Source organism: Xenopus laevis, chromosome 8L (genome assembly GCF_017654675.1).
Source record: "Xenopus laevis strain J_2021 chromosome 8L, Xenopus_laevis_v10.1, whole genome shotgun sequence".
Taxonomy (NCBI): domain Eukaryota; kingdom Metazoa; phylum Chordata; class Amphibia; order Anura; family Pipidae; genus Xenopus; species Xenopus laevis.
This window is the reverse complement of record NC_054385.1, coordinates 59,008,358-59,149,996: the sequence shown is the minus strand read 5'-3', so window position 1 is coordinate 59,149,996 and position 141,639 is coordinate 59,008,358. Positions and strand designations below refer to the sequence as shown.

Below are 141,639 nucleotides of genomic sequence, written 5' to 3'. Positions count from 1 at the left end.
CATTGCAGACATCTGCACTGTATGATGCAACACTAGATTATACATAATAATGGTGTCCACAAGATGGCACTGCAAACTTAATATTCAATACCTACACCAGTACATCTGTCTCAAGGTTAGAGCAAAAATTATGAATTTTTAGGTTTATGTGATGTACTCCACAAACTGTAGGGCTACAATACATTGATTAACAGGGCCTGTAGCAGCTTATCAAGAAAGGGTGCTGTATCTATTGTGACAAGCTGGTTGCCTGTACACGTAATTTTTGGGGGAAATTAGCTATGATAAGCAGGTAAGCATAGGATCAGGAGCATAAAGAAAGGGACTCCACGTCTTCAGGCAAAAATACTGTTTTTTTCAGGCAAACTCTTCCCAATATAAAGTTTCAGATGCACACATTTTGCCCCACTCTGGGGGTCTCACTATACAGGGTGGCTTCCACAGCCATTGAGCTCCAAAATGCAAACTGGGCCACTGGAATGGATTGTCTGACTTACTTGTTCTTTCCAGAATCCTATAGCTTCCAGGGCCAGACAGCAATATCTTTTAATAGAGAAATAATTCTCTGCTTAGTAACACCTCCATTGCAGCTTTCATCTCCTATTGGGGAGAAATTAAAGGCAAAAATCACCCTTTTACATATTTCTTTGGTCACTCTCCCAAACTATTTATATGTAGTTCATCATACGCATTTATGCAGCTGCACTCATTTTTGCAGTGGGCTAGAATTTCCAAATAAATAAATTCCATAACTGCACACACTGCCTTTCATGTTTATGGGGCTGGGAAAAAATAGTTTAATAAATGTAATATAGTGTCACTGTAAAATTTAAATTTTATTAAAAACCCACAGTACATCAGTTTCGGTTTCATCCAAACTGTCCCCAAAACGAAAGAATTGTTTCAGTGGGCAGAAAGAGCTATGTTCCTGGTTGAAGGGGTCTCATTTCTGATTCAACCCCCTGCTTTAAATGTGGAGCTGAAACAATTTCTGGCTTGAAAGTAACAAATTTCCCAAACACCCAAGTTTGCAAAATTCCAAAACTTACTGAATCATTGCACTTACCTCTAGACGAGCATAGCTTCTACTTTGCCAATCAAACGGCAGATGCACTGGCAGCGAATGCAGCGGGAGGTGTCGCTGAATCAGGTGGAAAAGCAGCTGGAAGGCACAGGGGGTGCTTAACTACTGCGTGGGATGTGGGGCTGGCTGGAAAAACAAATCAGTGGAAAACAGAATAGATATTTGTGCAGAAGAGTGTGCCAGGTCTCAGCAATTCTGCTCACATTGTTAAAAAGCTTTGTGTACTGTGTCTTAAGGAGATTTTCAAAGAAACGTTCTTATATATCAATTAAGGGATTACGGTATACATTTTTTTGTAAAAAAAATGGAATATACCTAAGTGTATTTCACCGGGTATTAAGCAATTTTGCCATTGCACATTGTAAAAGATTAAATAAATGAAAGCTACTAGGTGCTTCAACAAAACCATTAGAGGACCCCCATCTCCTAAACCTTGGGGGATGATGATCTGCTCTGCATATATATTAAAATTACACATCAGACTGGATGCCCACTCGACCATCTATTTTTCTGGGCTTCGGGCAGCTGCTGGGCCTGCTGTCTCTGCTGTTAAAATCTGCCACAGGCATTGGCTTATGAAGTAAAGGAAAATGTCAATAAGAAAAATAATTTTCCAGGAGCCATTACAATCTATTCTGGAAGAAAGGCAAATACACTTTAAGTGAGGAGACTATACTGCAACTTTCAAGGAACCTGAACCATAAAGTAAACTTCAATAAAGCCGTCAATCACCAACCTTAGAGGAGAACTAAACCCTAAGGTTAAAAAAACCCTACCCCCCTACCCTACATAGACCCCCCTCCCACCTCCCCCCAGCCTAAGTGTTACCACAGGCAAATGCCCCTAACGTTTTACTTACCCCTTCAGTGCAGATTCAGGCATCGGAGTTCATGGACGCCATCTTCAGGCGCTTGCGCAGTTGTCGTGAAACAGAAAATTGCTCCAACTGTGCATGCGCCGCCACGCCGGTCTCATTCCCAAGATTTCTGAAGAGAAGAAGATGGCGCCCGTCTGATGTCTGAATCTGCACCGAGGGGTAAGTAAAACGTTAGGGTCAATCTTGTCACTGCTCTTTCCCTAAAATTCAGGCCTTCTATCCCCTTTCAAAGCCCTTTAGTAAGGGCTCTTACAGACTAGCATTTTTACCTGTGCTTCCCTGTGTTGCGCTTTCTTCTGTTCAGCCGCAGGAGTAGACACAATCAATTATTGTGAAGGGGGCTGTACTCACACAGACGCATGTAAGCGCCAAACGCAGGTTGGGACGCAGCATGTTACATTTTACCTGCGTTCGGCACTTACATTCGTCTGTGTGAGTACAGCCCCATTGACAATAATTCAGTGCATTAACTCCTGCGCTCCCCTGCGGCTGAACTGAAGAAAGCCCACCACAGGGGAACGCAGGAAAAAACGCTTGTCTGTAAGAGCCCTAACACTTTTCTCTAAAGTTCATGCCCTTCACACATCCTGCTGTCATTTATAATTAAATTATGTGAAAGTGCTTATTCCTGCACCTCCCATTCTCAGATTTTTCATTCAAACGTGCTACCCAGTAGTATTGAGCCCCCAAGAGACTGGATATTAGATTTAAAATTCTATAAAAGGTAATCTCAGATTCACAACCTGACACTGTAAGTAAATGTAAAAGTGAACAGTGCAGAGAAGAAGATCAGAGGGATCAAGCAATTTAAATAGTCTGATGGAGTAACTATTTGGGGGGGGGGGTTACAAAGTGTTGTACACTTCATAACACTGGGAAAATAAAGGACAAGTCCTCAGGATCACTGGTCCCAGTGCTTTCTTTAGCAAGCTTAATATGAAATTCAACATGCGATTTCTGCATTACAAACAGATAAGAATCTTTTTGAAGCCGTGTACAAAGTAAAATGGCAGGAGTGTGTCCTGAAATAATTGATTCTGACCAGAGGTAAAATAAAGGCCTTTGCTTATTAACAGAACAAAGTACCTCTTCAGGCTTTTTCAGCATAGACAACATTTAACCTGTAAAATCGTTAGCAGAACATTTTGCAGAATATTTAATTTATATGTCACCATTTCTAGCAGTAATACTTCAAATTGTTTTGCGCAAAAATTGTATTGTATGTTTCTTTAAAGGAAGAATTAAATCAAAATAGTTATTTCCAGTCTATTAAGGCATGGGAATGTCCTTTTGTTTATCTATACAAGGGTAACTGTATTAATCACAGGTTGAAACATGCAATTTGTGGTATTTATCAAGGGTTTTGTAGTGGACTGTACTGTATTTAAAGGAAAGTTAAACTAAAGAAGTAGGCTAGAAATGTTGTACATTATGTTTTGGGCTTCTGTACCAGCCCCAGGCAACCAAATCCCTTTAGCAGGGAAGATCTGTGTCTCCAAAGATGCCCCAGTAGCTCCCCATCTTCTTTTCTGCTGATTCACTGCACATGCTCCATGATGCTGTCAGTTACTGATCTTAGGGACCCACTCACAATATACAGTACACATAGAATAGAAATGTCACAGTATAAGGCTGATTAGTAATTAATACGGATAATTACTACATGGCAGCACAGAAACCAGTGCAACTAGCATCATCATTTAATAATCAGTCCTGTAGCATCATCTTATATTACAGGCCAACCTCATTTTCTGCTTGGTAATTTGCAATGACCTCTAAGCTTAGCTTCTCAGCCCACCGAGGATGTGTCGAAGACACTTTTCAAGATGGCGACCTCCTTTGACAAGGTTGAAGTCTTGGATCATTGCTGCTATTGAGAAGCTGAAACTTTAGGCTGGTGCAATAAGTTCAGTATATAAAACATTACATTTTAGCCCTATTCATTTTTAGGGTCTACTTCTCCTTTAAAGTGGTTATAACTGTTTTTTAAAATCAGCCTGCTTGACAGGTTTGTGAAGAAATTTTCCATGAAACAAAGCAAAATGTAACATATAAGACAGATTGCTTCTATTTAACAGTTTTAGAATGCAACGGCACATACTTGTTCTTGACTATATGGGGCAAAGTACTGTATCAAAATTCCAGTTTATACCAAGACTTGAGAAAGTTGTGTCAAAAAAATGTGACTTTTAATTTAATATTTTGCTTTTTTGAAAATTGAGTTTCTGTAGGAAGTGGAAGGTACATTTTCAACATTCTAGCTATTTTACTTTATTTTACTCAGTTTTTTAAAAAAGCTTTAACATTTTTACAGACTCGTTTTTGCTGCTATCATTTTTTTAAACATGATTGTGTTTTAGTTTGACCGTAGCACGCTAGCAATTGAGAAAAAAAAATATCAAAATTTTTGAAAATAATTGATAAACTTTGATCATAAGGCGTTTCACGTTTTGAAGAAACACACTTCCTAAAATGAATAAAGCAGTCATGGTTGACACTGGAATTATTAAATAATGATGCCCTTTTTCTTCAGTGTCCCAATGGATGCCAGAAACTATAGGGCATTAGTACAAACCAAATTTTTTTAAAAAATTATGGGGGGAATGTAATATGTTTTGCTAGCGCAAAAAACCTGTGCAAAGACGCTTGCAAACATTAGCGACCATGTTTGCGTCCTTTTTGACTGATTAAAGACCTCAACGACTTCACAGTGGATGTAATAAAATTTTGCAATCGCAAAACCTTTCTTGCAACAAAATATTTAACAAAACTCCAGCAAGTGTTAATGCTAAACCTTTGCTTAGTGAAAATGTGCAATGTAATATTTGCTGATTTAAATTCCCAGCAGTGCTTAACATTCGCAAATGCGCCTTTTTAAAAAACAATTGTGACTTTTAATTAAATTCCCCCTTAAATAGATATGGGATGACTTTGACATAGTTGGCCAGCTGAAATTTATTGCAATATATGGACAAACAATCTCTGTTTTGTTTAAAGGGTAAGGCATTTTTCAGTAGCAGTATGCACAAAATGTCTCTGTTTTAAATATATTGATAATGGGTTGAGTGCAGAGGACTCTTGTATTTATCTATATGTATTTTGTGGTCACAGCTTCATTGCAAGCCCACTTAATGGTTTTAAAAATTAGTGGTGAGCACAACCTTGTTTGTTATAGTTCTACAGGAGCAGTGACCAGCTCCATGTTGTAGCTCCCACCCTCTCCAACAATAGTCAGGTGATCCCACTGGTGTCTAATAAAAGGGCAGCCAAGTTTGGGAGTTTTACTTTGAAAGCAGCAAGTAAGTTGCAGGTAAAACTTAATGAATCAGATGAATGTTGAGCGTAGGACTGGCCAGATATGGGATGACTTTGACGTAGTTGGCCAGCTTAAATATATTGCAATATATGGACAAACAATCCCTATTTTGTTTAAAGGGTAAGGCATTTTTCAGTAGCAGTATGCACAAAATGTCTCTGTCTTAAATATATTGATAATGGGTTGAGTGCAGAGGACCTCTTGTATTTGTCTACATTCCCCTTAAATCTTTAAAAGGTAAAAAAAAAAATTAAAGATTCTCAAAAATCACAAGATGTAGAAACAACCAGACTGAATAATTATGTAATTACAGGGTGTGGCTCAGTCAACAAAATTCCAACATTCTCCAAAAAGGAACTAATATTTCTGACAGTAGAGAGTCCCAGGATAGCTACCTTATATTTCCTTCCTAAGGTCCATAAAAATCTATGCAATCCCCCCGGAAGACCTATTGTTTCAGGGAATGGAAACCTTACGGAAAAGGCCAGTCAATATCTTGACTTTAGAATAAGACCCATGGTTGAGAAATTAGAGTCTTATGCAAGAGACACACTGGATGTCCTATCCCAGATAGAAGAATTGGGCAACAAAAAATCTGTGTTACTCATGACTCTGGATGTAGAATCCCTTTATACATCTATTAAACATGACCTGGGAATAGAAGCCTTACGATACTTTTTGGTCAAAGACCTTGGGGAGGATGAATACATGATTGATTTTTTGTGCAGACTCATGAGGTTTGTGTTAAATTATAATTATTTTATATTCAACAATAAATTCTACCTCCAAGTACAAGGGACAGCCATGGGTACATCATGTGCTCCCTCTTATGCCAATTTATTTTTGGGGCATTGGGAACAAACTATTGTTAAGAACATCCAGCCCTCATATCAACCCAAAATATTAAAATGGATTAGGTATATCGACGATATACTGGTGATATGGGACGGTACTAGGGAAGAGGCTCTTGAATTTGTTACTCTACTTAATGGCAATGACCGTAACATCAGGCTTACCATGGAACTCTCTGAAAAATCTATTTCCTTTCTTGACCTCCATATAGAGGTCACTAAGGAAGGGAACTTAGTAACAAAAAACTTCCGAAAAACTACAGCTACCAACTCACTTTTAAGCTTCTCCAGTTTTCATCCATATTCAGTAAAAAAATCGGTCCCTACTGGTGAATTCTTAAGACTTAAACGTAACTGTTCTTCTATTGAATATTTCAAAGAACAGGCTTCAGAACTTAAAACCAGACTCAAACAGAGAGGCTACTCAGGCAAGATAGTAAAAAAAGCGTATCATAGAGCGCTAGTCACTGATAGAAGCCAGCTCTTAACAACTAAAGAAAAAATACAGGAACCGAATAATGTGGTTAGATTTATAACAACCTATAATACTGATAGTTCACAGATACAAACCATTCTGGATAAACATTGGCCCATACTATTGGAGGATGATACCCTTGGAACCATACTACAGAACAGAGCATCAATATGCTATAAGAGGAGTCCGAACCTGAGGGACTTAATCACTAGGAGTCATTTCCAAATTTCACGCAATAGCAAGCATAAAAATTGTGGGTGCTTTCCCTGTGGTGACTGCAATATGTGCTCTAAAATGAGAAAAACTACCAACTTTGAGGATCGTTTTGGCAACAATCATAAAGTGAACAATTATATAAATTGCCGAACTCAAGGTGTAATATATTGTATTGAGTGTCCCTGTAATAAGAGGTATATAGGGATGACCACACAAATGTTAAAAATAAGAATGCAGCAGCATTGCAGCACGATTAGAACAGCAGGGAATGAGAGTAAGAATGACAAAACAATTTCGACAGTAGCTCAGCATTTTAAAAAATCACATAATAAAGATCCCTCTACAATGAAATTTTGGGCATTGGAAAAAGTGGAATTAGGAATACGCAGAGGAAATCTGGAACAAGCCCTGTTGAAACGTGAGAGTTATTGGATCTTTAGAATGAATACAGTGTCCCCTAAGGGAATAAATGAGAATAATTTATTTACATCTTTTATTTAAAATCGTATCAGTTTATTTGCCTCAGAATTGAAATTTAGAAAAGAAACATGATTTATTCATTTAATCAACTTTTAAATAAAACATGATCAATGTATAATTGAATAAAAAATTAAAAAATATTTTTACTATTACTAATAAATACGTTTTTTAATAATAATTTGATATATATACATAGTAAAGATTGCTTATGGTTGAATTAATTGATTTAGAAAGCCCCCAACTGGTTAAAGAATTGTAACCGCATTGCTTAGATGTATGGAGAAGTGTCAGAGGGTAATTACATTTCTATAGACTCCCCGTGTCTGAGAACAGTGTAAAGCTATCTGGTTGCTAGGACGACACGCACAAGCTAGGATGCACGTTGAACGTGTGGGCGGGAGGTCTCGCGATGACTCCGCAAAGTGACGCACCATACGGAAGTGTTTTAAACTCTGCGGCAGGGGAGCGTTCTCATTACGCCTTGACAAAGCCATTATTGCGAAACGCGCGTCGGCGTTCCGAGTCCTTTTAACTTTAAACTTTAAAAACCAAAACTTTTATACCTCAGTCGATTGGATTTCAAAGTAGTGGAGGGGGTGGGGAGGTTACAAACCTCAACCAGTGCTCAGCTCTCTGCTTATCTATCTGTTACTAAAGCTCACAAGAGCCCGTGGATTTGTGGTTTTTAGGCATATTTAGTTTTCTTGAGTTTAGGACTAGAGTAAAATTTGAGACCACAGTCGCGGGTACTCTGCCTTCTTTGACTTTGTGGTGTCCCAGGGATAGAAATAAATTAGGTAGTAGATTTGGGACAACTCCACCTCCTTCTTTTTCCATTTCTAACTCATTTCTGAACCTGAGCAAATGTGTGTTTTTTAATAATTATCCTATTTATTGCGGTCTCTAATTAATTAATTTTTTAACCTTAATCTATTCAAGCACTTTTGAGCACCTTCAATATTATGAATTTTGGTTAAATCTGGATCAAATTATTATTATCCATTAACTGTTAAGCACTTGCACCTTAATTCAAAGTGATTGGGAAGGGGGAGATTACTAACCCCCAAAAATAGATACACTGTTGTGAAATAGAACTGGTTACAATTAAGAATATATATATCAACGTTTTTTGTAACTTTTATATAGAACTGAATGAATAGTATTACCAATATTTAATTAATTTATAATCAATTTTAATTGATTCAATAATAGCACAAGCACTTTAGTATCTATATTTAAGTTATTAGCTAACTTGCACATACTAGTGACTAAATTAAATTAGGAAGGTTTAAATCACTTGAGACTGCTGAGCGAGTTTTGAAGCTAGTGGGGTACTTTTTCTTCAATTTTTAAATTTTTTCAAAATTCCAACATTGTCATGCATTGCTTATCTATGACTGATATGGAAATCAATTAGTATCCCACAGTCCAAGATTATCGCCTGAAATGGGCCTATTGCAGAACATTGGTACTATACTATGTAATCTATCGTGTGATCTACCATGATTTTATGTATAGATGTAAATTATCCCAAAAACATTTAAGGTGATCATAATGCCTCTAAGGCCATAATCTTGTTGTCAGAACTTCACTGGGACCATCATACATTTCCAATTATTATTACCAATGTCTATTTATCTTTATTGACTACAGAGAACATACAATCGCTCTCTCATATACCCAGGGCTAAATGGTCGAGGTAAGAAACCTTTGAGTTACAGGTTAGAAATTCATCTCAAATATAATGACCTGGTTTATTCTGTTTTGTAGTTCCAGGTGAGACCTCCTATCATTATCTATCACTATTATAAAAAAAAATCATAAAACTGTAGCGGATTCCTACTAATTATTTTTCACACAGAAGAAGAAATAAAGCCTTTTAGTTTTTGAAATGTATTCTTGACCGATGCCCTGAGCAGAGTGTCTTACAGATGAAAAGCCAAAAATAACATTGACAAGAAAATTTACTTCTAGAGAACTTTAATATAAATTTAGTAAAGGGCACTTATCATCTAAAAAATGTTTCTTTCACGAGAGGTGCAGGCTAATAGAGCCCACACTCAAAATGGGGAAAACAATAACATTTTTCTATCAAACACTATGCATATGGTGTAGGATTGGGGAAATGCCAGTTGATCATAAGATACTGTATGTCATCATTACGTATGTACATATTAAGTGAGCTGGGGCACTTCATTATTATGTGCATGCATGTACCCCAGCATAGGGTGGGGGAACAGCTGTGTTGGGTTATTTTCACAAAATACTGTTGTTTCTCCCAACCAGGCTCTATCAGTCTGCACCTCTAATGGGATAAACGTGTTTTGCGTAATTAGGTGCCCTTCACTGCACTTAACCTGGAATAAAACACCACTCCCACTTTTTTCACTTTGCAGGTGTGCTGGGGCCCTGTCTAATGAGTTATAGGTCTGCCTTTTCAAACCTGCCAGAGGGGCCTGCTATTTGAGCATATTTGGAGCAAAATAAACCTGTCACCACTGGTGACACTTGATTTCCATTAAAAACGAATGACAGGCTCCTTGCGTGCATTTTGCAATATTTCCCATGAGTCTAATCACTTCTGCAAGGAAGTGGTTAAATTAGATAACTGGTGATTTGCAGCTTCAACTTTAACCTTTCCAGTAAGATCAAGGCTTAGCTATATCTTTAGCTGTCAGTATCCTGGAGGTTTTAAGCCTGCTGCAATGCCTGTGGAAGAGCAAATGTCAGGCAATGCCCTTTGAAAAATAAAACAAACAGCATAGAAAAGGACACAGTTGTTGATGTCTGATTTGTCTTCAGTTTACTGCATGTGAAAGGTGCATTGTGTAGGTAGCTCAGAATGCTACTGAACTCTAAAATGTTGGGAACCTTTCCTTTATAGTCATTAGAGACTACGTATCTTTGTAGATTAATGTTTTATTGCTTTAACAATAAGGGTGGTGGCACCCATAGCGTTCCGGGGAGATTAGTTGCCCAGCGACAAATCTCCTCTTCCTTGGGCGACTAAGCTCCCTGAAATGCCCTCCCGCTGGCTAGAATGTGAGTTGCTGGCGGGGTGGCACTAGGATCTGTTTTCTAAAGTCGCCCAAAGTTTCCGTGTGAGGCAAAAAAAAGACATACCCTAAAATTCTAATTGTGGTCATTTGAACAGTGTCACTTGAGTCACTTATTCAGTAGCCACCTCAACATCATAGAAGACTTACAAACAATCACGGGGCCAGAAACTACATGTAAAGTACAGGGAAACTATATGTTCTTATATGGGTTAAGAGCAGCTATGTACATCTAATCTTCCAAACCAAAATCTGATAAAGAGGCCCACGTAACACAGAAACCCCTAATAAACCCATCACAGTTTCTTCAAAAAGTATGAATAAATGGCATTTTCTATGCTGAAATCCAGCTGTTTAACAGTTCTTCTCTTTCTGCATCATTTGAAATCCTGGCAGGGAAGGCAGGACAAATTGTAACACCTTCTCCACAGCTTAAAGACAACATGCAGGAACTACATAACCCACAATGCATTACACTATGATGTTCCGTTCCTTATTGAAATCACGTGTGCAGGGAATTGTGGGGTTTGAAGGATGCAGGCTGAAGACAGTTGGCTGTTGATACAAAGTAACAATAGTCAGCCAGCTCAGCAAAGTAGTCAGACAGATTAGCAGGAGAGCAGGGGGCTAGGCTTAGGGAAAATTGTGTTTACTTTTCAAAAAGTTATGTTAAGTTATGCCAGCACTCTTCTTCCTCTGAGAGACTGCTCATCTGGTAGATCTTCCTAATCTGTCCCATTGCCTTGTCAGATCTTAATTCTGTACCCTGGGTTGATGCATAAATTAAAAACCCTGCTTGGCTTTTTCTTACAACAAATAAAACAGAAGGGGGCACAAAGTATGCCACGATGTTAACAAATTTGATATTAAAATCACAAATTCCTGATATATCTATGTATAGAAATGTCCATATACATACGCAGATACCAAAGTCTACCCACAAATAGAGATAATATAAAAGATAAAAAATGTCAATAAGTCCAAATGACCAGCTCTGTCAATCAGGTCCCACCGCAGCCACCTCAGTGAAGTTGATCAGTCGATCAGTCCTCAGTAGTGATGAGCGATAATATTCGCCAAGTTTTACAGCCAAAAATGATGGCCATAGACTGTAATGGTTCAAAAATTTGTTGCGCGTCAAAAAAAATGTGTTGACCCTAGACTTCAATGCATTTTGGCGAATTTTCGCAGTTTCGTGAATTTGCTAGCGAACCGAGACAGGTCAGATTCGCCCATCACTAGACTACTCCTCAGTCATCTAAAATATGTAAAAAAAAAATAGAGGGCTGCGGGCCCATAGTGCATACTGTACCATTCAACATTTATTTTGAAAAACTTTTAACTATGCACTTACAAGTATTGCAAATACAAGGAATAACAATTATTGTCCTGGTACACCAGTCCCAGAATCCCCCATTGAACCGGCAGTAGACCACGCATTCTATCAACAGCATCAATGGTTTTGTAAATGTATCCAGGTCTTCTGCAGCCCTTCTTGAGCCCCAGCTAACCAATACGTTTCGTTGGAATCAATCCAACTTCCTCAGGGTCAGCCCGTAATACAGGGGACACAATGTATGATTAGCGTTAGATCACCATGTACTGCCTTGAGATATGATTGCATTCTGCAGAATACTGGTACTCTGGACACATCTAACACTTGTTTATTTACTGATTGTAATGTTCCGTAAAATATTTTTGGAACTGGCTACTATTTCTCATTATGAATCAATTTGCACATTTCTCACCCACTTCTACTAGTGACAGAATGCTAAATGTGAGGTGATGTCAGTGATGGGAAGTGGTACTGAGGGTGAGAGGATTGGGACACGAGAGAGAGGGGCAAGGGGCAAGAAGACAGAAAGAGGGGTTTGTGGGTTAGAGGATAGAAAGTAAGAGACAGGGGGCTTGGGGAACTGAAAAGGAGGAAGGGGTTGAGGGTAGAAGAGTAGGAAGTGTAAAGGAACTAAGGAAATGTTACTATGCACCTACCAACCCTCTCCAGTATAGGGCAGTATTGGAGGAAACTATGTATAAATGAATTCAGAGGGCAGACAATTATTTTAATTGCTACATTTATAAATTTAGTTTCTTCGATTAAGAAGGATTATCCAGACGATGGGAATAAAAGAACCATTCAAATGATTCAAGTCAGGGTCTTTATACCCTGAAACATAAAGATGTGGTAAAGGTAAAAGTAGCTTTTTGTTCACGGGTCTGCACACACACAAATTTCTGCAGTGGTGAAAGTGCCCCTTCTTTATTGATTTATATCACCAACATCAACGTTTCGGGGGGTACAACCTCCCTTCATCAGGATACAATTACATGTGCAGCAAAAACCTTTAAAGGGGTTGTTCACCTTCCAAACACTTTTTTCAATTTAGTTGTTTTTAGATTGTTCCCTAGAAATAATGACTTTTTCCAATTACTTTCCATTATTTATTTTTTACGTTTTTTCCAAAATCTAAGTTTAAAGTTGAATGTTCCTGTCTCTGGTGTTTGAGTCTGGCAGCTCAGTGATCCAGGTGCAGATTCTGAACTGTTACAATTTTGCAACATTTAGTTGATACATTTCTCAGCAGCATCTCTGGAGTATTAGCAACAATTGTATCAATTCTAACAGCTGCCTGTAATGAAACCCAGAGATTCTGCTCAGCAGGGACAAAGATAAGAAATGTATCAACTAAATGTATCAATTTAGAACAGTTTACAGGATCGGCGACCCCCCCTCCCAGAGCTGCTTCAGAAGGAGAGAAATGACACTTTATACTTCAATATTAGAAAAACCGTGACACATAGAAAATAGAAAGTCATTGGAAAAAGTCGTTATTTCTGGTGATCTATCTGATAACAACTAGTTGTTTGAAGGTGAACAACCCCTTTAAAGGCATAACCAAAAGTGCCAGGAAGGGGAACAAAAAATTGCCGCGGTGAAAAGAAGAAATAGCACAGAACACGCTATTAGTTGCTGTTTGTTAACTGGCTAATGGATGCATGCTGTACAGACTTCACTTGTCAGAGTGTATATATGTATGTATAACCTTATTCATAAAGTGCTGTGTAGCCTTATAATTAGGAAATAAAGGAACATAATTAGATTTTATTGCTACATTGTTTTAAACCAGTCTCGATGCTGTGCTTAATGCATTATTGTGTTAGTAAGTTCACACTGTGCATGTTTCAAAGAAAGCAATTGCTCTCTTTATAAAAGATAAAGATGTTTCACTAAATGATTTCAACTGAGGCTCTACCTCATTGCATGTAAAGTAATTCCAGTCATTCCTTTAGAGACAAAGCCTGTACTGCAAGGATGTCAATCAACATCGCTGAGGGGTTCAAATGCCATGACATTGATTGGTCTTGCAAAGACAAGGGCATCCACACTAGAGACCTTATACCTGACTGCTTTTACATGAATAAAAGGCTGCTTTATAAACAAAAACATGTCCTAAAGGAGCAGACATCATGTTCTATTCAGTCTCTTGTTATGTGCATTCCTCTTAAATCCTAATCATTTTACATATCCTACAGCATGTTTATTTTATCTTACACCGTAAATATCATAGGCTGTTGACTAGTGACTTCTGCACACTGAAGATAATATTATGAAAACACACACACATTCGCTTAGGGGCAGATTTACTAAGGTTCGAGTGAATTTTCAAAGTTAAAAAAGTTCGAATTTCAAAGTAATTTTTTGAATACTTCGACCATCGAATAGGATACTACGACTTCGAATTTACTTCGACTTCGAATCGAAGTAAAAATCGTTCGAATATTCGACCATTCGATAATCGAAGTACTGTCTCTTTAAAAAAACGTTGACTTCAATACTTTGCCAAATGAAACCTGCCAAAGTGCTATGTTAGCCGATGAGGACCTTCTACAACCATTTTCAAAGTCTTTGTACATCAAAGGAAAATCTTTCGATGGTACGCTAAAATCGTTCGAACGCTAAATTCGGTGAAAAATCCTTCAACTTCGATATTCGAAGTCGAAGGATTTCAATTCGAGGGTCGAATTTCGAAGTTTTTTTAAATTCGAAATTCGACCCTTAGTAAATCTGCCCCTTAATGTCAAGTGTATATAGCATGATAGGAACATTAGGAAAAGACTAAACTGCTCTAACAACTTGAATGTGAGTATGTACTTATTAATATATATATATATATATATATATATATATATATATATATATATATATATATATATATATATATATATATATATATATATATATATATATATATATATATATATATATATATATATATAGACAAAATGCAGGGATTGACAGCACTCCAAGGAAATACATCAAGTCAATAATTCAGATGAAAGTGGAGATTTATTGGTGATCCAACGTTTCGGCTCCGCACAGAAGCCTTCATCAGGGAAAGACGAAGGCTTCTGTGCGGAGCCGAAACGTTGGATCTCCAATAAATCTCCACTTTCATTTGAATTATTGACTTGATGTATTTCCTTGGAGTGCTGTCAATACCTGCATTTTGTCTATATACTTCTCAGACTAGCACCCAGGTTTCTGCATACTAATGGTTGTGCATTCCATTCTGTTTGATTATTTATATATATATATATAATAGTAAAAATATATAAATTAAAGATTTCTGTACTAATGTTGTACTTTGTAGACCAGTGCAATGTGCCTTGTGAGTGCTGGCCACTTGATCTGTTCAAGGTCTGATAGGTGGATAGTAGCTGTACAGATGATCCTTTGGTAGGGTTAGCTTGGGGATGGCATGGATCAAGATTGTTACCTGTGCCAGATTGAGCCATGGTTGTTCCTCTGCCAAGCCAAGAAAACGTTACACAGAGTACCTACCATACTTGCACAAAAACAAATGGCATGAATAAAATGCAGAATACTGAAGGTTTCCCTAAAAATGAGTGTACCAATGCACTATGGTAGATCTGTGGTCGAGCATTTTGATTATGGTGACATTTACTTCCTGGTGTGAAAAGAAATCAGAGCGCTCTCTATAGCAGGGGTCCCCAACCTTTTTTACACATGAGCCAAAAAGAGAGTTGGGGAGCAACACAAGCATAACACAAGTTTCTAGGGGGCAAATAAGGGCTGTTTATCTTTATCCTATTATCTTTATTATTTTATTAGCTATTTCGTATCCCCTATGTGGACTGGCATTCTCAATGAGGCACTATTTGCTAGTACACCTGTTTTTTACACAACTAAAACTTCAGGAATTCAAAAATAAGCACCTGCTTCGAGGCCACTGGCAGCAACATGTTACTCACAAGCCACTAACTAGGGATTACTGCTCTATGGTGTTGGGGAAAAGAGACTTGAATTTGGTACCCAACTAATTTTAGGGGTTCTCAGTACTCCACATTTTCTTAAATATTGCTACTTACTTTTTTTCTCCTTTTATGCCACCCCTGTAATTCCAAACGCAAACCTTACATCTACACTTGACCTCATACGGCACATAACAAACAACAAGCAAGAGTTCAATTAATACTAAGATAATGTGGTCACATATTTCAGAATGCAGAATGTTAGACAAAGACTTCCTGCTGTGTCCTTGGATAATAACCCACTACAGAATTCTGTTAAAAGAATAATTCTGCTATAAAGGTTTATTCATTTAAAATGTAACAGATCCACTTTAAAATAAAGTACATGCGAGCACTAACTTTTACAAAAAGTTTGACTTTGACCTTTACAAGTGATTGTACCAGTGAAAGAGAACAACTGTTTAATGGAAACCTAATTTTCCAGTATGCAAACAATGTCAGGCAGGAGTTTTCTCTTGTGAATTATGCATGTGATTATAATGCACACAAGAAGCTTCAGAACAAGATCATAAACAGTTCCCCAAAAGCTGTTTTATCTGGTGTTCCCATAAATTATGGATTGGACTGCAGATAAAAAGAGCATAACTCTCATTACAATAGGGAATTAAATACAGGGTGTTTGTATTCCCGTGTGTGCGATAAACTGTTTTTCTGCTAGGGCACAATTTATCGTACACTATGCTACTACAACAGAAGAAAAAAAAAATGTATTCTGCAGCTTAAAACACAGAATTCTGGGAGTTTTATTTCAAATGAAAGATTCAATCTCGGAATTAGAAGATTAAGTGCTGGTAGAACAATTTGTACTAGACACGGTCGTTAGTCAAGCAATGTACAGTGCTCTGAATCTTATTCTTGAGGTTTTATACACATTAAGATATTTCTCATAAAAATCGGCATTAACTAGAAGGTTTTAAAAAAAAAAAGTTTTAACTGACATAAATGCAGTAGTTAGGTTTTTATTTAATTCTTCATATTATAATCAATTTCAGTGTGTAGAATTTAATTCTTTATATCATAATTACTTTGTCTAAATACTAAAATAAATCAGGAAATCTTAGCTCCTGTGTGCTCCACACATATACCTACAACTATATCCAACAATGGCACAGATTTACACATACTGGCACATGCTGGCATATTTACCATCACCAGGTTCGGATTCCAGAGTTTTCTGAGCTGCAGGTGACTAAAAACTGAAGATATATATATATTATATAGCTTTGTGTTGGAGTTGGTTATTTTGAAAGGCAGTTGGCTCTAATACATTGTCTAGGAAAATAGGGCACACACCGATATATCTGAACTGTCAATCAAAATCAAACTGGCTTCTGCATAAAGAGAGAGAGATTTCTGAGACAAGACTGAACTTGAATTTTTCAAAAACTATAAAGAATTTGTAATCGATTATATTTAGAAATGCCCTTATTTTCTTGAGTTAAAGCCCGTATTCAATGTCCTTTTGGCTGCTATACTAGCTGGTTGATACTGTTTATATGCACTTTATCTCATATGCGATTACTTTATGTACTGGACTGACAACAGCTCTGAAATGTTCATGGGTTGCATATGTGGTACACACTTTGGCGCACAATTTATCGCAGGAAACAACCAGTTCTTGAATTGCTAAAAAAATCCCAATGTTATACTACTCAGCTCAATGAAGACCTATACTACCGCTATTGAATGAATGACTGCACTCTACACCTAGGGGCCGATTCATCAAGAGTCGAATATCGAGGGTTAATTAACCCTCGATATTCGACTAGGAACTAAAATCCTTCGACTTTGAATATCGAAGTCGAAGGATTTAGCGCAGATAGTACGATCGTACGATCGAAGGATTATTCCTTCGATCGAACGATTAAATCCTTCTAATCGAACGATTCGAAGGATTTAAATCCAACGATCGAAGGAATATCCTTCGATCAAAAAAACTTAGGAAAGCCTATGGGGACCTTCCCCATAGGCTAACATTGACTTCGGTAGCTTTTAGCTGCCGAACTAGGGGGCCGAAGTTTTTTTTAAAGAGACAGTACTTCGACTATCGAATGGTCGAATAGTCGAACGATTTTTACTTCGAATCCTTCGATAGTCGTAGTCGAAGGTCAAAGTAGCCCATTCGATGGTCGAAGTAGCCCAAAAAAAATTCGAAATTCGAAGCTTTTTACCTTCGAATCCTTCACTCGAAGTTAATGAATCGGCCCCCTAATGTTCTATCTAATAACTGCACCATTTGAACTGCTGATAGAGTGTTTGTTGGAACTTGAATGAAAGAGGAAATTGCCATTGTTAAAATGCAATTAGAAGAACATAGTTTGAACATGGCTTGACAAAATAATGCATAAAGGAAAACTATACCCCTCAAACAATGCAGCTCATATGTAAAACCCTGCTTCATGTAAATAAACCATTTTCATAATAATATACTTTCTTAGTAGTGTGTGCCATTGGGTAATCATAAATAGAAAATTGCCATTTTAAAAAATAATGGCCGCCCCCTGGGATCGTATGATTCTTGGTGCACATAAACATACCAAACAAACTACATGTTAGGTCACTAAGGTTGCCACCTGGCCGTTATTTTACTGGCCTGGCCTGTAAAAATGATGGTTGATCCCAATGTTATTAATAGGGAAAAAAGATGAATATATATATATATATTCCTAGAAAAGGTGGCAACCCTATTTCACATGGGCCAATTAACAGACAGAGTTCTATATTTTGCTTCCACACTTCTTCCTGTTACAGTTAGAGCTATAGTATTTCTGGTCAGGTGATCTCTGAGGCAGCACACAGAGCATAACAAAATGGTGGTTTAAGGCAAGAGATATAAAAGGGCAAGATTTACTTAAATATATACAGTATATATATATTCCAGTTTGATAAGATTCTTTAATATGCCACTTAATTTGATATAAACTGTCTGTTGCTCAAGTATTAATTTTGGGGCTACAGTTTTCCTTTAAAGGGAATATTATTTTTAGAAAGGATTCTCCACCTGCACAGAGACAGAAGAAGGACTTGAATTGGTTTGGGTTGGTTGGTACCATACACTCTCTTAATTTAGTCGGTTAATTTAGATGGACTACATTCATGTCTATCAATACTACCATGATACTATCTTATAGTTCCAGTACAATATGTTTTAAAACAGTAAATATAATTCTGAAAACAAATCAGGTAAAGTCCTTGCTATCCACTTTCCTTATTATGATTTCACTGCTAGTTTTCACATGGGTACTGGTTCCTTACAAAACTCACATCCATCAAGGACAAAAGTAGTTTCTCGGGCATTCTCTGGCTACATTACACTTGGCAGCCTAAGGAGATGATGATAAAACAACATGGTTTAAGATGAAGCTTTTGTGCTGCTAAATTAAACAAAGGGAAAAGTGTCCATTTGATGTGATGCAAAATGACAATCTGCCTGCAGTCCAATTCATCAGGAATCTAGCAGCATATCACAGAACTTCTGGGAAAAGACGGATCATAAAGAAGTAAAGCCATCTAAGAAGTCATTTAAAAAATGCTACACTTCACATACTCAAACAGTACCCATGGCAGAATCTATTCGGTCTCTCTGAAACTATTACTTACAACAGATTGCTTTCATAGCTATAAACAGGCTTGCCCAGGATTTCTCAATTTTATCATTATAACGCCTATCTTTTTCTCTCACCCTGTTTTAGCCTAATCCTCTAGTCACAAGAATTGCTATAATACAATGAAAGGATAAAGGAGAAAGGTAGAATATTTTTGTGCAGAGAAACCACAATGACTAGTGAATTTCTAGTATATTATTCAAGATGTATGATTATATTACACCCCAGTATAACACCAACTCATGCTTCTTTTGCAAATAGTCATTACACTGGAAAAAGTAGTTCTTGCAAGTTTTATTTTATCCACCACTGTATTTGATGTTTGTATGAATTCTTCAGCAAACCATTCTAAATCATACATCGGGGGTCTCAACAAATGAGAAATCCTATATACATTATTCACTCATTTAACATATCTGGGGTATGATTGCATTTCTATAGCATTGTATGGCAGACGTAGACATACGGGATGGCATTCGAATCGCTTCATTTTCTGAAGTCGCCCAAACTTGCCTGACAAAGAAACTTCGGGCGACAGGAGGGCAGGGGAAGGCAGTTCAGGGAGATAAGTCGCCCCGAAGAAGAGGCGATTTGTCTCCAGGCGACTGATCTCCCCGAATCTGAGCGTGTGTCTCTGCCCTTATAGAGTAGAGTAGATACATTATCCTGTAGGCCATGAGGTAGCATGTGCATGTAGTTTATATTGTGGTCGATAAAAAAAAGGGGTAGTGATAACCCTTAAGGGTAAGGCCACACTAGGCGATAGCGCCGCGATTTGACTCGCGGCGACTTTTCGCCGCGACTTTTAATCCGCAATCGCTGGGGAAACTTTTGCGCTGGCGTCTATGGGGAATCGCGACAAATCGCCAGCGTAAAAACACACGCGGCGATCTTTTTTCTATTGTCGCTCGAAATCGCCTAGCGAGGCGATTTCGAGCGACAATACAAAAAAGATCGCCGCGTGTGTTTTTACGCCGCGATTCCCCATAGACGCCAGCGCAAAAGTTTCCCCAGCGATTGCGGATTAAAAGTCGCGGCGAAAAGTCGCCGCGAGTCAAATCGCGGCGCTATCGCCTAGTGTGGCCTTAGCCTAAACATTTTTTTCAGTTCAATTGTTTTCTGATTGTTCACCAGAAATAAAGACTTTTTTCAAGTGCCTTCCATTATTTATTTTGTAGCCTCTCTGGAGTATTAGCTAGATTTTATCAATTCTAATGAAAGTTTCTAATGAAATTCAGGAATTCTGCTCAGCAGGGGCAAAGATAAGAAATGTATCAATTAAGTGTATCAATTTAGGACAGTTTACAGGGTCGACGACCCCCCCTCCTTTAGAAAGTAAAAAAATTACACATTACACATCAAGATTAGAAAAACAGTCACACATAGAAAATAACTGGAAAATGTAGTTATTTCTGGTGAACTATCTGAAAATAACTAGGTGTTTGAAGGCGAACAACCCCTTTAAATAATATGAAAAATTCTGGAGATTAAACTGTTAATCTATATGTCCTTGTACTCATTAGGAATTGAACCTTTACACAGTGTATTAAACTGACCTTTTGCATTTCTTAACAGTAAATAACTACCATAGTGTCAAAGTATCTTTATGAGACAATTATATAGCAAATTCAGTCAACTTTTTTTGTTTTTGCTCAATGAGATTTTATATTGGTTTAAAAAGTTATCTAATAGAATTCAGGTTAGCATTCAGGTAGGAACACAGAGTTAGTAATGCCAAACTTTTCTAACCATCAAAGCCATGTATAGACGTATAACTTGTGTAACTCTCAAATGTCCAATTGGTTAGTGATGAGGGGGTTGTTGAATTCAAGCTCCAATGGAGTAGGGGTATAATCTATGTCAAAAGTAAAGCTTTGTTAGTCCAACAGCCAGAAACAGGTCTCCATTTTTTCTGACAACTTACAACATATTTCCAAACTGACCATCTTGCAATAGTTCAGAAAGTCTAGATCAACCCAAAATCCTGGGATCAGCAATACGTAAAATTCTGTGGAATTTGTGGTTTCCTCATATTTTGTCTGTGACACGAGTGGTTCAAATTCATTTACCTTTTGTGCCAAAGTCCACATTTTAGCTTGCAGGTACCAATGGACTAATAACCTGTTGGAGTCAATGAGGATGGACAGCCCTGCGATCTGAAGCAAGCAGTCACAGCAAATATAGTGGGGTGGGGAAAAGAAATCATTTGGGAGATATGGGTAGGACGAGCAGCAAGAAAGTATAGGCAAAATAAGCTCTTAAATGTTTTCTGAATTTAGCTACACTTACATATACTGTATGGTATCTCTCTGTAAAGGAAAACAAAAACATAGTGTCCCCCCTAATTCATGCATGTGCTATTGAAAACAGATTTAATTTTTAATATAACCCAGTATAATACTGGCCCCGACTATATAATCGTCCTAGACTTGGTGCATGCCCTTAAATGACTCCACTAGTCTGAATTTGTTGCTCTTGTAATTAATATAAGTAGATGAACTGAGAGGCGGGAATCTGGTTGCAGAATATGTCACTAAGATAAATGAATCTCTCTGTCTTAAATGCACACTGCAAGGTAAAGCTGAGAAACAGAAAGCATTAAAGAAGAAACTGTAAGAGCAAGATCAAGAAGTAGGAGTAAAACTCATGTATCCATTTGGGTACTGAAATCTCCCTGTGCTCAGTTCCCTAAAGTGAATACCAGTAGTGCTAGTAGTTTAAAGCAGAACTGAGCCATAGGCTAAAAGCACCCAAGGCATCCAACTGCCGTCATGTGTCCTCACTGTCATTCCTTTACAACCACTTCAGTCATGGAACACCGAGCCACCGCCACCTCCTCCTCCGGTCTGTTTGCTCATAACTTACAAGGCTGGAGTTACAAAAGGCAGAAATGGTACATGTCTAGTGTCCTATTGCCATATACAAAAAGTAGGGTTGTGGGAGCACCCAAAAGGCTAAGTACAAATAAAATATATTTATTTTATATTTAAAATATATCAGTGCTACTGATTTGGCCAATTAATCAATGCACATTCCCTGGTTCCCTGTTTTATAAGTAATTCAGTACATATGCAAGTGAATGTGTTTACAAAAAATTACAAAGTTATGATCATAAAGTTAATAAGCCACCATACCACGTCAAGGTGGTCCCTAACTTGTTTACCTCTGGTCATAGTATAGAAGGTCTTGTACCTCTCTGCATAGTAGCATTACATGTAGTAAGTGTCTCCTGAACCAGTCTGTGGGCTAAGAAGACACTTATTACAAGTAATGCTACTATGCAGAGGTACAAGCCTTTTAATACTATGACCAGAGGTAAACAAGTTAGGGACCACCGTATGGGGTTTACCTTGATGTGGTATGGTGACTTATCAACTTTATTATCATAACTTGCACACATATGTACCTTGGTGCATTACAGTATTTTATAATTATTATAACTGTAAAACAGATGAGGGCAAGTAAGCTCATGGGCTGGTTGGTGGTCAATAAACTCCAGTTTGCAATAAATACAGATCTACTGTATATTCACTATGAACGACTGACCTTTTATCAAACCCCACTGTATATCTTGTAATCATACCTGAATAAGAAATATCAGCCCTGCTCCAGCCAATCATCATTGAAAGCATAATCCTACCTGCATGGTGGTCTTTGTTATCAGCAATCAGTTTTAGTTATTCATTATACCACCAAAAGTACTGTATATGAACCACAGGAAAATGATGACCATAGCATTTATTGATTGCTGCTGAAGGAATATTTGTCAAATGTTCTTTAAAAGCATGGTGTAATATTCTTTCTACCATTGTCAAGCCAAACAGAAATGATTCATGACTTGCTTTATGGTGGCAGCTCTTTCCTTTGTCCATTTATAATCATGTTCCTAGTGCAGCACTAAGGGATCATTGCACAATGCAGTACACCTTGTAATGTACTGATGAAAAAGAGGTGCACTAATCTACATACAAGCCAGTTGCCCTCAAGCAGGTCTTTGCTGATTAGAACAATAGTCTCCCATTCAGAATGATATATTATACCTACAAAGCTTGTGTCTCATGGGCTAGTAAAAACGAAATTACTGACTCATCAGTTGCTTGCGAATTAAATTAGCAAAAATGTACTGCTGATTCAGATTTGCTGGAGGACAGTGTTTAAGGAATAGAACACCTACTACAGCATGAGCATATGTCCAGGTAGACTTACATCACAATAAAGGTACAAACCAGAGACTTCTGAGAGAATTATATGCAGCTACAATGTGTAACGTATGGTATCCCAAAACCCAGAGCAAACCCCATGGTCCTGGTCTCTGCTCACTCTTCTGCCTATAGCAGCCAACTTAAACTTCGGGAGGAGCCCTCTGCTACTTTGATGCTGCCAGGATTTAACAATAAGGACGGGGAACAAGGAGCGTGGTCAAGGGACAATATGGTACCAAATCAGGAAGCAGAAGCATAGTCAAGGTTACAGGCCAGGGTCAAACCAAACAGATAGAATAGTCAAGGAACAGGCAGAGGTCAGTACAGACAGCAGAACAGCATGGGTCAGGCAGTGGTCAATTAACAGGTTCAGACAAGATAACACACCTAGGAACTATGGAACATAGACCTACATTGGGCAATGAGTCAGTGCAGGGTAGGGGGTTTTATAGGCAGCTTTATGGCTTATACAGATCACCTGTGGCCAGATTGGCCACAGGTGAAACAAGCCATGCTTACTTGCAATTATAAACAAAGCCATAGGAGTGAATCAAGGCTTTAGCTGTCTGCTCACATAGGGGTATATTTATCAAAGAGTGAAGTTAATATTGAAGTTCCGCCACTAGAGTGAAATTCCGCCACTTTCCATTGATTTCTATGGGATTTTTAAAGGCGTATTTATCAAAGGGTGAACTTTCACTTTCACCCATTGATAAATATGCCTTTCAAAATCCCATAGAAATGAATTGTGAGCTGTGGAATTTCACTCTAGTGGCGGAACTTCACTCTTTGATAAATTTACCCCATAGAGTAGCGGCAATGCAAACCGCACATAAACACCAAGTTTCTGGTTCAACTCCAGGCAGGCTATTACACAATGCAAGTTATGTAGACTTCCCCTTAGGAAAGCAATATTAAGGGACTTATTTACTAAAATCTGAATTTATCTCATAATTTAAATAATAAAAGCTTGACCAAACTCCCAGATTTTGCCTTATTTATCTACAAAATAACTTGAATAAATCGGATCCCACAACCCAGCGGAGCCCACAATATCTTACAATTGGGATAGGGACATCTCTCATTGACTTATACAAGACCTCAACAGGTCTGAGATGGAGTATTTTTAGAATTGGGCTCTTTGCAGCATCGGGGTATAATAAACCTTGAAAAATTAGAGTTTTTGCCCCAAAAAGCCTGACCAGATAAATTTGGGGTTTAGTAAATAACCTCCTTAATGTGTATTGGCACAGTGTACAAAGGTACTTTAGTACATGCTTCTTAATGACTTTGTATAAACACTGGGCAAATTTGCACCTGAGGAATAACCCACAGCAACCAATAACTGAGTTGCTATGGGTTACTGCAAACATTAACACAAGCAAAAAGACAAGCAGACCATAGCAGCTACCAACTCGGTTTCCATAGCGTCCAGGTTCACTGCAAATTTTGTCCAATAATTACTGCGCTCAAATATATCAGAGAAACACTGATAGTGAAGCACCGTTAGTCAACGGTCTCCTGTTTAGCGCAATGAAATTTTACAGAAACTCCTCTGATCATCTGTTTGTATAGGCTGCTTCCATTTCCCATGTGTCTGCACTCAGCGTGGCTGTGGTTCCAATGTAGCAATCACCTAAAAATCTAGCAAAAAAAGACAGGGGCCAGGGTAGAAGAGGGTTCGCAAACACAAAAATATTTATCATAAAAACCTTTTATAGATTTTAAACCAACATAACAGTAGCCCAACACATTTCATGCTTAGTACTTAGTACTTTCTCAAAGGCACACGGGAAAAGTAACCATATCCCCACAACACCTTCTCTTTTTTGCACTTGAAGAAGGTTTATCTACCAAAATGTTGTGCATTGCCTTCTAAATAAATATGGCTTGATGCCCTGTATCTGTATCTGTCGAGTGTGTGCAGCTAGGTTCCTTAAATGTGTATTAATGGTTATTGCCTAGGAGCAAATGCTCCCAGTGTTGTTAAATGAGCCCCACTAATTTGCATGTCGAGTCTTCTTTAATAAAGGCATGTATGCAAGGGACCTGGTGTTAATCTCAGGGGTTTCCTCAGCAGGTTTTATCCATTGCATCAACTGAATATGCAAGTCATTTGAAAAAAATATTCACTGTACCTTGTCAATAGCACCCATATTAGTGTATCATGGGCAAGCTGTAGCAACTGCTATAAAGCTGAAATTCTGGAAAAATGCTCTTTGTGGGTAAAAAAAAAATGGCAGTTTATATCCAAATTATTGCATCCAAATTTTGCGCATTTAACTGACATTTAAAAAACTGTAGTGTACTGAAAAAGAGAAGTTGAAGACTAAAAGGTGAGCAGTAAGAACCATTTATAAAGCAAGAGCAAAGTACAATTTAGAAAATTTGCGCTCAGTTCACAGTGTTTCTTACTCACAAACCAGCATTACTGCTAGTTATGCAAGTATTAATAAACTTCATTAGTTTGGTAGGCAGTACACCTATAATTACCTGTGGGGTCTCTCTTCTACTGGCAAAAGTTACAGTGACCCACACTCCAGTACAAATTGTGAGGGAATGATGACGAGCAAAAATGGCAGCTGCAAAGCCAGAGAGTGGGTGAAGCAGTCAAAAACTTGATATGACTGTAGCTTGAAGTGAGAAGCTATACTGGCAGAACAAGCAACTATTGTGTAACTGGACTGCTTGGTTTTGAACCAAAGATCTGAGTCGAATGAAAGGGGCAGGTAGATTATAAACATTGTACTCTGATGTCACAACGCACAGTTTATTCGATTCTTAGTCACAGCAAAGTGAAAAAGACTCTTGTCGGCTTGTTGTAGTAATAATTTTTGGTTCTATTTTTTTTACTATGTTTCTATTATTTAATCACAAAAAAATCTAAATGATCTATCTGAATTATTCACATACAGGTATGGGATCTGTTATCCGGAAACCCGTTATCCAGAAAGTTCCGAATTACGGAAAGGCTGTCTCCCATAGACTCCATGATAGACTCCTTTTTCTCTGTAGTAAGAAAACAGTTGGTTGTACTTGATCCCAACTAAGATATAGTTAATCCTTATTGGAAGTAAAACCAGCCTATTGGGTTTATTTAATGTTTACATGATTTTCTAGTAGTCTTAAGGTGTGAAGATCCAAATTACGGAAAGACCCGTTATCCAGAAAGCCCCAGGTCCCGATGATTCCGGATAATAGGTCCAATACCTGTACTGTTAATCTGATCCTGTACATGGGACGAAAAGCATGTTTAAAGGAGATGGAAAGTCGCCTTGCACTTGGGGGTGCCAAATGTTAAGCACCCCCAAGTGATTGTATTGACTTACCTGAAACCCCGGGCCGGTGCTTCTTCTAGCAGAAACGGCACCGGCCCGGGGTTATTTCAGTAAGCACCAAGGAGCAATCCTCTTCCGGCTGCTTCTTTCTTCAAATTTGCTGGGGCAGACACATGCGCAGTAGAACAAAATAGCCGACTTTTTAGTTAAAGTTCGGCTCTTCGCCCTTTTGTGCATGCACAGCCATGTGAAGAAAGAGGAAGACTGAAGCGGATCACTCTGTGGTGCTCACTGGTATAACCCCGGGCCGGTGCAGTTTTCTGCTGATAGGAGCACCAGCCCGGGGTTTTAGGTAAGTAAATACAATCACTTGGGGTAACATTTGGCACCCCGAAGTGTAAGACGACTTTCCTTCTTCTTTAAGATTACAGCTCTTTTCTATAGATACAGTTTTTATTGTCTACTTCTCATATTGTTATATACTATATACCCTTTTTTAGTAAATCAATGCATAGAAAAGTGAAATTTGTACCTGTGGCAATTCTGTTTTCTAAAGGAACTTTAACGGAGATTGAGTTGTAAACGTTTTAAGCTAGCACTACGCAGCACTGCTGGTTACTTTTCAAGGAGAGCTTTTTCTCCTTGGATTTAGGCACATAATTCTCTTTTATTGAATGTATTAAGATGAACAATTAGAGGGACTCAAGGTCTCATATATTCTTTGTTATACTAACAGTATTTAATCTATTCTATAAACAGATTGTTATGCAGGCCTTTTGAGAGAATCTGCGTCATTTTCATTCCACAGTCACATGCAGGTACAGTAGTTGGCAATGGAAACATAGAGGTATCACTAGAAACCTTCTGGGAACCTTTAATGCAAGCGAGCCTTGGTGGTGAGATTTCTTTACAAGCAATGTTATATTATAGGTAATGAACATAATGTTGCCTCAGGTTACTTTTGTTGTAAACACAAGAAGGCTTAAAGGAATTGTACTTGGTCACATACAAAAGTAGATACAATGTATTCTCATGTGTACTTGTCTAACATTGCATTACTGGATAGAAGAAAACTTTTCCCCAGAAATGTAGAGAATAAATAAGTTAAAGGCTTAATCTAAGAAATATCTCCAAATTGCAGTGCTCCCCTAAGGGTATAGTTTCATAGAGTAAAGAAAAGAGTCTGTGTTTAAAATTACACCTATGGGCCCAATAGCTCAGGGGTACACACCTCATAGGAGTGCCAATTTATTGTATAACATATATATATGTATATAATACACAAAAGCCATAAATATCTTGTAAATTATATCCTTATAAACGGTGAGTTCTGATGTCATCAGTTATAAACGGTGAGTTCTGATGTCATTTCTGTCACATGACTCACTGAAATTTGTGTATTATAATAAATAAAGTACCCCCAGTTGCAAAATATGAGGATATTACAAGTTACCTCGGAGTTCCATGACCTGTATAAAAACACTCGGCCTTCGGCCTCGTGTTTTTATATGGTCATGAAACTCCTCGGTAACTTATAATATCCTTATATTTTACAAGAGGGGGTACTTTATTCACTATATATATATATATATATATATATATATATATATATATATATATGTGATTCTCTAATTCTTCTGAACAACAGTAAATCTGCCTGGAATAATGGGCCTAAATCAACCCTGAACAGTGTGAAAAGCTATTAAATACTGTGGCAGTAAGACCTTTGCTTTCACCTTCTTACTGGTAATTCATGATTGATTATTGGTTGAAAACTGATTACTGTTGGTAACTACACACATGCAGTTTAGCCCCTACTTTAGTAAGTTTTCAACCAATAATCAATCATGAATTACCAGTAAGAAGGTGTAAGCAAAGGTCTTACTTGTAATTCAGACTGTAACCAGTAATTGTATTGGTCTAAGTAAGCACCTTTTTTTCATTTTTGTTAATTACCCCTACCAACCCTTTAGGGTGGTGGCACATGGAGATTAGTAGCCCAGTGACAAATCGCCTCTTCTTCGGGCGACTAATCTCCCCGGCGGGATGGCACTTGGATCGATTCAGCTTTCCGAAGTGAGGCAAGTTGGAAAACAAAGCTTTCCGAGTGCCATCCCGCCCGCTATTTATATTCTAGCCAGCAGGGAAGGCATTTTGGGGAGATTAATCTCCCCGAGTAGCCACGTCTGCCACCACCCTTAAGCTGTTATTGTAGTTCTGTTTAATATTGATCAGTGGGAATTGAATATTTGTGCAAACAGCACATTTATTTATTTTATTAAAAAAAAAAATCCTTAAAGGGGTTGTTCACCTTCAAACAACTAGTTGTTATCAGATAGATCACCAGAAATAACGACTTTTTCCAATGACTTTCTATTTTCTATGTGTCACGGTTTTTCTAATATTGAAGTATAAAGTGTCATTTCTCTCCTTCTGAAGCAGCTCTGGGAGGGGGGGTCGCCGATCCTGTAAACTGTTCTAAATTGATACATTTAGTTGATACATTTCTTATCTTTGTCCCTGCTGAGCAGAATCTCTGGGTTTCATTACAGGCAGCTGTTAGAATTGATACAATTGTTGCTAATACTCCAGAGATGCTGCTGAGAAATGTATCAACTAAATGTTGCAAAATTGTAACAGTTCAGAATCTGCACCTGGATCACTGAGCTGCCAGACTCAAACACCAGAGACAGGAACATTCAACTTTAAACTTAGATTTTGGAAAAAACGTAAAAAATAAATAATGGAAAGTAATTGGAAAAAGTCATTATTTCTAGGGAACAATCTAAAAACAACTAAATTGAAAAAAGTGTTTGGAAGGTGAACAACCCCTTTAATCTTTTTCCATATCCTAAAACACTGTCACATTATAACTAACTTTAAATTTCAGTTAATTTGTCAGTTACAATGAAAAATTGTGGGTTGCTTTTAGGGCGATATATATATTTATATTAATAAATGTTGTGACAGTATCCCTTATCTTTTCTATAATAACAGCCTATTACAGTCTATTACCCAGAGTTGATCTTATCATGACTTTCACCACTCTGGCTCTGTTTAGCAATATCTGGAATCTCAGTTATAAGGCATGAATCAACTGCTGGATTCTGCCAGAAAGTATTGTAGATAAAGTGACATGACTGTTATACAAATAACAATGTTTTTTAATCATAAAATCCAATGATTAATGCAAATCTGTTCGCTTAACTTTAGCTAAGAGGGGGCTGCTGTGTGTTGTATCGAAACAGACATAGTGTCTTTCCTTAGATTAGATTATGGCATTTTAACCTAATATTTAACACCATTATGTCCTTAATTCCCTGAAAATGTAGTAAAACAGAGGCTTACCAGTATCTAGTATAAGGTAGCATAACTTACATGATTAAAAATGCTGCACAAGTGAGTAACATAACTTACAGTTGATGTATCAGAGGAACTGGTAAGTCTAAGAAACACCACCAGAAGGTGCAAAGCACAAATCACATGAGCACTGAGTTTAATGTCTGACATAAGAACTAAGATCAAGAAGTATTATGCTCCAAAGAGCAATATATTAGACAAGGTGCAAAGAACTAAACAGATGGCTGTTTGCCCTTTGTTTGTATAAGATGCTCTGAGGCTATCTGGGTTATGACATGGTAGTGTAATCTTGATCTTTTCCCAGTTACTGGCCTAACAATGTTTAGAAGTACAGTTTGAGAGAGTGAGTAGTCATTGGCAGTATTGAGAGGATAAAATCTCGCCTGAGGCAATACAGATGTACTTGGAAACAATCAGTGATATTGTATTTGTTAGTGGACAATGCAAAGAAGCAGTAAAGCTATTCAAAGCTTCAGTGTGTCTGTGAAGCTTCTCATTCATCCAGGTCATGGTATACTGTATCTATAGTAATTAGTCAAATCAACTGGACTTGCTGTGATTTTTTTTTTCTTGAAGACGTTTTCTTTTCTGACTGGCTTTCCTAATTCTGAATGAACTGTAAAAAAATATTTGTGGTTCAAGTTATTATGGAGGAAAATAATTTTTTTTTCAAAAATATGAATTATTTGATTAAAATGCAATCTATAGGAGATGGCCTTCCTGTAACTCAGAGCTAACTGGATAATGAATTTCTGGACAACGGATCCTATACCGTATTTGTATTTTACCCAATTTTGTTTCAGAACTACAGTACCTTGTGTCCGTGTTCAAGGAATTCTGAAGTTTACGTGTACAGTATATATTTTAAGGAATTATAGGCGCAATGCGCAAAAAGCATCTGTTTAAGGCATGTGTCAAGTACAGGGCTGCTATGTGCCAAGGAGTGCTGGCCCACTACTTCTCATTACTATATATGTGTTGTGCTTGCCATTACCAGCTGCTCTCACTGTAGAATGTGATGCAAATGTTATAACCCCTTGTTCTCTTCTCATAATGTCCTAGCTTTACAATATCCCTGTATTTAGTGCAAAACTGCAAAACCGATTGTACCCAGGGCAGAAAATATATCTATTTAGAACATTAAAGTAAAAAAATTGCATGACGCTTATTCTAAGAATAGTGGGCTTCACGTCTATTTTAACCAAAGGCAGGGGTGTAACTACAGAGGAAGCAGCCCCTGCGGCTGCAGGAAGTATAGAGGCCCATGACTCCCTAATTTGTATAGAATTGCAATAAATATTGGTAAAACAGGTTAATCTGTAGACATTTTGGGGGCTTGAAAAACAATTTGCTGTGGGGCACAGTAATATCTAGTTACACCACAGACCCAAGGTCCTGTATTGAATAAAACCAATTTAAGCCATCCCTTTAAAAATGTGTCTTGGAGACTCTAGGACCAGTGAATTGGTTAAGAAACACTTTTACCTAGATATCGCAACTAGGCCAGTAGGTGCCAGCTTGTGAAAAATACAGTATGACAAGAGTTAAGCCTACCATTTACTGTTTATGTTAACATAGATATGGAAAATTAGCATTTTTATGATCATAAATATGCAGCTAGAGACATCTGTTTTGAAAATGTATGCATTTACTAAAGTGGGGGAGACTGCATGTGTTGTTTTGTGCTCTGATTATGTATTTTTTTTAAAAATTGGGCTGAGGCAGGCACTTTACTGACTTCCTGCGATGTTTGTTGAGTATTAATAGTTTGGTGTTAAAGAAGTGGAGGAGGATATTAGTTATGTGTAGCTTGCTGAGGAACAGCAGCGTGGGCCCATGTATTATACCTCAACTTCCACTTAGATATATACAGTATATGTATATATATATATATATATATATATATATATATATATATATATATATATATATATATATATATATACATATACTGTATATATCTAAGTGGAAGTTGAGGTATAATACATGGGCCCACGCTGCTGTTCCTCAGCAAGCTACACATAACTAATATCCTCCTCCACTTCTTTAACACCAAACTATTAATACTCAACAAACATCGCAGGAAGTCATATATATATATATATATATATATATATATATATATATATATATATATATATATATATATATATATTTGTAAAAGGTGGAACATGCGTTTTCATAATGAGATAATCATTAACTCGTTTTCCAAATAGTGTGCATACAAATTGTTATGAATGGCTAACTATGATGGGATTTATAGTTTTCGTTGCCTAGGGCTGTATTAATCCAGCAAAACCCCATTTGATCCACACCGAGTACAAGTGCGATTAGGAATTGGGTGCGTGCATTTCTCACCTAGTGTGTTGCCATACATTTCAGTGTGTGTTTCACCCATAAAACACAAGCTAGAAAAACTCAAGGCTTCATAAAAAAAAGCCTTTTTAATGAGACCCAGATTGAGCCGAGTAATCAGAGGGTCTTAGAATAAGCAGAGATTCAATAACATCTTCACTCTGTTGCCTTTGGCTCCTATTGGAAGGACAATAAAATCCATAACATTGTAACTGATTGAAAAAGCAGTCGTCTACTTTGGACTGATGTCAACTTTTTCTGAGATGAACTCAAGGCCATGCAAATCTTAACCCTCCCATTTTTTCCTTTAACAAGACTTTGTGAGAATAGACAATATAATGTGAAAAGCACTCCAAAGGCTGCAGGTACGAGAAAGCAATTACGTGAATAGGAAATTAAAAGACATAAATGAGTGAAAGTGAAACAAATAAAAGACAAATACACACTTAACAATTGGTCTCAAGTTCCCATTTAAACACTACAATATAATTTACTGTCCACAAATATATATTAGTGCTTGTAGCCTTTCCAAACCAATCCTGCTGGAATACAACACTGATGAATAACAGCAAGTGCATGTGTAATGGCAAAACAATAGTAACAGAAATGGTGAAACAGGTGGAACTCACATTTGCACATTTACACTTTTGCATAGTCATCCATAGGAATGTGTACATGAAAGACATGCAGTGCCATGCCTTTTCCATTAAATCCATAGCAACCAATCAGATGTATTTTTTCATTATTTCATTATTCTATTTGCTCTAGACCAGTGATCCCCAACCAGTAGCTCTTGAGCAACATGTTGCTCCCCAACCCCTTGGATGTTGCTCCCAGTGGCCTCAAAGCAGCTGCTTATTTTTGAATTCCAGGCTTGGAGACAAGTTTTGGTGCATACAAAACAGTGTCACTGCCAACCAGAGCCTCAATGTAGGTTGACAATCCACATAAGGGCTACCAAATTGCCAATCACAGCACTTATTTGGCACCCCAAGAACATTTTTCATGATAGTGTTGCTCCCCAACTCCTTTTAGTTCTGAATGTTGCTCATGGGTTCAAAAGGTTGGTGATCCCTGCTCTAGACTTTAAAAACAAACTAGTTGCCTGGGGTTACATGGTTTGCACAAGCTCTATAAAGCGATGATTGTAATCAGTTCACAATCCATCATGGTAAATCAGTCATTTTCAGTCAATAAAATTGTGATAAACACAAGAGCACATAGCAGGAGAACATCTAAATATTAGATATAGAAGGGACTGAGTGGTGGGTAGTGTCAGGTGGTTTTTGTAAATGGACTGTTCACTGTATTTTTAGAAGGCCTTGGTGAAACAACAGACTTTGACATTCTTGGTTGACATAATGGATAACTGAATTCATGTAGCAGCCAGGATAAAGAAGTAATATAACATGCTAGGCAGGCCACCATGGAACCCATTATTAGCAAGCTTTCCAGCTCCATTCATCTTTCAGCACAGTCCAGGTGCTAAAAGTACTAAGATCATCTTACAGTACCTGAAATATACTGTACATCCTAAAGTTTAAAACAATTGGTTGAGGCATGTGAGATTTCCTAAGAAATAATTACAGATTCATTTTCCACTATATCATATTTATATGGTTATTGTTATATTTCAAGCACAGTGAATACAGCATATAAATATTTATGTATGAGGGCACAGTTAATGTTTTTCAAACCAGCTTATTTCAGTTCTGTTGGCTGACTGAGTTGAATAGTTGCTGTGCACAATGCCTGACTTATCTTGTTGTCCTTATATATTTTCAACAGTATTTCTTTGTAAAAAAAAAAGGATATGTAAAGGATATGTAACCCCCCCCACAAACATTTAATCAGTGAACAGCCTCTTTAAAATCTTTAGATAATAGCCACTCTAAAAGGTTAACAGTAAGGCTGCAACATCACTTAGAAATCCTTTTCCTCCTCTAAACCCTTCAGCCCCTCCCTCAGTAATTTGCTTTGGCTGTAGGCTCATGAGCATGCTCAGTTCTTCTCAGCTCAGATAACTTAACACGCCTTCCAGTTTAACAGCCAATGAAGAGATAGCATTGCTGGTTCCCAGAGAAACTTTAGCTGTCTGATCCTATTTTGTTCTCCTAACCACCTCTCCTGAGCTCAGTTTACAGTGTTCAACCCCAGCAGAACTCTGTTGTGCCTGTGTAACCCTGCATTCTGCATTGCCTGAACTTTACAGCATACATGTTCTGTTTGCAGATGTCAGTGTTACTGATGATGTGTCAGAGGGAAAATGGCCGCTGGGTGAAAGCTGCTATTTGTTTTAGGAAAATGTGATGGCTCTGGCAAATGGAGGGGATATATGCAGTACAAATGATGTGGCTTGGGTGGGGAAGATATGTGCAACTTATATACATGGTAGGAAAATGTAGGCTTTACATGTCCTTTAAGGGACAGCTTCTTTAAAGACAAAAGAGGTGATAGGAGAGAACATTATTTTGCAGAGCATTTCTTCTCTATATGGCTCTATAAAAGTTAAGCCCTGATTTATGGGAAGGCCACACATGCCCGGGCCAAGGGCTGTGCAATTTTAGGGGTGGCATGTTGCCCAGCCACATTTACTCTCTTATTGCAGCTCATACTGAGGACTGCTCATCTGAGATTTTAACAGTTTATATCTCCTGTGCACAAAGTTCCAGGCATAACAGAGTGGAAAGTGTGAGTGCATGCTCACTCAATAGGGAACAGGGGAGCTGGCAGACACAGGCTGGCTATAAACCTGAAGAAGGTTACTGGGCACTGAAGTTCCTTTATGCTGCATCTTCATCAGACCTGTCAAGTCTAATCCAGCGTCATTTCTTTTTTTCTTATATGAAGTAATATTTTTTGCAATATAAGTATATCCTTTGGGTAATGGTATAAAGTTAACAATTTTAATGTATGCACAGTAGGGCTCATTTACTAACACCACACACAAGCAATATGTGTGCTGATGAGTACAAAATGACACCTATGAAACATCAATTATGCCGAATGATAGTCTTGCTTTAAAGGAGCATCTGGCTTAGAGTGCAGAAAGCACCTCAAGTGAGTGGTACTGAACCCTACCCTAATCATGCATTAAGCACAGGGCTCCAAAGCACCTTGTGTCACCTAGCGATCGCTCTTTATTCATCATAAAGCATAAGGAGTGGTCATACCAGGGTAAACCCATTTCCCAGGAGGCACTGGCAACACTGCATACACAGCTGGGCACAACTCTGTTTGCTGCAGTCACTGCCTTCTTGCTCACTTTTCTTGGTGTTATTGTCTTGGCAGAGACAGGGGCTTGGGTGTTCATAAATGAGATATTACTATAACTTTTTTTTGGCTTTGCCTCTTTTTGTTGCACTTTAAGCCCCTTTGATAAAGCTCTATTATTTCACTGTGAGAGGAAAGGAGTAGACACTAGGCAGTGAATATTAAAGAATTTATCAAAGAATCCCCAGCTCTCTATTCACCTGTGTAGGATTATTGGGTGAAATATTTCTGAAAGTGTGTAGGGATAGAGTTCACCTTTTCATAGATAAGTACGTAGAAATCCTGTACAAGTGAATAAATAGCTGGGGAAATCATTTTTTGTGAACTGTGATTAACGCTATATTCATTCTTTGATAAATATGTCCCCGAGCGTACTGTTCTTTCATATAACTGTCTTTGATGTTACGGAAATAAAAATTTTATTTGCTCTTGCACAATAACAAAGGTTCAATATAACTGACTTTCTCACTTGGGTCTTTCTCTCAGCTCTGCCCAAGCATGTTTTCCCCTTATAATAAGTCTATGGCTTCCCTGTACTTGATAACTTTCTTCTGCTTTGACAATTCTATTTTGAGATATGCTTACACTCTCTCTTTGTTCCAAAAACGTTCCTCTCTTAGTTCTCTCTTTTAACTGCCACAGACCTGCAGTTAGTGCTTCATTTTAAAGAGGCAGGTGCCTGTTACAATCAAACACTACATAACACAGAAGAAATCCCACATATCCCCTCAGACTGATACTGAACAAGGATTAAACCACAGCCCTGCCAAGTGATTTGGCTATCCTGACTCTGTGTGAGAGCAAACGTAATGCCTGGACTATTACACTGCACTGTTGGCATTGGTGCCCTTCCATTTTGTGCAGCTCAGTGGAAAATGACATTGGCACTGTTACAACAACACTAATGCTGCTGTAAGGTAACTGTTTAAAGGAAAACTATACCCCCCAAACAATGTAGGTCTCTATTAAAAGATACTGAGTAAAACAGCTCATAAGTAAAACCTTGCTTCATGTAAATGAACCATTATCATAATAATATACTTTTTTAGTAGTATGTGCCATTGGGTAATCATAAATAGAAAATTGCCATTTTAAAAAATAAGGGCCGCCCCCTGAGATCGTAAGATTCACTGTGCACACATACAAACCACATGTAAGGTCACATGAGCCAATTAACAGACAGAGTTCTGCCTTTTGCTTCAACACTTCTTCCTGTTACAGTTAGTGTTGTAGTATTTCTGGTCAGGTGATCTCTGAGGCAGCACAGATAGAGTCACGAAATGGTGGTTCAAGGCAAGAGATGTAAAAGGGCAATATTTATGTAAATATATATTCCAGTTTGGTAAGGTTCTTTAATATGTCATTCAATTTGATATAAACTATCTGTTGCTTAAGTATTAATTTTGGGGGTATAGTTTTCCTTTAATAAGAGATGAGCATTAGCATTCTCATGGTTCTATGGATGTATTTACTAATATAACAAATGCCCTAAGCAGTGCTTTACAGATAAACCCATTGACAGGGTTCAGCAAATACGATTAAATAGAATTAAACAGATATGTGCCGAGAACTCACGACACAGCTAAGATGTCCCTGCTTCAAAGAGCTCACACTCTGTAGTTACATCTAATGCAAGGATATTAGCACACTTTGACTTTTTTACTGAGCTCAGATCCCCGGCCTGCATATAAAATATAAAACAACACTGCATATTATCTCTTAGGCTTCCAATATCTAATTTCAACCCCGGAGTACTGAAAAAGCCTTGTAATTGCTGATTTGCTCTGTAGACCATGGAGTTTAAATCGACGTTGCTATTTCTGCTGTAGACAAATGATGCCGAGGATATGTTTTTGCTAAAGCTATTCGTTAGGTAAAGCAAAAGCTGTGAATCGGAATTCTTTACAAATTTATTGATCGATAATGTTCTGTAAAGCTGTGTACACCGTTGTACATTTGCTTCTAATGAATATAATAAGGCTGCTTCTTCTTTTGTGAGACAAATGACTGTGTTTGCATTCTGTTAACTGTGTGAGTTATAGCATGGTATAATAGATGTTGCAACCCCTATTGTAAAACATTAGAAATCACATGTTAGATAATCACAATGCATTCTGAGACCCCCAGTCACATGATACCAGCAGGAACAACTAGAATACCCTATTACTGCATATATGCATATGGTCACTTGTACGATACCTATCCATCTCGCCCATGGGTCTGCTTGTGTATGGCTGCCATTAAGCCAAGGAATGCAGGGGTGCCATTTGTACCCTGCAACAGTACCTAGCCACAAGCATTATCTGTCTTTGAAGGTTCTCATTCATCCAGGTCATGATATATATATACTGTATATAGTAATAAGTCAAATCAACTGGACTTGCTTTATTTTCTTTTTTCTTTCTCAATTTAGAATAACATGTACAAAAATATTTCTGGTTATATACCCTGGAATCTTACTGCAATCTGTTTAGTAAAACCAGCATGGGGTGAGCTGATGGAGGCAAGGTGTTGATGGTATAAGCATGATTGTAGCTATTAGGTGTTAATTAAACATCCAGGTAGAAGTGCTAAAACAGCATTGTATGTGGTAGACAATAGGTGTCACCCCCCACCTCTATTCAAACTTGTTTTTTTCATTTTCACATATATCACTTCTTTGACCCCTCTTTTGAAGCAATCCTCCTCCCTGTCCAGGATGTGAACTTCAGTCTTCAAACGTGTGTTTTTTTTCCTGTAGATGTCGGTACACAGCTGAGTCAAGCCCCGATCCACGCTTTTATGCCACCTCCACCCCTCCTCACGGCGCTCACATTTTCTGCCCAGGAGGGGGTTGGGGCGCTGCACAACGCTAGTGCAGAGAGCGCAATTGCACTGAGGCCAGTGGATCAACTCGCCTCATTGGTGGAGCGCCCCTGGCTGAGTCCTAACCAGAGGAGCTGGCTCTCCAGTGCTGCTCCATACGTTTGTGTTACAGTTGTTTGGTTTCTCCCAACGTATAAGTCTGAGAATTCCTCACTACACTGCACTGCATACACAATGTTACTTCTCTTATGTTTGGTATTGGGTCTTTTGGATGAACCAGTTGTTGCCTCAGTGTGTTGCTGGGTTTAAAGCAGACTACAATGCAGTGTTTTTTAAAGCTCTTTCTAAGTTTTTCAGACACCCCAGAAATATATGGGAAGACTTCATCTGTCCTGCTTTCCATCTTCTCTGGTAGTTTTGGTGTTGTTCTTTTTCCTTCTCCCAGTTTTAACAAAGGCCCAGTCTGAATACCTACATGTTTTAAGAGCCCCTCTGAGGTGTTTCACCTCTTTTACCCGAGTCTCTCTGCTGGTGGGAATTGGATCTGCTCTGTGTTGTATTATACTGATAACCCCTAGTTTGTGATCTAATGGATGATGGGATTCAAATAGTCAGTACTTGTCCATACAGCTTGGTTTCCTGTAGACCTCTATTTTCAGCCCCTCGGACTCTTTAAGGAAACAGAAAAAATACAGCAAGTGCAGTTGATTTGACTTATTACTATAGATAAGCATTATCTGCCTTCCCCACAATATTACTATACTTAGATAAATCTGAGCTGTCTCTCAGCTGTCCAAGGTTCACAGCAGTATTGTTCTGAGTTAATGGTTGAAATTAAGGGGGAAGTTGTTCCACATCTATTAAGCAATAGCCACCAAATATCAGACAATATTTACTGCTGCTTAAAAATCTCTTTGTCTACTAAACTCAGTCTCAAAGACCCCAGGAATGATAGAACATCCATGCTCTCATTTATATTTGGCATTATACAAGGCACAGAAACAGCAGGATTGTTGGCAGTGTACCTTTTGTTTAACAACACAGTATGAAGGAATAATAACCCCTCCAACCAACTGGAGTACCAGTAGAAGTGTACCTCAGAGCAAAACTATCTAATCTTAGAATTGATGGACTTCAAAGCTCCATATATTTAATTTTCCAATACCTTAGCTGAACAGAAGCAAGAAATATATGAGTGTTGATAGGTACTTGTGGAAAGATATAGGGAATGGCAAATTTGCATTAGGAATGTAAATGTCAGTTCGATGTTAACAAAGGACAAAAAAGATTTTCAAATCATATAAATATAAAGTTTATTTCTGGTTGAAAAACATCAGCTACAATTTAAACTGCCCTGTACTTGTAGCTTCTGCTACGCATTGACAAATCAACAGTGTTTTCTTATGAAGGTGAGACCTGTCCAAAAATCACGTTAACACAACAGTCAAAGTTTTCCAGGCTCTTTGGTTTTACACATAATTTGGGTGTTGCATTCTATCACTTTTATTTTTTTTATTTTAATTCCAATACATAGATACTCTTTGCAATAAGTAATACTGAGCTTTCTATTCTGTTGGGGCCCCCTCGCCCTAAACATTAAGGACACGGATCCTTCCTAGAATAACTATTTTCCAGGTACACACATTTGGATACTTGCCACAGCAAGCCATAAGGTCCATTTACTATGATGTGTCCTCTGGTGCATTTTGGAGATTCCGAAACTATAGTATTGGCTAACCTATGTGGACCCAAGTCAGTAGATGGATTGAACTAAATTTATCTCAAATCTGGTTAGGTTTGGAGTGACTGATCATTTTGTGTTCTGGATAAATTTGAAATGCTATAACAATGTGATTGTAATGCCACCAGGTAATATATTGGTGACCTTGTTATAAGCTGATACAGGTATAAACAGTATATGGATGCATAGCATCTGCAAAAAAAGTGGGAGCACAAACTCTTTTATTGGGGTCTGTGACATGCAGCAGAAACTGGTACCAACTGCAAGAACTGCTTTCTGGTATTGCAAATGAGCTAAAAAGCACAGTATAAACAAAAACATGTACGACATCAAGACACTTAATACACCTATAGATGGCAGCATTGTGTCCATTGCTGTTAGGTTGGTACAGCATACTGTAAAAAGAAAAAAAGATAAAGGCTCTTTAAAGCATTGCCACCACATGTATCTATCTATCTATCTATCTATCATCTATTATCTTCTATCTATCTATCTATTATCTATCTATCTATCTATCTATCTATTATCTATCTATCTATCTATCTATCTATCTATCTATCTATCATCTATCTATCTATCATATATCTATCTATCTATCTATCTATCTATCTATCTATCTATCTATCTATCTATCTATCTATCTATCTATCTATCTATCATCTATCTATCTATCTATCTATCTATCTATCTATCTATCTATCATCTATCTATCTATCATCTATCTATCTATCTATCTATCTATCTATCTATCTATCTATCTATCTATCTATCTATCTATCTATCTATCTATCTATCTATCTATCTATCTATCTATCTATCTATCTATCTATCTATCTATCTATCTATTATCTATCTAGCTATCTATCATCTATCTATCTATCTATCTATCTATCTATCTATCTGTCTGTCTATCTATCTATCTATCTATCTATCTATCTATCTATCTATCTATCTATCATCTATCTATCTATCATCTATCTATCTGTCTGTCTGTCTGTCTGTCTGTCTATCTGTCTATCTATCTATCTATCCTCTCTTTTCTTGCAGATAGCTTTTTTTAAGCTCATTCTCTAAATGTTATCATGTACATTCATTATGCATACAACAGATTATAATTGCTCATAGCTCAGGCACAGTGTATCCATTTACACTGGAAATCATACAACTTCTGTAAAATGATATAACCACCCAGAAATGCACCCTGTTCGCTGGAAAAGTGATGACATGATAGCTATGACTGAGCACATGTCCACAAATTTCAGCAAGCTTACTTACTCTATGGTTTTGTAACTTGTTGAATAAGTCACATTTTTCTCCCATGTCTGAAGCACGTGTGTTTCTTTAGGTTTCTCATTCACAGCAGCAATGTCTTGTCCAGTATTTGTCTTTCTCCCACGTATCCTCCATGTAGCCAGCGTTACATGGCTGAGGAGCAAGCTATCATTCTGAGATGTACAAGCAGCTGTGAGCATTCAGGGGGGACATGTGTGCAAGATCTTGGAAATCACTGTTCATATCACAGGGCTCATCCCAGATGTGTAGTCTAATGAACTGTACATGAAGAAGCAGGATACTAAGGCTAATTCAGCTCTATGTCAGTTAATAGCCTATAGATTCAACTCCCATCTATTCTGTTAAGGTCCCTAAAAAGCATTTCTAGTTACCTCATTTTAGTAGAGGATAAATGCAGTTACTCATCTTATTGCCTCACTGTTTACTCTATGGGGGTATGTATTTTTAACCTGTCAATGTTTCTATCTGTCTGCCAATGTATACATGTATGTATTTTCGATGTGTCTGCCTTGGTTTATGTCTATATGTGAGCACATATGTATCTCTGTGACCTCTCTATGTGATGTCCACATTAATGACCAGTTCTGTACTATTGGTAAATTTCTGTGTTTCTTATATTTCTATCACAATTTCACCTCCACAAAGGTCAAATTAACTGATAGCAATCACAGCTGAAGCTTTCTCTGAAGGTTTTTATAGCTACCTGCTTGTCACTATACAATGCAGAACATCCAGTGTATAGATCCTTGAATACTTATCTTCCTTTAAATGCTTTCTGTTCCTATAACAATTATCTAAATTGTCTAAACTAAAAATATTATCCCCTTGTTATTGGTTGCATGTGCTTCAATTTGGTAATTGAAGAGGAACCACAGCTCTCTTCCTACTGCAGATTGGTCAACTGGGCTGAACAAATAAAATAAATAGGATATGCCCATTTATGTATATGGTTATACAGTATACATCCATTTGGTCTGCAGGCTAATTGGTCAGATCACCTAAAGGGTAAGCCAGAGTATGGTTACTTTTTTGTGATTTTCATGATATCAAAAGTGTGAAATGTATTTTATCATCTTAAGGGCAAGCCCTTATTGGCATTATTTTTTGGATAGGTTGGGAGCCCTGCCATGCTGTGTACCATGATTTTCCATAGCCCCCTGCCCTTAGTATATTACCATACATAAAAAGATAGCAAATGAATCAAGGGAGTAAATATACATATAAAGTTGCAAAAAAATATATCACCATGCCGTCTCATCACAAAGACTCCCAGTCCAAGGGTTTGCCAAAAAATGGGAAACTCATAATAGGTGAAAATACCCACTAATACTTAATGCAGTAGCAAAAGTAGTTACACAATTTAGAAATGTTTATTAGGACATGTGTTGCCTAATGCATTTTATGCCAAATGGGCATTTACTCATAGGCTACTTTTGCTACTGCATTGACTATTAGTGGGTCTTTTCACCTATTGTGAGTTTCCCAATGAAAAGATAACAGTCCAGTTATCTGACAAACTGCTTTCTGTTTTCCATTTCTGATTTAATATGATTTAACGCTTTAAAGATATAAGAATTGGATCTATTTTAAGGTACGCTACATAAAAAGTCAATTCAAATTCAGTGAAAAGACTGCCCAGTATAGTAATACTGTTATAATTACACGTGTGATAACAAGTTGATCAGTCATATACTGACACATACTGAAAAAGAGGCCCGAACACAGGAAGGAGCATAAAACCACACGGGGTGAATAAAGCTATGGTTGTACTCGGTAGCTGACAGGAACTCATCAGCTTTTGCAGTAGCACTCTAACTAATAATAGACTTTATTCTGCATTTAAAAAAACAAGGTTACCATGTCCTGAGTGGTAGTGAAACCGATACATTTGAATGCAGGGGTCTTACCATTTCTTTCCTAAGCAGAGTTTCTAGGTTTCCATTTGTGACTCTAGCGGCAAATGTATTGCAAATACAGGTAAGGGACCTGTTATCCAGAATTCTTGGGACCTGGATACTGTTTTATTATTACAGAGAAAAGGGAAATCTTTTTTAAAAATGTGAATTTTTTTTTATAAAATAGAGTCTATTGGGCAGATTTACTAAAGGGCGAAAGTGGCTAACGCTAGCGTAAATTCGATAGCGTTACCACCTGCAGGGACATCGACAATTTACTAATGGGTGCAGGCGCCAATTCCATAGAAAAGAGGCTGTCGATAGTGGTCATTCGCACTCTATCGCCAGACGACTTTTTGCTCTGGTGAACGGTTGTTACTCCGCAAATTCACTAAAGTGCGGTGACTAACGTTACCTCTTTCACCTGAGTTGCCTTCGCCACCTCAGATCAGGCGATGTGCATTAAAGCAACTAGATATTCCTCAATCTTCTGTCACTTACATTATATTCATTATATTATATTCTATGAGACGAAAATGCATCAAAGTCCAAAAAATGCTGGCGTCTTTTCCTTTTTTCAGCCTGATTGCCTGCAAAAGACCTAACTTGAACTTTTTTTGGGTAACCGGTTTCCCCATACATTTGCAAACATATGGAACATTAATTTTACAGTGGGCACATGTGTAGGGCATTAGAATAACTCTATTGTCTTTATTAAGCTTCCCTGGACATGTGTTTTAATAAGTATAATTTATAAGTATATGCACCAACATTTAACATAAAGACGTCCATACAACTTTAAATTCTGCCCTATGCCCTATGCAAATTGACCTGAGTGCAAGATCCCTAGCGAAGTTTCCCTAGGCAGAAATGAATGCTATCGCATCTTCACTATCAAATGCTCGCATTACCGAAGTAACGCTAGAGAAAAGTCGCCAGCTTTCAACGCCCACAAAGAAACTCCGCATTTTAGTGAATTAGCATAGTCTGAGCGCATTTGCGCCTGGCGAAGTGTAGCGATGGGCAATTCGCCCTTTAGTAAATCTGCCCCTATGGGAAAAAGATAATGGGTTTTCGGATAATGGATCCCATATCTGTAACTGGAAAAGACAACTGTAACTATTCAACTATTCAACTATTTGTTTTTACAGTGTTGCCTTTACCCCCAGAATGCTATGACTTACCTGTAAATCAAAGAATTAGCAGCAAGACAGTTATTATGGCAGAGAAGTAGTTTTTATTTGCCTTTTACTTTTTGCCATGTCATACAATAGTTAGAATGTTATAACATTTTCCTGCGCAATACTGTTAATATCGTGATACAGATAAAAAGTCAGAAGCTTTCTAAGAATGTGCCACTGTTGGGTGAAGGTTTAGTAATGTTAGCACATGGGGAAAAGGGGGTACAATGGTGCTTGGCATGGTGTGCCCACTCTCATTTCTTTCTTACTGTTCTATGTATGTATTTCCTCTTATTTTATTCAGTATTCATCAATGTAAATGTCAGTATTTTGCTTATTAGAAGATGATCACTAAAAGTAAAGTGTGCAGTGGGCATATTTAAAAAACATTTCTGGGTCTGGTAATGCTGACTGAAGCCTCAGGCCCTTTTATTTTCTGAATTTCCAGGTATGTATATACAATGTTTCAACAAACCATTTAACTGATGCATCTGTTATTGCTGTTTTATTGTGCATCATACAGGGAATGATCACGTACCTCCTGTACTCCAGCAATTCCCTTCCTCCAGAGCAGGCCTTTCATTTCACCAGCAGAACCAGGGTTTCACAAGAAGAAATAGAATCATATTTTAATAGCACTCTTGCCAGCAGTCAATCTGTTTTATGGTAAAAAGCATGCAAGGGGCTTTAGTTTTCTTTCCAGTATATTGGCCATAACTCCAAAATAAATTTATATGCCTGGGACTACTAAAGCTGCTAAACAGAGCTTATTTATAGGCCTTTTCAAAAAAGCTTTTCCTTTTGCTCTGAAGGAAAATGATGACTGATAGAGACCTGAAGAACCCAGAGACTGCAAGGAACATGAGATTTGTTTGGTGTTTTGGTAAAAACAGTTTACCTTAAAAAATGCATTATACATCATTTTTGCCCCATTGCTGGTGTGAGTATGGCCTCTTCTATCTGGGGTGAACAGGGAATAAAGGCAAAAATATATTACAGATTACATGCCTCAGATACAAGAGAAAATGCTTCGTAAGGGTAGCAGCTTTTTGTGCATTATCCTATCTGCCAGCAAAATACTGTAAAAAAGAGAAAGGATAAAATGAGACTTATATTACAGATACCTAAGGTGTAACAATAAATGGTCGGCAAAGATTACAGCCCAGAGCATTTCAAAAAAGTTTTCCATCTTGTGTTATTGTCATACAGTGTTGTTCGGCTATGCTGTAAACACAAGCCAATATAATGCTGAAATCAGGCTTGTCACCTGCCCAATGTTTATACTGCTGCAAGAGCTTTTGCCATGTATGCATTTATTACATGTACATAATGTGCCAGATTCAATTTCAACTGGAAAAACTTGTCATATGGTTTATCTCATAAGGAATCCATTGGGGAAATCTGTCATTGAATTGGGTGGTATGTTTTTCTCGTTGAATCTAACCCAGTTATAGATTATATTTTGAGAAAGAATACTGACACAATATGTTTTATTGCCTGTCTTCCTTATCATTTTTTCCATAGAATATGTCAAAGAAAGTGAAACAAGCCTGGAAACACATACACTAACAAAAAAAGGAGGCCCTATTCAGAATCTTGCAGTAGTTACTGAAGCTGTAAGTGTTTTTGTAATTTTTCTAAATCTAAATTTAGAAAACTCTAAATCTAAATCCTACTTCTATAAGCAGAACATTCGCTAAACTCTGAGCCCTAGAGAATCTAATAGCTGCATTTCAGGGTTGCACTGATGCTGAATTGCAGTTTTAAACAATCAAATAAAATACATCAGGTATCAGTAAAAGGCTAAGCACATACAATAATTTGATGTTCTGATTCTCAGTATATTATAAGCTGCCAGCATACCAAAGAAAATGCCCCTACTTTGTGCACCATTCAGGATGCTAAAGGTGGTGTGTGGAGGTAAGGCACAGGGAGCCTCTAATTAAGAGGCCAATGATGCCAACTCTATATAAAGCTGCTCAGTGTAATTGTTTCAATTTCAAGCAGGGTGAAGTTGTGAGGGATATTGAAGGAGTAGCCCCCACAGTCCAACATGACCTTTGCATGAAGCTGTGCCACGGCTCTTAAATCTGATCAATATCACCTTGTGAGAGCAGTAGTTAAGTAAAGGCTTCCTTCATCTATAAATTATTTGCCCTGCTCTTTGCACTGGATTTTCATTCTGGTTCCAGGCTCAAGTGATATGTGTGTGATAGGGCCACAACTGTGCTTATTGTGAGTAAACACAACAAAGTACTGAATTGTGAATTATTGTAAATTGTGCTACACTGGGCTTTCTAGTAAGTTCTCAGTCTTAGTACTTCTTGGCCTGCCTGCCTTTTCTGCTAGTGACAGTGAGGCACATATAGCAGGCGTCTGCAAACAAGACTGCCTACTCATTTCTCATTGGTAGGTGGGCGGGACAAGCTGAAGAGGCAGACGGGCCAAGAAGAAGAAGAGATGGCGTGAAGGTTTTGTGCGCTGCTGCAGCATGAGCATGTGTGTGTGGGATATGATTGCGCTCCGAGCAGCTAAAAAATGGCAAAGAAAACACAACTATTTGCAATTTGAAAAATCCTTCTATTCACTCCCCAAAGCCAAATGGGGATTAAAAAAATTGTCCATACATCCCCTTTAAAATAAGAGTTAAAAGGAGACCATTCTGGGACCTTGGCGCTAAGTTTGCCCAGGAGCAGTAACCCAGACCAACCAATAAGATGTTTGCTTTCAAGCAGATGACCAGTAAATGCGACCCTCTAATTGGTGGCTATGGGTTACTGCTCCTGGCCAAACATAATGCCTTTTATTACATAACACCCCTTGTCACTTATTTCTACCCAGCATATAATGGCAGTGTTCCAGTGAAAGTGACAACAAGGTTTAACAATATGGTCCCATGAAATCTCTGAAACCCTTTTATTACTGTAGGAGTTATGATTTAGCTGATTGGACATTGCGGGAAATTGGCAATATGTTGTGTTGGTGGAAGAAGGCTATTCATCTCTGTTTTAAAGGAACAGTTCAGTGTGAAAATAAAAACTGTAATGTATAAAGGCTGGAGTGACTGGATGTCTAACATAATAGCGAGAACACTACTTCCTGCTTTTCAGCTCTCTAACTCTGAGTTAGTCAGCTACTTAAAGGGGGGGCACATGGTACATATCTGTTCAGTGAGTTTGCAATTGATCCTCAGCATTCAGCTCAGATTCAAAATCAACAGATATGACCCATGTGGCCCCCCCTCAAGTCTCTGATTGGTTACTGCCTGGTAACCAGGGTAACCAGTCAGTGTAAACCAAGAGAACGGAAAAGCAGGAAGTAGTGTTCTGGCTATTACATTATACATCCAGACACTCCAGCCTTTATACATTACATTTTTGCCTAACTAACTATATTAGAAACATTTTTTATTTTGCACAGCCTCTCTATTTACCCAGTTTTTAATTTTACACTGAACAATTCCTTTAAGTCACAGCTGGCTCTAAAATACCAATTACAAAGCAATTGTAGGACACACAAAGGCATATATTGTTACCACTCATGTCTCATCTAATCCTTGTACAGTGAAAGTCACGTATCCATGAACTTTTCCCCTTGGTTTCTGTGTGTAGACGTCAGTGCATAAACTGCTTGTGTGTTATACAAAACATAGTTCTGCATCAGGATTTGAAATTATAAGGCCTAACAGGAATATATCACCATACAATCTAAAGGTTGTGTCCAGCTGGTAGTTTAATACAAATAGCTGCTTCTGGCAAGTTCTCTGAATCCTTTTAACAGCATTCATGTGGACTGAGCTAAAATAAAACAAAAAATAGCAGTGTACTGTAGTTTTAACATGCAACACAAACTGTCAGTAAATAGAGATTCGCCCCCACTTCCTGTTTTACTGAGAACATGTACAATTCTGTTTCTGAGGATGCAAAGGCTGGTAAATTCAATGTGTGGGTTTCCTCAAGGTATTCTGCTTCCTCCCACGCTCTCACAACTTAGAGGCAGGTGAAATGGCTCCTGATAAAATTGACCATAGTGTACAGTATATACAATCAGGATATACAATAAAAGATACTTTTGCCCAGGTGTAGTAACCCATATTAACCAATCATCAGGTAGCATTTATTGGTCACCTGTTTAAATGCAAACATCTTATTGGTTGCTATGGGTTACTGCACCTGGGCACTTCCTTTTATTACATATAGGAGTTAAAGTGTAAACTTCACTGGGACAGGGACTGATACAAATGTATAAACTTAGCAAAGCACCATGGAACATGTTGGTGCAATATAAATAACAGTATAATATATGTACAAGTCACTTCAAGTGAATCTACATGTGAATCTTCAAATACCCTTCAATCTGTTTGTGGCTTAATAGCAACCCTTTTGTTTTAACGGACTGACACTAATTCAACACTGCTAAATTCTGCACACAATTATGAAACTTTATATAGTATAATTATTTCACAAAGTACAGTATGATTTTTTTTTCTCTTGATGAGCAAGCACTTAATTCATTGTTAAACTATTCTAATTGTTTGCTAACTGTTCTATTAAAGGGGACCTGTCACCAAAAAAAAAAAATCAAAATCCTATTTTATCACATTAGTCAAACTAACTGAACTTTAATTACACTATATAAATTATTTGAATCTTGTTTCCTTCAGTCTGGGAATTCATAATTATAGCAAGCAGGCAGGAGCCATTTTGTGGACACTTATTAAGGCAAGCCTTGCATCATCTCAGAATCTTGTTTGTGCACCAGAATGGGGGACCTGATGTCCATCCCCATGCCCTGGCTACACAATTAAATGGTGAAGAGGATGAGGGAATGTGTGGAGAGCAGTGACATCTAGGAAATGCTGAATGGAAAGTGAAAGTAATTGTCTGCCACGCCTCTATTCCTAAGGCATAGAGGAGGGGCAGACAATATTTGATTGACAGTTGCATTTTTAAATGCGCTTACAACCGCTAAGAATGCTTCAATAAAATATAGAAATTGGGTTTCTTGTTTAATTTTAAAATAACTTTTATTATACAGCTTTTTGTGTCTGGGTGACAGGTCCACTTTAATCTGAATTCCCTATAGAAAAAGTACAATTAAATAGCTGCACTCCCACTTTTAAAATGTATATTCTGCAGCATTATAAAGAGTGGCGCTTAGTGAGCCTTAAATGTACAACTTCAGCCTCCCTTTCTCTCATTATTCAATACATATACAAACAAAGTATAGGAGGCTAAATGTTTTGCCAACCTTTATTTTAGGTAATCCCCTAGGAGGGCTCTTGGCTAAAAGCTGTGCCTGATGTTGGGAAGGGAAGTGTTTCCCATTTCTGGGTTAAAATACTTCCTTTGGGGTTGACCAGGGGTGTCAGGATTATCTAGTCTTTAAAGCCACCACATGTTCTGTCTCTTTGATCCCCACTAGCTGGAGGAGATGCACTGAAGATTCACTGAGGAGCCTGGAGCGGGAGTAGAACACAGTAGTTGAAGTAAGTACTAGAACATTTTGTTACATTTTGATTACTTTAGGAGTGAGAAGCAGGATAAGGGTAGTTAGAGAAACCTGAGGCTCCAATGAGAAGGCCACAAAAGGTTAGGACCCTGCAGTGTCACCTGCCAATATTAGGGCTCAACTGTTAGTATTGCTTAGCATTGGAGACTAGTTCACTGATCTATGTGTATTACCAAAGAGGTGCTGTAAACACTACGGCTGAAATTGGAAAAGTACCATCTGAGGAATTAAAATGTCTGCAGCATTTATGAAATGATTGATTTTTGTACCATCCAATCAGCACCCACAAAAAATTGTGTCACCCAGTTAATAAAGTCAGTATCTTGTTTAAAGTATCACTTGTACCCATGTTATTTGAGAGACCAAGTTCTGTGTGTGAATCCAGTGTGGTTTAACCTTGTTCCATCAGTACGAGGGCCCATCTGAGAGGAAAGTGTCACATGTAATAATACTCCACCAGAAATGCATGGAGTCTAAGTTGGCGCCAGGTACCACAAAGCAGATATTGATCAAAAAGGTGTTACACGACTAAAAACAAAAATTAAAACAGATTCTAAGTTTAAAGAACTGGTACCGAACCAAGCAAATCAACACATATAGCTTCACAAAATTCTGAAAAATGTTGGGTGAATAAATATTGCATGGACTACTGAATCATCACTTTTTTTTACTTGAATAACAAGCACTTGAGGCATTGCTAAAATATTCTCATTGTTCACTTCAAATCTAAAGCAGTTTTCCAACTTTTCAGCCTTGCTGAATTCCCTGCTGAGAAACAGTAACATCACAACAGTTGCACTTAGATAAATTATAAATTGTCACTTGCCTGATGCAAAGCATTGTCTTCCACACTATATAACTGAGGCGCTGCTAAGCCATTACTAAAAGATTTTTATTGTAGTTCTGCAAGTGTGTGAGTATTGTCTGTGCTCAGCAAAATATCCCATTAGAGAAACCTGCTTAGGTGGTTGAGCAATGTTTCCTAGCACCAAAAACAAAGTAAATCTCTATTCACTATAAAGATTTAAACAAGGGTCCAGAAGAAAAGACCTATAGAGGTACAACTTGCCGGAATGGGGAAGCTTTTTAGAGATGACAAACGTAATATCCTGTGATCGTATCACAAACTCTGGGTTTGATTTTTAGATAATCAGCATGATAAAGATATTTATTTTGCAAGATGCACTTTTGTGTAAAAACTTTTCTTCATGAAACATGTTTATAGTAGTGATGTGTGGGTTATCCTGAAACCTTCTGTGACCTACGAGTTGACCACTGGTTGGGTGGATTTGGGTTGAAAATTGGCAAATCATTGCTGGTTAGTATTGTGTGCTGGTCAGACTGGGTAAGTACCAGTAGTGTAACTATAAAAGAGCCTGACCTCTTGAGCACTTATACTGGCAGGTGACACTGTAGGGCACTATCCATTTGTGGCCTATTCATTGGATCCTCTAGTTGCTCTACTAACTACCCTGATTCTGCCTCTCACTCATTAGGTGAGTAATTGCAAAACATTCTAGTACTTACTTCACCTACTGAGGCCTACCCCCACCTCAGGCTCATCAGTGCACCACCTCCTCCAGCTAGTGGGGACCAAAGTGACAGAACATGTGGGGGTTTAAAGACTTGAGAATCTGGAAACTCCTGGGCAGTTACTGAACTGCCAGGAAAATACTGCTCCCAAGGATTCTGTGTCTTGGAACACCAGCCTCACGCAAACGTAGCTTACAGAACGGTGCAGGTCCTACAGTGGCAACATTTTGTGTTGGTTAATGTTTTGCAGGTTAGAGTCGGGTGCATTTTGGGGTTTTCCTGACCCATATATAACTAATGTATAGGTTATTATCTGAAAGAGCACTTATGTATTATTATTATTTTCCATAGGGCAGAATATGATTTAGTTTGAGATGGAATAACATTTTTTTTTCCATTTTCCAATTAATATTGATAGGGGCATGTATGAATGTTTTGTTCTTATGTTCACTGCTTAAATAGAAGCAGAAGCATAGCACTGTATCTTCAAATACTGATTATTGAAGACTGGCTTTAAAACTTTGGCTGACTCTGAATCTTAGAACTATGTACCTACCTAAACTGTGTGTTAATATATTATCGGTTCGTATATTATTTTTTCTGGTTGATCTGTGACTAAGGCCTGAGGCACACCAGGTGATTTGACTTCATCACTGCTCTCTGTTAAAGCCACACCAGTCTTAATGTCCTTCCATGCCTAACATCAAACGTCTACATTTATTTATGACAGACCACAATCCTCATCTAATATCAACCCTTCACCATGGCTTCTCCTGAAGGCAGTCAAATTGCCTTAGACTTATAAATTGTGGTAACAGCTGAGACTCAGCAACCTATTGGCCAATATATGAGGCCCCCAACAGGACCTGCTGACCAATATGTGACTGAAAATTGGCCAGATATCAATTTTGCAGGTTTAAAAATTCCATTGGAGAACAAGCATATTGGTGTGTTAACGGTGACTTCATCCGATGGGTCTCCATGGGCCCAAATCAGGCCCAGAACTAATTATTTGGCTATTTCGCAAAATAAGTGGATCTAACTGTGTATGCCCATTTTAATGCTCCAACATATCTACCTAACATTTGGATTACTGTTCCTTTGAGGACCAGTAATTTCTTAGGTCCCCCTTGGCTCAGAACAAGACTAGAGAAATATTAAATGCTATCATTATAATAATCCAGAATAGAAAAGGTCACTGTCCCCAAATGTTATCCTTATTGCTATACAGTTTAGGCTCAATATGCTTTGGACCCTCAGTATTCAGAACCAGCTTTTTAAATGGTTCCTGCATACAAGTTGCACAGAAATACCACTATGGCTGAGACTGACTAAATGCTCCCATGCTGTGTGCTCATATATCTAAGGCTGCTTCATTGCAATCATTCAAGCAAAACTGACATCTCTTATAACCTTTGCACATCCTTTACACCTTTAAAAAAAGCCTTATTGGGAACGTGTATAGAGTATAGAGTTGTTTAGTGAGGAGATAGTTAAATCTATTTTATCTTGTGTTGCTAAGGCAATGTCAAAGCTAGAAATGTTATACAAGGCTATTTTTGTTTTTCATTGAAAGACTGCATTGCAAGTGGGAAAACTCAGGGACATCTTTCAGCTGCCGAGCTAGAGAGAATCGCTGTATAAATGCTTGCATGCTCATTCAGTCCAACATGAAGTGAATAAGTTCTACATTGTATATACCGATAATGATGGCTATAGAACAATAATCCTTTGTTAGGTTGAAATCCTATACTGTAGAAATATGAGAAGGAGAAAAAAAAGAGAATGAAATATTAATTACCTAAAGGGACAGCAGCAGGGTCTCAATAAATTGCAATGTGACCTTTTTAGTGTTATGTTGGTTCCTATATTCAGAGACTAGAACTATGTCATGCAACCTGCTGACTACAGATCCAGTCTCCAGATGCAATTTGAATTTATGACACTACAATTTGCATTTACTTACCTTCAGCAATGTGTAGACTGACAGTCTACTGGTCTGTGTGAACTATGGTAGTGCCTAAAGCTGGCATCTTTAACTTCAAGCTGTTGCAGCACTGAAACTCCCTGCAAAAGGCAAATCATAAGGAGTTCACATACCTCTGACTACCTGCACAGATGATTTCAAGTTCTTGTTCAAAAAAGGTTTAACTGTTATAGTTATCCAGCAGTGCACAACTTTTTTTCCATTCACGGGGCCAATCTAGGCCCGGGTCTGGGCTGGCGGGGGCCCAAGAGGGCCGGGGCCTGCCGGGTTTTTTCCCGGTTTCCCGCCGGCCCAGTCTGACACTGAATGGAGAGGTTAAAAAGCCAAGTTAAAACAGCATATAGAAGAGAAAATGAGAGAAAAGATTGCTAGGAGAGAAATAGAGAAAGGAAGATGGAGAAGTGTTATATACAGCAACCCTCCACTTTTTTCACTTTAATTCATGCACTGCCTGTGGACATATTTAAAAAGTTTCTAACAGTGATCACATCTGTATGTATTTCTATGGTGACATTAAAATCATTAAAATCATACTTACACCACTGTGAGCAGTAATGTGCTGACATTTTGCTGGTGTAAATTATGTGGGATACTAGCATAGAGCATATGACGTAGATCGTGAGCAGTAAAAGTGGCTGCACTATGTTTATAACAGTAGGTCACCAGTCAGAACCTACTGCAATTCCTTTCTTAAGCTCTACATAGATTGGCAAATTTTCAAGGTTTCATACTGGAGAACTTTCCACTGGCGAAAAGAAGCACATGGGTGCCAATGTCAAGTTAATTTGGTTGAACTTGTAACTGTATTTTGGTAAATTGCTGATGTTGTGGAGCATTTTTCATATAGCTAAAATATACCAGATATTAACCCCAAAATTGTTATAAGAGGGGTGGATAATACTTTTCAGAAACTATATGGGGAGACAGAGGTGGAGACTGCTGCTTTAAAAAGGGTGGTGTTTAATTTTAGTGGGTATGTGCATGAGAACACGTTTTTGCACCAGGGCTCATGGGTTTCTGTTTACATGTCGAATACTGATATTGTGGCAGATGAGATAGCAGAATATGCAGAACTGCAATATCAGATATTCAATAACATTCAAGTCATCCGGTATCTATGCTCAGAAATAATGATATAAACCTGGATCAATTGCACTTTATCTATATATCTGATTTACATTTACTGCACTGGTGTAAAATATTGTGCTATGACGGTTCACCTTCTTGCTGACAATCCAAATTGAGACCCCCACACTGTGATCTTTGGCTACAACCCCCCCCCCAATTCTACTTGGATGAAAATAGTCCATGGAAAAATGTCAGTATATGAGCCATGCAGGAAAATAGACATCATAAAAACCTAAAATGACAAATGAGTTTGAGAATGTTTGGTCTATTGGCTTGATATCACACTGTACTGTATTAAACTCATTTCACAGTGTGATACCCAAAACAACAATATCTCAATGAGAGAGAGAACGGGATAATTGGTGTTTTGGCAGGAACATAGAAAAACAAATTACCAAAATGACCAAGTTATGAACACACAGCGTGAAGTTTGTGGGCCAAGGAAATTTAACATGAAAAATCTGCCAAAAGCCAAATTAAAGTTGAGTTCAATGAGTTAATGACAGGAGAGAAATATGCAAGTGTCAGCGGCTGTGCCAAAATTAGGAAGGGAATTGTTCAAAGACAGAAGGTCACCATCAGCTGACTGGAGCTGTGAGTCCAGAATAGTAACATGAACAAAGCAGCATAGACTGACATCAAACTAGGAAAACAGACTTGGATAAACACTCTCTCTCTCAGGGTTGCCCTGGAAAATATTTGAAAGGTTTACGTTTTCCACAAGAATCTTTTAAAAATGAATTAGGATTAATTCATAGCAACCCTTTCCAAATCATTGATTGTTTTTTTAAATTCTCTTGCCTTCTATTTCTAGTGTTGCCCCCCCCATGACTTGTATATACTTGGTTCAAGTAGCTGTGTGTGCCAACCAGAACCATAGAATCCTGAAGCACAGCATTACACAGGTGATTCTTTGGGGGTGGGGGTAAATCAGGCTCTTATCTGAAAGTCTGGCAAGCAGCACATTCTGTATATTATCTTGAACATGCAGAGTTTTTAGTTTGGTCTACAGAATGATGTCACGAGATCAAGAGAATTTGTATACATATGTAAACTAGCAAGTAGCATATATATACGCTGGAAGAACCTGCCAATCAGGTGCTATATATATATATACAGTATATTGCTATGCACTAGCATTCTTTATACTGTCTGTTAAATGGTTTGAATTTACGATTATGTGATAAAATACATTTCTTTATCATATTTAGTATATGTATGAACTTCAACCCATCGTATTATATTCTGTTCAACAGTAATTTTTTTGCCAATGTCCTATATTCATTAGCACATGGTTGGAGTGTTGTGTTTAGTTAATTTTTAAAGAGTTAATAAAAGGAGCATTTAATTTGCATTGGAGACTATAATGTGTACTTTCCTGGGATGCTCTGTATTCCTTTGTTTTATAGTGTGTTGCTCCATATACAAGGGCAGTCCTAGATTTTCCTTGGGGGATTTATTCATTCAGCCGTTGTGCAGGTAATGTAACACTATATCCTGGTTCTGGCATAAAATTGCAAGAGCAATAGATAGGGTTCCTTACAATAAAGCAGATATAAGGCAACTTCAATATTTACAGTACTACAAATCTAACAGTATCCTAGAATACATTTTGGAGGACATTAGTTCTGTTTGGTTGGTTTGCCCTACCTTGCTAGAGATAGTGAGGCATATGCCATTCCACTCTGTACATAAAAACCTATTTATGTTCAATGTCATAAACATGTCAAATCCTGTCACGATAACCATAACTGGAAAATATGCATACCAAAATAGACATTATATTGATCATAATATTTAAAAAATAGTTATTGTAAAATAAACTTGCACCGTCTGTATTTTGAGTTCCGGGTAAGCCTGCTTAACATTCCTTACCCAGTGGACCCAAAATAAGTGGAGCAGTTGTGTAGACAGAAGGCGAGTGTGATATTTCGAATACATAACAAACAGAAATGCCAGCTGGAGACATATGACCTGAAATCAAATGATATTCAGACGGTTTTGAGACAGGAAACTTCTGCATATGACTTTCAGTTTGCAAAAACAATTAACCTTGTGTTACTTCTGCTAAAATCTTTTGCAATATTTGTACTAATTAGATTTTTTTTTTTAGAGCACAGAGATCACTTTTATTCCCAGGATTGTCTGTAAGCTTGGAAACAAACCTAATAATTACATTAATCAGGATGTTTACAAAAAGATCTTTTATTGAGATTACTCAGGTAAATATTGGCAGGTTGGAGAAAGCAGGAACTAGGGTACAGGCTGGACAGGTATTGACAAACAGGAAACTATTTTATGCGGCACAGGTACAAGTATTGGAGCCCTTAGCCGGAAATCCATTATCCAGAAAGCTCTGAAATATGGGAAAATTATCTTCCATAGAATCATTTTTAACATTTTTTTTAAATGATTTCCTTTTTCTCAGCAATAATAAAACTGTACCTCGTACTTGATCCCAACTATATATATATATATTTCATAAAAAAAAGACCAGCAACACCGGGATATTTTGTGCTTCAAAATTGAAGGTGTATTCACATTTACATGAATAGCCGACATCGGGTTTCCCCACAGCTATAAAAACAGTTTGCTATTGTAAATTTAGAAAAGTTTTTACTAGCTTAGCGTGACAAGATTGTTTTAAATAGACATGTTTTTAATGATATCACGTATGCACTATTATTCATATTTTTACACATATAAAATGTAACTAATATCTCATTGGACTTTTTTAACATTATGCACAGGATCTTAAGAAGTAATGTCTTTACAGTATATATATATATATATATATATATATATATATATATATATATATATATATATATATATATATATAGTTGTTTTATAATTTAGTGGCAAATAACACAAATAGAGCAGAGCTCACCACAGCAGAGGGATATTTTTATAGCTATGTGTTCATTTGTATAGAATTTGTGCTACTGACAAAGTTAGCCATTTTATATATTTTTTTTTTTGTGTGGACTCACTGGTGGACTCAATGTACAGTTATTGGTTCTATTATCCAGAATGCTTTGCACCTTGTGTTCTCCAGATAAGGTTTTCTTTTTCTTTTTTTTTGGGAAGTTTGGTAAAAAAAAAAATCATTTAAACATTAAGGGGGTTATTTACTAAACCTCGATTCTTTCTGGTCAAGGTATTTTGGATAAAAACTTGAATTTTTAGAGGAAGAAAAATAAACCTTGAATTTTTCAAAATTTAATGGATGGGAGTTTGGTCGAGCTTGGTTTAATAAAAACATGAGATACATTCTGGTTTTAGTAAATAAACTCCTAAATAAACCTAGTGGGATTATTTTGCCACCATTATAAATTCTTGCAGCTTAGTTACCATAAAGTCCAAGGTACTGTTTTATTATTACAGAGTATTTCAGTTTTGACGGAGGAATTGTTTTAGTGGCGGTCTTTAGTTAAAAACTCTGCTGTACAGTCAGTTGTAAGTTCCTAATTATCAATTGAAGAGCAATTTTTGTGTTGGAATGATACAAATAGTGGAATAGTTATTTTTCTATATTTTGTGTTGAGTTTTACAGAGAGTTGTTTTCTCTATCAATTTTACAAGAAGTCAACTAACCTGGCTACATGTTTATGCAAACTAGAAAGAAAATGGAGCACCTTCAAAATACAACACAAATACAGGGATGACACTGAAAAAGCCATGCACACAAAATGCAGTGGTCAGAAATGAACTGATTACCCCTCCACTGGGCCATAGGGGCAAATTTACTAAATGGCGAAACGACAAACGCGGGCAAAAATTTGCAGATTTACTAATGGTCGCTGGCGTAACTTCGCTAGCGAAGGAGATACACTCTAGCGGTACTTCGCTCCCTAACGCCTGGCGAACTTGCCTCCTGGCGAATGGACGTAACTTCGCAAATTCACTAAGATGTGAATTTTACTGAACATTACCTCTTGCGCCAGACTTGCCTTCGCCTCCTCAGACCAGGCAAAGTGCAATAGTTTCCCCGGGCTTGTGTAGTGTAATGTATTTTCTGCAACATATACGTCCATTGAACTTTAACTTCCCACTATATGCAAATTAGGCAACTTCACCAGTGTTCAGCGCCCTGGACCCAACTTCGGATTTTAGTGAATTAGCGCTCTCGCAGTGAATCTACGAAGCCGTCGCTGGCGCATTTTCGGAGGTTAGTGAATTTGTCCCATAGTGTCTATCCATTGCACAATATTCATCTAAAAGGATAAGCTGCTCCTACGTGTGTCTGTAAGTTTCCCACTCAGTAAGCTTGTAAGCTCCATGGGGCAGGGACCTCCCTCCTTTTGTCCCTTTAACACTTAGAACTTAACATGAATGTAACTGTAGTTTGTATTTATAGTATTTGTATTGTAATAAATGGACCAGTTTGTTGTACTGTAAAACACTATGTACAAGTAGCACTATATAAATAAAAATATACACAATTAAAGAAAGAGGTCAAGTATTTTAAGCTCACCTTTAAGATAATACCTCCTGCTAATTTTAATATTAAGACGAAATACCTTTAAAAATTTTAAAAATGTGGATTTGCACAAACCAAGAGAAAATCACTTTCTAACATGACTTCTCATAACTAAGTGGATTTTCAGGTATGTCCAGTTATATTAGAATTGTGATGATACAGTTTGTTATACATTTACCACTTTTAAACCATTAGTATGAAATGGGAAAGTGCAACATGTGCAACATCAAGCTTATTATAACTTTGCCATAATGAGGAAGGAAAAATACCCCTTTCTAAATGTGAAACTCTAGAGCATATTTATTATGATTAAAAAAAACGTCCAAAAAAATATTCCTCTCTCATAATTCAGACTCCGTTTAATTTAAAATATTTAATGAAATGAAAAATAGACATCTACTTTGTGCAAAATCTGCAGAACTATGTTTAGTGTTTAGTCCCCACATTCTCATTAAGGACAGCAGCAAGGCATTACTGAGATTCATAACGTGCTTCTAATTATACCAAAGTAACATCTCATAATCATCATGGAATCATAAGGGATACACTTTATCTATTTGTGCAGCTGTATCTATGAGAAAACTGCATGATATCTTCTGTTATGTGGTTTCTGTAGGACATTTGCTCTTTAAAGTTGTGTAAAGCAAACAGACTCTTCAAATATACTCATCAACATCTGACAGCCATCCAGTAAAACAAACAAAGCAGCAAAATTTGCTGTATTTAATATACAAATAGAGCTATAGCGCTTAAATGGAAGCTCCAGGACGGTACATTTATGGAAGAAACGAACTAGTAATGCACTCCCCATGTAGAAGGGGAGTCCAGATGGTACCTGCACTCAAACTCCAATGTGTATTTGCGGGTGCTGGGTCAAATCCAATTGTATAATTATTATAGAAGGACCCGCACTCCAAATTCTTGTGCTGAAAAAGATTTTATTAATTCATCACTCGTGCATCCAACATTTCGGCCCACTTTGGGGGCTTTATCAAGGATAAAGTTCTAGTGATACCATATCCTTCTATAAGAATTATATATATATGGGAGCTGCTGCCATGAGGCAAATTGAGAATCTCACCCGCAGGTTCCAGGGGAGTCAAAAAGTTGCATATAGTAACTTTTAAAGCTTAAATTACAGATTTTAAATCAGAATTTCATCTCTTCTAGTGCAGGAGCCACAGGTACAGCTGTGCAAATTTGCCCTCAGTTTTGCTCTGGGCCGCTCCATCCTTCCTGCATGTTCTACATTGTGTGCAGAGCAGCTACTGAATTGTCATTTTAAAAGTGACAGGTAATTTTGGAAGTAATGCCAGATAGGCTTCTGCAAGTGCACTTATTTTAATGCAACTGCATCAGACACATTGGGGTAAATTTATCAAAGAGTGAAGTTCCGCAGCTCTCAATTCATTTCTATGGGATTTTGAAAGGCGTATTTATCAATGGGTGAAGTGTAAGTTCACCCTTTGATAAATACGCCTATAAAAATCCCATAGAAATGAATGGAGAGTGGCAGAATTTCACTCTAGTGGCAGAACTTCACTATTAACTTCACTCTTTGATAAATATACCCCATGGCCTTACAATTGCTATTATACTGGAATTATGCTTTGTGCATAAAAAAATCCTGGCAACATCTGAAATTACATTTTGCACAATGCAATAGCAGTAAATGGCCCCACAGAGTCAGAAGAGCAATCGACTATATGAATCAGTTCAGGCAAAGCACAAATTTCACTGTGCCTACCAGGACATCAGCTATAACGTGCTGCCTCTTTGCTAGACTACAGTTTACATAAGGTGGTTTTACATTACCATTTTTACCTCATTGGGTATAAAAGATCCTATTACCCAAAAGCATTTAAGTGCAGGGCTTTGTTTAAAGGGGACCCGTCACCCAAACAAAATTATCCAAATCCTATTTTATCATGTTAGTCATTCAAAATGAACTTAATTACACTGTATAAATTATTTGAATATTGTTTCCATCAGTCTGGGAACTCATAATTATAGCAACCAGGAAGGAGCCATTTTGTGGACACTGTTATTAAGGCAAGCCTTGTATCATCTCAGAATCTTATTTGTGCACCAGGGGACAGGGACCCAATGTCCATCCCCATGCACTGATTACACAATTAAATCGTTAAGAGAGCTGGGGGAATGTAGGGGAAGCGGTGACATCTAGGAAGTGCTGAATGGAAAGTGAAAGTAATTGCTTGCCCCGCCTCTATGCCTAGGCATAGAGGCGGGGTAGGCAATACTTGATTGACAGCTGATATTTTTAAAAGAGTTTACAGCAGCTATGAATGCTTTAATAAAAAAAAGAAATTGGATTTCATATTTAATTTAAGAAGGACTTTTATTATACAGATTTTTATGGCTGGGTGACAGGTCCACTTTAAAGAAACAAAAAAAAACAAACAAATAATTGTCTCCATTCACAAGTCCATTCACCTGTGTTTTATTGTACAAATAAACTAAACTGATACTAAGCAAGAATAATATATGGCTGTGCTCACAGCAGAACACTTTTTACAGTTTTCTTTATAAAAGAAAGCAGAATAGAGAAAATACAAAAAATATTAAAATTAATATTGAAATTAAAAATAACAACTTGCTGAGGAATAAAGTGATGTTAAATGCAGGTGAGCAGAGTGAAGTTATTGATTGATAGGTGAAACTACTGAAATGCTTTGTACAAGAGAAGGGCCTGCTTTTATGGTAACGCTGGTTTGTTGATTGTAAATAATACTTTGCTTACTGCTTACAAATGGCGTTAGATTCTCAAGATCCATGATCAAGAAACCCTGAACCCACAGTCACTAAATCGAATTTCCCTTCTAATATATGCATATACTGTATATAGAAGCCATTGGGGGGGGGGGGTTATTGAGATCATGCTTGTGCATTTCTCAGTAATCATATTGCACATACATTCATATAAATTTGATTTCTGCTGTGCATTTAATTCAGCCTTAGCTAATTTACACGGATCCATCCATTTATCTGATGGCAAATCAAGTGGATCTAAACTAAAGTGAGAGGCAGTTGTAGGCTCCAGGTCTCATTTATGACCATACAGTAGGATTTGTGGATAATAGATCCCATACCTGTACCAGCAGTGATTATTTCCTCAGCCACAGTGATTTTTATACATTCTTGTGTTATTAAACAGGATTTATGGCTGAGTTTATTCTTAATATTCCTCCACTTTTAACTTTCAGTATATGATTTCAAGCGTATCAGGCTAAATTACAGATACTGTCTCAGGATATATCCCAGAAACCCCAAGAGAAAGGCAATATCTACCCGAAAAGAGAGCATTTTACGTCAACATTTCTGAACGCGAATGAAATATCTTCCCTTTGCGATTAAACAAAATGCAAAGCCATTATGCTCTCTGCTTCAGTACTCACCAAAATGGCTAATAAATTCTCTCCATTACCAAAGCTGAACTCTCTTAAACTATAGCAGAAAATGCTATGATTGCTCAGGAGACAATATTTGACTTTTCTGCAAGCAGCCCTGCATACTACTTGAACATAAACATTAGGTATTCCAACCATAAACATGATAGAGACCTAAGATAATACCAAATGGCTGTTTTACTGCTGGCAAAGGATAAAAATAAATACCTGAGCTATTACTCGTTGCTCTTAATAAGGCTACACTGGCACTGACATTTTCAGTTCAGCCAGCCAGTAATGGGGCACTTATCTACAACATTTTTATACATTTATATTCTCTTCCTTGCTCCTATTGTTCATTTGACAGTAGATAGCACTGTGGCATCTCTCATCTGTCTGCACACAAAACACAATTATTTTCATTCTACGGAAAGTTCTATAGAATGTAGTGCGGATTGCAGGGGAAGTTGTTAAAGTTGACCTTTGGGCTAAACTACTGTACACAAGAGACGTTCTCAGTTGTCCTCAGGTCTAAAATGTAATCTGTAAACTGCATTAAGGGTCTGCCATTGAACACGACCCTCCTTTCATAAGGAAACAAAAAACGGTTGAACAGACCATTATTTCTCATTCAAATACATTGACTCAACATTGGTTCGGCTTAATCTGATCAGATAATATCACCAACACACAGCATCAGATTTTGTAGAAGACAATGGCAGATGTCCCTGAAGTTGTTTCTTGACATTGTGATATGCACTGGGTAATCTGAAAAATTTGGAGTTTTCGTCCAATAATCAGAAAAAGTTGAGTTTTCACATTGAAAACTCGATAAAAGCGTCAATCGTACAATTCAAATTGACGCTTGATGTCGTTATATAATGACGTTTTGTCGCGCCGATTTATTTGAGAAAAATTATTGATAAAGGCGTTTAATTTGTGGAAGCGGGTTTGGTCGATTTGTTTTCATTAAAAAAAATGAGATTAATTCAAGTTTTAGTAAATGTGGCCCTTAATGTGTGAATTCACCATAATGTGATCTGTATAACTTTCTATAGTCAACGCCTGATTTCAACTACATTGCGATTGTCACTGTTTTGTCTGTTACAAAATGTATAAGTAAAATCCTTTTAAATAAAAAGTTGTGCCATTTCTGTCATGCTTTGCCATTGTGGTTTCTCTTTGCAGTTCTCCCCTTGCTTCAATGTAAAGAAAGGACAATAATTATTATTGTAAAGAAAGGAAGCAATTATTAGCAAGAGCTAATAATGCTTCCCTCGTGTCCATTTACAAGTCATTGGTTTCTTTATTTAACCTCCTCCAACTATCTAAAGTAATGCAAAGCTACCCATAGGCATGGCCACTTCCTTCATTTACCATACACTTATACTTCCACTACACTTTCCATATATACAGCAGTGAATCATATTCAGCCAAAAGTTCTTTTTCAGTAAAGACAGATTTAGACTGAAGACCAACCTGTTTAGCTAACATTCTCACTTTCTCTCCCTGCATGTTTCTCCATATGCTTCTGGTTGTTTTCTCCATTTTCACCACCATTTCACATCACTCACACCCATTGCCATCTCCAGTGTTTCTTGTTGCACCTTACCTATGCAATTCTATGCCTGAGTTCCCCTATGAGGAACATTCCCTCTTACTCTAGCCCCTTCAAAACTAAACTCAAAACCTACTCCTTGGAGCACTAACACAGTATCTGATTCAATGTTGGCACTTATGGGTCAATGCCCCCACAATCCTGAATAGTAGCACTTATTAGTCTCCTCTGGAGAAAACAAATCGAATCATCTTAAATCCTGATAAATAGAGAATCTATTGTCTAATAGGCCCAGTGAAACCATTGTAGGCAAGAGCCATTGAATGTCCTTTTGTTTCTTCTCCAAGGGAATACACTGACATTTTATCCTGTTATTCTGCACAACAGAAAAAAAAAACGTTTTGGCACAGAATGCTTAAAACACAGGCAATCAATATGCTTTTCAGCAAACTGGTAATTTGGACTCTGCACTTATAAAAGAGAAAACTGACATAGACAAACAAAAGGAAAAAGGTCAGTATTATGCTATGGCTAATATGAGAGAATGCATGTGCTAGCCATAGTTTTATGCTATATCTCAGGGTCAGCCAGTGCTTAATATTACAGTAAATATATTCATTTTGAAGTGTTACTTTGTCATTTTGAGGTTTATATATGATGTCAGTCTCCTAAAAAAATTGTAGATCATATGAAGAGCTCTTGGAAGACAGATCAGTAAATTGTGGACGCTTAACATCAGTACATGCCGTTGCTTTTTTAGGTGATGAGGCATTGACTACATTGTTGATCAGCTGCCAGAACAAGCAAGAAATGGACCAGCTGCCTTACAGGAAACCAAATGCCATAATCCTATATCTGGGCGACAAATTACTCTGTAACTTGTGTCACAAAAACATTTCATAGATTATTTATTAGTGAATTATAGACTGAATTAAACAGTTTATTTTTTTTGCTTGATTTTATTAGGTTTTTTTCTGATCCAATTAATTCAAGTTTTTTAAATAATAAATAAGGTCAAGTCTGGCATGGAAGTTTAGTCGTGTTTCATAAATAACCCCCTTAATGTCCCACATTGCCCGACTTGTCTTTGGTTTATCTCAGCTCCCTACTCGAGAAAAAAAATCCAAGACGTTTGTGCATTTCACTGTGGAACCCACAGCCATCTTGGAATGTTAACAGGAGCCAGGCAGAGGGAGGCAGAGAGAGAGAGAGAGAGAGAGAGAGAAAGAGGCAAGGAGCTTGGGACAAAAAGGAAAGGAGAAAACTTTGATGTTGGTATTCTGATGTGCAAGTGTAGGTGAGGTAATGCTTTCAAGCTATCCATTTCTGCATTGATCTTACTGGCATGTTTGGTGTTAATGGGTTACTCATGTGCCATTTTTTCAGTGATCTTACTGGTATGTCTGGGTTAATGGAGTACTGAGCCATTTTTTACAGTAATTATACTTGCATGTCAGGGGTTAATTTGCTGATTTTCCATTTTCTGTAATAATTCTACTGGCATGTCTATGGCTAATATGCCCAATATCTATTTCATTAAGTGGTTACACCGGCCAGTCTGTGGTTAGTATATTTGCTATCCATTTTCTGTATTAATTATATTGGCACGTCTCAGCTATGTTATGGTAAAATGGGTGTGGTATTTAAGGGCACCGATCCTTTTGTCCCTCTTTCTATTTTGCAAATGTTAGGAGGTATGCCAATTTTAATTTGGGTCTCTTCCTTTCTTAAGGTGGCCATTCATGGAGAGATCCGCTCGTTCCGATATGCCCACCTTGAGGTCGGATCGCAGGACTGCATCAATGAACAGATGCGGCCGCGAGCCGGTGGGATTTTTAGTCCCATCCGATCGAGATCTGCTCGACTTTCGGCCAGATCTCGATCAGGGAAGCCCGTCAGGGGGCCCCCTACACGGGCCAATAAGCTGCCGAATAAGTCTGTTGGCAGCTTTTATCGGCCCGTGTATGGCCACCTTTAGAGTGCTTTTCAACTTTTGCTTTCCACCCGTGTCCTTTGTTCAGATTGGATAATCTGAAGTGCCCTACACCTATGGGGGAGGGTGGGGACCGTTGTATATGGAAATATAGAGCTGTTCCTAGTATCAAGCAAATTCCTGGACTGGGGATCATAATTTTAATTCATACAAAGTCAATGCAGGGGATACAGGTATATATGGCACTGGCCTAGCCACTCGCCAGTAGTAAATCCAAGTAAAGAAAAATGCCAATACCTGTGCTTGCAGAAAACGGGGTGATCCCAAATTTATTCAATGGTGCTTCATAACACTTAACAAACGATCAAACGTTTCGGGACCGCATGGCCCTTTCTCAGTGATGGAAGGGCCATGCGGTCCCGAAATAAATATAAATTTGGGATCACCCCGTTTTATGCAAGCACAGGTATTGGCATTCTTCTTTACTTGGATCATAATTTTAATGCCTGCCTCTGCTAGGATGCGTATTGCAGTAATAGAGTATTGGTTCTTAGCTAAATTAGTCTGACTTCTGACAACTTTACATGTGCAGTTTAGTCCCTATCTTTGTAAATCAGCCACAGCAGTCCTTATGGCAAGTTATATTTAAGGCTTATTATGTTTTAGACCTCAGACCTTAGAATCCAAAGCAGGTTGCAATACAGAAAATTTAAAAGCCCAGTGTAAAAATCTTTTGCAAGTTTTTTTACTTCATGTAAAGGGAAAGTTAAAAATGATATGAATTATACATGCACTTGCATGCTTGTGTCCCTGGGCTTGATATGTGTCACTTAGTTAGGAATGTTGTCCGATGTGTTGGAACAGGCTTTGGAACCATGAGTGAAATAGGATTCTCCCTTGAGAACATTACAGTGTATCCTGAAAAACAGGCTTGCAATCATTTCATGCTGTAACTATTTATATCTTTGTTTTGGATATACAGTTTGATACCAAATAGCCACTGGACAAGGTTTAAGGAAGACCTTGTATGGAAGAAAGTTATTGATTTTAACTAAATGAACAGTGCAGGGATTCCTGAAAATGCAAATCACTTTCCATAGTTTTTCTATAGTTTTTCTACAATATTCCTTTTTCTTCTGCACAGGTCAGCCACAATTTTCCCATTGTTAAAATGTATGTTGTCCCAATAATGGCATTACAATCTAGAAGGGTGATGTAGTTCCTTTGATGTATACCAATCTAAGACAAACTGACAGAGAATGACAGACGAATATTGTATGTGTCAGGGAATACAGTCTAGTTGTGCAGAAGGCTCTGTTTATATCCTTGTGACTATCAATCTTCTATTCTAGGAATATCTCTAACTGTATGACTGTATGCAGAAACATTTATGAGTGTGCCTAAATATGTCCCAGTGTGTTTATGTTTCTTCAAAGTGAAGCCATGCCCTATTTATAAATAGAATATAACTATTATTCATTTCCCTCAGACAGTATAGGTTAAGGACATACAGTAGCTTATAGTGAACACACAACCATTAATAATCATAAATCTGTTTGTGAACCCTCAGTGTGATGTTGTAATATAGTCTAAAGCAGCTGAGGGGAGTAACATTAAAGCTGCAAACAGTGTCGGACTGGGACACCAGGGGCCCACCCAAAAGCCTTAGATTAGGCGCCCACCAAAAAACCTTAAACCAGGGGCCCACTCTGAGTACTATTATTCTTCCTCTCCTCACTCAACCTCTATTCTCCTAGTCTCTTTTGTACATACTTTACATACTATTGGCCTCTTTGTTCCCATATAAATAAGGAATGGCCATGAAATAGGCCAAATGTTTAGCAGCACAAGGGCCCACTGACACCTGGGCCCACCGGGAGTTTTCCTGGTATCCCGGTGGGCCAGTCCGACACTGGCTGCAAATAATGTAAAATGCAAACATCCAACAAAAGAAATATATTTCGTCAGCAAGATACCATAGTTTGCTTTTGAGCATGCAATCCCTATCATTTTGTTCAGACTGAGGGCACACATAAACCTATACATATATAATTTGTTATCCAGAAAGCAGTTGTCTAGAAAAGTAAAATGGTAATGATGATTCCTATAAAATTCAAATGAAACTATTCTTAATTTTCTTGACGGTATGCTGTAGTTCTAGAGTTAATTTCAGCCAGGGCACTATCTGCAAGGAGTCTGCATGGCTTCCCTCAAAACCTTTTGAGTTTCTACAATTCAGAATGCTTCATGTAAGAATCATCTCTGGGATCTCCCTCTCCTGGACCCATTTTGAGTTGCTCCATTGGCATTTATCACAATCAGGTTACAGTTTGGGATGCTAATGTTTTTTTTAATATGAGGTCTGTGAACAGACATCCAGCTATTAAATGCTTCTTCCATGTGCATATCAAAGTACATGTGCACTTCAGAAAAAAATACTAACATAATTCATTCAGCCCTGTAGCATCAATTATGTAACTTTACTCTTTGTTACTTAGTTTATTTTTATTTTGTTGCCATTCAAATATAAGAATATTATCAGAAGCCACTCAAATATCACATAAAGGGGAACTACTGTGAAAATGAAAGCTTCAAAAACAACTGGTAGAGCACCTTAAATTGCCTGCAGGTAGGAACTGTACGGTGTATAGGCAAATCCCACTGACTACTATAGAAGTATTTATCCATAGTGTCCTTGTCTTTACCAAGACCGCAATTCTTCGCAGGCTAGATGTGCAGGAAACAGGAGCATGCACATAATGTAGCCTCTTTCAAATGCCTACATCATCACTAAAATTACGCCACCAGTCAGCGGGCAGGCTTATAGTGGCGCATGCGCAGTTGGAGCACATTTGCCATATTGATGACACACTTAAAAATGGCAGCAGCTACTACAGTGCAAGGGAAAAAATTCTGAGGATTACAGCTACTGAAGAAGGTATATTATAAATGAGAAAGTTTAGAGATTAATGGGGGGATTTAATGTTGGTCACAAATGGAAAAATCGTTTGCAATTCATGAATAATTTTGCCTTTGCCCCTCAATCGGCAGTTGGATAGCGATTGCAAATTTGATAGTTTGCAATAGTGTGCAGTGTATGTAATAAAACTTCTTAATGGAAAAGTTTTTACATTTGCTCCAAAATGATGCCACCTTCAAGCGCAAGGTTCGCAATGCGCAATTAAGATTCACAATGCAATAAAAGCCTAATGAACAATATTACATTGAGACATGCAAATTTTTATTCACAAATTTGTTCTCCTTGCAAATTTTATTACTTTTCCCCCAAAGTCATTCTAAAGGGTAGGATTGTTAATTTGTGAAAAAAATGGCTTCCCATTCCTTTAAATCATTTTGTTCAGTTGTGCAGAGCTTTGAAGTTACACAACTTTTTACAGGATTTGGTCTGGCTGAAAAAGTGCTGGGGATGATCCGAATCCTGAACTGAATCCTGGATTTGTTTGGTGCATCCTTATAACAAATGCATACTATACTGTGCTATGTGGAAAATTAAGCTTTGCTTTGGCAGGTGTGTGTAACATATACTTACTGGTGCGTGGTAAACTGTAAACTATTTGATTTACGTCACACATCTGTAGAATATGCTTTGTGGCATATAGAAAGTAGTCCCACATGCTGAGAGGTACTGTCACTGTCATCTGATTTATCTGCCGAATAACTCACTTCCCTGGCCCTCAGCATATGCTGCAGTATACCCAGCAGCCACAGTTTATTGTACCGGCACAACTATAAATTGTTAATGGCCTTTTACCATCTGTGAATTAAAGGGCAAGCTAAAATAATGTATAAGGTGCAAATCACTATGCCTTTTACAGTGCACATCTGTCTAGTGTAATGGTCATACTTGATTAAGAAAACAATGTATATTAAATCACTGTTTAACTACCCTCTAACAACCTAGAGCTAAAATGAGAACTGACTTTAGCCTTTTAGAAAAGCCATTGCAAAATCTTTGCTGCAAAAATATCGCTGGGATAGATGTACCAATTGCAATCTACTACAGATACTAACCTTATTTTCTATTGGGAAGAAATAGAACTTGAGAACATGATCACCAGTTATTCACAAGCACTGCAAGAAAAAAATGATGTTTGAAAGGTAACAATTTTCAAAGGATACTAACATTTTTTGTATACTTGGTTTATCATTTCCACGACCCTGGTTTTGGAGATAACACTTCTCTTTTTAAAATGCCATATTTGTGGTGCTAGAATAGCCTGAACTTGTAGGACTAAGTCACTAAAGAGTGCTATGGAGCAGTGAATTTTGGGCTGCTGACTGGTTGCTTCTGGGTTCAAATAGAAGAAAGGGATGGTGGTCAGTACTTAATTCAAAAAAGGTTATGTCTAGTTCCTTTATAGTTGCTCTGTGCTACAACTGCTTTGTGGAATCAAAGATTAGAAAAAGAAAAAGGAGCTCCAGCAGTAATACTGCAATAAAACAAGTGAAATGGAAAAAGGGTATCGAACCCGAAACATGTTGTGTTGCCACTACTCGGAATAAAAGTTTATTTGCAGTATTACTGCTGGAGCTCCTTTTTCTTTTTCTAATCTTTCATTGCTCCTGGGGACATCATTTTTTATACATAAACATTAGCATTGTTATCTGGAATGAAATATGTCAAGGATATCATCCTGGTGATTACTACAACTCACATATATGCAGACTTTCTAAATATAAACAATAAAATAGTCAGATTGACAGCTCTAATGCATCATTGATGTGTATGTATGTATAATTAGAGTAACTTTCTAAATAACCAACTCCAACACAAAGCTGCATGAAATGAGAGAGTTTGCTTAAATGGAATGTAAAGGCAAAAAAAAACAAAATTCCATTTTTACTTTCTGAAAAAGAAATCTATCTCCAATATACTCCAATATTTGTACTGTTATTATAATAAACCTGATTGTATGCAGGAAATTCTCTCTTCGTTTTACTTGCTCTGACTGCTTGGATAGAAAACTTTAGACGGTCCCTAAATGCTCTGCAGGGAAACGCTCATACTTTCAAACGGCAGGGGGGAGGCCTCACATTACTTCCCAGAACTCAGGCAGCTTTGTTTGTTTCCCTGTAGATTAGCCTGGCGACTGTGTAGAAATTCATATCCACAGACCCAGTGTAGTCTGCATATTCTGATTATTAATTAGTCTTGCTGTATTGGCTTCTATGGCAGATATTATTTGACTTGTGCTGCTTTGATAATTTATGAAGATCCCTAAGCCCAGGCCACACTGAGCATGTGCATGGTCTTGGTCTTGCAAAGATGACTTAACAAAGTTACAAGATGACAGCCCCCTGCGGCCAACTTTGAAAGCATAAATCATTTGTTTAAATAGGCTTCTGGTGCAGTAAGTTCATGTTTATATTTAGTAAACAAAATACAGTATTTCTAGCATTATTCTAGTTTTAGACTTTAGTTCCCCTTCTTTGTGCTGTAAACTTCTAAGGGGCAGATTTATCAAGGGTCAAGGTGAATTTTCGAATTTTGAGCTATTTTTTGTGTACTGTGACTAGGGAATAGTCCAAATTCGATTTGAAAAAAACGTCGAAATTCGAAAATGGAAATGTATCATGTACTGTCCCTTTAAAACTTCGGCTTCGACCATTCGCCATCTAAAACCTGCCGAAGTACTGTTTTAGCCTATGGGTGACCTCCTAGAACCCATCTGGAGTCAATTGGTGGACTTTTTAAAATCAAAGTTTTTTGGGGGGAAACTTCGAATCGAATTTGATCGAATGCACTATTCCTTCGATTGTACGATTCGAATACAGCCCAATACGGACCTCTTTGACCCAAAAAACTTAGACTGCACTTCGGTTGGTCTTTTTGAAATCTAATTTATACGTTTTTTCAATTCAAAATTCAACCCTTGATAAATATGCCCCTAAGTCACATATATCACAAATAACTGAACATAAAATAAATCACTCTTCTTTATTTCCTTGAATAGTGTCTACAAAAAAGTGGGATGGCATTTCAGGAAGATTAGCTGTCCACAGTAGCAAAGATTTTTTGCAGGCGTCTAAGTCTCCCTGTGTGATACCACCCTAACAAAGTAAACGTAATGGAGAACAACCCCTTTAAGAAAAATCCTGTGTGTCCAAATGAGAAGCAAAATGGAACGTGATCTCTGCTTATTTAGGAATTTCTTTAACCTTAAATTTACAAAGGGCAATGCAAGTACATTAATTCACAAAGCTACATGAAGTATAGAGTGTGCATATTTCTTTAACATTAGCCATAAATCATATACATATATTGTATAAATATCTCAGTGCTGAAGTTTCGTCATGGTCCCGCAGGAAGTTGAAGCTCATGCTCATTCAGATTTTTCTTTGAAGAAACAAGAGAACACCCTGGTATATCAATTTACTAGAAGATTTTGAGAGTAGATAAGTCTTTCAGACTTGTCATATTCATTACCAGAAGGGTCATTGTCCCCATCGCAGGATATTACAAAACTACTATTGGGGATGGCAGTCACATTTTTAGTAAAACAAAGTTGACCTAATTCCCATCCTCAAATCTACAACTTTTTCAAATTGTTGCCTGAAAAGCTTAAGCTTAAAAAGCTTCAGCCCAACTTATAGCACAAAAATCAGCGTAGATCACTATGTCAAGAAACATCTTCAAATTGTAAAGGGGATGCCTGCCATTGATTCTACATGACCTCAAAAGGTTTTAGCTGTATTTCCGGATTTGTTTTTTTTTTTTCCTCTAAAAATTTGAGTTTTCCCTTTTAAAAACTCGACCAGAAAAAATTGAGGTTTAAAGGAGAATTCAACCCCCCCACAATTAAAAACCCCTACCCTAGATAGTTCCCCTCCAAGCTCCCTCCTGCACAGGTATACCCCATATGCTTTAAATAACTTTCGTTGCAGAGTCAGCGGAGCGCACTTAGGGTCTTCTTCCTTCCCTTCGGCAATTTCCATCACTTTCGGCGCATGCACAGTTGTCACGAACTGGAAGACTGTTCTAACTATATATATATCCTTGATAAAGGTCCAAAAGTGGACCGAAACTTAGGTGATATGCACAGTGGAATAAATCTTCAGTAATAAGAAATACTGGAGTGCTTATCTTCTTTACTATTATATATATATTTATACCAATATGACGCTCACTTTCTGAAGAAGACCGAAGAGCCGAAGTTGTCTGCTGCACTGACTCTACAACAAGAGGTATTTAAAGGGCTAGGCTAGGTGTTAGGGGGGGGGAGCAGGGAGGGGGGAATATGTAGGGTAGGGGTTTTTAATAGTGGGGTTGAATTCTCCTTTAATACATAGGGCCCTTAAATGGTGAGAATTGCTGATGTTTTGCATTACAAAAGAGTGAGCTTATACAGCTTTTTAGTTTAGTAAAGCCCTATCCTATGTCAGTAAATTGGGCTACTCTGTGTAGAACTCTGCCCCTGAAAGATCACTATTTACAGTATGTATTAATGTAGAATGTGCCTGAAGCAAACACACATCACACAGTAAGGAAAAACATGTTTTTGTTTTATGAGAAGGAAACATTTTATCAGTTATGAGGGTAGCTGTCATTTTTGAATTTTTACAGTTATGCTGTAAATACCTGAAATATTTCTGATTTGAAGTATTTGTGTATGCATAAACTTAGAAAAAAAAATTGAATCCTGCATCAATCAAAGGCAAAGATTAGGTGTAGGAGTCCATAAATAGTCGGTAAAGGCCATATAGCTGGTGTTGTAATTAAACAATGCTGGTGTTTCCATAGAAATATACTGTAAGTTGTGCTTGGATGGTATAATGTGTCCATTACAAACACTGCAGTCCTCAAATGATTGGCTACCCACATTCAATTGTGCTTCTGGGAAATGAGCATTAGGACACAACCACTATTCATGTCTTTGACCATAGAGAATCTTTGGGTAGCTCCTAAAAAACTGTTAAGGTGGCCACACGGGCCAATAAAAGCCAATGCTGATTCTGTCCTTCACATGTATTGGGACCTCTGACGGGCCTATCTGACTGGTATCTGCCAAAATTCGACTAGATATTGATCATGCAGGTTAAAAAAATCCCGTTGGGCTGCATCGGTTTATTGATGTGGTCTACACCCCGATGGTCTGCATTTCCCTTGTTGTAATCTGATCTTCTGGCCCAAGGAGATATTTGGTGAGATTGTATGATAACTGGATAGTGAGATTGTGTGATAACTGGATGGTGAGATTGTATGATAACTTGATGGTGCAATTAATCCTGTATTAATAGCGGTTGATATGTTTCTAGGGTCTGGGACGCCCTGATAGTGGAATAATAATTTAAGAACTGTTTTTCACTATATAGCCCAGTGAGTACAACCCTTATTTGGGCAAAATTTAGGGATATTAGGTACCACGGTACAAATTACAGATTGATTACAGATTATATGCTTAAATCAACTCAATGAAACTGTGTGGGGCATTCAACTAATAATATAAAAAATACACCTGGTGGAGGAGTTTTGAGCTATCTCAAAGCTGTTGAATTGTGTTCTTTTTCTGTCCTTATAAGATTGAACTAATGACCACTGCACGTGGAGCCTGGTTTTAATAGTGTTTTATGGCTTTTTAAAGTTTATTCATTTATGTGTATAAGAAACTACATCCAGTCACCCCACGAAAGGCATTAGAGGTCCTAAGTGACAATTTTTGTAGGAAATAAAACAGTTGGTGTGCATTTATGTGGGTATTTACATGGGTCTTTGTTGTTTTTCCTTAAAAGTGTTATCCATAGGAACCACCACCAGGTAACAACCGGGAACAGCGTTCAATTTTGCAACATTGAGTTGATACATTTCTCAGCAGCATCTCTGGAGCATTAGCAACTATTGTATCAATTCTAACAGCTGCCTGCTCAGCAGGGACAAGGATAAGAAATGTATCAGCTAAATGTATCAATTTCAAACAGTTTACAGGGTTGATCACCCCTCCCCTTCCCATAGCTGCTTTAAAAAGTGAAAAATGAGACTTTACACTTCAATATTAGAAAAATGGTGACACATAGAAAATAGAAAGTAATTGGAAAACGTCCAATAAATATTTTATTTCCCACAGTTGCTAATTGAGTTCTTTTGGTTTAAAATCCTATCAGACGAGATTTATATCTGATACAGCTGACAGCATGGTCCTCTGTCCACCCCCTTCCCAAAACCACAGGTCAGTCTTTGCACATGTATTGATCATTGTAGAAAGGGGAACCCAATCTCAGCTCCACTTCTGGATTTAGCCACAACGTAGGCTGAGGGGGGCATTTTTGTTTTAAAAAGTCTTTTATCCTGTATAGGCACGCAATGGTCTGTCCCCATGCAAGTGTTCTATGGTGCCCATATACTGTAGAAAATACTCTATGGGACTAGTCCAAATTGTATCCGTGTTTTTAAACTAAACCTATATATATATTGCAGTTTCTTTAAGTTTGATAAACTTTATTTCAATTTCTGCTTACCAAATTATGAAAGGAATGGAAATACTGCTACAGCAACTGCTTTCTATAGCAAAAGCATTGACAACTTCCAGCTCTGGAAATAAATGTATATTCTTTAGAATATTAAAGTTGCTTAGCATGACATTTATGTGCAAAATCGGTTTTTGAATGTGGGACCCACTATATCATTTTTTTTGTTGACAAACACATTTTATATCAATTAGGTTGGCAGATGTACACAGATACACAATATCATACCTCCCAACTGTCCCGTTTTTAGAGGGACAGCCCCTCTTTTGACAGCTCAACCCGCAGTCCCTTATTTGTACTGGAAAGTCCCGTTTTTCTCTGCACTGAACAGCCAGAAAAAGAAACAAAGTTTCTAACTTAATTGGCTTTTGGCAGAGAGCCCAGAGCAACAGATAAGAAACGTTTGTATCAATTCCGAGATAAGCAAATAAGTAATTGTAACAATATAAGATAACAGGTTCCTTGGGAAGTTGGACTCACCGCTTAAAGTACAATTCACCTTCATTAGCAAAACTGTAATAACTAAAAAAAAACAAAAAAACACAGAAATATGTTCAAACTTTCACAACCTGCCAAATTTCAGATGCGGCCTCTGCGACCGGTTTCTTTCATTGTTATAACAACTTAATTATTTAAGTGACAGTCACTCACTACTACTCATCTGCCAAGCAGCATCTCACCACAGCGCCGCCTACAAGCCAGTCGGTCATGTGACCGGGCGTCAGTACGTGCGCGCGTCACATTAGCTTGCTTTTGGGGGTAGTGCGGCTGCTACAGATGCAGCTTGTGAGAGGAGCTCCCCTCTGTCCGCCAATGAAAAAAGTTACTGGAACACCAAAACCTTCCTGGAGACAGTAGCCCGGAGACGCAGTGTGACTTAAGTCGCGACCAAGACCTGGCACAGCCGCCTGCAAGCACCGTCACAGCTTCAGATCCGCTCCTGATACCGCGATTATGCCGGGGACACCCGCGCTAGCGGGAGAAACTGGCAGGTAAGGCCACACGAATGTGCCACTGGTCCATTATGTTTATGGGCAGTAAATGCCTACTCCTTTCTGCGTCTAGCAGCCTTAGCGGCATTGTGGGAGTTGTAGTTCAGCTGCAGGGCAGCAGGTTGGTTGTTATTTCCGCTGCCCGCGATATGTTGTAGTGTGTATCATTGGACTCTAGTGGATCAGTTGTGCTTGTCATCACTAAGTGCAGCATGAAGCCTCTACTGTGGCCAATACTTTGTGTTTCACGAGACAGGTGTCTGCCCTCCCAGTACTGTCCCATCCTCTGCTCACTGCAGGGCCAGCCACTCGCTCAGTACTGTCACTGTTCCAAAGGGCTCATTCGCCTTTAAATAACTTCTAGTATGTTATAGCGTGACCAATTACAAGCAGATTTTCAATTGGTCTTCATTTTTTATAAGTTATGAATCAGTTGCCTTCTATTAACTCTGCATCTTACAAATGACCCTTATCTAAAAAAACAAATGCTTTGTAAGGTAACACATTTATGGTTACTGTTACTTTTTATTACTCCTCTTTCTATTCAGGCCCTCACATAGTCATATCCAGGGTCGGACTGGCCCAGCGGGACACCAGGAAAAAACCTGGTGGGCTCTGAACCTTAATGGGCCCCCGCCAGGCCAGACCCCTCTCCTGATCGCATGGACGTGTCTCCATTCACACAGGCGCTGACAAGCAGGAGCGCAGAGCAGCGCCACGCCTTCACGCAGGCGCATCACAGTAGGGGACCGAGGGGGGTCGGTGGGACAGTATTCCCAGTGGGCCCCCCAGTCAAATCTGTGCTTGGTTGCAAGGTTAATTTGGACCCTAGCAACCAGACTGCTGAAATTGCAAACTGGAGAGCTGCTGAATAAAAAGCGAAATAACTCAAAAACCACCGAATTATATAAAATTAAAACCAGTAGCAGATTGTCTCTGAATATCATGTTCTACATAATTATAATACAATACAATAACGCAAAAAACCCCAGTAAAAGTTAAAGAATGCTAAATTCTCTGACATTTTTTTTTTTAACAACATAGTTAACAGTATTGTGGCATTTTGCAAATATAATTGGTCCTTGAAATAAAAAATAAAAAAATAGACCTATCCACGTATAATAAAAAAAATGAAAACCAGTTGCAAGTGTCTCAGAATATCACTCACTACATCATACGTAAAGTTAACTCAAAGGTGAAAAACCCCTTTAAGAGTGAGCCAAAACGGGTTACGATCAGTCTCAGATCTGCTCCCCCCAGAAAGAAATAAGAAATAAGCCTGAGCGCAGAGCGCGTCAGGTTCATGCAGGCATGCAGAGTGCGATGCATTCGCGCATGCGTATCGTGCTGTGTCCTCACCGGGGAATCGAAGGTCGGTATGGGGCCCCCGAGGACTGTGAGGAGGGCCCTTCATTTGCAGCCCGGTGGGCCCTGAAGGCTTCAGTCCGACCCTGGTTATGATTTTATAGTTCTGCTGAAAGTTAAGTTCCATTTGTCAGCACTAAATTTTTGTTCAAGGTTTTTGTTAAGTTAACAAGGCTATGTTAATTACAAACAGTATTTTCTACTTAACCATATCCTTTTTAGATAAAACCCCGAACATTACGGCTCCTATTTTCAAAAAGAATGCTCAAAAACACTTTTAGAACGCCAGTAGCTTGCTTTGTTTTGCCCGGAAACATTGTTGCAAAGTTTAATATTGACTAAATCAGATAATAGTTTATGCAAACTGAGCAAATATTTTGTAAACATATTCTATATATGAAATGTTCTTTTTATAGTCAAGCAGTTTGCTTCACTTGCCTTCATTATATCATGTGAAACAGTGGTTAGGGAGGATGACATGCAGCTGGGCTCTTAGATTTACATCCAGCTAGCGCACCTCAATGAGTTTGTATGTCCTCTGTGTTTGCATCGGTTTTTCTGAATACTGTGGTTTCCTCCCACACTCTTAAAACCATGCAGGAAGGTTAATTGGCTGCTGAAAAAATTGACGCTGATGTGTAAATGTGATAAAGACCTTTGATTGTAAGCTCCACTGGTGCAGGGACTTATGTGAATCGTGTATGATGTCTCTGAGTCTAAGGGTAGAACTCCACGATCGTTTTTCGTCGGATGGAGACGCAGGCGTCAAGATATAATTGGACTGAATGAAGAGTCTGAGGTGTCTGACTGTAGGATGAAGACGCTGCTTTCTGACCGTTGCACCGCATCGGATGCAATGTTTTTACCTGCGACTTTTCATTCAGTCCAATTAGAATCCTGAAGCCTGCGCCTCCATGCGACTTGTCGAATTCGTTTTGTTGCCGGGCGTCTATCCGACAAAAAATGCTTGTGGAGATCTACCCTTAATCAGTGCAAAACATGCAATATAATTAAATTAAGGATAGTCATATGACCCATATTTGGAATATTTGCCTTATTAGTCATGGGGTGTATATATATATATATATATATATATATATATATATATATATATATATATATATATATATATATGCGCAATGGTGCACTCCGTAGAGTCAGATACTACCTGGGTGCCAGCACTGATTATTTGCAATAGAAAAAAAAGCTTCCAGCACTCACAGGATTTATGTTGCAGAACACAAAAAAGGTTTATTTAGCATCAACGTTTCAATCCCCCACAGGGATCTTCGTCAGGAGCAAAAATCTGTATATTGCTCCTGACGTAGATCCCTGTGGGGGATCGAAACGTTGAGGCTAAGTAAACCTTTTTTGTTTTCTGCAACACATAAATCCTGTGAGTGCTGCAAGCTTTATATATATATATATATATATATATATATATATATATATATATATATATATATATATATATAAATAATATTTTTCTTTTTTTCTTTTTAATGACTTACGAACAACTATATGATACTACATGATAGCTCAGTTGGAGGTTTTATACTTAGCACCTAAACAACAGTCATGATTACATTTGTCAAAATGGAAGCAACAAAGATCACTTATGTTGACATAACAAAGTAAACTAATGTAAATATTTAAATTTCCAGTGCCTATATATAAACGCCTTGGTTAGAAGCTAGTGACAAAATGAATGGAGAATGTCTGAAGACTGGGTAGCTCTATGAGATCATTACTGACCAGATTTATCGCAACACTCTACTTGCTTATTGCTGTGATTAAAGGGCATGTAAACCCTATAATAGATTTTCCTAACTAAAGATATTTACTAAGCTCCTTACTATATACATTAATGGATGTGTTTTAATTGGGGAGTACAGAATAGTTACTTTTGATGATTAAATTTTTTTTTTTTTTAAGTGAGTACAGAAACATTTTGATAATTTGGATCAGTGCTTTAATTGGGGAGTACAGGGAAATTACTTATGAGAATTTGGATCAGTGATTCTCAATCTTGGGTCCACAGATGATTTTGGCTGAGAAACAATAAGTAGGCTACTACAGTCACCATGATATTGTAGGTCACATATTTATCACCTAGCATCAAGTTGTTCAGCTTGAGCTCTTTGAGTAGCATGCAGTCCTCCAAGGTGGCCCCCCTCCATATACTCCTATATCAGGCATGTCCAAACTGTGGCCCGGGGGCCAAATGCAGCCGTCTTCAAATTTACACCGGCCCTCAGCCTCCATCATGAAATGAATAATAATGCGGCCCGCCAGCACAGTGCAATCAGGAATAGCCTAGCTGTAATATTTGGGCACATTAGTGATATGATCTGCCACTTGGTCTATACTGCTGCCTGCAGTGGCAGATCATTTCACAAATGTGCCCAAATATTACTGCTACGGCTAGTCGATTCCTTGTTTAAATGAGTTAAATGATGTTAATGGTTCAAAGAATGTCAGACTGAATGGTCGGCCCCCACACATTTTCGCCTCACGAAATCTTGTCCTCATTGCAAAAAGTTTGGACACCCCTGTCCTATATAGTAATGATCACAATATCTCCTGAATGAATTGTTGGTCTGATCTGTGAGTACAAACTGGCTTCTTACTATTGTGGCACTACAATGCTGTCCACTTTGTAGATAACCAACTCCGAACCATAAAGTTTAGCCTTATACCTAACATACATCTTTCCGTTTCAAGTCTACAGGCTTTTGACTCAGAAATGCAGCTCATTGTGTGTGCAGTGCATTCATCTTTATATTGCTTTCATTGCTCACGCAAAAGAATATGTTCAACTCATTTGCAGCCAAGAGCTGCTTAGCACTGTGATTATGCTACAATTTGTGAATGACTTCACCATGAGAAAATGTCAGTGCTCATGTTCCAGCTAGTCCTTTGAAATATTATCACAGACCTAATCTGTTATTAACCAGACAACATTTTAAATGGTTCCATTTTTAACCTACAGCATATGAGCTAATCACCTATTATTTTTTATGCAGTGTTATAACACTACCCAAGTTAATCTTGGTAGTTCAGGTAATAGGCATGGTTTATTTACAATTAGACCAGAACAGAGCTGCCTAAATGGGAATGACGTATTAATATGAGCTGACCCTTGAATTTTAACTAATTGCCCAACAATATATATAAAAAATGCACTGCGCTAGAAATTTAAAGTGACTATATTTTGAAGTTAAAGGGTAATAAATAAACACACAAAGTTATACTGCAGATGTTCCAAAACCAACCTGCCTATTAATGGAATACAGGTGGATCACATGTTAAAAACATTCCAGTGTGACTGGTCCTTGAAATGCTGCTTGCGGAAATATTCAGTCCCCTCATTTATTTCTGAAAAGGATGGCTCAAGAAAATATTTAAAGGACAAGTAAACCCATTTATATATCTTACTCATTCCATTGGCCCCAAGGCCAACAGTCGGATCACAATAATGATAACTTATATTTAATTTTGGTTTTGCATCTATGCATAGATCACTGTACAGGTATGGAATGCTTGGGACCTGGATAATGGATCTTTCTGTAATTTGGATCTACATACCTTAAGTCTACTAGAAAATAATTTAAATATTAAATAAACCCAATAGGCTTGTTCTGCTTCCAATAAGGATTAATTACATCTTAGTTGATGGGATCCCGCAATCTGCTCACCCATATTCCTTTCTTTATGATCCGATCCTTGGGCCCTAGGGCCCATGATCAAATCAGCCCGATATCACCCAACTTGAAGATGGGCATATCAGGGAGAGATCTGCTCATATGGTGGATTCCACTCGTTTGGCGATATCAGGGAGTGATCCGATTGTTTGGCGATTCCGCTTGTTTGGCGATATCAGGGAGAGATCTGATTGTTTGACGATTCCGCTCGTTTGGTGAAATTGCCAAATGAGCAGATCTCCGTGTATGGCTACCTTAACTTGTAGGTGTCTGTTGAAATCTAATTGCTGATTGGTTGCTATAGGCAACATCACCGGTGATGTTTGTCTCCCATGTTAATTATCATGCCCCCTAATCTTCCTTCCTAATGGGCACAGCTCATTCTGCTAGACACAATGAGTGTTTTGTGTTGTTTCTATCTGATGTGGGCTATTGAGCTGGCAATTCATTTCAGTGCTCTGTCAAATGAGGTATGTTTTATGTAGTGTTTCCGTGCACCAACAGCAGACTCTTAATTGTTGAAGTTGCTTCCCCAGGGTGAGTGGAAACATTTTTCCAACCAGGGCTAATGTACATTACACCTGTTCTCTGAACTTATTGCTTGCATTTCAGTGAACTGATTTCTGACATCAAAGAGGATGTAAGCCTAAAAATAAATGTAATTCTAAGAAACTTTCTAATGTACATTTATCACAAAATTTCAAAGGTTTTTGAAGTTATTTGTAGATATAACTGTGGTATCTGCCTGTCCCTTTTGTTTCTCTGTCCTGATGGTTCTGGCATTAAAAACAATGTAAGAGAAGCCAGTTGATTAACATTCTGAGACAATCCATGTAGTGTTTTGTATTGAACATTTGGAGAATAAATTGACCCTTGCTCTATGAACTATATTGCACCTATTTAATATGCATTTTTGAATTTCTTTAATGTGTCCTTGCTTCGAATAGGCTACTCTCTATGACATTTGTGCTGGCCAAGTACAATGAACACAGCAGAAAATAAATTAATTAGCATTTTTTATTTATGTTAAGTCTTTGGAAGATTGAGGTCAGACAATTTGCCAGCATTGATATGTGGGTGTATTAACAATATCCATCCCTTGTATACACACAGACCATGGCCTACTTTGCAGGTTTTGTTTATAAATGTATTCACAATCCTTGCATGATCACCATAATTGCAATTTGCTTCCTCTAGGTGGCGCTTTACTTCTATCATAGCCAGCTTACTACAATAAAACAATTTATACCATGTAACATTGAGCTGCTGTTTGATATAGATATTTATAAAGGGCTGTGATGTCAGAAGGTAGGCTATCTACCAAAAATATTGAGCAGTCACTGAATTTGATCATTTCTGCCTTTTCTGCAAACCACTTTTTATCTAAAGGTAGTATGCAGATTTAGATATTGCACAATGTTGCGCAGTTCTGTTACCATTTTAAAATACTTATGCATTAGAGCTGATTATGTTTTGGACCCCCAGCACAGTTTTTGTATTTTCTAATTGTAATGGTATTCCTTGACTGACACTATTTACTGGTGAAAAGGTATCTAGTTAAAACTACTTGAGTTCACTTCCAGTAATCCCACGAACCTCAGAATTCAGTCATGCATTTTGGATAAGGCTTGCTTGATTATTGGGAAGAGTTGGCTATCGTTATATAATACAGTTATATAGGTTTATTGTTACATTTTTATCTGCATTATTTTGCAAACTGTAATATTCTGGAGTTTGTTTATCTGCAGTGTGACTATCCATGTATATGCCTATAGCAAACACTGTAATGACGAATATCTTTTAAATTGTGTCTTTTATGGAACATTTTTGGCTATTAACTTTTCAGCATAACCATTTAATCAATATAGCTTTGTCTATCTTCCAGTGCCACTAGGGATGGAATATTGTATGGGACCTGTTATCCAGAATGTTCGGGACCTGGGGTTTTCCGGATAACTGATCTTTCCGTAATTTTTTTTCTTAATATCTGAAAGGGGTGTTTCACGTTGAAGGTTACTTTTTGTATGTTATAGAATGGGCAATTCTAAGCAACTTTTCACTTGGTTTTCATTTTTTATAGTTTTATAGTTATTTGCCTTTTTCTTCTGACTCTTTGCGGTTTTCAAATGGGCGTTGCTGACCCCTTCTAAAAAAATAAAAATGCTCTGTAAGGGTAAGGTCACACTGGGAGATTCGGGGAGATTTAGTCGCCCGGCGACTAATCGCCTCTTTTTGGGGAGACTAATCTCCCCGAACTGCTTCTGCCTGCTAGAATGAAAAATTACCTGCGGCATGGCATTCGCGGCGTTTGTTTTCCGAAGTCGCCCGAAGCTTCCTTGTGAGGCGAATTTGGAAAACAAAGGGCTGCGAGTTCCATGCCACAGGCAAATTTTCATTCTAGCAGGCGGAAGACAGGGGGCAGTTCGGGGAGATTAGTCATCCCAAAGAAGAGGCGACTAGTCACCGGGCAACTAAATCTGCCTGAATCTCCCGCTGTCACCTTACCCTAAGTCTACAAATGTATTATTATTGCTAATTTTTATTACTCATCTTTCTATTCAGGCCTCTCCTATTCATATTCCATTCTCTTATTTATATCAATTAATTTATTGCTAGGGTAATTTGGGCCCTAGCTAACAGATTGCTTAAAATGCAAATTGAAGAGCTGCTGAATAAAAATTGAAATAACTTAAAAACCTTAAATAATAAAAAAATTAAAACCAATTGCAAATTGTCTCAGATTATCACTCTCTGTATCATACTAAATTATCTCAAAGGTGAACAACCCCTTTAAATCTAATAGAAAATCATGTAAACATGAAATCAACCTAACGAGAAGGCTTTCGACTCTATTGAGTGGAGCTTTCTCAAGGTCACCATGTCAAAAATGGGTATAGGACCCAATTTCAGAAGGTGGGTTGATGCCTTATATTGTAATCCTAAAGCCCGTGTGAAAACTAATCACACCATATCCACATCGGTTTCGCTCGGCAGGGGCACAAGGCAGGGATGCCCCCTCTCCCCACTGCTCTTTGCATTGGCAATGGAGCCACTGGCCTGGTTACTAAAATCTGCGGTGGGTGTCAAGGGCCTGAAACTCGGCCCTATAACTGAAACTGTAGCGATGTATGCGGATGACACCATCCTATTTCTAGAGAACCCCTATGAAGCCCTTACATCTGCCCTAGCGGTGATAGACCGTCATACCGAATACTCCGGATTGAAAATAAACTGGGCAAAATCAGTTATCTTTCCCATAGACTCCTTCCACGTAGATAACCAGAGAGTGCCAATGCAACTGCAATGGGTCGATACTTTTAAATATTTGGGGGTGCACATACACCGCCAACTGGATAAATTTATTGAGTTAAACTTAACCCCCCTACTGCTAAAGCTGGAAAACAAATCCAAGATTTGGAATACTCTCCCTTTAACTCTATTAGGTAGAGTGAATCTGTTTAAAATGATCATGCTCCCGAAATTCACCTACCTTTTCAGGCAGGCCCCTATTGTGATACCTAAGAGCTTCTTTCGTAAATTAAACTCATTAACTACTTCCTTGTATTGGGCAGCAGCGACTCCCCGCATCTCAATGCACTCACTGCAACTCCCTGTGGATTCGGGAGGACTGGCAGCACCCAACTTATATAACTACTACCTTGCCACTAAACTGGTTACTGCCTGGTGGTGGATAGTCCCCTCCACTCAGAATGCCACTACTAATCTAGAGGCTCAAATAGCTGGCTCTTATGAAGCTCTTAAAAATATGTTGTACCGGGGCACCAAAGACTATGAGTCTCCCACTCCATTAATGACAGCCACGGTCCGAACTTGGAAAATTGCCTTACAACTTTCTCCCAAACAGGAAAATCAATACTCGCCTAACCAGCCTCTTTGGTTTAATCCACAACTCCCCCAATTACGGACTATACCAGACCCTACAATCTGGGCCCGGTATAACATTAAATACCTAGGGCAAGTCATGGCACGGGGCGAATTGCTGACTTTTGACGAGCTAAAACTTACCTTCAACTTGCCTAATAAGATGTTTTTCCGATTTTTGCAATTGCGCCAGGCCATAAACACACAGTTCGGACTAGTTCACCCACACACTTCACCCCAAAAAATTGAAGTCCTAGCATTTAATCCAGACCTTCCTAAACCAGTTTCCCAATTTTATGCTCTTTTGAATACCCCTAAAGAGCCTGTACTTAACAAATTGTATAACAAATGGCTACAGGACGTTCCGCAGCTCACCACTGATATGTGGGCGGATATTTTAGAATCACATAGTTCGAAGCTTGTTAGCTCTAAAGATAAAATGATTTAGTTTCGATATCTTCATAGGACCTATTTGACACCCCATAGACTCCATTTCATGAACCCTAATGTACCTGACGTTTGTCCTAAGTGCTCCCAGTCCCCAGCGAATTTCATACACATGGTGTGGCTCTGCCCAAAAATAAGGAGGTTTTGGGGAAAAGTGATAGAGGAAATAAGTCTCGTCCTAGCGCTTATTGTCCCTTTGAACCCTGAAACTGTACTATTAAACCAAGTTGAGGACACTGCCCCTACCATTGCTGAGCAGACTCTCCTTAATTTCCTGTTTATACAGGCAAAAAGACTCATTGCTATGAGGTGGAAATCAGCCCACCCCCCTCAAAAACTCCATTGGATACAGATGGTCAATGATGCTGTCCCTCCATACCAGCTATTATATTTACAGAGAGGTTGCCCAAACAAATTTAAGAAAATCTGGTCACCCTGGATCACTGAGCACCTACCTGCCCTAGACTGTTATTTAACTGATTCCCAGGGAACCCACAACCCCCTTCCTCCCTAATTTACCCCACCCCCACCCCAAGTTAGCCAGGGAAATAATGGTGGAATAATAACTCAAACAATACTGATGGGTATTATGTTATTTTATTTTCTTTGTATGATAGTTGACATCCAGGTATTCTGCATTTCTCCATTCTATGTAAAGGCTTCTGGTTCAATTTGTGTCTACGGTATATTTCTGACATATGCTTTGTACTTGATATTCTCTGTCGATTTGCATAACTGTTAGCGAATGGATGCTGTTACAACTGATGTACTCAGGATGTGGATGTATGTTTGTTGAAAAAGCAATAAAAACAGAATTTTCAAAAAAAAAACATGAAATCAACCCAATTGCTTCCAATGAGGATTAGTTATATCTTAGTTTGGATCACATACAAGGTACTGTTTTATTATCACAGAGAAAAAGGAAAGCATCTTTAAAAATGTAAATTATTTGAATAAAATGGAGTCTATGGGAGACAGGCTTTCTGTAATTCAGAGCTTTCTGGTTAATGGATTTCCAGATAACAGATCCCATACCTGTATTTCTCAAAATCTTTGTTGCTAAACCATATCAAGCCGAGACTCATAACTGTGGGTTGCCTGTAGGTTTCATTGCTTGCTGTGTTCTAACCACTAGTTCATTATGTGCACTGATACTGCACGTGGTTTTCGATGGTACCTGCAGAACAAATATTTCTATGCAACTGTAGAAAATTATACATTTTGGCAAAAAATGTACTGGAGTCATAAAGGTATCCGGGAGTCCTAGCTGCTCTCTAGTCTTTCATTATTTAGCCAACAACACCCTTTTGCTAGTCTTTTAGCATAATTGTTCAAAGGGGTTGCGCTTAAGTGTTATCGTCCATTTAGGTGACACAAGCCCAAGTATTACGGGGCAAAAATAATAATTAGAGCAATGACTTTATCAGTTATTGCTCATGCTAAATGGTATTTTGGTGTGCTTCCGCTTTAATGTAGGTGTCTGCTTTATAAATAGGCAGATTTCATTGCAGCAGCTAATCATTGTAAATCATTGTAAATGATCAAGGTGTTCCTTTGTGCGTGTGAGAGTGTGTTCACCGTCCATTCTGAATCTCAATTTATGTTGTGCTCCCAGTTTGAAGTCTTATTGTCAGTCAGCAGCCTCTTGAGGTCACACACAGAGCCGAGAAGCGCAGACTTGTCCCAGATGGACACCTGCACGGCTGGCTTCTCTGTCAGTACTTTAGGCAATTTGTGATCTGTTCAGGGGGAGGGGAAAGCATTGAATTAGATTGTTGATAGCGTCCCTACAAGGACTGCTATTAGGAGCACGCTTCTCTGTGCTTCACTACTGCAGAAGACAGTGAGATATCGCTGAATCCACAGCATGTTTACCGTGCGCGATTTCACTCTTCCGGCATGGGAGAATGAATAGGGAAATGGCAGCCAACACTATCTCATTTTATTAAGGGCACATGCAGAAATGTGCAGCCATTCTGCTTTGTATTTTTCCATTCCAGTGAAGGATTAAATGGGACTGATTTTTTTTTTTTTTTGGTCTGCTTTCGTCCCTTTCATAATGGCAGTCTTGCATTGTTTGACCAGAGCTTGCTCCAGAAGAAGACAGGCTGCTGAATTTAGCCACTGATCACTAACTAGCCCTGGCCCAAGGCTATGCTGAGATTTATATCCCATTTGTATTGTTGCAGCTCAAAAGAAGAATGTTCAGAGGATGACAAGTGTATTCTGAGTAGGTATGTTTTATTCTCTGCAAATCCTCTTTATCTACTCCCCTTGAATGGCTAGAAATTAGGCAAGGGCTTTAGGTGCCGGATGAAAGTGCTGCAGTGTCCGTTGCAGAATAATAAGTGTTCCAATTGATTTCAGTGTATTTTCCTTTGGTATCATTTTAGCTGCTCAGAAATACAGCTGCATTGTCCTGCTGTTTGCAGTGCAGTTTTTTTTCCCACTTTTTTTTTTCCTCCTTCCTACCATCCACTGCAGTCAACGCTTTTCTAACGAGGTGGCACTATTGTTGAGGTAAAACGATAGACTCATCATAACGCTTTAGGGGACAGCCGGATTTAAAAGGCGATGCCTGGCAACCCTATTTTACAGATTGGAAGCATCGGTTCGAGGGCATTGGCAGAATCATTTGCTTGTTTGCTGAGCAGCAGCCTCCACTGCTATGTCAGTAGTGTGTGTGGGATGGAAGTCCTAGTTGGTAGTCTGTTATGGAAACGCTGTTTACTGTTATTGTAGTACCGTGGTGACAACATGCCATTGAAATGGAAAACGAGCTCTCCTGCTATCTGGAAATTCCCCGTTCCTGTGCTTAAAACATCCAGGTCATCGTTGCTTTCTCCAGCATACATGTAAGTGAGAGACATGCGGATGCCTAAGGTGGGCTTTTCATTCAAGAGAATACCCCAGCAGCGTTTTGTAACACATTGTCATGCTTTCTATGCAAGATCTTTCTTTATGTAAAGGAACAAGCATAGCCTTATCCAAACGTTACATTTTGTGCACATTCTAAATCGAACAATTCATCAAGTGTCACAATATTAGTTATTCATTTCAGTTACTGGGTATTCTGTATTGGAAAAAGGTCCAGCCTTAAGATTAGTAGTCTATACATAAGTTTGCCTACATTGGTACCTTGAGTGTCTAACCTGATTGTATAAGATGGAACCCTATCATGATCATAATTAAATATTATGGTTTCTTTTTTTATTTTATTTTTTCCTTTGGCAAACCATAATTCCAGTCTGTGTAGTGTGTAGCAATCATTGATAAATCATGTTGAATCATGATTTATAAAATGTGATGAGGTTAAGGGATCTTATCGACCTTCTATACAGCATGTACATGTGCACCATGCATTTTATATTTTGCATGTTTTCAGTTTGTATGTTGTCAATAGTTTTCAAAATGATTTCAATGTAATATATAAACCGTTTTTTCAATAGGTAATTTGCATGCTTGTTATTATTTTTGGCTGTATAATTTTGCACTGTTTTCAACTGAAATTGCTCTTCCAGGATGAAAGCATTAATTCTTTAGGACTGTCGTGCATCTATGAAAAAAACAGATATTTGGAAATGCGACCATAATAGTGTTGATTTTATTCTGCCCATATATTCTGCATGGCAAAGACTTACTTAATCTTTAATGTTGCGGCTGACTTTCTCTATTGCTATTTTAATACAATACCTTAACAATATGTAGTAAAACAGATTTGAACTTCCATTGTTCATATCCCATGTTAAGGGTATAAAATAACCATTTCTAGCTTACCTTACAAACTACTATCACTGTGCAGTTTCTCCAGTCTATCACTCTTATCAACAAATTCTTTAATAAAAGTAACAAATATTACAGAATACATATACTGTATAGGCAGGTTATGAGCACCATGTACTGACTACGTTTTGTTTGTATATTTACTTGATTGGCATTATAATTTAAGAAATTACTTGTAGATAGCTAATTGTGCTACATGGGTTATTACAAATGACATTACGAAAGTATTATAGCAAAAATTAGGGAAAAATCATTTGACATAAGCCTAAGGTAGTCGTTGTGCCTGTCTAGACTGTCACAAATAATTTGTCATTTGTCCCAGGCTACTATTCTTATGGCAGACACATTCTAAGAATGTTCTATATAAAATCACAATTTCCATATTATGACAATTTGCAATAACCAATTTATGTTTTCACTTTTTGTCTCCCAGGGGTCCAAATGTATGTTTTTTTTTTTTTAATGTATTAAATGGTACTGTGAAATCTCTTAGACTTCACAGCACCTGGAAGAACACATGTTAGACAGCTCAGATATTAATCAGCTTTTTCATTCTGGGTGACTCCCCTTCCTGCATCACACTGTGTCCAATTTTATATAGCACTGCCTCTGAAACCTTTGAGCTATGGGTTCATTATGTTTTTATATCGTACTTCAGAAAGATGTTTAATTAGAAGGAAAATGCATTTATACTGAAGGTAAAATATGTTAACTCAGGACAAATAAAGTATTGAGTATCTTCTTGAAAGAAGGCCTTTTTGTCATTAAATGTGACTGCCATGTAATTGAGTTTTTATATACAGTATTTTGAGAAACCAGTGACCAATGAACCTTTTTCCATACAAAGTTCTGAACCTTAAAGCTTAAAACTAAGATGATTAAATTCAGTTCCACTCTAGGCTAACATTGCACCCATAATGTGGATCGATCAATGATTGAGCATTAGAAGGTCTGATAATCAATCTGATCATCTAATATGTTGACTTGCATACTTTATAATAGTCATAAGTTACAAGTTCTTTGTGTCGCAAGGAGGACTTCTGGACATTTGGTATTAAAGTTTAATAAGTACAGGTGCAATATAACAGCAGTATTTGCAGCAGACTCCGATGGACTGGATTGTTCTCCTGGAACTGGAATTAGTGCATTCTGTTTCCATTTATTACCATTTGAGTTACAGAGAATATACATAAATATCAGTTTTAGTCCAGAGGTTCAACAAACATAACCAATATAACCCATGTTTTCTGAGTGCTTCACAGCAGCTCGTATATTGGATTTTATCAGGCCATCTTTTCTTTTCATCTGGGGACAGTAGTAACTAAACTTTTCGGTCATTGGATATAGTCCAAACATTATCAGTATCTCAGGACAGGTTATTAATCAGTTCCAATGACAAATGCCCTGGTTTTCATGTCCCATTATGTGAACATGAATTAAATAATGATCTGACTTTTTTTGTGTGTGTTTTTTTCAAGTCAGTCGTATACGTATAGACCAGGTTCTGTGAATCAGCAGTAAAGAAGATTGAGAACAACTTGGACTATCTTGGGGGGGGGGGGGCGCACGATTCTTCACTGCCAATGTGTTGTTAAAAAAAAAAAAAAAAGTCTAACCAAATTTTTTGTGTAGTATTTCTCATTGATAATCATTTGTGATGTTTGGTTGTAAAAATTAGAACTTAACTGGTTTGAACCATAGACGAATATGAGTTTTGTTTAGGTGATTACGTGCAACCTGAATTGGAGTGAGAGTGTTGGTGAAATCTATATTTTGGCCATACTGATATATGGCTGGTTAGTCATATGCAGGGCTAAGCAAAGATATTCAGAGCCATGACCAATTCAGTCTTACAATGAAAGTTATCTGTGATATTTTTATTTCTGACTGGGCTAATATTCTTAAGCCGCTGCAGTTTTCTTTAGCCTTGTGTTTGGGATCATGTGAAAGACAAACTTTTACCCAAGTTTAAGTTACCAGACCAAAACAGGTTTTCTTGTAGTACAGGTATGGAATCCGTTATCCAGAAAGCTCTGAATTACAGAAAGGCAATCTCCCATAAACTCCATTTTATTCAAATAATCCAAATTTTTAATAATGATTTGCTTTTTCTTTTTAATAATAAAACAGTATTTTGTATTTGATCCAAACTATGATATAATTAAACTTTATTGGAAGCAAAAAACAGCCTATTGGATTTAACTAATGTTTACTTAGTTTTCTAGTAGACTCAAGGTATGAAGATCCAAATTACGGAAAGGTCCGTTATCCGTAAAACCCCAGGTCCCGAGCATTCTGGATAACAGGTCGCATACCTGTATTTCCTTTCACCATCTATCCTTTTATTATATTAGTCCCTGCTTATGAAAAGCAGTGTCATTAAACACAGTTTATACATCCAGCTTGTGCATTAGGTTAATCATAGAGAAGTGTCAGTTTGTTTCAGTGGCTTAGTAGTGTAATACTAATTTATACTTGTAGTATCTTCTTCCCCACCTGGTTTTCCTACATTTGCACAGGTAACTCATTTGCAGCCTTTAAAGTGGACCCGTCACCCAAGCAAAATTATTCCAAATCCTATTTTATCATGTTAGTCAAGCAAAATGAACTTTAATTACACTGTGTAAATTATTTGAATATTGTTTCCATCAGTCTGGGAATTCAAAATTATAGCAACCAGGAAGGAGCCATTTTGTGGACACTGTTATTAAGGCAATCCTTACATAATCTCAGAATCTTGTTTGTGCACCAGGGGACAGGGACCCAATGCCCATCACCATGCACTGGTTACACAATTAAATCGTTAAGAGAGCTGGGGGAATGTGGGGAGAGCGGTGACATCTAGGAAGTGCTGAATGGAAAGTGAAAGTAATTGCTTGCCCCGCCTCTATGCCTAGGCATAGAGGTGGGGTAGGCAATATTTGATTGACAGCTGATATTTTTAAATGAGTTTACAACAGCTATAAATGCTTTATTAAAAAAAAGAAATTGGATTTCAGGTTTAATTTAAAAAGGACTTTTATTATACAGATTTTCATGTCTGGGTGACGGGTCCACTTTAAATGTTCTGTTTTCCAGTTGGTACAAGTATTTTCCGCACACTGTATATCCTATCATGCAAGGATAGGCAGGCCGCTAGTATATTTCTAATGGCAACGCTAGTCGTTTACATACCTGGCAGAATTTGGATTTGGTTTTTGGAACATCTGAGGGATACTAAAAAACACCTTTTGTTTTATTTCCGCATGTTGGTCACAGACTTCATGGAGTTCTGAATGTGGTGAACTTTGTTGCCAACCAAGGGAGCTAAGGTGTTTACCACAGCTATTTTGTGATGCCTAATAATTTGTCACATTGTCAGGGCCGCCATCATGGGGGAGTGTTGTACTGGGCCTGAAGGGTAAGGGGGCCCGGCCGTGCTGTGCTGCACTTACTTGATTAAACCCCCTGCTTCCATAGAGCTGCCGACTTTGGAAGGGAGGGCGGGAGCACAGGTGGAGGCATCTTTTGTACATTCTCTTCCCTTATTGGTCACAGAAGTTTAAGTCCCGGTCGAGCTGCTCAGGGATAGAGCGGCGGGGAGGGTTCAGCCCAGGGGCCCCAGGAAATTTTGTCGTATAGGGCCCTGTGATTTCTGATGGCGGCCCTGCACATTGTAGTACAGATATGGGATCTATTTTCAGGAAACCTATCATCCAAAAAGCTCTGAATTAAAGGAAGGCCATCTCCCATAGACTTCATTATAATCAAACAATTCAAAGTTCTTAAAATGTTTTCCTTTTTCTCTGAAGTAATAAAACCATTTATTTCTTGTACTTGATTCCAAGATATGATTAATCCTTATTGGATGCAGAATAATTCCAGTGTGTTTAATTGTGTTTAACTACATAGTAACATAGTAAGTTAGGTTGAAATAAGACATCGTCAAGTTCAGCCTTTTAAGTCTATATATAACCTGCCTAACTGCTAGTTGATCCAGAGGAAGGCAAAAAAAAACCATCTGAAGCCGCTCCAATTTGCCTCAAAGGGGGAATCAATTCATTTCTGACTCCAATATGGCAATAGGACCAGTCCCTTGATCAACCTGTGCTATGAGCTATCTTTCATAACCCTTTATTCCCTCATTTGATAAAAAGCCATCCAACCCCTTCTTTAAGCTATCTAATGTATCAGCCTGTACCACTGACTCAGGGAAGGAATTCATAGCTCCTGCTTCTAAATATTTAGCCAGAACCTCCTTTCTTCTCATCAGAATGGGTGCCCTCTTGTCAGCTGGAAGAACCTACTGGTAAATAAAGCAATAGAGAGCTTATTGTACAATTTCCTTTTATATCTATACACAGTTATCATATCCCCTTTAAGCACCTCTTCTCCAGCGTGAACAATCCCAACTTGGACCGTAGCTGTGATTTTCCATACCTTTAACCAGCTTAGTTGTCCTTCTCTGTACCCTCTCTAATTCAAAAATGTTTGAGCTCTGGAGACCACATGGCATATTCTAGATGGGGTCTTACCAGCACTCTGTACAGTGGAAGAATAACTCCCTCCTCCTGTGAATCTTTGCCCCTTTCAGCTCAAAACCTTGTTTACCCTTGAAGCTGCTGACTGGTATTGCTTGCTATAGTCAAGTTTATTATCTACAAGGACTCCAAGGTCCTTTTCCATTATCGTTTGCCTAGTGCAGCCCCATTAAGAGTATAAGTGGCTTGCATAATTTTATATCCCAGGTGCATGACTTTACATTTATCAACATTGAATCTCATCTGCCACTTAGCTGCCCAGATCCTGCTGCAAGCATGTCACATCTTGGATGGGATTAATTGGGCTACATAGTTTTGTCATCTGCAAACGCTGATACATTACTTACATTACCTTCCCCATAGTCAGTAATGAACAAGTTAAATAAAAGTGGGCCCACCACAGAGCCCTGAGGGACCCAACTAAGAACCTTACTCCAAGCAGAGAATGTACCATTAACAACCACCCTCTGTACCTGATCCTGTAGCCAGTTTCGTATCCATGTTAAAACAACTTAATTAAGCCCAACAGACCTTAGTTTAAAAAGCAGTCATTTGTGGGGCACTGTATTAAATGCTTTGGCAAAATCTGAATAGATCACATCTACTGCTCCCCCGCTGTCCAGCGTCATATTTACCTCATCATAAAAAGCAATCAAATTTGTCTGACATGACTTATCCTTCATAAAGCCACGTTGATTGCTGCTCATAATGCCATTCACCAGGACAAAATTTTGAATGTGATCCCTTAACAAGCCTTCAAGTAATTTACCCACCATGGATGTCAAACTTACTGGCCTGTAATTGCCAAGCTGAGATCGTAATCCCTTTTTAAATATAGGAATTAAATCAGCTTTCCTCCAATCCATAGGTGCCATACCAGATTAAAGCGAGTCTGAGAAAATAGAAATAGAGGCCAGTCTAAAACTGAACTCTTTGTTTTATGACTTACCCTGGTGGGGGTCGTCGGGGACACTCGCCACACCGCTCCTCTGCTTCAGCGCTGGTTCCTATGGGCGCACATGCCCCATAAAGGCGCAGTCACGCTGGTGCATGACGTCAGTGCGCATGGCGCCAAATTCAAGCCGGATTTAAAGGAGCTTCAGTGCTGTGTTCTTTGCCTGTTATAGGTTTCCTCATTGTGAGTTCCTGGTGCCTCTGTGCTGTTTAAAGTTTCTGTATCTTGTGATTTGACTACCTGTTGTGACCCCTGCCTATTTCCGATGATCCTGACTTCCGAAATCCTGACCCTGCCTGGTAACTGACTTCTCTATTCCGTATCTTGCCTGATTGATCTCCTGGTTTGACCCTTGCCTGTTTTGACTTCGCTAGTAATCTGCCTGCCCTGGCCTTATCTGACTTTGTTTCCTGTCTATGCCTTGTACTGTGACCTTCTCGCCAAAAGACTTCTGCTTTACTGTTGTGTCCCTTTGCTCGTTCAGAACCCTTTGCTTTGCACCTCTCTTAATAAGACCTGGCGGCATCCGACTAGCCGAGGGCTCCTCCCAAGGTGAAAGGCGTCTGTTAAAGGCAGAAGCAAGAGCCGAGAACAGGGTGCTTAGCATCGGTTCTGAATTTAGGGTGACATTTAGAACCCAAGGGTGTATTCAATCTGGCCCAGGCACCTTTTTCACATTAATTTTTAGTAAAGCTTTATGAACCTTATACTGAATGAGCCACAGGCTAGATTGAGCTTAGCCAAGAGTGCATCTATAAAGTGGGTCTGGGAACTCAGACTCCTCTATTGTATACACTGAAGAAAATAACTGATTTAGCACATTTGCTTTTTCTGTATCTGTTACAACCATACTGGTACCATTATTTAAAGGAGCCACACTGTCAACCCGCATCTTTTTAATATCATTATACTTAAAAACCTTTTAGGGTTAGGCATATCCTCTGCCACAGTGCGCTCCTCATTTCCAATCTAAATTTTTTAAATTGTTTTTATGAGACTTAAGGTATCAAGATCCAAATTATGGAAATACCCTTTATCCGGAAAACCCTAGGTCCCAAACATTCTGTATAACACGTCCCATACCTTTAACAAGTTTTTGACTTCTGTGCCATATTTCTCTTTGTTGTCAGATATCAGATAACAATACTGTGGAATTTTGTGTAGCTCAGTATTGCTTCATTTATGACACAATATGAAAGACTTGCACAGCAAAAGATAATCATTGTGAAATGTTGTTGCGGCATTGTCAGAAGTGATCTGGTCATGTCAGGAAATGCAACATGCAGATGGCTAAGTAGATAGCATTTTTTGTGTACATTCTGGTAGTCAACCAAAATAAGCAGATGTGAGGGGAAGTGAGGAGGAGATGTGGCTCATCTCACATTTTCATCTGATTATGCCCCATCCAGGGCACCAAGAAGAGACATCAACAGATGAAATTTATAGTCTGTAAACATGAACAGCTCCCATGTGCTATACATACCAAGATGCAGAGTAAATATGGGTCTTGACAGCCAAAAGAACTTTGAGGTAAATGGCTTTACCTCACATAAAGCAAAGCTATTTATCACAGTGCTGACAATCTTGCTATTCAGGCTATGCAAATAGTTTTTATGGAAATACAATGCAAAAACCCCAAAAGAGTATTGCAATTCTATCAGATTATAAAAAAAAGCCATTATAAAACTTAATTCACATTCCAAATTTTCAATCTCTACATTTGGAAAAAACTGAGTTTATGCACATCCAGACATGTTGCCTTTGTTTATAGGCTATAACCATCATTGTATGAGGAGTTCCCTACCACTTACTACTAATTTTATAAATCAGCTGCTATATAGACTTCTAGAACCATTATTTTATGTAGCCCTACAGTGAATAAAATGCAATGTCACATTTTTCTTTGTGCTGCTGAACTATTATTTTGCCTACCTGAATATCACTAGTGAGTAAATTCACAAACTGACTAGCTTGTACCTTGCATGACCTAAAAACTCTGCACTATTAAGGGAAATAAATGTACTATTTTAGCAATGGTTAACTGGATCTACAGTTGCTTAATATTCAAGAGCAGATATATTTACCTGGATTGTTAATTATGTTGATTAAACTGCAAACACTTTTTTTGAAAAAAACATATCCATCTTCTGAAATGATAGTTAATATTTGCTGTGTTATTGTTCCGGCAAATGAGCTGAATTGCTTAATGGCAGGGTGGTAATCAACACATATTCACAATTTTATTTGGAGATTTTGGTAGCCTGGCTAATGGCAACCAGTGGGTGTTTGTATTGAAGACACTATGGCCACCAGAAACTCATGATTGATGAGGTTTTGGCATGTATTAAGTTTCATCGGTTATACTAATAGCTTTTCCTTATGGTGGTGCAGTAGAGTTACCTGGAATTCTTCATTTGACTGCTGCGGAAGTTGCCTTGCTTTTGTTAAAGGGACCACGCACACCTAAATCAGTTTTGGTAAAAATAAGCATAGGACTGGTGTTGAAAATGTGTGCCTATCCTTTTAATTTAAAAAAATGTATATTTGAAAAAAAAAATAATTGTGTTTTGTCCTTATAAAACACTATTAGTTTATTTTTTTCCACTGCAATGTAATCAGCAGCATCTGCCTGCACCCAAGCTGACACAGCAGTAAAGGGGAACAGACAGCAGAGGAAGTTAATGCCAGCTAAGGGCCTGATATTCTGCCTGCGTATTTCAGCGGACCGATTTCAACCCTGTCTGGCTTTAGCCTTATAAACAGGACAGTTTGTTCAGAACTCCTTATCTACCTATAAACAAACACCCCTCTTTTTAAGGGCCATTACACACAGGGAGCTTTGCCGTCTACGGTTAAATAATTGGCACCAAGGGTGACAATTCTCCCGAAAAAGACTTTCCATTAATTAACATTATGATCGCTGCTTATTTGCGCAATTTTCCTGTGGTTAAGCTAGATCGCAGTGAGTATTTATTCGCAGCGAACATCATGTTTAAAAATGGGAAGTCTTTTTCTGGAGATTTATTTCTTGCAGTAGTGAAGTGTTCCTGTACACAGGCCGACATATTGCTGCAGGCACTGGAGCATTCTGAGGCAGGTGGTTTGGCTTTTTCTTGGTGTTTATACGTGTGATTGTATCTTTATTTGTTGGTGCGTGAAATAAAAACTACAGCTAACACTTTAGGGTAAGGGAATACAAACACAAGATGCTAGAATTTACACCAGCAAACAACTTACTAAAGAGGCTACACATTAGCGATGCACGGGACAATATTTACCCATACCAACCTAACCTGCTCTAATTCAACCCAGCCTGCCACACCACATTGACTTTTATATTCATACCCAGCCTGCCCATTTGTAATGCCACCAGAGAGGGGGTGGAGCAGACATGAGTAGGGTTGCCATCTCTTTGTTTTCTGAATGAATGACGTAGCGATCGACCAATCTGCGATCAGGGCAGGATTTACATAGTGGGCGCCCCTAGGCCTGCTGTCATTCGTCGCCCCTGTCCCCTCCCCTTTAATCACACACATTTTCGGTACAGTGGGGATTGGAGCATGGGAAGTTTAAAAGACTATTGTATTTCCTGCGCATCCCCAGTGTTTTTGAACCAATCTGCCGCCTTAGGACTGGGCCTTGGTGTCCTTTCCACAAATCCAGGCCTGTCTGCGATTGCCACAATATAACCCCAGCATCACGGACCAGCAACTGGCATACCCCCGGATGTCATACACACTCCCCCAACATCACAAGGCCGCCCCTGATGTAACTGGAGCCGCCCCCTTCCCGGTCTTGATGACAGCAGAAGGCGGTAACCGTAGTATATAAATAACCACGGAAATCAATTTCCTCAGTGAAAGTGGTGTTGGGACAGTGTAGTGAGAGTCTGGATGGAGGCTGACGTACAAATATGGCCCAAAGCTGCCCACGGCAGAGTAAATTATTTGCAGTGTAAACAGTGTAATTTAGGATTAAAAACTACACCAGAAAATTCATGACAGAATCCCTTTAAGGGCAGTGCAACTGTACCTCTCTGTATACTATTTGAGTTTTCTTTGTGTGTTAAGTAGCGTTAACCAAACTAGACAGTTGCAAAATTAAATCTTAATTGCTTAATCTTAATTGCTGACTAAGAATCATGGTAGTTGTGCTAGGAGTTTGAACTTTCTTGCTTTGAATTGTGTTTATCACTGCAGTTGGTGGTAGACTTTAGCAATTGCAAAATTACCATAATTTTTGGACTGAAGGCTACTTTTAATCAGATTATTATCCATAAATAGCAGCGCATTCAAGCAAACTCAGGACATATGACTGTTCTAAAAAGACTAAGTATCTATTATGTCACGCTTAATCTGATAGGGGTCTCTCAAGGGAGTGTACTGTGGCTTCATTTTTAGCAACCCTATTAAACTGTCTGTCTGACATTTTCATTGCTGGAATCCTTAAAGGAAGAGCAACACCTTCTATAAGGAATAAACCTGCATAAAATATGCTTACAGATGCTAGTTTTATTCTTTTTCCTTTCTCCTTTAAAAAAAAATCTTATTTGTGTGTACTTTTAAGAATTAGTTTGCCAATGGCAACATATGAAACATCATATGTGCTGCACAGATAATGGCTTCCACTGTCCAACTGAAATATAGTTCAGTCGTTGTCTCTTATTAGTGTTATGGCATATACCTCTACATGTTGTACATATGCATAATGCTTCTGAATATAACAATATTAAGTCAACTGCACTTTTAGGTCGCTGTCTGCCCTCATATTTGCTTATTATGCACCTTACTTCATAGGGAAACCCACTGTCCTATTAATGCAGATTCTCTGTGCATCAGAATGATTACCAATTATATATTACCTTAAGGGCTATGTCACACTGGACACTTTGATTGCTGTTGATTGCTGGAAGTCAATTCCCTTTACAATCATAATTCCCACTTATTTGAGGACCATTCTGTGATAGCGCTGCACAATATGTTGGTGCTCTAAAAATTCATGTTAATACTAATAATAATTGTATGGTAATAATTATTGTTAAGTGTGTGTTTTTTGAAGCTCAAAATTATTAAAATCTGTTTTAAAGTATAGCTTAACTGCTTGGTTTTAATGAAAGCAAATGGTTGCATGACTGTATAGTAAAGGAGTAAAGTTTTGGTGGTCGCCACAGTCGCATTTTCCTCAACAAATGGCCATATTTAGCCATAATGAAATAAGTATGTTGTTGCTACTGGGTTAACTCATTAGACACAACCACAAAAAGAATTAGACCCAGTACACAGCACTCAGACCATCCTTGTATAGAAAAACATTTCCTCAATCTTTATCAGCATATGGTCAATTGACTAATCCATTAATGTAAAATCGTATCTGTCCAATTTTCACCCTTTTCTACCCCAGTATAAATATTCTTCTGCGCTGTAACTTTTCATTTTAATTACCCTTTGGCATGACTCCCTTATCAGGAGGCAGAAAACTCTCTGTGAATTACATGCCTGCAAGATGAGATGCATTTGAAAAACTGTTCACAAAACATAGTGTCACCGAAGGTGGATCTGAGAGGTGGGTGCAGGCTCTGGGCCACTAGTTGAACATTTTTAATCTATAAGTACCTAATTATAATATGGAGGAAAGGGCAGTTTTTCAGCACTTCCAATTAGAGGTGCACTAAATCAATGAGCTTTGTATTTGTTCAAATATTAAATCTAAAACCTAATTTCTTAAAAAAAAAAATATTCCAAATCCTATTTAGTTAGTAAACTAAACTTTAAATACACTCTATAAATTATTTGAATCTTGTTTCCTTCGTTCTGGACACTCAGAATTATAGCAAGGAGACAGGAGCCATTTTGTGTGATGCAAGGCCTGCCTTAATAACAAAGTCTTGTTTTGGCGCCAAATGAGCGGATCTCTACGTCTATGGCCACCTTTACTCTTCAGCTTAAATACTTTTTAAAATAATTTAAAAGCTGTAATGATAAGTGTATCTGCTGCATTACAGAAATTATTCATTGTATGCAGATTTCCTTGTGTATTCTGTTCTCAAGCCAGCTTTGGTTATTAGTACCCTGGCCTTGAGGCAGAAACACATTTCTGGATCTAAGAGCTGTTTTTCTGTGCTGTGGGGCGAGGAAATTACGTTGTAAGAGAAACTGTACTATATTAAATAAATGGTTTAGCACTTGTCCCTGTTTTGACACACCTTTCCGCCATATAAAGTGTTACATTATCCTCTAGATTTCATTTTCATTTTTGTTTTTATGCTTCAGTGTGGAAAATATATTGTAAACAATGAATTGCTACATTATCTATGCTTTAGAATGCAGAATATCCTTTTTAGCTGATTGTAATTTGTCATTTCTAATGTTGATCTGTTACTTTTTACAAAAAAATTTTCATTTTATCATTATCAGATCTCTGGTGGAAGAGGAGGATCCTCATTTGAAAGTCTCTCTTGGTAACAACGATATGGGTGTGTCTGCTCATCTCCAGTCCTCAAAAACCGGGACCACTAGGTTTTTCACCAGCAATACTCACAGTTCAGTGGTGTTACAGGTAAGACCTATTTTCTGTATCTTGCTGTCATACTACAGATGTTAATCGGAATATTAACTATTAGTGAAAATTATATTAAATATGGTCCAAGTGCTCTTCTGAGCACGCTGTTACTTAAAACACTTTAAAACTTTTTACATATTTTTACATATTGCTTTCTTTGCTGCCCTGATTGTAGCATTAATACGTTAAACAGCTTAAAGGGATACTGTCAGTTAATAGTGCTGCTCCAGCAGAATTCTGTACTGAAATAGATTTTTCAAAAGAGCAAACAGATTTTTTTATATTCAATTTTGAAATTTTACATGGGGCTCGACATATTGTCAGTTTCCCAGCTGTCCCTAGTCATGTGACTTGTGCTCTGATAAACTTCAGTCACTCTTTACTGCTGTACTGCAAGTTGGAGTGATATCACCCCCCCCCCTTTTCCCCCCCAGCAGCCTAACAACAGAACAATGTGAAGGTAACCAGATAGCAGCTCCCTAACACAAGATAACAGCTCCCTGGAAGATCTAAAAACAGCACTCAATAGTAAAAGCCAAGTCCCACTGAGACTGATTCAGTTACATTAAGTAGATGAAATAACAGCCTGCCAGAAATTAGTTCCACCCTAAAGTGCAGACACAAGTCACATGACGTCAGATTTCAAAAATGAATATAAAAAAACAGTTTGTTCTTTTGAGAATTGGATTTCAGAGCAGAAGTCTGCTGGAGTATCAACTGATGCATTTTGAAAAAAAACATGTTTTCCCATGACAGTATCCCTTTAATACACTTTTTGCCATAAGGTCCATAAGGTCCAAGACTATCTTAAGGCCTATGGAACCTCTGGGCCAAAAGGAAGCTTAAAAATAAATTAAAACACCTATTGATATTGATTTCAGATATTCTAAAATGCATACCTGTATCATTTTACTACTTGCAGAAAAGTTGTTTCTGAAGTATGACATTCTGTGTTGGGAATTTAAATTTCTCACTTATCTCAGAGGTGCAAATTAGAGATTGGATAACGGATATTATGTTACCCCAGGTAATTAATAAGTCACTATGAGAGAATGCATGTCTTCATTTTAAAACTTGGCAAAAAATAGGATAATGTAAGTTTAACAGTTTAAACTTTATGATAATTCCTTCTCTTACAACACAAATACAACTTAAATACATAAGGCACTGACTGAGTTCACTGAAAATTCTCTACTAATTTGCGTTTATGATAGCAGCACCGTGGCACAGTGTTTAGTGGTTAGCATTGCAGCACTCAAGTCCTAGGTTTTGAGTTCCCAATGCTCCCATTTATAACCGTCTTGCAACCCAATGACTTACTGACACATATAAAATGGACGATAAAAGTAAACAAGCCAAAACATATGCGTGTAGTATAACTTTTCTTTTTTTTGTGATTTTAAATTTTTAGTTTACTTTTAAATAAAAGGGATAGTGCATTTTGTAGTATAGTTAAAGGGATTCTGTCATGATTTTTATGATGTTTTTATTACTAAATTACACTGTTTACACTTCAAATAATAAAAACTACAATTTATAATACATTTCTGAACCAGCAAGTGTATTGTTTTGTAGTTGTAATATTGGTGTGTATGCAGCCATCTCAGGTCATTTTGCCTGGTCATGTGCTTTCAGAAACAAGCAGCACTTTAGGATGGAACTGCTTTCTGGCAGGCTGTTGTTTCTCCTACTCAATGTAGCTGAATGTGTCCCAGTGGGACCTGGATTTTACTATTGAGTGCTGTTCTTAGATCTACTAGGCAGCTGTTTTCTTGTGTTAGGGAGCTGCTATCTGGTTACCTTCCCATTGTTCTGTTGTTAGACTGCTGGGGGTGGTGAGGGTGATATCACTCCAACTTGCAGTAAAGAGAGACTCAAGTTTATCAGAGCACAAGTCACATGACTGGAAAACTGACATTATGTCTAGCCCCATGTCAAATTTCAAAATTAAATATTAGAAAAAAAAATCGGTTTGCTCTTTTGACAAATGGATTTCAGTGCAGAATTCTGCTGGAGCAGCACTATTAACTGATGCTTTTTGGAAAAAAAAAAAATTCCCATGACGGTATCCCTTTAAAATGATACTATTGTGCTTCTAGTTGTTTGAGAGGAAGGGAAGAAGTTATGTAGGATTTTTTGACTTATCCGTTTAATCTGTGGCACATTGTTGTACTATAGACTGGTGAATACATAAGTCATACAGATGACCTAATAATTAATACAAGCGTTAGAGAGGGCCTTGCTTATTAGAGCTTACAATGTAGAAGATTTAGAGAGGTACTACTGGCACTGCTTGTATAGAGAGAGTTAGATACCTAGTATCCACTCAGGTATAAGTAAAAAGCTTATGGATGATTGTTTCCTTTTAAATCTCAGAGCACAATTGAGTACTATGAACCAGTATACAATTCCATAAAAAATGTTGTTATTTTTTTCCAGGGCTTTGACCAGCTACGACTTGAAGGCTTGCTTTGTGACGTTACTTTAGTACCAGGTGATGGGGATGAAATTTTTCCAGTTCACCGAGCTATGATGGCCTCCTCAAGTGATTACTTTAAAGCCATGTTTACAGGTGCTTCTTGTGTTTTTTGCTTTCGCATACTAGTTACATGAGCACTTGAGAAGAATATTTTGCTCTCTGTGATATTTCCAGAGGTGAAATTGTAACTGTTTAGTAGATAGCCAAAGCCTATGATTATCATTAAAGAACTCTGCCATCCATTAAAGGCACAATAACTATGTCATGTGTCTTGTAGAGCTTTTCAATATAATCAGTAAGAAGCAACCACTGGGGTCCTATCAAACAGGAAAAGTTTGATTGGACAAAACAACCTGAAATCATACTTATGGCTTTATTCTGATGAACAATAAAGAACAGAAATGGTAAAGGAGAGACTTAGGGGTCAGATTTATCATGGGTCGAAATGAAAATTAGAATTCTACTTTGTATTTTTTTATGGTCAAAACTGTCAAATTCCACTAGGTAGTTTTTCAAATTTGATTCGAGTTATTTAAAAATTTTGAATTTGATTTTCAAGATTTATCATACTCTGGCCCTCTAAGAACTCAAATTCCATTATTCGCCACCTAGAGGGAGAGGTCCAGGTATCAATTTTGAGTTGTTTGCAGCCTTCCTGACATTCAAGCTTTTTAAATTTGAATCAAATTCAATTTGAGTTTTCAGGTCAATGTCCTTCATCCGAGTTTTAAAAAATAGATTTTATTAATAGATTTATTAATAAATTTCGATGAAATGGTCAAATTTTAAGCTCCAATGACTCGGATGAATTCGAAATTCGACCCTTGATAAATGTGCCTCCCTATGTGAAAAGGAGTTGGCAGAATTTGACAGAATTTGGAACATGTAAAATCTGTCCGTTGCTTTTGTTGCTTGACTTAGAAAAGAGTTAGTCCTTGTATTATTTTTTTCTTTTTATCATATATTTTTCAGTACCGTATTTATAATGAAACAAAATTGCCTTTACTGAGGCAGCTATAAAAGGTTTTAGCTTTAAAGGTATAGTGAAACCAATTTCGTATCCATGTGAGGTATTTGTTTGACTAGCAAATAACTTTATCTTCCTGTGTCGAAGAAAGGTTTATTGGCAGTGACTCGCTTGACTAAATTATTTTGTATAGCCTCTGTGACTTATCTGTTGCTATGTAAGGTTCATGTAATAACTCTTATATTGATATCAATATAAACCATCTGTGCCTCTTGTTGGGTTTGGCAAATCTTCATTAGTCATGTTATGGGTTATTTGGGGGAAAAAATTTATTTGTGCCATATTAGGATGGCAGTTAACCAATACCTACCGAATTCCTTATTGGAATGTCAATTGTTTTTTTAATATTGAGTGTGTGACAACAGAACTGTGTGGGCATTTTTATAACCTACAATGTTTAAAGTCCTAGCCACTTTGAGCTTCAAATAGACCTTAGCTGACTCACTTGTGTCTGTATCTGCAAATCGCAATTGGACTGCCCTCCCACAATTAATTTTGCACTACTGTTACAATAAATGTGAAAACAACCCATTAATGTTATAATGATTGAGTGGGTACTTAAAAACAAAAGGTTCCTTTGTTCTGTGGATACATTTGAAAATCATATTCTCTATTCAAACTCTTTGTGGTATATGTAGTATAAGCCTTCAAATCAGTTCAAATCAGTTTTGCTTCTAACATTACCTATATATCTTATTTATAAACATTTCAGAATAAATAAATAAGAATAAATTAACATGTTTATTGATTTATTGTCTAGGTGGGATGAAGGAACAAGACTTAATGTGCATTAAATTGCATGGTGTGAACAAAATTGGATTGAAGAAGATTATTGATTTCATTTATACTGCAAAACTTTCCCTGAATATGGATAACCTTCAGGATACTCTAGAGGCAGCAAGTTTTCTACAGATTCTTCCTGTACTGGACTTCTGTAAAGTGTTTCTTATATCTGGGGTAAGAACACAATATTAACAAAGAAACTTGGTACCAAACTGCAACAAGCAAGGGACAACACAATAGAAACATTTTAAGGAACCTATTAGGCAGGGTTGTGTAAGTGCAGAATTTAGACCGGCGGCACTACAATTTCTTGCTTGCTTTTTTTTTTTTTCAATTTGCCAAAGATATAGTGAAAATTTGTAAGTATTAGAAATGGAAACTGCAGCTAAATGTATAGTTTTAGATTACAAACTGAGTTTAAAAAATCTGCAGTGTAAAAAATAACCAATGTTCATCTAATGTTTAGTTTAATTTGCTAAGTTGTGTATGCTGTGTAATCACCAATGTTTCGGGCCCTATCATTTCAGGCCAGCGCCTTTCCCAAACTAGTGCAAAATTGCCTACACCCACCTAACACCACCCACTCTTGCATTCAAAAACCTACCACAAGTTGAAGAGCACTCCATCTTGGATCCATGTCTCACTGTTTCCATTTCAGTTTCAACAACAAACTTGTGTGCTTGGCCAGGCAGAACTTTCTACAAAACAATATTAACAGCAGGCATTCCTGCAGCAATACTGTTTCCATTATGCTAAGCAATTGGAAAATAACATCTTGCCTAAAATTACAGTTAAAGTACAGTGATAATTCCCAGGAACAAATACAATATACCAACTAGTAGAAACATAATATTTACAATAATCAAGCCATAACTTATTCATTGTCATAATATGAAACAATTGCATTTTAAACAAAGTAAAACATCACCAAATGATACTGCTTACAGTCTTTCAATTCTTTTCTCCTTCACAATTACCTTATGGAAAACACTTATCACACTTAATATTCATACAATACCCCACCCAGTCTTTAAGCATTAAAACAAAACTAAAACAGAAACATTTGTAGAGGCGGAAACTCCCTTTGCCACAGCTAAATTCCATTTACTATGACCGTTTCCCTGTTGTGCAACACAGTTCATAATAGGGCAAAACAGGTCTGAGAGTATTTTTAGTGGCTGCTGTAGTGCCACATGCAGCACAGTAGTGTTTTATTTCATGATTTCAAAACAGAAGCTATGGAGGATCAGCTCACAGCACAGGTGGGAATCTGTCAGCATTGCCCACCCACTTATTCTTGTTTATGTATACCCTGAAATGTTCAGTATTTTAGAGCAGTTTAGAAAATGTATCTATATTGTATTTTCTATGTAGTGTTTTCTGTATTATTGACTTTATTTCACAGTTACCATCTAATACTATTGACACATTAGTGAGAGCTGTACAAGAGGAGGTTACTTTGGGCATGCAACGGCATCTCCCTTATGGGGAAAATTTAACTTAAAGGGATTCTGAAATGATAATACAGTTATTGCGAAAGCCTGAGGACAAAGGAGGTGCCTTTGTGGTGAATACTCTTAAGGCTAATTGAAATAAATATTTTTTCTATGTCTAAAGTGCTTTACTGTTCTAAAATAGCTTGTACAGGTGAGACTGTCCAGTACCTGATCATTCCAAAATTCACATGCTTCATAACTACATTAGGAGGTTATTTGTATGTTCATAACTGCAAAGAAAAGTCGGTACAAAACACATACCTAAAGTTACCTGAGGCTTTTTTTTTTTTTTTTAGAAACAAATCGGCATTGTATTTTTGACACATTAAAGGGCATCCTGCATTTATTTATACTTTGTGTCTCATTCAGATATTAAAAGATGACAGATATGTATTTTATTTCATGGGGATAGATGGATACCTGTCTGTCCACAGGAATATTACTATGCTACAATAGGTGCTTAATATGGAATTCAGCTTGAAAAAGTTGGTCTATCACAGTTATATGCTATAAAAAGCAGAAACAATACTTATGAAGGAACACCTTACAGTTAAGTAGGCCAGATACTCTTCAGGGAAAGTTTCATTGCTGGGACTTATTGCACCATTTGTTGTTGAATTCACTTCTAATTGAAGTCTCAGAGAATTTTCAGGTAGTGCTTATAGAGTACCAAGTAGATCTGCTACACTGCCAATCCTGTTACGCAACAAAACTCATCTGTATGACTGTCATTTATTTGCGGCAAAGTTGACACAAACAAGGGTAAGCCTATAAAGCAGAAAGTTTTTGATAGAGTTTAAAGGTTTTAGGCTTAGGATAACTTGTGTTTTGGGTGATGGAGATGGAAGCCTTGTGCTGTATCACGGTCTGACTTGTGGTTTTGTTTCATTATTTTGTGAAAATGTGTACACCATGTGATGTGAATTCAATATATTTAGAAAGACCATGCATTTAAAGCCTATATTGACATGAATCATCGACTATTTGTAGTAAACGTGTTTTTTAATTGGATCGATTGATTTTTCCACTGGCCATGAATGTTGACATTGAAGGATTTTTATTTGTACTATATGATGGGAAACTAGTCGCTAGTAATAACGTAAAGATACCTTTTTATAGTATAGGATAAGTCTTAAATTGTTTGATTGTTGTCTACCGTTTATTTTTCTATTCCTTGTCTATCACAGCTATGGTTTATATCTATATATTTCTCTTGCACTAAATGGCATAATATAATATTTCTGTGTTCACCGCCCAAATCCCACCTCCTCTCAAGATTTGCAGAAAATACTGATCTTTAAATATTTACCCCCTTTTTGTATTGGAGTTAACTAGTTGTTTCTGTGTCAAGCATTTTTAAAATCGATCTTCTAAGCTGGATTTATATTTGTATTATTTGTTTATAGGTTACATTGGAAAACTGCGTTGAGGTTGGTCGAATAGCAAACACATACAATCTTACGGAGGTTGATAAATATGTAAATAACTTTATCTTGAAGAATTTTCCAGCATTATTAACAACGGGGGAGTTTGTGAAGCTCCCATTTGATCGTCTTGCTTTTGTGCTTTCCAGTAATAGCCTTAAGCAGTGCACTGAACTGGAACTCTTCAAGGCTGCCTGTCGTTGGCTACGGTATGAGGACACTCGAATGGATTATGCTGCAAAAATAATGAAGAACATTCGGTTCCCACTAATGACACCACAAGACCTTATAAACCATGTCCAGACTGTGGATTTCATGAGAACTGACAATACTTGTGTAAATCTACTTTTGGAAGCTAGCAATTACCAAATGATGCCATACATGCAACCTGTAATGCAGTCAGAAAGAACTGCCATTCGCTCTGACAACACCCACTTGGTCACACTGGGGGGAGTTTTAAGACAGCAACTTGTTGTTAGCAAAGAGTTACGGATATTCGATGAGAAGGGACATGAGTGGAAATCCTTGGCACCCATGGATGCACCAAGATACCAGCATGGAATAGCAGTAATTGGAAATTTCCTGTATGTAGTTGGTGGTCAAAGTAATTATGACACAAAAGGAAAAACCGCAGTTGATACAGTTTTCCGATTTGACCCTCGTTATAATAAATGGATGCAAGTGGCATCTTTGAATGAAAAGCGTACTTTTTTCCACCTAAGTGCCCTCAAAGGTCATCTTTATGCAGTTGGTGGTCGGAATGCAGCAGGTGAACTTGGTAAGTTTATTTTTCTAACTATTTTGTTACAGGAGTCTTTGAGCATTCTTAGCGCAAACATAGAGAGTAGTGCTACACAATCAATCTCACGGCTTTTTGTAGCGTCGGGTGCCGGCTGCGACTCTGTCTGCCCAGGTCCAGTTCAAATTCCAATACAAACTCCAGCAGCACTCCGGTATAGTAAAAAATAAGCTTGATAAAGGGCTGGTTATGCCCGAAACGTTGCTTCATTTGCACAAATAAATTATTTTTCACTATACCGGAGTGCTGCTGGAGTTTGTATTGGAATTTGAGCATTCTTAGCGCTAACTAGTTGTATCCTAATCTGCAAGTATAGCAAATAACCAGATTAGGTGCAGGCATGTGTTCAATTTTTGATTGAGACAGATTGTATTTTGATTAATTTGATAAAGTAAATATGCAAGTTTTACAAAATTATTATGTAAGGTTTTTCCTTTCATGAAGATTTTGTGATACAATTAGTCATTTAATTAGCTGCCAGGTATTCTTCTCTATAGCACAATAGTGCTGTGGTTAGCACTGGTGCTTTCAGCGCTAAGGCCCTAGGTTCCGTTCCAACCTGATAACTAACTGCAAGGAATCTGTATCTTCTCCCCATCTCTGAATGAATTTCTTTCAGATGCTTTTTCTTCCCACTGTTGAAAACTGTACTGGAAGGCTAATTGGCTCTGATAAAATCAAATTCACTGCGGGTGCCAATATGTATGCATCCCTCCAGTGAACTAAATGTCTAATTTTTTTACCCTAGGCTGGTGCTCCTCTTAGGGGAAAAATGTGCTGGCCTTGGGATCTATCCATCCAAGCCTCAAACCACCATCATACCAGTATTTCACAAAACCCCCTGCACTGAGCTAGTCTTGTGGATTTGCAGTATAGTAAGACTGGAGAATGTAAAATAGTTCACTTGCTTAAGTCTAGAGTTCTGGCTAGAGTGCAAGTCATCCATGGCAAAATGTAGGTAATCTGGCAGCACTTCACATAGTAAGAAAGATCTGCATGCCTTTGTGTTTTTGTTTTAAGATTAATGCTGTCCCAGGGGATACAGTTAGTGATTTTAATTTACTGGATGGGTCTAACACAGGAGTGCCCATACTTTACTAAGCGAGGTCTACTTTTAGGGGCAGATTCACTAAGGGTCGAATTTCGAAGTAAAAAATACTTCGAAATTCGACCCTCGAATTGAAATCCTTCGACTTCGAATATCGAAGTCGAAGGATTTAGCGCTAATCCTGCGATCGAACGATCGAAGGATTTTTCGTTCGATCGAACGATTAAATCCTTCGAATCGAACGAAAATCCTTCGATCAAAAAAAGGTTAGCAAGCCTATGGGGACCTTCCCCATAGGCTAACATTGACTTCGGTAGCTTTTAGCTGCCGAAGTAGGGGGTCGAAGTTTTTTTTAAAGGGCAAGTACTTCGACTATCGAATGGTCGAATAGTCAAACGATTTTTACTTCGAATCGTTCGATTTCGTTCGATTTCGAACGAATTTAACCAATTCGATGGTCGAAGTACCCAAAAAATACTTCGAAATTCGAAGTATTTTTCATTCGAATCCTTCACTCGAGCTTAGTGAATCTGCCCCATAGTGATGTTGCCCCATTATGATCTACAGCCATAAAAGCATTGTAAGCATTTTGTTCCATGGAAAACATTACGTAAATATATTGATTTGAGAGAATTTATATTGCTATATTTAACAAATACTATTTCTAAGTAACCGTAACATAATAAATATCTGAATGAAAAGCATAAAACATAATATAAGTAAAGATGTTGTTTGAGGGGGATTTCTTGGCACTTGTTCAGTCTTGTGCAATTTTAGTTACTATTTTCACAAAATGTTATATGCCAGTTGCGTCATAAAAAGGTGTATGTGATAATTAAAGGTCATTTGGATTTCCTTCTGAAGAAAAGTGAAGTTAATGTTTTTGGTGGTGAATTGAAATCTGCAACAAAAACGTATAATGATCTTTGAAACAATGCCTGTCGTAAAATCGTGTTCATTTGTTTATAGGAAAAGTCTATATGGCAAATTGTGCTTATTTGTGTAACTGTTACTCCATAAGGACTACAAGCATGCTGAGGGTAGTTTAATTGTAGGCCATGCACATGATTTTATCTTTAGATGTTCTTGTAGCATGCACAGCAACTCAGGCGTGCCTGGGTCCAGTCGAGGGCTGTGAATTTGGTACATAAATACTTTGACTCCGACTCCTTGGTTTATGGTACTTCCGATTGCTCTGTTTTTAAAGGAACATTAACACCAACAACTGAAACTGTATCAAAGTAATTAAAATATAATGTACTGCACTAGTAAAACTGGTTTGTATGTTTGTTTTCAGAAAGACTACTATAGTTGATATAAACACATTGCTGTGTAGCCATGAGGGCAGCGATTCTGGCTGGAAAAAAGGAGAAAGGCACAGATTACTTCGCAGATAACTGATAACACCATAGTATTGAACAGGGCTTATCTGTTATGTGCTATGTAACCTGTGCCTTTAACAGTGCATGCTAGCAGTATATCCTATGTTAATTACTTTAAATGCTTTCATTTCTTGGTGTTACTATTCCTTTAAGGCAGTGATCCCCAACCAGTAGCTCGCGAGCAACATGTTGCTCTCCAACCCTTTGGATGTTGCTCTCTGTGTCCTCAAATCAGATGCTTATTTTTGAATTCCAAGCTTGGAAGCAAGTTTTAATTGCATAAAAACTAAGTATAGTACCAAATAGAGCCTTTTGTAGGCTGCTAGTCCACATAGGGGCAACCAAATAGCCACCACAGCCCTTATTTGGCACCCCAAGGGACTATTTTATGCTTGTGTTGCTCTCCAACTCTTTTTACATTTGAATGTGGCTCACGGGTAAAAAAAGGTTGGGGACCTCTGCTTTAAGGGTAAGGTTACACTGGGCGCTTTGGGGCGATTTAGTCGCCTGGCGACTAATCGCATCGTCTTTGCGGGACCAATCTCCCCGGTTTCCAACTGTGGGCGACTTCAGAAAACGAATCGCTGCGTGTGCTTAGTGCCTGCGATTTTTCATTTTAGCCAGTGAAAGAGTGAGGGAAGGCGTTCGGGGAGATTGGTCGCCACAAAGACGAGGCAATTAGTTGCCAGCGACTAAATCTCCCCGAAACGCCCAGTGTGACCTTGCCCTAATATACTTATGTATTTTCCATGTTGATTGAAAGATGTTAAAGGAGAAGGAAAGGTTAAAACTAAGTAAGCCTTATCAGAAAGGTCCATCTAAATATACCAGTAAACCACCAAAGTAGTGCTGCTCTGAGTCCCCTGTCAAAAGAAACACAGCATTTCTTTCCTTCTATTGTGTACACATAGGCTTCTGTATCAGACTTCCTGCCTTCAGCTTATACCTCATTGCCCTGGGCAAGAGCATGCTCAGTTTGCTCCTCTCCCCCCCCCCTCCCTTCTCTACTGTAATCTGAGCCCAGAGCAGGGAGAGACTCAGGCAGGAAGTGATGTCACACCATGTTAATACTGCAGCTCATATCCTAAACAAACAGAGAGTTTCTAGAGCTTTTTACTCAGGTATGGTAAAACATTCTACAGAATAAATATAGCATTCTAGCTTGCACTATTGCAGCTAATCTATTGGCAATAAAATGCCTCCGTAGCTTTCCTTCTCCTTTAAGGACAACATACAAGGCATTTTATCACCACCAAAGTTCAAAAATATAAACCACATCCTTTGGTAATTCTAAACCAAAATCAAAGTTAAACTACATAAACTAAAACTACTGGAAAGTATAAAACAACTTATATATTAATATAACCTGACATTTAGCTGTAGAATAGCTTTTAAATATAATCCATCATTAACTAAAGTATTGTTCTTCTGCCATATCCTCCTTCATAGAAGCTAAGCCGGATTTGATTGTTTTCAGTGCTTGTATTTAAAGTTATTAGGAGTCTGTAATTTTTTTGGTGACTCGACTCCAGATACCCAAAATTGCTTCAGACTCCACAGCTCTGGTTCAGTCGCACCTGTTGCTCCCCTGCTAGTTACACCACTTATCCTATTCCTGTAGTTAATGAGTAAATGATTATTAAGGGTTTTCAGTCTGTGGGAAAAATGTGTTGTACAATATAATTTGTACCAAACAGGGTTCAACATTTTTTAGGTAAGTAGTGCTGATAATGTAATAAGTCGTTTCTTTGAAAATGAAATGAAAATCAGCCAACCTTAGTCATTCACCAATCCATGCCCATAGCTGTGGGGCACAAAAACTTTTATTTTGGTGATAGTATCACTTAATGTTGGATGGGCCTCTGTACATAGACACGACATATGCTACAGTAGTACTGTATATTCATACACACTGCAGATGCAAAGATCCTTCTGCATCTTTAGGGCAGAGACACACTGTCAGATTTGAGGAGATTAGTCGCCCGGCGACAAATCTCCTATTCTTCGGGGCGACTAATCTCCCCAAATTGCCTTCCCACAGCTAGAATGAAAATCAACGACGGGATGGCACTCTGAGCACTTCGTTTTCCTGCCCTTAACCTACATTGTTTTTGTCTGCTGCATGCAAGTCTTCCATGCTTCCAGTAATCTTGTGAGTTATCTTGATCAGACATAGTAACTCCAGCATAAAATTGGGATGCCTCACTGCTAAACAGAATATTTGAGCTGATCGTTATTATTTATAAGGATCATTTATTTACATTGTGCAGACCTATGCCTCAGAACTTTACAGAATCTGCACCCAAATTGTCCTATATAAATAAAGGTTTGATGACCTGCCAATAGATCCATGCATGTAGATAAAGTAAGCAAATTTAATTACACTTACATGGTGACGAAATAAACAAAACATTTCTATATCTAAGGTTTCATAAGTGTAACAGATGTAGTTCGTAACCTCAAATTGTCTTGAGTGCATATCCATATATATATGGTACTTCTGAACAGAAAATGCCTCCTGTATGTGAGAACTTTCTCTATGAAATGTGTATTACCATATTATTTATCTATCTATCTATCTATCTATCTATCTATCTATCTATCTATCTATCTATCTACCGGTATCTATCTATCTATCATCACCAGAACTGTATCAATCACATTTATCCCTTTATGAAGACTCTTATATTTCGAGTATAAATTGGCTCATTTTGTAGTAATCTAACAAAGATAAATGTTGTGTTTAGGGGTTTAATGCATCACAGATCTTCTCCACTTGCTATTCAGTATTTGCCAAATAGAATATGTTGACCAGCACTGTTAAAAAAATAAATAAATAAATGAAAATAGGTGTGATGAACTTCCATCAATATACTGCATTTGGTTAGTATGTCTTTGGAGCTCTCAAGCTTGTAAAATGACATTGATTCAATCATGCGAATGGAATGGTGTCTGTACTATTTAGGGAAATCGTGTCAGTACGGGAAATTCAATCATGCTCACTCTGAGGGACGTAAGCCTGGTATGTGAGAAATTAGCTTTCCCATATTGTAGCAGTGAAAAGATTAAGGTTTCATGTACCAAATACGTTTTAGCTCTGTGTATCTGAATCTGCCTGGCAATTAAAAGTAGAATGTGTATGAGGGGATTGCTTTCCAGATGCTGAAGTTTTAGTTTGAACCCGAGCACTGAAGTATTCTTTTATTTCTTTGTTGCAATGCTTGAGTAAACATACACATTAATGTATGGTCATTCATAGAGACATGGCTTGTTCAGTGGAAATAACTGAAGGTTTTCCAAGCTGTTAGGGAAGCTTTGTACCCTTGCTTAGATTGTGTATGGGATTCATATCGTTATAATTGGCTTCTTCCACTCGGTATACAAGGAATTCTCCACCTTTTTCATAAAGGCTTCACAAGATCACATTGAAGCTACAGTTTACAATGTTATCTGGGCTTATCACTCATTTTTTCAGTATTCTTACTTTTTATTTATTTACTTACAAAAACCACAGCATTTAGCTGATCTTCCACAGTTAGTATCTTTTATTGCCTACTGATTATTTCATTTTTATTTAAAGCATCCTACTAAGTTTACTACCAAGTCAAGTCCATGTGATTCCCATTCAAAATCCCAATATGAAGGATAATATTAGTCCATGGAATGCAGTGTCTCCTGTCCCAGTGATGCCTTATTGAGTGTTTAATATGTACACAGTGGCAGCCAAAGACGTTTAGCCAATTCTCATATTTTCAGTGAAATGTGGTCTACAACCTTTAAAGGAGAAGGAAAGGTAAATCACTTGGGGGGGGGGGGAAATGTTAGACAGTGATTATAAATGCTTACCTGATACCCCAGGCTGGTGCTCCTGCTTGCCGAAATGTATTTAATAGAAAAACCTTTGTTGCTAATGACACCTTCAAGACGCCTCCTATATGGAGAAATATCATGCATGCATTGCTCAGGTGTGATTTTGGCCCATTCTTCCACACAAACGGTCTTCAAATCTTAAAGGTTATGGGGGCCTCTTCTATCATCGCTGATCTTCAGTTCTTTCCATAGATTTTCAAGTGGATTCAAGTCAGGTGATCGACTGGGTTATTTGCGTAGCTATTTTTTCTTTCTCTGAAGCTAGTTGAGGGTTGGCTGTGTGGTTGGGATCATTGTCTTGCTGAAATAAGCACCCTTGTTCCATCTTCAGCATCCTGGTAGATGGCAGCAGATTCTTATCAAGAATGTCGCTGTACATTTCTCCATTCATCCTTCCTTCAATTATATGACGTCTGACAGTACCATATGCTGAAAAACAGCACCAGACCATGATGATCCCAACTCAAAACTTCACTGTTGGTAAGGTGTTTTTGGGGTGATGTGCAGTGCCATTTTTCCAAAAATATAGAAGACAGCACCGTTAAGGAATATATATTTAAAAAGCTTTTATTAGCTTCTCATGGCGTTGATCTAAAAAGATGGCATTTCTCCGCCAAACATGGTGTGTGCAATGACATCCAAAAAGTTACATTTTGGTCTCATCTGACCAGACTATATTCTCCCAGAATTCCATTGGCTTGTCTAAATGTTGTGCAGCAAACTTTAAACGAGCTTTAACATACTTTTCCTACAGCAGTGGAGTCTTGTGCGGTGTTCGTGCATAGAGGCCATGTCAGTTGAGTACATTACTTATTGTTTTCTTTGAAACAACTGCACCTGCTAATTCAAGGTCTTTCTGAAGCTCTCCACAAGTGATCCTTGGCTGTTGGGCAACTCTTCTGATTCGTTTGACTCCTCTTGCGAGGAGCACCTGGTCATGGGCAGTTTAGGGGGAAATTATGTTCTTTCCACTTCTGGATTATGGTCCCAACAGTGAACACTGGAACATTCAGAAGCTTAGAAATACATCAGTAAACAATGCAACAATAAGTTTGCGAAGGTCTTGAGACAGCTTTTTGCTTTTACCCATCATGAGATGTTTCCTGCGTCATACCTTGATATTGAGAGAACTTTTTATAGACCATCAATTAGGAATGAACCAGCTGATAATTTGCATTGATAGGGGGCAGGGTTTCTTTGTAAATACAGGTATGGGATCCATTATCTGGAAACCAGTTATCCAGAAAGCTCTCAATTATGAAATGGACGTCTCCCATGGACTCCATTGTAATCCAATTATCTAGATGTTTAAAATTGATTTCCTTTTTCTCTGTAATAATAAAACCATATCTTATACTTGATCCAAACTAGGATATAATTAATCCTTATTGGAAGCAAAACCAGCCTATTAGGTTTATTTAATGTTTACATGATATTCTAGTAGATTTAAGGAATGAAGAGCCAAATTATGGATAGATCAGTTATCCGGAAAACCCCAGGCCCCCAGCATTCTGGATAACCGGTCCCAAGCATTCTGGATAACCGGTCCCATACCTGTACTGACAATTATTTATTTATCTAGACTGCACAGTCTATTCATGTGGGAACTAATTGTTCCTTTGGGAAAAAGAGTATACGTCTGCAAAACATTTTTAAAAAATACCCGTTTTGTATTTAGTTTTTTTTTTTTTTTTTTGGATATGATATTAACCTTAAAGTCAGGTAAAAACATAAATAGCAGATTTTATTAATTGTTTGTCGTAAACTCCTACTACTGCAAATAAAATGCTTTGGAGACCAGCAAACAAATGCTGGCAAGATTTGCTACCTAGTCCTTTCCTCTAAATCTGCCACATAAAGTGTTTGCTTTATTGCTCGTCTGATCTTTGCAGTGTATTTATTGGAGGTTTATATAAGATATATATTTTATCAACTCTCCAAATTTTACTTATTCATGTTTTTATTTACTAACTTTTTTTTCAACTATTTATATAAAAAATAAAGCATGTGGGATTCATATTCCCTCTCCCAAAGGCAGTTCTTTATAATGAAAAGCTACACTTCTTAATGGGGTTTTTAAGACATTTTTTAATACATTAATATATTAGAACTGAAGGCTTCTCTTGAACATTTGTAGATTTTTCTTTTTGTCCTCTCTATTTTTATACATCTGTTGTGTAGAGAGATTAAAACAAAGGGTAAGAAGGATGCATAGTTAGCTAATGAGAAGTTAAACTCCAACCAGGGAATATATTGTCTATATATGTTGACCCAAAAATTAACTAAGATCTAGTACAGGGGTCAGCAACCTTTACTAAAACGAACCATTTTGCCCCCTCTTCCACTAAAGAAAAATAGTCTGGAGCCGCAAAACATAACACCGCTTATAATTTGTTATCAATAAAGTGTTCTCATCTGTTTAAAGGCGATGGCTATAGACGTCATTAAATATGCGTCACAGCCACGTCTATAGCCCTCAGACCTGCTGCAACTGGACTCTGGAGGCTTCTCTCTTGTCTTGAGTGTGCGACCGCGGTAAGGACCATGATGAATCATCTTGCTGCGGCTTGGTCTTGCCTGGGATGTCTATACAGCCCTCGCACCTGCTGGCGGCTTCTGGAGTGTGCGACCGCAGTAAGCTAATGGTTATCTTATCGTGCTCACACACTCAAGAAGCCGCCAGCAGGTGCGAGGGCTGTATAGACAACGTGACAGGCAAAGCTGCAAGACTAAGCCGCAGCAAGCAGGATGAAGAGCCGCATGAGGCCTACCCCTGATCTAGTACTTACCATTGATATCATTGTTCTATGAGCTGTCCTCCCTTGTTGATGTCGCCTGCTGCCTAAAATTACCTGCACATATTTTAAGGCTTCTTGCCTTAAAGTCAAACAAATGGTCAGCCGACCCAAAGCCCGTGGGGCACGTTCAGATTCATTAAGGTTGCGTGCACAGCCTCCTACTGCCCCACTTCCCCCGGACACAGTCCTTGTCATATACTCGCGTGATTGCGTTTCCCGCCCCCTTCCTTGATGTTGGTACGGGTGCAGGTATATAAATAGGAGTTCGCAGGGAGTTAGGGTTGGGTGCGGGTTCTTGGGGGTCTATTTAGTGTCGGGTTACTGGCATCCTATATGTCTCTAGTTTAGATTTTTCCTTGTGCAGGTGTACTTGATTAAACCCAGCAAATTTACTGTACAGCTCATGTGAGCTCTCCAAAGCGCTGAAGACTAAAGCTGGCCATAGACGCAAAGATCCGATCGTACGAATCGTGGATTCGTATGATTTTCGGACCATGTGTGGAGAGTCCTGACATTTTTCGTCCGTCGGAGATCTGTCGTTTGGTCGATCGGACAGGTTAGAAAATTTCTGTCGGCTGCCGATAATATCTCTGCGTGTATTGCCGATCGTACGATTTTCAGAGGGAGACTTTCACTAGTGTTGTCAGACATAAGTATCGTACGATTGCTGTCAGGGGCAGAACATTGGGTGATCTGTTCTTATTTGATCGGAATGGTAAAAACTTTGATCTGAATGGTTAGTGGAGGGTCGGGAGATGGGAAAGTCCGATCGTACGTTGATTCGTACGATCGGATCTTTGCGTCTATGGCCAGCTTAACAGATGCTAGCATAAAGAGCTTCTCTATGTTTCGACAAACAGGTACACCTGCCTGGGGAAAGAACCTTGCCAGTTTATTTTACATGGGGGTACCCAACACTGAAAACGTGAGCGTGAAATATACCTTAAATGTCCTGTACTTGAGTAGAGTATTTTTTCAGCATATAATATTATAAGGACAAGTAACATAATTCATGCAATGATGTTGGAAGTCAAAGGAGACGTTTGTGTAACACTCCTCTTTTAGTAGAATATTTCCCCTTTCTTACAATATGTAATGACAAAGTGGTGCGGACAGGATCAGTGCACCGAAGTCTTATCACTAGTAGCGCCTCCCACATCTAACTTAAATGACACACCGTGGTGTTTAATTGAAAAATGCCTGTGGCACCACAGGGGAGCTCAGAGGAGTATGAGCCCGGAAACAAGCAAAGGGGGCTGAATGAGACCAGTTTGTTAGTTTTTTTCTTTAGTTGACCTGAAAGGTATGCTAAAAAGTTCCTTCTATGTCAGACTATATGTATGGGTGGTATGTAAAAAATAATGGTATGTGTTCCCTTGTAATTGTCTTGCTTCAAGGAATAGTAACACCAAAAAATTTGTGTTTTGAAGGAATGACAATATATATATATATATATACATATATATGATGAAGGGATCAGCACACTCATTTGTAGATGAATCAAACGTGCTTTTATTTAACACAGCATTGTGTCCAACGTTTCGGTCCCACCTGGGGACCTTTATCAAGGATAAAGGTCCCCAGGTGGGACCGAAACATTGGACACAATGCTGTGTTAAATAAAAGCACGTTTGATTCATCTACAAATGAGTGTGCTGATCCCTTCATCATATATAATACAATATTTGATCGTGCACCTCAGCAAACTAAGAGGAAAGAGTGCGGACACCCATGGGACTTATATATATACATATATATATTATATACAAAGTGTCCAACATCTGATTTAAAAAGTTGGTTTTCTCCTGCTGTAACAGTCTCTAATCTTTTGGTAAAACTTTCCATAATGTATAGGAACATCTGTTAGAACTTTCCCAAACTGTTGCAAGAAAAAGTACAAACTAATGTTTTGTCAAGAGGTTTCTTAGAGAAAATATTGCTATAGTTGTTTTCAATGTAACCAGGGGCCCTAGTTCAAATAAAAAAGCATTTATTTTTCCTCCATAAAACGGTAGTCGGCTTTACATAATACAGGATGCAGTGTTCTCCTGGCATTCGTCAAACCTGGAATTTTCCATGAGATGGTGGTGAAGGTCTATTCATTACTCCAGAGAAAACATTTCTACTATCTCCTCTCCTTTACACCAGTCAAAACCTGGCATTGTGCAAGGCAATAGGCTAGTTTGTAGCAGCTTCTCCATAAAACAAACATACATCCAGTGATTCGTTTTGTCCTGATGATGTTCAATCCAGAGAGTTCCAGCAATGAATGCACTTTCTGAATTGAACCCTGCTAAAGCATCCATGCATTTCTGCCATTTCTAATTAATGCTGCAGAAAAATCTTAGACGTGTGACATGGAGTAACTAAAGAGAATAAGGCATCTGACATCAATTACCATCAACTGGAATTTTTTTCTTATTTGATTGAATTTTGTGTTTGAGAGGTAGGTTATTATGTAATAGAATTTTTTTTTAAAAAAAAGCAATTTGGTGAGCACAACTTTCCCTTGTTTGTTATAGTTATACAGGAGCAGTGACCAGCTCCATGTTGTAGTTCCCACCCTTCCCAGCTATAGTCAGGTGATCCCACTGGTGTCTAATAAAAGGGCAGCCAAGTTTGGGAGTTTTACTTTGAAAGCAGCTAGTAAATTGCAGGTAAAACCTAGTCCCTTTGTAAAATGTATAATGAAGTATTAGAATTTGAATCAGATGAAAATGAACTTAGGACTGGCCAGATATGGGATGACTTTGACGTAGTTGGCCAGCTTAAATAAATGTCTGTCTTAAATATATTGATAATGGCTTGAGTGCAGAGGACCTCTTGTGTATGTGTATATATATATATATATATATATATATATATATATATATATAAGAAGTAATGGTGCACTCCGTTGATTCGGGTACCACCTGGGTGCCAGCACAAATTGTATACAGTAGAAAGAAGCTTGCGGTACTCACAGGATTTATGATGCAAAAACAAAAAGGTTTATTTAGCTTCAATGTTTCAATCCCCCCACAGGGATCTTCGTCAGGAGCTACGTGTTTGTCTGTACGTTTATTTAGCCTATGAGGCTTAATAAATCTTTTTTGTTTATACAATCATAAATCCGCAAGCTTCTTTGTTTTATATATATATATATATATATATATATATATATATATATATATATATATATATATATATATATATATATATATATATATATATATATATATATATATATATATATATATATATATATATATATATATATCGGGATATATATATATATCGGGATATATATATATATCGGGATATATATATATATCGGGATATATATATATATCGGGATATATATATATATCGGGGTATATATATATATCGGGGTATATATATATATATATCTATCGGTATATATATATATATATATATAGTGAATAAAGGACCCCTATTGTAAAATATAAGGATATTATAAGTTACAGAGGAGTTTCTTGACCATATAAAAGCACGAGGCCATGGAGTTATTGAACTCCGAAGTTACTTCTAATATCCTCATATTTTACAACAAGGGGTACTTTATTATAATACACAAATTTTAGTGAGTCATGTGACAAAAATTACCACACTACTTACCGTTAGATTTTCTTCTGCTCCCATTTTGCATGTTCACACCTTTCTGCCTGGTGTACTTGGTAGAATGCTTAATAGATTTACTTTTTGGTTAGCAGTTAAGTGGCATCAAGCCATGTCTCTAATTGTGTTTGCTAAGTAAAAATCTAAATGAAAAGAAAAATCAACTCTCTCTCAGTAGACTGCTTGCTGTCCTATAGATTTTGTAGCTATGGGCCTAGAATTATTCTTCACATTTGGTTTCAGACCAAAATTACAACCATCTTGCCTGACTGAATCATATAGGTATCACTTCTACAATACTTTTTGTATTTGTTTGTTTTTTTATTTGTTAGAATTTAGATAGAAACACACACACACACACAATCTTGGAATACATGTTCATTTAACAGGTTATAATATTTAATCAAATTTGCATAGACCTTAAAGAAATTCATTTATTCTATTCTTCAACAGCTACTGTGGAATGTTACAATCCAAGGACAAATGAATGGAATTATGTTGCAAAAATGAATGAGCCTCACTATGGTCATGCCGGCACTGTATTTGGGGGATTGATGTATATTTCAGGTAAGATAAATTCAGTTCAATTCTACCAAAGCTGGTTGCCTCTTACAAGCACAGTTAAAACACTTCGTTTTGCTGAAAAAAATAAGCTCATTTTAAATTTTATGCCAGCTACACGTTTTAGAAAAGTTGGGACAGGGTCATATTTTCCACTGTGTTGCATCAGCTCTTCTTTTACCAACACTATGTAATTGTTTGGGAATTGTGAAGACCAATTGCTGTATCAGTTTTAAAAGTGAAATGTTGTAGTATAGTATTCCAGCTGCTCAACAGTTTGAGGTCTCCTTTATCATATTTATATTTCATTATGCGCCAAACGTTTTCTATGGGTGACAGGTTTGGACTTCAAGCAGGCCAGTTTAGCATCCAGACTTTCTTACAACAGAGCTATGCTATTGTAATATGTGCAGTGGGTAATATGTGGGTTGGCATTGTTTTGTTGAATTAAGCAAGGCATTCTTTGAAAAAGACATGCTGGCTTTTGAACTGTGCGCTGATAACATGTTAGATTGTCTTTCCCATTTTTTTAGTCTGAAGGACTTGGCCTCCATGATTTCCAAAAAGAATTTGAAATTTTGATTGGTCAGACCACAGGGCAGTTTTCAACACCTCAAGCGACCTTAAATGAGCTTGGACCCAGAGAAGGGTGGTGTTCCTGTATCATATTTATATATGGTGTCTTCTTTGAATGGTAAAGTTTAAGCTTGCCTTTGTGGATGCAGTGATGAGCTGTGTTCACATGGAATGGTTTCCTGACACTATGTAGTGATTTTCACTACAGAATTGTATGTTTTTAATACAGTGCTGCCTGAGGGCTCAAGGAACAGTCATCCAATATTTGCTTTTTAGCCTTGTCCCTTGGGTACATAGATTTCTCCGTGTTCTCTGAATCTTTCAGTGATGTACTATAGATGATGAAATACCAGAATTCTAAAATTTTACATTAAAGAACTTACATTGTTGCAATATTTGCCTGTGCATGGTTTCACAGAGTTGGTTACCCCACCTCATTGGTCCTTCTAAGAGACCATGCCTCTTCTGTTACTGACCTGTTGCTAATTGGTGTGATGTTCCTCCAGGTGTCATTCTTTGTTTCCTTTTTTTGGGGGGGGGGGGTGGATAACAACTTCCAACTTTTTGAAAGTGTTGCTGTTCCAACTTTTTGAAAGTGTTGCTGTTATCAAATTCAGTCTGAGTATATATTTTTTAAAAAACACACAACTGTCTCACTTGTACCATCTGATACATTTTCTTTGTACTGTGCAATTTAATATATAGTTTAAATGATTTGCAAACATCCCATTCTCTTTATATTTACATTATGCACAGTGTCTGATCGTTTTTGTAAACAGGAATAATGTTATATAATGAGTAGGGTTGCCACCTTTTGCAACAGTGGAGACCGGGCAGGGGGGTTAGTTGGCTGGGCTGTGACGTAGGTGGGAGTGTCAGCGATATCAGGGGGCAGGGCTATGATGTGGCGATTGGCCAATCATCGTGTCAATCAAGGGAATCCTGCTTGGTTTTCATTTTTTTGGGAAACCGGGCAGGAAGTTTTGACCCGGACAGCCCGGTATTTTGAAGGACAGGTGGCTACCCTAATAATGAGTGCTATCCATCTAAAGCCTTAGAACATGCATTGTAATGCTGAAATCCAATCCATTCAAAGGTCTAAGAAACCTATAATTCAAGGACAACATGAAAATTCTTGTATGCGTTTCTGTGCAGTAGTGTTCATGGGTAAGAATCTTTGCTGACACTTTATTAGTGCTGTTGCTGGTAAGTTGGTGTACATAAGAAAACAATTTTCTTTACCTGCAATGCCGTTTTACCCTTGGCCCACCCTAACCTCCGTCCCCTTTCTGACCAGGCAGAAAGATTTATGGTTTAGCTAGCCTTTAAAATATTAGAAGGAAGATCTAAATAGATGTGTTAAAACATTACATTTATATTTTTTTTTACTCAAACAGTCCTGCTTTGAAAGATCTGCTTCATGGCTTTTAGATTTACATTTAAAAAAAAAAAAAGTCGAAGTGGTCCTTATTTATGTCAAGCCGGAATGCTCATCACAGGAAGAATGTTCATCTCACAATGCGAAAGTCAATAGAGCACATCTGCAGCTGTACTGCTTGCATTTTAGTGGCATTATTACAGTGAGATGGATGCCCTTCCTGTGCTGAGCATTCCCTTCCTGAATGAGAGTGAACAGGATTTCTGTTCTGCGTTAAGGATGCTGCAGATATTCTTGTGTTAATTGTTGTGTCCCTCCAAAACAGAAGACTTCTTTCATTTGGCTGTATAATACCATAATAACTGTCTTTGCACAGTTCTTTAACTCAAAGTCCTCTCTTTTCAACTGCATGTGTTTAATTGATTTATTGTACATGTCCACCCAAAGTGATATTTGTCTGTTTAAATAGAAATAAGTCATATTTAATGTATTCTTGATTACTGAAGGACCAATGCAGAATGGCGACCGCAAGGAAAGAACTTTCAGCTAAACAGAATTCATACATTATATTCTAATGTCACACAAGGCCTGAAAGCACCTGTGTCACTTCACATCAAATTTAATGGAAACCACCGTACACCGCAAGAACATTACAATTATCTGCCTGAAAGTGCTCTGCATTTTCAGATTTAAAGGAACAGTTCAGTAAAATCTAGTTAAATAGGCTGTGCAAAATAAAAAAATAAAAAAAAATTCTAATATAGTTAGCCCAAAATGTAATCTATAAAGGCTGGAGTGACTAACAACACTACTTCCTGCTTTTCAGTTCTCTAACTCTGAGTTTGCGACTTAAAGGGGGCCACAAATGACATTAATCTTAGGAGTAAGGTAGTTGTAGAAAAGTATTACTCATTGACCACATACATAGGTATCTGCTGGTTCATTTTCTGATTTTTCTTTTCCCTTTCAACTTTATTTGGATGGGACTGTATGTCCACTGGGACATTGAGCATGTTAAGTGCATGCTGTACGCCCTCTACATGTCTGTACTGTATTATTGTTCACATATATTCAAAAAAATGTCCAGCATTTATTGTTTTGTCAGATCCCTTTTGTTGCATTATGAAAATGAGAAGTGCAGTTCAGATTAATTGCATTATGTATTCCAGTGGGCTTTTCTAGAAGGGGAAAGAGTTGATTTCTATTTTGCAGTGATCAAACATTGTGCAGTAGTAAGCACATGATTTATAAGCCATTGTTCTTATCCTTGGGAGATGAGAGACCAAGGACCAGATGGATCTTTTAAAGGCCCTGCTACGCAGTCAGTCAGTTAGCTAGCTACCAATGCCAAAAGCAAATGGACATTTAAGGTGGCCATCTCCCGTATTCTATTCTCCCATTTTATTGAAATAATCCATATTTTAAATAATTATTTCATTTTCCCTGTAATAATAAAACAGTAGCTTGTACTTGATCTCAACTAAGACTTAATTAATCCTTCTTGAAAGCAAAACGAGCCTATTGAGTTTATTTAATGTTTACATGATTTTATAGTAGACTTAAGGTATGAAGATCCGTTATCCGGAAAGCCCCAGGTCCCAAGCATTCTGGTTAACGGGTCCATTTCTGTATAGGTCAATGTCACAATGGTGTTTACTATTGTGGTTTCCTTCCTGACATTTAGTTATTTATCAAAGGTCAAGTTGAATTTTACCCAAAAATTCTAGTTTTGAGGGTATTTTTCAGTCAAAACTCTATTTCGGGTTTTAAACCTCGAATTTTTCTGTATTTATTATACCCTGAACCTGGAAATAGCTTGAATCTGAAAATATTCCAGCTAAAACATGTTGAGGTCATGTAGAAGTCAATGACAGATTTCCCTTCAGCCTTTTGTGAGTTCATTGAAACCTCTAAAACTCAAACCTTTGATAAATTAACCCATTAGCCCTCACATATGAAAATGGACTATGCCCTTAAACACTACTTGATGACCACATTGCTGCAAATTGTCTTCAACTGCCAAGAAACATAGATTCAAATGAATGGAAGAATGTGCTACATGACCATATATATTGCTGGAGCAGCAATGCAGTTAAATTGTTGATCTGTCGGTCTGAATACTATAGTTTTGCCATGTACTTCTAATTGCATTTTGTTGGCTTTCCTGAAAACCAGTGTGCTGGCAGTGATAAGTGTTTTTTTGTGGCATGATTTAAATGGTTCCCACTATCCATAACAAAACTGGCAATTGATGCAACACCTGTAGCAAACCATTGGAACGAAAAAGCTATAGGATTAGGGATCCTGCCACATGTTATCAGGCCAGTGATCTTAGTGGGGACATCATAGCAACAGCGAGTGGCAACCAGATTTTATTTCAAAATGCTTTCTGTGGTTTACTGCACAGAAGAAAATTTTGTAATTGTTAATGGTTAAATGGGCACAATGGTCCTAACATGCTGATAAATGATCACATGTTGCAGAAAGCATCATCAACACCAAGACTTCAGTCATTTGAAATGCCTCTTAAATTACAAAGAGGAACAGAAAAAAAGTTCAGTTGTAAATATTATCATTGACTTTCTAGGAAACCGAGTACCTAGAATAATTACAACAGAATAATACGAGCCATATATGGGGAGCAAGAAGCCACCCAGGCCTCGTCAGAACTGTGATTGTTCCTCATAAGTGAGGTTGTTCTTAGTTTTGAAAAGACAGAAGAAATAATAAGTGCTACCCTTTGCCTTGGTGATACTTTTTAAATGAATTTAATGATTTAGAATGCATGTTACCATTCTGAAATATATAACAAATGATTTTCATGTTTACTTTGAACAGGAGGAATTACTCATGATACCTTCCAGAAAGAACTAATGTGCTTTGATCCAGACACTGATAAATGGACCCAGAAAGCACCAATGACAACAGTTCGAGGGCTACACTGCATGTGCACAGTTGGAGATAAACTTTATGTCATAGGTGGAAATCACTTTAGAGGAACTAGTGATTATGATGATGTTCTCAGCTGTGAGTACTACTCTCCATCTTTAGATCAATGGACTCCAATAGGTGCCATGTTACGAGGACAAAGTGACGTTGGGGTGGCTGTCTTCGAAAACAAAATTTATGTGGTTGGAGGCTATTCTTGGAACAACAGATGTATGGTTGAAATAGTCCAGAAATATGACCCTGAAAGAGATGAGTGGCATAAAGTATTTGATCTGCCAGAATCTCTTGGGGGTATTAGAGCTTGTACTCTTACTGTTTTTCCACCAGAGGACAACAGTTGTTCACCTTCTCGAGAATCTCCTCTTTCTGCACCTTGAAGATAAAAGATCATCTTGGGTTTCTTCGTTTTTCTTCAATAGCATCAAACAAGCAATGCCAGTCGGAATTGGCCCGCCTGCTTCAAAAAAAGAGACGGTCAGATTATTTGTACTATTCATTTGGCTTAGGTTATTTATCAGAAATCTTACCTTGTAAAATCTATTTAAAATTGCCAGATGTTTAGTGAAGAAACAACAACAAAGTGATCAAATATTTCAAATAGGTACTTATTTAATACTGTTTAAGAGGTTTATCAAACCTACTTGTGAATCAAAGGAGCAGACTCGTCTTTCTAAAACTGCCATCTATTAATAATGTTTTCTATTGTCCCCACATAAATAGATCCTTTGTGTCCTTGAGGAGGATGGCAAAAAGAAAATACCACCAGATATCAGCTTATCTTTCTCATTAAGCACTTATGAAGTGTATGCTTTTTAAGTTAATTGGGAAAATATTTAATTTTGTTTTTTTTATTAACATTTGATGGAATTTAAAACATGGAACTTAATGATCCTTCCCACCTAAACCAACTGATTGTATATATTGAATTTGGCCTCTAAAATAAAACTTAAACTAAATTGCAATGGATAATATTTGTTCACCCATAATTAGAAGACAAACAAAAACTGAGCTTGCAGCTTCCTACGGTCCCTTCCACTAATTAAATTAGATAAGGGCTAGATAAATTGACGCAAAAAAAAATTGGTTTGTCATGAACAACAGCTGGAATAACTTGTATCTCCTTTGGTCAAGGTACATTCTCCTTTAAGGTTATTTAGCACAAACTGCAGCTACAGTGGGGGTAGCTACTTTTGCTCAGTGAACAGACTCCAATGTTTTATCTTTCTTTGTTCAATAAAATACTTTTAACTGCAATTATTTAGAGTTAAATGCTTTATTAAAGTATCTTTATATTATGCAGTTCTATATTCCACTTCCTTACTGTTGCCTGGATACCTCTGTGCCTGTATGTTTGTGGGTTAGCTGGCTTTATTTGCTAGGAAACCAATGCACAAATGGGTAGAATGACCTACATTTCAGATCTTTTTTTTTTTTTTTTTTTTCTCCTTTCTTGCCGTTTCAGAAACACTGCAGTATGTATTACGCAGACACTGCTATAACTGCAATAAAAAAAGCACTGGATTTGTTAGCCAGCTAAAAGCTTGTAACAATGTTTGGCAGTCAGAATGTTAACGGGTAACATTTTAAAATGAAAATTAAGGAAAGTGATGTTTAGGTGATATGCTGATAGCGATAGCAAGCTTTCAGAATATTCCAGTTACTTTGTCAAGCTGATGGATGGAGCTGGTGTAGCTTTACATCACTTTTATTTTCCATGTGAAGGTGTTTCCTTGTTGCAAATCTATTTGCCAGCTGAAAAATGCCAGTCTTTCTAATCTGTTGTAAAATATTGTAAAAGGGTTTATGTGTATGTAGCCAAACAAAAAACAGATAAAATTGAACCCCCCCCCCCCCGTTGTCACCATTATTTAAAGCTAATCTTGTTTTTACAACATGTACATATTTACATATTCTGTTTCTTTTCTATTAAACTAGTTAACACACAGACCACTCAAAACTGATTGGAATCAATAAGGAGGTTTAGAATAACTAGCATACAATGATTACATTGTCAGGTGCTTTTTTTGAAAGGAGAATGGGGGAGGATAATAATGTGGAGGTGTGGAGAGAAAAATAAAGCTGCTTCAGAAGGCATGACTAATTTTACCTGCTAATCCAATCAAAATCAGGGCAGAATTTGGAATATCCTATACTGTGGGGATGACCATTAACATGGTCGTCGACATAGAAGTACTTACCTGAAGTGTGGAGAGCAAAATAAAGAAGGCATAACCAATTTACCTGCTGATCCAATCAAAATCAGGGCAGAATTTGGATTATTCTACTGTATACTGTGGGGATGACAATTAACATGGTCGCCAACATAGAAGTACTTGCTTACCTGAATGTGGTAATATATGCACAAACCATTTTTATACATAAATATGCTTCTAATTGTGATTATGAACAATCTGCTTTGTCATGGCACATGCTTGGAAGTGGACGGCATAGTTTCTGAGACATTTCTCTTTCTGTATTGTGTCTTTGGTATTCACTCTAATAACAAATGGTTCCATGGGCATTTCACTCTGTCTTTATAAAAAGTTGCTCCAAAGCATCTTGACGCTGGGTAACGCCTCCTGCACATATATACAGAACTGTTGCTTGGTTACAAGACAGCAGCTAAAGCTGCCCATGTCGGAGATATTGAAATCCATAAGCAGTGTTCTGTACAAAATAAAGCAGAGAAGCTTTACAATATTTGTATTTAAATATGTAAAAGTTGTATTTATGTGATTGGATTCTAATCCTTTTTTTTAAGTATTTGCAGGATAAGCAGGAGCAATTACTCTATATTTAAAAAGTTAATTTACTAATGTTGCATGTGGCTAACTGTACAGAGTCTGCAACAGTGGAAGAGGTAACGAAGACTAATGGATGTAGACCAAACAAAACACAGAAATCAATGAAGATGTAACAAAAATAACATCATTAAACATTATGTAGGATATTAATGTGGTTATTGAAAAGGGTGTAAATTATTTGACAACTGTCCCTCTTTCATTAAGGGGCATATTTTTTAAGGTTCAAGTTGTTTTTTTTGGTCAAAACGCACATATTCGGGTTAAAAAAAACTATTTTTTTCGAGATTTATTATACTTCAACCCTGGAAATAGCTAAAATCCGAGAAAACACCATCTAAAACCTGTTGAGGTCATGTAGTAGTCTATGGTAGAGGTTTCTTGAACCATCCCTTGTCCCTTGATTAAGTTTTTTTCTGAGGGTTTTGCCCAAAATCCCAAATAAGTTGAGTTTTGGAACTCTAAGAATCTGTTTTTTTTTCCATTCAAGTTTTTTCTTAAAAAGATACCTTTCAAGTTGCGAGTTCATTTGAGGTATAGAAAAATCTTAACACTCGAGCTTTGATAAATAACCCCACAAATGTATTAATTAGGCTTGGAATCCCCAGACAACTGGAATGTATAAAAAAAAATCAGTACAGGTATGGGATCTGTTGGAAGCCCGTTATCCAGAAAGCTCTGAATTACAGATATATAATTAGATTATCCAAATTTTAAAAAAACTGTTTTCTTTATCTTTGTACAAGCTACTGTATTATTACTACAGTAGCTTGTACTTGATCCAAACTTAGATATAATTAATCCTTATTGGAAGCAAAATCAGCCTGTTGGGTTTATTTAATGTTTAAATGATTATCTAGTAGATTTAAGGTATGAAGATCCAAATTACGGAAAGATCTATTATCCAGAAAACCCCAGGTCCCGAGCATTCTGGATAACAGGTCCTATACCTGTAATTGTTTGCTACTGGTTTTATCACCTGCAGCAACCAGCCAGCAGGAAGCATTTATTGGTCACCTGTTTTAAAGCAAACATTTTATTAGTTGCTATGGTCAAACTATTATTTGTCTTTTATTACATATGGGGGTCTGTGGTCCAGATGAAAGACACTTTATGTCCTTGCTGGTGATACTGTTGATCCACTGACTATAGAAAATAACCTGATGCCTACTCTCATTGACTTCAGTCTTCTGCAAAGTCTTTCAAGACTGCACATGGGAACATGAATAAGGGATTACCTACAATCATAACTTTATTGGTTTTGTCCTCAAGAAGGCGTTATATCCATATGTTTCATTGGACGGTAATGCCTCACTGGGCTGTTTCTTGGCCTACATATAAGCTCTGGCAGAGAAACAGCCCCTCCACTGATATCTGCGTTGGCTAAATGCAAACCGAGCCTTCCGTTACCGAAATATATTCTGTGTGTATGTACCCGGTACAATGCAGTGGCCCTGGGGGCAGACAAAAAAGACAAGAGATGTGAGCGGAGGCACTGTTTCTCTGCCACAGCGTAAATGTAGGCCAAGAAACCACCTAATAAGGCATTCACCTGAAGGAAAGTTTAGCATTTATTGGCATAGATAAAATTCTGCTCCATGGCGAAAAGCCAGATGGGATTGAATATCTTTTCCAGGTAAATGTAGATTCGGGATTCTGTCAAATCCTAAAATTGTGGATTTGGTTCATCCCTAAATGAAAGTAGATTATACTGTACATTTCTAAAATTCCATTTCATCTATGACATACTACATGTTGTCTGACCACATGGCATTGGGAAAATCAAAGCATACCTGCAAACAAAGAGTTGATAAAATAATTTCGCTGCATTGGAATTTAAGTCTCAAGAAGACCAGTGGTTACTCGCCCAGGGTGAGTGGCATGTGTGAGAGAAGGGATGTTGTATCTGGGGAAAAAAAATGTGTATTTCTGTACATTTATTGTTTATGTGAGAACATTCTGTAAAGATGTAATTAAGATCCCCTTCTAGTGAGAAAAATAACACCCACACCCTCCTCTCAAGCTGGTTAAGCACCCAACGCTTTAATTCATAGCATCATTTAATTATTCTGTTTACTTGACTAAGCAAAGGTTTATTGGCTGTTATGGCTTACTGCACTGTAGGTAAATAAGACCTTTGAGAGGAATACAAATGTAAATTATTAACCAAAATATGGGTTAATATCGCAGTGGAATAACTTGATTTACTGTCCTACATATTTTTTTTTCATTCCCAGGCATTCCTTACACACAAAGAGCTAATGCAGTCCATTTTAATTACTACTATTCGTAACTATAGAAATTGGAAAGAATTTAACTGAAGGAATAAAAGCAGGCAGAACTGCACACAGAAGCAGCCATGGAACATCTACCGTTAGGCCCATAAATCTTTGGACAGAGACAACTTTTTTCTAATTTTGCTTCTGTACATTACCGCAATGAATTTGAAATGAAACAACTTGGATGCAGTTAAACTGCAGACTTTCAGCTTTAATTCAGTGTTGAACAAAAAGATTTCATAAAAATGTGAGGAACTAAAGCCTTTTTTTAACACAATCACTTAATTTCAGGGGCTCGAAAGTAATTGGACCATTGACTCAAAGGCTATTTCATAGGCAAGTGTGGGCAATTGCTTTGTTATGTCATTATCAATGAAGCAGACAAAAGCCCTGGAGTTGATTTAAGGGGTGGGGGGTATTTGTATATGGAAGATTTTGCTGTGAACAGACAACATGCTGGCAAAAAAAAAAAAGCCAGCACAGTTCTGTAAAAACATTCTTTGGACAGATGAAACCAAGATCAACCTCTACCAGAATGATGGCAAGAAACAAGTATGGAGAAGGCGTTGAACAGCTCATGATCCAAGGCATACCACATCATCTATAAAACGGTGGAGGCAGTATGATGGCTTGGGTGTGCATTGCTGCCAGTGGCACTGGGACACTAGTGTTTATCCATGATGTGACACAGGACAGAAGCAGCGGAACGAATTCTGAGGTGTTCAGGTGACTGTCTGCTAAAATCCAGCTAAATGTAGTCAAATTGATTGTATTATAATGACCCAAAACATACAGCCAAAGCAACCCAGGAGTTTATTAAAGCAAAGAAGTGGAATATTATTGAATGGCCAAGTCAGTCACCTGATCTCAACCAACTTGAGCTGCATTTCACTTTTTGAAGACTAAATTTCAGACAGGCCCACAAACAAACAGCAACTGAAAGCCGCTGCAGTAAATGCGTGGCAGAGCATTAAAAAGGAGGAAACCCAGAATCTGGTGATGCCCATGTGTTCAAGACTTCAGGCTGTCATTGCCAGCAAAGGGTTTTCAAACAAGTATTAGAAATGAACATTTTACTTTCAATTTTTAAATTTGTCTAATTACTTTTGAGTCCCTGATTGTGTTAAAAAAGGCTTTAGTTCCTCACATTTTTATGAAATCTTTTTGTTCAACTCACTGAATTAAAGCTGAAAGTCTGCAGTTCAACTGCATCTGAGTTGTTTCATTTAAAATTCATTGTGGTAATGTACAGAACCAAAATTAGAGAAAAAGTTGTCTGTCTAAAGATTTATAGGCCTAACTGTATATTGTTACTTATACTGTAAAAAGCTATTTTAAATGTTCCCTGTGCCAAACTTTCCCTGGGTTCAGTGTTACACATTTTAAAATATTTTTACTAAACCAAATGTAGAATGTATCTCTTGATACTTAAACCATTCCTCTCCTCAAATGTGAGGATCTCCCTCATCGTTTTTCTACACCCAGTCTAAAAGACTGGTTTGAAAGCTTGGTACAGACTGAAGTTTCTTTCTGTTGATGGTCAGGAAACCACCTAGTGAGATGCAGCTTCTAGAATGAACATAATAGTAAACGAGATATTGAAATAAATAATGATGATGCCTCTTGAATTTATTTCTATAGCTGTTTAGGTGGGAGTAACACCCAAAATGACAAGTGCTTTCAGATTCTCAACAATGCAAGCAATACAGCAGCTCCAATGTATATTAAAGCAGAAAGTGAAGCTGTCAATACATGAAGGATAAACCCCCTATATTTAACAAATGGTACGTTTTTCCGGTAATAGAAAAATGTTGTAGCAAAGTTTAAGAATTGAATCACTGCGTTGCCAGGATATATTTTCTCTTCTCAGTTACTTGCCAGTGGATGCAGTGCCAGTGGATGCAGATAAATCAAATTATACTCATTACATTATTTACAGTATTGCTTGTATTCGTGTGATTTAGGAGCTTTCTGTGAAAGTTAGAAATAATGCGTTTCCATGCACCAGATAGTTTAATGCACATAGGACATTTATCTTAATATGGAACCAATGAGATGTAAAAAGGTATTTATTGGACTAAAACCTTGCAAGGCAGTGTTTACATGATGGGAGGAATGATAAATCTAGTTGTACACAAGGTTATACTTTTGCAAGTGGGAGTGGCGTCTCTGAACTCATAAAAATGTGCCAATGCTGAATATCACAACAAATTATAGCTCATGGCTGTTCTTAAAAGGAACCTGTCACCCAAACATAAAAAATAAACATGAAACCCAAATTATTTATCAAAACATTCATACCTTTATAGTTATAAACTATAATATGATTTAAAAATCTTAGCTGTCAATAATATTGCCTTCACCACCTCTAGGGGGTATATTTATCAAAGAGTGAAGTTAATAGTAAAGTTCCGCCACTAGAGTGAAATTCCGCCACTTTCCATTCATTTCTATGGGATTTTTAAAGGCGTATTTATCAAAGGGTGAACTTTCACTTTCACCCATTGATAAATATGCCTTTCAAAATCCCATAGAAATGAATTGTGAGCTGCGGAATTTCACTCTAGTGAAAAAAAATTTACCCCTTTGCTTCAGGCATAGTGATCACTTTCACTTTAATTTCTGCACTTCCTATATGTCAGTAGGTATACCCAAAGATTCCTGAGGTTTCCCTTCTTTTGCCGGCTCTCAATGAACTCGCTCCCCTCCGAGTGTAACACCAAACTTCCTTTAAGTTGTGCAGAGTCAGCGCTGCAATATCTTTAGGGAAATAAGCGGTATAGCGATATGGTAATATATGGTGTAGTATATTAATACCCTTCTTGGAGTAGTTTAGCCCAATTACCCAAATCTCCATTAGACAAGAGGTACATCTGCATTATATTCGTGTGTCTTCCAATTAAATTATAGACAGTTCACCGTGTGCAGTTTCGGTATGTACTCAGACGTTTAGATTATTTTCAAGCCCTTCAAGTTATTTTAGTCCCAATCAGCACGTGTTCTCTAGCGCTGCTTCTCTTCTAATTCTTACTGCTTCTCTTCTAATTCTTTTGCGCTTACAGATGTTTCAAGCAAAGGCACCAACAACAACTCAGCACCCACTGACTATTCGTACAATGTGCCAGGTTTTCCAGGAGTTGTCCTGCGCAGCTCCGGCTCCTTCCCTCCTTACATACCTCCAGTCTCCACTCTGTCTATAATTACATAGTCAGGGGCATGTGCATCAGATCCTTCTTACTGGCGCGTACATGAAATTTTGGCATGATGCAATGCTTGCCTTGATACCAGTATCCACAAAATGGTGCCTGCCTTTATTGCTCGACTCCAGATACATGAAGCAAACCAGATTTAAATTATATAGTGTAAGTAAAGATTGTTTTGCTCGACTTACACTATAAAATAGGATTGGGCATGTTTTTTATAGGATGGCTGGTCCTCTTTAATGGTGCCACCTTCCTGCCAATGTGTTAGACCCTGCATTTATTAATAGCCATGCTCTCCAATCCACTGTTCTGAAACTATGAAGGGTGTTGGGGAAATGCTGAGATCTAGCCCGTCAACACTTGAAGCCATATACTGGACAGCCCTTCTATACAGCTGAACTCCTTGTCTTATAGCTCTGTTCTGCAAAGCGCATGCTGCTGCTGTACAGACTGCTCAGCCAAAATGGAATACATTTAGTTATTAGATACATTTTTACATTATAGGGCCAGGGGCTTCCAACCACTGTTTGTAACCCCCTAAAGAAAGTCTAGCTGTGGCTCATGTATGTTGCATTCAGGTTCTGTTAAGAAGGCAGCCAAATGTTGTTGCTCAGAGATGGCATTAAAGGAAAACCATACCCCCAAAATGAATAGTTTACATCATATTATGTTTCATATTAAACAATCTTACCAAACTGGAATATAGATTTAAATAAATATTGTACTTTTAAATCTTTTACCTTGAGCCATCATTTTGTGATGATCTGTGTGCTGCCTCAGAGATCGCCTGACCAGAAATACTACAACACTAAGGGGCCAATTCACCAAGCTCGAGTGAAGGATTCAAAGTAAAAAAAACTTCGAATTGCGAAGTGTTTTTTGGGCTACTTCGACCATCGAATGGGCTCCTTCGACTACGACTTCGAATCGAAGGATTCAAACTAAAAATCGTTCGACTATTCGACCATTCGATAGTCGAAGTACTGTCTCTTTAAGAAAAAACTTCGACCCCCTAGTTCGCCATCTAAAACCTAACGAACTCAATGTTAGCCTATGGGGAAGGTCCCCATAGGCTTGCCTAAGTTTTTTTGGTCGAAGGATAGTCCTTCGATCATTGGATTAAAATCCTTCGAATCGTTCGATCGCAGTTTTTGCGCTAAAATCCTTTGACTTCGATATTCGAAGTCGAAGGATTTTAATTCCCAGTCGAATTTTCGAGGGTTAATTAACCCTCGATATTCGACCCTTGGTGAATTTGCCCCTAACTGTAACAGAAAGAAATGTGGAAGCAAAAGACAGAACTTTGTCCGTTAATTGACTCATGTGACCTATGTATGGTTTGTTTGTGTGCACTTTGAATCGTAGGATCCCAGGGGGCAGCCTTTAGTTCTTAAAATGGCAATTTTAGGATTACATAATGGCACATACTAATAAAAAAGTATATTATTATGAAAATGGTTTATTTAGATGAAGCAGGGTTTTACATATGAGCTATTCTATGCAATATATTTCTGTAGAGACTTACATTGTTCAGGGGTATAGTTTTCATTTAACAGGATATACAAGCTAATTTATAAAGCACTTTTGTAAACCCAATAATTAGTACAAATGCTGGTAGTAAACCCATGCATCACAGCAAAAGACTCCCAGTCCCAGTCTTGCATGGATATGAGTGCCCTGGGGTATTTGCACTTGCTTCCTGTTAAATCTCCTTTTTGTCCTAATAAAACGTTCAAGCCAGCAAATAACTGCTTGTTTACACTATTAACACTACCGTGGCTCGTTAAACCTTCAGCTTGTTTTACCATAGATATCATATATGTGGAATCCCCCTCACACTTTAATGTGTTTATGGGTCAATATGTTTTGGGTCAATATTTCTCAAGGTCTGTTAAAATGCTGAGGATAGGTAGTTGTGATTTCCCCAGCCTGGGCCAGATCTGAATGCCACACTAGAAGGTCAGTGTCGGCACAATAACAATAATGCAATTTAAAGCAGGCATCTTATGTTTCTGGCTTACTATCTTCCAGCAGGCCATAGATTCATAAATGGAAGTCTTAACTACTTAAATAATCTATCTAAGATAAATAGTTAAAGCAAATATATCTAGACATTATGAGCATGATGGTTTTAATACCTGAGGATCATCTGTGGTGCCCTGGAAAGGCCAAGAGCAACTGCTGCATATTATTTGAAGGCATGGATTAGTATAGGGCTTTGGAACTTCCAGCATGGTATATTACATCCAGTACATTAGGTACAGCATTTCTACAATAATTTGTTAAGGCTGTAGACTAATATATAGCATATAAAAAGCACAGGTCTGCACCTAGCTAATCTTGGCTAATGAATATGATAATCCATGATGAAATCTTAGATTATTTCTTTTTATAAATTGCATGGTGGCGGCAGAAAGTCTTGCCTAGTAGCTGCTATGATCTGTACACATACCTTGCTTATTTAGTATTCTGTTTCAGTATCTGGTTGTTATTCTAACTCTTCACTTCTAGAAATCCTTGCTCTCTGCCTTCCTTTGTACATGTACAGATTTTGTAATTTAGCATACCTTGATTTATTATAATGTATACTCTTAGCTGGTTCTGAGTTTTCATTGTACATTGCATATTTGTAAGACCAGCTTAAAATAATTGCAAAATAATTGCTTTTTTCAAGACTTTTGAGTATGAAGAGTGTCTATTAGTGCAAACAACAAAATGTACACTTTTTTTTTTTTTGCACTTGCCAAACATTTTGAGTTGTGCAAATTGAAAATTATTCGCAGAGCGGAAAATTTTTGCATTGTGCATATTTTTTTTCCATTAATGCAGTTTGTTGCATTCACCCATCATCTTTAATAGCCAAATGCTGGCACTGAAATCTGTGATTCAACAAAAGGGACATTTTTCCCAGGGCCCACTAAAACAGTGGGTGCCATCAGCCTTTTCATCTGCAAAAACTTTTGAATGAAGCAGTATAGAATGGTTAGTTCTTAGCAACGTTACAATTACTCTACTAGTATAGAGGTTTATTTTAATCGTTTTTAATTATTTGCTTTGACCCTAACAGCCAAAAAAGATTGCTTTTTGAGGCTACAATTTTATCATTACTTTGTACAACTGATTTTGTTTTATTCAGACATCTATCCTATTCATATTCCAGTTTCCAATTCAAACTGTCTGTTTGCTATAAAATTAAAAAAGACCTATTGCAAATTATCTCAGAATAGCATTCTCTTCATTGTAATAAAATTATTTTAAAGGTGAACAACCTCTTTAAAAAAAACCCTGGCAAGAGCAACACAACACAACTAAAGATGTGTAGGACATTGCTATTGCAAGCAAATAATGCATAGATCATTGGACATCCTGCAACCAACCCCATCTAGAGGGAATGCCTGATATCAATAACATAAAGAAACTGTGCAACAGCTAAAAAAATAAAACTGTACTTCATGTCACAGGCACGCTCTGAGTCTAATGTTGCTTGCATCCTATTTGTCTGGAGTTTATCATGCAGTTAAGGGTGAATTTTCTAATTGACAGTAACAGAATTAAAATTAATTACGCCTACGCAGTAATGAAGCAGTCTGATTGCTACAAATTATAAATGAGCTCACCAGAGTTTGATGAATACAATTATACAAAAACTAATTGTAATCATATTTCTCATGTACTGCTATTAAAAGCATTGGGGTAATTTAGCATTTTATTTTCATTTATAGTTCAATAAGCTTCCATACAAAGGTTGCAAATCAACTTTCTACTTTCAATTTCTACTGTTCTCATATCTTCTATTTAGCAATGCTATAGGTGCAGCTCTAAGGGTCTATGCGGTTGGTAAACATTATTTCATCTATTGCTAAATGCGGAATTAGAATGGTCAATGTATTTCTTTTACTGAATTACAGGTATGGGATTCGTTATTCGGAAAAAGATCTGAATTACGGAAAGGCCATCTCCCATAGGTTCCATTCTAGTCAAATAATACAAATTTTTCAAAATGATTTATTTTTTCCTCTGTAATAATAAAACAGTACCTTTTGTACTTGATCCCAAAAAATATATAATTATTACTGGAAGGAAAATCAGCTTATTGGGCTTATTTAATGTTTACATGATTTTCTAGTAGACTTTAGATATGAAGATCCAAATTACGGAAAACCCCGGGTCCCGAGCATTCTGGATAACAGGTCCCAAAACGTCTGCTAGTCCAACATCTCATTTCTAAATGAACAGTTTTAATATGAAGTTGGTCCTCCCTTTGCTGCTGTAACAGTCTCTGCTCATCTGGGAAGGCTTTCCACTAGATGTTGGAACATAGTTGGCGGAATTTGCTTCCATTCAGCCACAAGAGCATTAGTGAGGTTGAGCACTGATTGTGGGGATTAGGCCTGGCTCACTTCAATTCATTCTATAGTTATACAGTTGGGTTACCGAGAGGGATCAATGGAGACCAGTCAGATTCTTCCACACCCATCTCAGCAAGCCTATTCTGTACAGACCTCACTTGAATATGTGGGCAATATTGTACTGTTGATACATAATAGGAAGCACACATTTATCAAGAATATCATACGCTGTAGCCATAAGTTTTGCTTTTAAAGGTACCAGGGACCCTAGCCCAAATGAAAAATGATCACAGTTCATTATTCCTTCTACATCCAACATTACCATTGGCATTATGCATTCAGGCAGGCAGGTAGTGGGTCCCTGGCATCTGTTAAATGCAGACTTTTCCATCAGCCAGATGGTGAAATGCCATGTATCACTCTAAGGGACACATTTCCACTGCTCTAGAGTCCAATGACATTAATCCCACCAATGCCTGCCATTGCAAATGGTGATGTTAGGTTTATTTGCCTTTGATCACCCATAAAACCCCCACATTGTCTATGAATAGTTCTTGTGCTGATATTGGTCCTAAAAACCATTTGGAAAACAGCAGAACTAGAACTATGTTATGAACTTTGTGTACCCTGACAAAATGCATAACCTCAAGGAGGACCAGAAGCTAGTATAATAGAGTTTATACACCAATTACATTGTTTCCCGCAGCTATTGGGCTAACAATTTATGGGCACTTGATAGATAAAGTCCATCGATCATGTTTGAGATAACAGTTCCTTGAATTTACCCGTAAACACTTTACAGTGCTGATATTCTCTGCAGGATTATTAAAGTGACCTATAGCTTGTAAGTAGCACTTCCCTTATACTTAAACATACTTTGATTTAGCCTTAAGAGTGCTTCCACAACCCCTAG

General features: G+C 37.7%; 1 protein-coding gene across 4 annotated transcripts; it reads left to right on the top strand.

Annotated features, from left to right (window-relative positions):
• Positions 1 to 76,462: 76,462 nt before the first annotated feature.
• klhl13.L (kelch like family member 13 L homeolog) lies at positions 76,463 to 129,348 on the top strand. 4 transcript variants are annotated; one of them, XM_041572046.1, is made up of 8 exons: positions 88,236 to 88,324; positions 88,833 to 88,945; positions 101,762 to 101,903; positions 104,346 to 104,478; positions 106,173 to 106,369; positions 109,098 to 109,893; positions 123,084 to 123,197; positions 127,984 to 129,348. In XM_041572046.1, the coding sequence occupies exons 2-8, from the start codon at positions 88,848 to 88,850 to the stop codon at positions 128,469 to 128,471; spliced, it is 1,968 nt and encodes a 655-aa protein (XP_041427980.1). In that variant the 5' UTR covers positions 88,236 to 88,324; positions 88,833 to 88,847; the 3' UTR covers positions 128,472 to 129,348.
• Positions 129,349 to 141,639: the final 12,291 nt, after the last annotated feature.

Excerpts from the sequence above, each read along its gene's own strand:
- klhl13.L (XM_041572046.1), top strand. The coding sequence starts at position 88,848 with ATGCCATTGAAATGGAAAACGAGCTCTCCTGCTATCTGGAAATTCCCC. Across the intron at positions 109,894-123,083 it reads GAATGCAGCAGGTGAACTTG|CTACTGTGGAATGTTACAAT; the intron begins GTAAGTTTATTT and ends ATTCTTCAACAG. Across the intron at positions 123,198-127,983 it reads GGGATTGATGTATATTTCAG|GAGGAATTACTCATGATACC; the intron begins GTAAGATAAATT and ends TACTTTGAACAG.